The sequence below is a fragment of the Grus americana genome (assembly GCF_028858705.1).
Source record: "Grus americana isolate bGruAme1 chromosome 34 unlocalized genomic scaffold, bGruAme1.mat SUPER_34_unloc_1, whole genome shotgun sequence".
Taxonomy (NCBI): domain Eukaryota; kingdom Metazoa; phylum Chordata; class Aves; order Gruiformes; family Gruidae; genus Grus; species Grus americana.
In genome coordinates this window covers 145137-278658 of record NW_026561320.1, presented here as the reverse complement: position 1 = coordinate 278658, position 133522 = coordinate 145137, and the positions used below count along the sequence as shown (strand labels likewise).

At 59.1% G+C, this 133522-nt stretch overlaps 11 protein-coding genes and 1 long non-coding RNA gene across 23 annotated transcripts; 7 read left to right on the top strand and 5 right to left on the bottom strand.

Moving 5' to 3' along the window:
• Positions 1–14463: 14463 nt before the first annotated feature.
• LOC129200149 (adenylate cyclase type 10-like) lies at positions 14464–30854 on the bottom strand. Its single transcript, XM_054811412.1, has 25 exons — positions 30683–30854; positions 30240–30440; positions 29835–29939; positions 28915–28953; positions 28488–28631; positions 27533–27738; positions 27007–27100; positions 26611–26696; positions 25849–26040; positions 25643–25764; positions 25034–25110; positions 24561–24750; positions 23634–23686; positions 22284–22437; positions 21974–22166; positions 21325–21411; positions 20608–20891; positions 19867–20003; positions 19000–19116; positions 17816–18070; positions 16983–17321; positions 15971–16185; positions 15727–15834; positions 15390–15568; positions 14464–14733 (listed from the first exon to the last, which is right to left on the bottom strand). The coding sequence occupies exons 1-25, from the start codon at positions 30852–30854 to the stop codon at positions 14532–14534; spliced, it is 3951 nt and encodes a 1316-aa protein (XP_054667387.1). The 3' UTR covers positions 14464–14531.
• A 6596-nt stretch (positions 30855–37450) lies between these two features.
• LOC129200161 (latent-transforming growth factor beta-binding protein 4-like) lies at positions 37451–52957 on the top strand. The gene is given in 30 exon segments (XM_054811432.1): positions 37451–37769; positions 39467–39676; positions 39809–40050; positions 40780–40882; positions 41015–41077; positions 41179–41301; positions 42418–42582; positions 42743–42883; positions 42983–43180; positions 43518–43646; positions 44588–44713; positions 44796–44921; positions 45814–45933; positions 46021–46146; positions 46215–46340; positions 46880–47002; positions 47086–47217; positions 47353–47484; positions 47690–47815; positions 47913–48040; positions 48042–48210; positions 49028–49096; positions 49204–49332; positions 50014–50160; positions 50243–50395; positions 51183–51229; positions 51231–51588; positions 51681–51806; positions 52483–52922; positions 52925–52957. Coding segments are annotated over 30 exon segments (4530 nt in total). The 5' UTR covers positions 37451–37549.
• A 397-nt stretch (positions 52958–53354) lies between these two features.
• LOC129200148 (potassium channel subfamily K member 6-like) lies at positions 53355–55209 on the bottom strand. Its single transcript, XM_054811411.1, has 3 exons — positions 54996–55209; positions 53657–54052; positions 53355–53557 (listed from the first exon to the last, which is right to left on the bottom strand). Exons 1-3 carry the CDS (start codon positions 55183–55185, stop codon positions 53355–53357), a joined length of 789 nt encoding a protein of 262 aa, XP_054667386.1. The 5' UTR covers positions 55186–55209.
• A 2085-nt stretch (positions 55210–57294) lies between these two features.
• Positions 57295–59133, top strand: YIF1B (Yip1 interacting factor homolog B, membrane trafficking protein). The gene is made up of 8 exons (XM_054811419.1): positions 57295–57374; positions 57457–57704; positions 57799–57903; positions 58011–58089; positions 58222–58279; positions 58400–58555; positions 58682–58775; positions 58866–59133. The coding sequence occupies exons 1-8, from the start codon at positions 57347–57349 to the stop codon at positions 59019–59021; spliced, it is 924 nt and encodes a 307-aa protein (XP_054667394.1). The 5' UTR covers positions 57295–57346; the 3' UTR covers positions 59022–59133.
• A 359-nt stretch (positions 59134–59492) lies between these two features.
• Positions 59493–60543, bottom strand: LOC129200155 (uncharacterized). Its single transcript, XR_008574815.1, has 3 exons — positions 60015–60543; positions 59852–59908; positions 59493–59723 (listed from the first exon to the last, which is right to left on the bottom strand). It is a non-coding gene; the product is annotated as an uncharacterized LOC129200155 (long non-coding RNA).
• Positions 60544–60634: 91 nt separating this feature from the next.
• On the bottom strand, positions 60635–64977 carry SPINT2 (serine peptidase inhibitor, Kunitz type 2). The gene is made up of 6 exons (XM_054811438.1): positions 64820–64977; positions 62963–63133; positions 61832–61882; positions 61532–61702; positions 61382–61435; positions 60635–61276 (listed from the first exon to the last, which is right to left on the bottom strand). Exons 1-6 carry the CDS (start codon positions 64923–64925, stop codon positions 61107–61109), a joined length of 723 nt encoding a protein of 240 aa, XP_054667413.1. The 5' UTR covers positions 64926–64977; the 3' UTR covers positions 60635–61106.
• Positions 64978–66422: 1445 nt separating this feature from the next.
• On the top strand, positions 66423–68870 carry PPP1R14A (protein phosphatase 1 regulatory inhibitor subunit 14A). The gene is made up of 4 exons (XM_054811420.1): positions 66423–66666; positions 68026–68106; positions 68193–68225; positions 68582–68870. Exons 1-4 carry the CDS (start codon positions 66454–66456, stop codon positions 68678–68680), a joined length of 426 nt encoding a protein of 141 aa, XP_054667395.1. The 5' UTR covers positions 66423–66453; the 3' UTR covers positions 68681–68870.
• A 1814-nt stretch (positions 68871–70684) lies between these two features.
• Positions 70685–88388, bottom strand: ZC3H4 (zinc finger CCCH-type containing 4). Of its 4 annotated transcripts, none has more exons than XM_054811416.1 (16): positions 87692–87775; positions 84308–84465; positions 82185–82444; positions 79449–79668; positions 78879–78989; positions 78419–78641; positions 77596–77741; positions 77352–77448; positions 77104–77249; positions 76623–76736; positions 76299–76415; positions 75791–75895; positions 75281–75639; positions 74690–75054; positions 74261–74512; positions 70686–73721 (listed from the first exon to the last, which is right to left on the bottom strand). In XM_054811416.1, the coding sequence occupies exons 3-16, from the start codon at positions 82292–82294 to the stop codon at positions 72274–72276; spliced, it is 3813 nt and encodes a 1270-aa protein (XP_054667391.1). In that variant the 5' UTR covers positions 82295–82444; positions 84308–84465; positions 87692–87775; the 3' UTR covers positions 70686–72273. The 4 variants fall into 4 exon arrangements, with proteins under 4 accessions (XP_054667388.1, XP_054667391.1, XP_054667389.1 ...); XM_054811414.1 differs by lacking the exon at positions 87692–87775 and adding an exon at positions 85807–86673; XM_054811415.1 differs by lacking the exon at positions 84308–84465 and having other exon boundaries at positions 87692–87816.
• Positions 88389–88436: 48 nt separating this feature from the next.
• SAE1 (SUMO1 activating enzyme subunit 1) lies at positions 88437–96150 on the top strand. Its single transcript, XM_054811417.1, has 9 exons — positions 88437–88596; positions 90308–90419; positions 91254–91427; positions 92131–92273; positions 92476–92575; positions 93994–94099; positions 94704–94848; positions 95564–95633; positions 95912–96150. The coding sequence occupies exons 1-9, from the start codon at positions 88496–88498 to the stop codon at positions 96002–96004; spliced, it is 1044 nt and encodes a 347-aa protein (XP_054667392.1). The 5' UTR covers positions 88437–88495; the 3' UTR covers positions 96005–96150.
• A 6831-nt stretch (positions 96151–102981) lies between these two features.
• On the top strand, positions 102982–108568 carry CCDC9 (coiled-coil domain containing 9). Of its 6 annotated transcripts, XM_054811422.1 has the most exons (14): positions 102982–103225; positions 103584–103688; positions 103955–104101; positions 104221–104484; positions 104592–104675; positions 104778–104966; positions 105072–105259; positions 105350–105520; positions 105635–105701; positions 105801–106227; positions 106449–106601; positions 106733–106806; positions 107564–107648; positions 108489–108568. In XM_054811422.1, exons 1-13 carry the CDS (start codon positions 103223–103225, stop codon positions 107624–107626), a joined length of 1935 nt encoding a protein of 644 aa, XP_054667397.1. In that variant the 5' UTR covers positions 102982–103222; the 3' UTR covers positions 107627–107648; positions 108489–108568. The 6 variants fall into 6 exon arrangements, with proteins under 6 accessions (XP_054667397.1, XP_054667401.1, XP_054667398.1 ...); XM_054811426.1 differs by lacking the exon at positions 108489–108568 and having other exon boundaries at positions 103955–104083; positions 104778–104954; positions 105801–105963; positions 107564–108254; XM_054811423.1 differs by lacking the exon at positions 108489–108568 and having other exon boundaries at positions 104778–104954; positions 107564–108254.
• Positions 108569–111375, top strand: C5AR1 (complement C5a receptor 1). 3 transcript variants are annotated; one of them, XM_054811427.1, is made up of 2 exons: positions 108569–108773; positions 109857–111375. In XM_054811427.1, exons 1-2 carry the CDS (start codon positions 108607–108609, stop codon positions 110869–110871), a joined length of 1182 nt encoding a protein of 393 aa, XP_054667402.1. In that variant the 5' UTR covers positions 108569–108606; the 3' UTR covers positions 110872–111375. The 3 variants fall into 3 exon arrangements, with proteins under 3 accessions (XP_054667402.1, XP_054667403.1, XP_054667404.1); XM_054811428.1 differs by having other exon boundaries at positions 108669–108773; positions 109798–111375; XM_054811429.1 differs by having other exon boundaries at positions 108750–108789; positions 109798–111375.
• Positions 111376–112665: 1290 nt separating this feature from the next.
• Positions 112666–124420, top strand: DHX34 (DExH-box helicase 34). 2 transcript variants are annotated; one of them, XR_008574816.1, is made up of 18 exons: positions 112672–112819; positions 113605–114339; positions 114450–114761; positions 114868–115137; positions 115338–115440; positions 115541–115758; positions 115909–116083; positions 116182–116375; positions 116550–116651; positions 116786–117022; positions 117104–117271; positions 117362–117473; positions 117625–117731; positions 117817–118074; positions 118194–118370; positions 118462–118585; positions 118857–119142; positions 121915–124420. XR_008574816.1 is itself a non-coding variant. In XM_054811430.1 (17 exons), exons 2-17 carry the CDS (start codon positions 113641–113643, stop codon positions 118988–118990), a joined length of 3390 nt encoding a protein of 1129 aa, XP_054667405.1. In that variant the 5' UTR covers positions 112666–112819; positions 113605–113640; the 3' UTR covers positions 118991–119938. The 2 variants fall into 2 exon arrangements, 1 of the variants encoding a protein (XP_054667405.1); XM_054811430.1 differs by lacking the exon at positions 121915–124420 and having other exon boundaries at positions 112666–112819; positions 118857–119938.
• Positions 124421–133522: the final 9102 nt, after the last annotated feature.

Sequence of the window (133522 nt, the reverse complement as noted above, 5' to 3'; positions counted from 1 at the left end):
GCCCGAGCGGAAGGGGACAAACAAAAGAAGTGCTGCCGGGGGAGCTGACGCTCGGGAGGGCCGTTGGCACTTACAGCGCCGGGTGGGGGGGCAAGCCAAAGGCAGGAACTGGCAGGAAAGGGGGTATCGCCCTCTGAGCTTCCTCAGTCCCACACCTCCACCTACTGCTCTTCCCCCTGTCCTGGTCCTGCCGCCAGACCCCCTGCCCTTTCAGCCTCTACTCCCTGTTTACAGCTCTCTTTCCCAGCCAACACCACCCCCCGGCACACGCGTCCCCGGCTGCAAGCTGCTTTTCACCAAAGGGTGCTTTCACCCAAAGCCGCTCCTTAATGCCTCGGTCCTGCTAAGGCCTATGCGTCAGGTTAGGTGCGGCTCAGGTCTAGGCAGGTCTGGCCCAGATGGCTGGGCCCAGAGGCAGTGGCTGTACAGTGCTAAATCGGACAGGGCCGGGGCTGGGCCCGGTAGGAAATGGCTCTTCCTTCCCCGGGTTCTCAGTTCTGCTTCTTACCAGGCTCCTGCGGAAGGGAGGACGCTCTTCTGGCAACATAAGCGGCACACGGCAACTTTTCCACCTGCGACTTGGCAAGGCTCGAACGGAGGTCCGGGGAAGTGCCTTCTGAGCAGGCACAAAGCCTTCTGATCATTTTCTTTGCCAGCTTCGTACGTCCCATATGACAGCAGACCTGCACAGGAAAAGGGAACATCCCGACGTGGGACTAGTTGCCCAAGAGACAGCAGGATCTGCCAGTGGCTGGAGATGCCAGGGATGTCCCTGCAACTGGGGAAGGCATCCAGCTCGTCCCCAGGAGATCCCTCCAGGCCTCCCTGTCTCTTTACCTCCCCTTTGAGGCTGAAGAAGGTGGCCTCATCAAAGCGGGCTATCACATTCGCTTTCTTCTCTACTGAGTTCCTCAGGACCTCCGCTTCGTTCAGCTTCATGAGGGCCTTTGAGCAAGCACACAGAGAGCAGGTGAGCGTGGGTGCAGAGCCCATGGCCAGCCTCGTCCTCCCGCGTTGTCCCCGGCATCTGTCTTAAGAGGGGCTGTTTCACCCCCGGGTGCTGGCAAGCAGTTGCAACTCACCATGTAGCTGTTGGAGACATGCAGGTAGGCAGCCGCACTTCCACAAGGTAGTAAAAGGCCCTGGCAGCATCGCCCATTGCCATGTAGTGGCGAGCCAAAGGCACAAGCACCGATTCCACGATGGCTTTGCATTTGCACGAGCACGCGCCGTCGTGCTTGCCGTCAGTCTTGCTGGGCAGCTCAGTCGTCTGGTCGCTCTTTGCCAGAAACCATTCTGCCATACTAGTCCGAGCACAGTTCGCAGGGGAAGAAGAAAGCAAAGAATACATGGGCATCATCTCTACTGGCCTTTCTCCCACGGAGATGGCATCAAAAGCCCTTTGTTCAAAGCAGAGCACAAGGCCACGGGCAGGCATGACTCTTACAGGGGCTTTGCAGGTAGGGAGAAAAGACAAGCTGGGCTTTCTGTCACCTCCCCCAGGCAAACCACCCGAGTCCCTGCGGTGGCTTTTCCCCTGCAGATTTTGCAGTGCTACTCTGTAGGAACTGGAAAGCAAGGGCTGTCCAGAGTAGTCTGACGATCACTCTGAGCCCACGGCCATCCTCAAGCACTCTCTCATCTCCATGGCCATCTCTCCTCCCAGCTCCCACCCCACACAAAGCCTGTTCCTTAGCGGTGTCACAAGTAACTGGCAGCCAAATGCCGGCGCTTCCTTTGTCTCCTCTGGAGACCCTGAGCTCACTGCCTTCGAAAATAATCAAAACCTTGTCTGCTCACCCAAAATCCTCCTCCCTGAAAGCCTTCTGCTGCTGCAGAGCATCTGCAGCATCTGGAAAGAAAACAAGGGGTTAGACCACCGCCTCGCGTAACCTGGGGTAAGAGCTGCTCTCCCTCTCCCAGCGGGCTTGCAAGGATCCTTGCAAGGGTCCTGACACACTGAGGACAGTTGCAGCAGTCATCCTTACCACCTGGGTCATCCCTAGCAGACCTGCTCCCACCCAATTCCCCACACACACCCCTGGCCTCCTGGAAGGCCTGGGCTGCAGAGCATGGTGCACAGCATACCCTCAATGGCATGGTCCTATCCCTCTTCATCTGTTCTCCTGCGAGCACCAAGGCCTCCCAGCTGCGTGAGTCACCCTGGTCAGCAGGACCCTGACAGCTCCCTCCATCCTGGGTGCCGGTGACAGCGAAGCGGTGGAAGTCAACAAAGTCCCCTTGGCCGCAGCTCTTGCATTTGTGCGCGTGCCGCTCCAGGAAGGCGGCGCACTTGCGGTGCAAGGCGACCCGCTGTCTCTCGAGCCACAGCTCGTAGGCAGCCTCCCGCAGCAGCGGGACACAGAAGGCCAGAACGCCAGACCGCCGCTCCACGGTCTTCTTGCTCCAAGAGGGCCTCTCCGCTCCTGCAAGGCAAAGGGGCCTCTGCATCAGCCCGAGCTGGGGCAGGGCTCAGGGCTGTCCCAGCCAGGGCACGAAAGTCATGCCTTGGTGCGCATCCTTGGCAGCAAACCAGCGCTGCTGCACACCGAGCCTTGCAGCACAAGGAAAAGGGCCCGGCTTGCCTTGCTGACGCTAGCACAGCCCTGGGGACACAGTGCTCAGCTGCACTCCAGGCTGGCGCTGGGGATGTCGCTGCCGGCCGAAGCAAGCCCTGGCCAGCGCTTTCTCCCGGCTCTTAGCAAGCAGCGGCCAGCCTCCTGAGCTTCCCGCCCTGCACCACAAGGGAATCAAAGCTAGCGTGCTTTGAGATTGACTTGTAAGAGCTTTGGACAACCCATCCTGAACAGCCATGCCTGTTCCATGGCTTCCATCACCGGGGAAAGCGCACCGTGCCCTGGGGAGCCCGGTGGACACAGCTGGGAGCTCCCTTGTCCACTTACTGCTACCACTTACCATGCCCTGCCTGCAGAGAGCTGGCTGGCCCCTCGGTAGCATCTTGGACATCTTCTGGCACCTCTGTGCTTTTCAGCCACTTAAGGATGTTGTCGCTCACCAGCATGTCCAACAAGAAATTCATCTTGTGCCTGATGTCAGCGGGAAGGATGTGCGACAGCAGCTGGTGGTAAATACCAGCCCGATGACAGCTGCAAACTTCAAAACCGTCTGCTTCAGCGGCAAAGGTGCCAGACCCAAAACGCCTGCCTGGCCTCAAACCTCCCTTGGTGGCCCTCGCACAGCACCACTCACACTGGGGCTGCGGGCTCGCCGAGACGAGCAAGGCCTCGACATAGCACCTTACGTCACTCTACCCTCGGCCAAAATCAGCATTCACCCTCAAAACTCCAAACGTCGAGCCCCTGCTCCCAGGCCAAAGGTGCCAGACCCAAAACGCGTGCCTGGCCTCAAACCTCCTTGGTGGCCCTCGCACAGCACCACTCACATTGGGGCTGCGGGTTCGCCGAGACGAGCAAGGCCTCGACATAGCACCTTACGTCACTCTACCCTCGGCCAAAATCAGCATTCACCCTCAAAACTCCAAACGTCGAGCCCCTGCTCCCAGGCCAAAGGTGCCAGACCCAAAACGCCTGCCTGGCCTCAAACCTCCCTTGGTGGCCCTCGCACAGCCCCACTCACATTGGGGCTGCGGGCTCGCCGAGACGAGCAAGGCCTCGACATAGCACCTTACGTCACTCTACCCTCGGCCAAAATCAGCATTCACCCTCAAAACTCCAAACGTCGAGCCCCTGCTCCCAGGCCAAAGGTGCCAGACCCAAAATGCCTGCCTGGCCTCAAACCTCCCTTGGTGGCCCTCGCACAGCACCACTCACACTGGGGCTGCGGGTTCGCCGAGACGAGCAAGGCCTCGACATAGCACCTTACGTCACTCTACCCTCGGCCAAAATCAGCATTCACCCTCAAAACTCCAAACGTCGAGCCCCTGCTCCCAGGCCAAAGGTGCCAGACCCAAAACGCCTGCCTGGCCTCAAACCTCCCTTGGTGGCCCTCGCACAGCCCCATTCACACTGGGGCTGCGGGCTCGCCGTGACGAGCAAGGCCTCGACATAGCACCTAACGTCACTCTACCCTCGGCCAAAATCAGCATTCACCCTCAAAACTCCAAACGTCGAGCCCCTGCTCCCAGGCCAAAGGTGCCAGACCCAAAACGCCTGCCTGGCCTCAAACCTCCCTTGGTGGCCCTCGCACAGCCCCATTCACACTGGGGCTGCGGGCTCGCCAAGACGAGCAAGGCCTCGACATAGCACCTTACGTCACTCTACCCTCGGCCAAAATCAGCATTCACCCTCAAAACTCCAAACGTCGAGCCCCTGCTCCCAGGCCAAAGGTGCCAGACCCAAAACGCCTGCCTGGCCTCAAACCTCCCTTGGTGGCCCTCGCACAGCACCACTCACACTGGGGCTGCGGGCTCGCCGAGACGAGCAAGGCCTCGACATAGCACCTTACGTCACTCTACCCTCGGCCAAAATCAGCATTCACCCTCAAAACTCCAAACGTCGAGCCCCTGCTCCCAGGCCAAAGGTGCCAGACCCAAAACGCCTGCCTGGCCTCAAACCTCCCTTGGTGGCCCTCGCACAGCACCACTCACACTGGGGCTGCGGGTTCGCCGAGACGAGCAAGGCCTCGACATAGCACCTTACGTCACTCTACCCTCGGCCAAAATCAGCATTCACCCTCAAAACTCCAAACGTCGAGCCCCTGCTCCCAGGCCAAAGGTGCCAGACCCAAAACGCCTGCCTGGCCTCAAACCTCCCTTGGTGGCCCTCGCACAGCACCACTCACACTGGGGCTGCGGGCTCGCCGAGACGAGCAAGGCCTCGACATAGCACCTTACGTCACTCTACCCTCGGCCAAAATCAGCATTCACCCTCAAAACTCCAAACGTCGAGCCCATGCTCCCAGGCCAAAGGTGCCAGACCCAAAACGCCTGCCTGGCCTCAAACCTCCCTTGGTGGCCCTCGCACAGCACCACTCACACTGGGGCTGCGGGCTCGCCGAGACGAGCAAGGCCTCGACATAGCACCTTACGTCACTCTACCCTCGGCCAAAATCAGCATTCACCCTCAAAACTCCAAACGTCGAGCCCCTGCTCCCAGGCCAAAGGTGCCAGACCCAAAACGCCTGCCTGGCCTCAAACCTCCCTTGGTGGCCCTCGCACAGCACCACTCACATTGGGGCTGCGGGCTCGCCGAGACGAGCAAGGCCTCGACATAGCACCTTACGTCACTCTACCCTCGGCCAAAATCAGCATTCACCCTCAAAACTCCAAACGTCGAGCCCCTGCTCCCAGGCCAAAGGTGCCAGACCCAAAACGCCTGCCTGGCCTCAAACCTCCCTTGGTGGCCCTCGCACAGCACCACTCACATTGGGGCTGCGGACTCGCCGAGACGAGCAAGGCCTCGACATAGCACCTTACGTCACTCTACCCTCGGCCAAAATCAGCACTCACCCTCAAAACTCCAAACGTCGAGCCCCTGCTCCCAGGCCAAAGGTGCCAGACCCAAAACGCCTGCCTGGCCTCAAACCTCCCTTGGTGGCCCTCGCACAGCCCCACTCACATTGGGGCTGCGGGCTCGCCGAGCCGAGCAAGGCCTCGACATAGCACCTTACGTCACTCTACCCTCGGCCAAAATCAGCATTCACCCTCAAAACTCCAAACGTCGAGCCCCTGCTCCCAGGCCAAAGGTGCCAGACCCAAAACGCCTGCCTGGCCTCAAACCTCCCTTGGTGGCCCTCGCACAGCCCCATTCACATTGGGGCTGCGGGCTCGCCGAGACGAGCAAGGCCTCGACATAGCACCTTACGTCACTCTACCCTCGGCCAAAATCAGCATTCACCCTCAAAACTCCAAACGTCGAGCCCCTGCTCCCAGGCCAAAGGTGCCAGACCCAAAACGCCTGCATGGCCTCAAACCTCCCTTGGTGGCCCTCGCACAGCACCATTCACATTGGGGCTGCGGGCTCGCCGAGACGAGCAAGGCCTCGACATAGCACCTTACGTCACTCTACCCTCGGCCAAAATCAGCATTCACCCTCAAAACTCCAAACGTCGAGCCCCTGCTCCCAGGCCAAAGGTGCCAGACCCAAAACGCCTGCATGGCCTCAAACCTCCCTTGGTGGCCCTCGCACAGCACCACTCACACTGGGGCTGCGGGTTCGCCGAGACGAGCAAGGCCTCGACATAGCACCTTACGTCACTCTACCCTCGGCCAAAATCAGCATTCACCCTCAAAACTCCAAACGTCGAGCCCCTGCTCCCAGGCCAAAGGTGCCAGACCCAAAACGCCTGCCTGGCCTCAAACCTCCCTTGGTGGCCCTCGCACAGCACCATTCACACTGGGGCTGCGGGCTCGCCGAGACGAGCAAGGCCTCGACATAGCACCTTACGTCACTCTACCCTCGGCCAAAATCAGCATTCACCCTCAAAACTCCACACGTCGAGCCCCTGCTCCCAGGCCAAAGGTGCCAGACCCAAAACGCCTGCATGGCCTCAAACCTCCCTTGGTGGCCCTCGCACAGCACCACTCACACTGGGGCTGCGGGTTCGCCGAGACGAGCAAGGCCTCGACATAGCACCTTACGTCACTCTACCCTCGGCCAAAATCAGCACTCACCCTCAAAACTCCAAACGTCGAGCCCCTGCTCCCACGCCAAAGGTGCCAGACCCAAAACGCCTGCCTGGCCTCAAACCTCCCTTGGTGGCCCTCGCACAGCCCCACTCACACTGGGGCTGCGGGCTCGCCGAGCCGAGCAAGGCCTCGACATAGCACCTTACGTCACTCTACCCTCGGCCAAAATCAACATTCACCCTCAAAACTCCAAACGTCGAGCCCCTGCTCCCAGGCCAAAGGTGCCAGACCCAAAACGCCTGCCTGGCCTCAAACCTCCCTTGGTGGCCCTCGCACAGCCCCATTCACATTGGGGCTGCGGGCTCGCCGAGACGAGCAAGGCCTCGACATAGCACCTTACGTCACTCTACCCTCGGCCAAAATCAGCATTCACCCTCAAAACTACAAACGTCGAGCCCCTGCTCCCAGGCCAAAGGTGCCAGACCCAAAACGCCTGCCTGGCCTCAAACCTCCCTTGGTGGCCCTCGCACAGCCCCATTCACACTGGGGCTGCGGGCTCACCGAGACGAGCAAGGCCTCGACATAGCACCTTATGTCACTCTACCCTCGGCCAAAATCAGCATTCACCCTCAAAACTCCAAACGTCGAGCCCCTGCTCCCAGGCCAAAGGTGCCAGACCCAAAACGCCTGCCTGGCCTCAAACCTCCCTTGGTGGCCCTCGCACAGCACCACTCACACTGGGGCTGCGGGCTCGCCGAGACGAGCAAGGCCTCGACATAGCACCTTACGTCACTCTACCCTCGGCCAAAATCAGCATTCACCCTCAAAACTCCAAACGTCGAGCCCCTGCTCCCAGGCCAAAGGTGCCAGACCCAAAACGCCTGCCTGGCCTCAAACCTCCCTTGGTGGCCCTCGCACAGCACCACTCACATTGGGGCTGCGGGCTCGCCGAGACGAGCAAGGCCTCGACATAGCACCTTACGTCACTCTACCCTCGGCCAAAATCAGCATTCACCCTCAAAACTCCAAACGTCGAGCCCCTGCTCCCAGGCCAAAGGTGCCAGACCCAAAACGCCTGCCTGGCCTCAAACCTCCCTTGGTGGCCCTCGCACAGCACCACTCACACTGGGGCTGCGGGTTCGCCGAGACGAGCAAGGCCTCGACATAGCACCTTACGTCACTCTACCCTCGGCCAAAATCAGCATTCACCCTCAAAACTCCAAACGTCGAGCCCCTGCTCCCAGGCCAAAGGTGCCAGACCCAAAACGCCTGCCTGGCCTCAAACCTCCCTTGGTGGCCCTCGCACAGCACCACTCACACTGGGGCTGCGGGCTCGCCGAGACGAGCAAGGCCTCGACATAGCACCTTATGTCACTCTACCCTCGGCCAAAATCAGCATTCACCCTCAAAACTCCAAACATCGAGCCCCTGCTCCCAGGCCAAAGGTGCCAGACCCAAAACGCCTGCCTGGCCTCAAACCTCCCTTGGTGGCCCTCGCACAGCACCACTCACACTGGGGCTGCGGGTTCGCCGAGACGAGCAAGGCCTCGACATAGCACCTTACGTCACTCTACCCTCGGCCAAAATCAGCATTCACCCTCAAAACTCCACACGTCGAGCCCCTGCTCCCAGGCCAAAGGTGCCAGACCCAAAACGCCTGCCTGGCCTCAAACCTCCCTTGGTGGCCCTCGCACAGCCCCACTCACATTGGGGCTGCGGGCTCGCCGAGACGAGCAAGGCCTCGACATAGCACCTTACGTCACTCTACCCTCGGCCAAAATCAGCATTCACCCTCAAAACTCCAAACGTCGAGCCCCTGCTCCCACGCCAAAGGTGCCAGACCCAAAATGCCTGCCTGGCCTCAAACCTCCCTTGGTGGCCCTCGCACAGCACCACTCCCACTGGGGCTGCGGGTTCGCCGAGACGAGCAAGGCCTCGACATAGCACCTTACGTCACTCTACCCTCGGCCAAAATCAGCATTCACCCTCAAAACTCCAAACGTCGAGCCCCTGCTCCCAGGCCAAAGGTGCCAGACCCAAAACGCCTGCCTGGCCTCAAACCTCCCTTGGTGGCCCTCGCACAGCCCCATTCACATTGGGGCTGCGGGCTCGCCGAGACGAGCAAGGCCTCGACATAGCACCTAACGTCACTCTACCCTCGGCCAAAATCAGCATTCACCCTCACAACTCCAAACGTCGAGCCCCTGCTCCCAGGCCAAAGGTGCCAGACCCAAAACGCCTGCCTGGCCTCAAACCTCCCTTGGTGGCCCTCGCACAGCACCACTCACACTGGGGCTGCGGGCTCGCCGAGACGAGCAAGGCCTCGACATAGCACCTTACGTCACTCTACCCTCGGCCAAAATCAGCATTCACCCTCAAAACTCCAAACGTCGAGCCCCTGCTCCCAGGCCAAAGGTGCCAGACCCAAAACGCCTGCCTGGCCTCAAACCTCCCTTGGTGGCCCTCGCACAGCCCCATTCACATTGGGGCTGCGGGCTCGCCGAGACGAGCAAGGCCTCGACATAGCACCTTACATCACTCTACCCTCGGCCAAAATCAGCATTCACCCTCAAAACTCCAAACGTCGAGCCCCTGCTCCCAGGCCAAAGGTGCCAGACCCAAAACGCCTGCCTGGCCTCAAACCTCCCTTGGTGGCCCTCGCACAGCACCACTCACACTGGGGCTGCGGGTTCGCCGAGACGAGCAAGGCCTCGACATAGCACCTTACGTCACTCTACCCTCGGCCAAAATCAGCACTCACCCTCAAAACTCCAAACGTCGAGCCCCTGCTCCCAGGCCAAAGGTGCCAGACCCAAAACGCCTGCCTGGCCTCAAACCTCCCTTGGTGGCCCTCACACAGCCCCACTCACACTGGGGCTGCGGGTTCGCCGAGACGAGCAAGGCCTCGACATAGCACCTTACGTCACTCTACCCTCGGCCAAAATCAGCATTCACCCTCAAAACTCCAAACGTCGAGCCCCTGCTCCCAGGCCAAAGGTGCCAGACCCAAAACGCCTGCCTGGCCTCAAACCTCCCTTGGTGGCCCTCGCACAGCCCCATTCACATTGGGGCTGCGGACTCGCCGAGCCGAGCAAGGCCTCGACATAGCACCTTACGTCACTCTACCCTCGGCCAAAATCAGCACTCACCCTCAAAACTCCAAACGTCGAGCCCCTGCTCCCAGGCCAAAGGTGCCAGACCCAAAACGCCTGCATGGCCTCAAACCTCCCTTGGTGGCCCTCGCACAGCACCACTCACATTGGGGCTGCGGGCTCGCCGAGACGAGCAAGGCCTCGACATAGCACCTTACGTCACTCTACCCTCGGCCAAAATCAGCATTCACCCTCAAAACTACAAACGTCGAGCCCCTGCTCCCAGGCCAAAGGTGCCAGACCCAAAACGCCTGCCTGGCCTCAAACCTCCCTTGGTGGCCCTCGCACAGCACCACTCACACTGGGGCTGCGGGCTCGCCGAGACGAGCAAGGCCTCGACATAGCACCTTACGTCACTCTACCCTCGGCCAAAATCAGCATTCACCCTCAAAACTCCAAACGTCGAGCCCCTGCTCCCAGGCCAAAGGTGCCAGACCCAAAACGCCTGCCTGGCCTCAAACCTCCCTTGGTGGCCCTCGCACAGCACCACTCACACTGGGGCTGCGGGCTCGCCGAGCCGAGCAAGGCCTCGACATAGCACCTTACGTCACTCTACCCTCGGCCAAAATCAGCATTCACCCTCAAAACTCCAAACGTCGAGCCCCTGCTCCCAGGCCAAAGGTGCCAGACCCAAAACGCCTGCCTGGCCTCAAACCTCCCTTGGTGGCCCTCGCACAGCACCACTCACACTGGGGCTGCGGGCTCGCCGAGCCGAGCAAGGCCTCGACATAGCACCTTACGTCACTCTACCCTCGGCCAAAATCAGCATTCACCCTCAAAACTCCAAACGTCGAGCCCCTGCTCCCAGGCCAAAGGTGCCAGACCCAAAACGCCTGCCTGGCCTCAAACCTCCCTTGGTGGCCCTCGCACAGCACCACTCCCACTGGGGCTGCGGGTTCGCCGAGACGAGCAAGGCCTCGACATAGCACCTTACGTCACTCTACCCTCGGCCAAAATCAGCACTCACCCTCAAAACTCCAAACGTCGAGCCCCTGCTCCCACGCCAAAGGTGCCAGACCCAAAACGCCTGCCTGGCCTCAAACCTCCCTTGGTGGCCCTTGCACAGCACCACTCACATTGGGGCTGCGGGCTCGCCGAGACGAGCAAGGCCTCGACATAGCACCTTACGTCACTCTACCCTCGGCCAAAATCAGCATTCACCCTCAAAACTCCACACGTCGAGCCCCTGCTCCCAGGCCAAAGGTGCCAGACCCAAAACGCCTGCCTGGCCTCAAACCTCCCTTGGTGGCCCTCGCACAGCACCACTCACACTGGGGCTGCGGGCTCGCCGAGCCGAGCAAGGCCTCGACATAGCACCTTACGTCACTCTACCCTCGGCCAAAATCAGCATTCACCCTCAAAACTCCAAACGTCGAGCCCCTGCTCCCAGGCCAAAGGTGCCAGACCCAAAACGCCTGCCTGGCCTCAAACCTCCCTTGGTGGCCCTCGCACAGCACCACTCACACTGGGGCTGCGGGCTCGCCGAGCCGAGCAAGGCCTCGACATAGCACCTTACGTCACTCTACCCTCGGCCAAAATCAGCATTCACCCTCAAAACTCCAAACGTCGAGCCCCTGCTCCCAGGCCAAAGGTGCCAGACCCAAAACGCCTGCCTGGCCTCAAACCTCCCTTGGTGGCCCTCGCACAGCACCACTCACACTGGGGCTGCGGGCTCGCCGAGACGAGCAAGGCCTCGACATAGCACCTTACGTCACTCTACCCTCGGCCAAAATCAGCATTCACCCTCAAAACTCCAAACGTCGAGCCCCTGCTCCCAGGCCAAAGGTGCCAGACCCAAAACGCCTGCCTGGCCTCAAACCTCCCTTGGTGGCCCTCGCACAGCACCACTCCCACTGGGGCTGCGGGTTCGCCGAGACGAGCAAGGCCTCGACATAGCACCTTACGTCACTCTACCCTCGGCCAAAATCAGCACTCACCCTCAAAACTCCAAACGTCGAGCCCCTGCTCCCAGGCCAAAGGTGCCAGACCCAAAACGCCTGCATGGCCTCAAACCTCCCTTGGTGGCCCTCGCACAGCACCACTCACATTGGGGCTGCGGGCTCGCCGAGACGAGCAAGGCCTCGACATAGCACCTTACGTCACTCTACCCTCGGCCAAAATCAGCATTCACCCTCAAAACTCCAAACGTCGAGCCCCTGCTCCCAGGCCAAAGGTGCCAGACCCAAAACGCCTGCCTGGCCTCAAACCTCCCTTGGTGGCCCTCGCACAGCACCACTCACACTGGGGCTGCGGGCTCGCCGAGACGAGCAAGGCCTCGACATAGCACCTTACGTCACTCTACCCTCGGCCAAAATCAGCATTCACCCTCAAAACTCCAAACGTCAAGCCCCTGCTCCCAGGCCAAAGGTGCCAGACCCAAAACGCCTGCCTGGCCTCAAACCTCCCTTGGTGGCCCTCGCACAGCACCACTCATATTGGGGCTGCGGGCTCACCGAGACGAGCAAGGCCTCGACATAGCACCTTACGTCACTCTACCCTCGGCCAAAATCAGCATTCACTCTCAAAACTCCAAACGTCGAGCCCCTGCTCCCAGGCCAAAGGTGCCAGACCCAAAACGCCTGCCTGGCCTCAAACCTCCCTTGGTGGCCCTCGCACAACACCACTCACACTGGGGCTGCGGGCTCGCCGAGACGAGCAAGGCCTCGACATAGCACCTTACGTCACTCTACCCTCGGCCAAAATCAGCACTCACCCTCAAAACTCCAAACGTCGAGCCCCTGCTCCCAGGCCAAAGGTGCCAGACCCAAAACGCCTGCCTGGCCTCAAACCTTCCTTGGTGGCCCTCGCACAGCCCCATTCACATTGGGGCTGCGGGCTCGCCGAGACGAGCAAGGCCTCGACATAGCACCTTACGTCACTCTACCCTCGGCCAAAATCAGCATTCACCCTCAAAACTCCAAACGTCGAGCCCCTGCTCCCAGGCCAAAGGTGCCAGACCCAAAACGCCTGCCTGGCCTCAAACCTCCCTTGGTGGCCCTCGCACAGCCCCATTCACATTGGGGCTGCGGGCTCGCCGAGACGAGCAAGGCCTCGACATAGCACCTTACGTCACTCTACCCTCGGCCAAAATCAGCATTCACCCTCAAAACTCCAAACGTCGAGCCCCTGCTCCCAGGCCAAAGGTGCCAGACCCAAAACGCCTGCCTGGCCTCAAACCTCCCTTGGTGGCCCTCCCACAGCACCATTCACATTGGGGCTGCGGGCTCACCGAGACGAGCAAGGCCTCGACATAGCACCTTATGTCACTCTACCCTCGGCCAAAATCAGCATTCACCCTCAAAACTCCAAACGTCGAGCCCCTGCTCCCAGGCCAAAGGTGCCAGACCCAAAACGCCTGCATGGCCTCAAACCTCCCTTGGTGGCCCTCGCACAGCACCACTCACACTGGGGCTGCGGGTTCGCCGAGACGAGCAAGGCCTCGACATAGCACCTTACGTCACTCTACCCTCGGCCAAAATCAGCATTCACCCTCAAAACTACAAACGTCGAGCCCCTGCTCCCAGGCCAAAGGTGCCAGACCCAAAACGCCTGCCTGGCCTCAAACCTCCCTTGGTGGCCCTCGCACAGCACCACTCACATTGGGGCTGCGGGCTCGCCGAGACGAGCAAGGCCTCGACATAGCACCTTACGTCACTCTACCCTCGGCCAAAATCAGCATTCACCCTCAAAACTCCAAACGTCGAGCCCCTGCTCCCAGGCCAAAGGTGCCAGACCCAAAACGCCTGCCTGGCCTCAAACCTCCCTTGGTGGCCCTCGCACAGCCCCATTCACATTGGGGCTGCGGGCTCGCCGAGACGAGCAAGGCCTCGACATAGCACCTTACGTCACTCTACTCTCGGCCAAAATCAGCATTCACCCTCAAAACTGCAAACGTCGAGCCCCTGCTCCCAGGCCTAAGGTGCCATCACCAAAATGGGTGCCTGGCCTCAAACCTCCCTTGGTGGCCCTCACACAGCCCCACTCGCCGAGCCGAGCAAGCCCTCAATGTAGCACCTTACATCACTCTTGGCCAATATCAGCGTCCAGTCTCTAAACTAGCTTTCCCTCCATATAGCTGAAGTCTCAGGTAGCAGCCCCACAGTCCTGCAATTGGCCAGTGAGCTTCTGCCCATCTCCATGTGCACTCCTCTAGCTATACCCACAACTGTGAATTCTGCCACCAATTTACACATTCCTCACTCCTAAGCACAGATTATTATCTCCAGGTGCAAACCCTTCTGCTGCCAAAGCCATTGCTAGGCAGCTGGAGGGGACGAGCCTTAGGAATTCTGCTCCTAGAAGGAGCGCTGCCAGCTGGAAGGGCAGGAGGAGCAGATGCATGACCTACCTGCGTGCTGTGTCCCCACATTTTCCCCCAGTGTCTGCGGCGCTGCTTATACACCGTAATTGTTCATAGAGTTTTGCGGCAGATGCTGACTGGGGGCAATGCTAGGCAGACGGGCGTTTTGCTTCAAGTCCCCAGCGTCTGGGGCTTTTCCTGTCACCCTTGCCTTTTTCAACAGGTTTCTCCTCCCCTTTAGCTGGGGAAAGAGAGGCAGCGGCAGTAGCCGGCTGACCGCCCGTGGGTGGTGAAGAGCAAGAGCAACAGAGAGGGCTAGGGTTTTCGAGGGTCTCTGGTGTGAGTGTGACCTAAAATCAGAAGCGTCTTCAATCATGGGTCTGCAGCAGGGCCTGTGAGAGAGCTGTAGTCATCACTGATGGAGCAGCAGTAGTCCTCAACAGAAACAAGACGACAGTGTTTCTTTCCATGCCTCAGAAAGAAAGGCTCGACAGCAAAGGTCATAATAAAGCAGATATTTAATAACATCACTTCATTTCCACCCTTCTGTTTTAAGTCTGTCTGTGGCAGGAATCTGCTGCCGATAGGAGTCCGCTGCCTTGTCCATGTTGGCCTTCATGCACGCTGCCAGGCGGGAGACCGTCCGTCCGCTGGAAGTACCCTCCAGGCTCAAGAGACGCTCCAGTAAGGAAAGGCAGCAGCTCTGCCGCAGCAGCCAGGCTAGCCTCTTCCTCCTGCCACACAAAAGAAACTGCTGGGCCCAGAGGCACTAGCTGTACAGTGCTAAATCGGACAGGGACGAGGGAAAGCGGAGCAGCGGACAAGCTGGATACGCCTCCTGGGAGGACAGGGAGCTGATGGAGGGAGGGCTGCCCGAGCGGAAGGGGACAAACAAAGAAGTGCTGCCGGGGGGAGCTGACCGCTCGGGAGGGCACGTTGGCACTACAGCGCCGGGTGGGGGGGCAAGCCAAAGGCAGGAACTGGCAGGAAAGGGGGTATCGCCCTCTGAGCTTCCTCAGTCCCACACCTCCACCTACTGCTCCTTCCCCATGTCCTGGTCCTGCCGCCAGACCCCCTGCCCCTCTTCAGCCTCTACTCCCTGTTTACAGCTCTCTGTTCCCAGCCACCACCAACCCCCCGGCACACGCGTCCCCGGCTGCAAGCTGCTTTTCACCCAAAGGCGTGCTTTCACCCAAAGCCGCTCCTTAATGCCTCGGTCCTGCTAAGGCCTATGCGTCAGGTTAGGTGCGGCCTCAGGTCTAGGCAGGTCTGGGCCCAGATGGCTGGGCCCAGAGGCAGTGGCTGTACAGTGCTAAATCGGACAGGGCCGGGGCTGGGCCCGGGTAGGAAATGGCTCTTCCTCCCCCGGGTTCTCAGTTCTGCTTCTTACCAGGCCTCCTGCGGAAGGGAGGACGCTCTTCTGGCAACATAAGCGGCACACGGCAACTTTTCCACCTGCGACTTGGCAAAGGCTCGAACGGAGGTCCGGGGGAAGTGCCTTCTGAGCAGGCACAAAGCCTTCCTGATCATTTTCTTTGCCAGCTTCGTACGTCCCATATGACAGCAGACCTGCACAGGAAAAGGGAAACATCCCGACGTGGACTAGTTGCCCAAGAGACAGCAGGAATCTGCCAGTGGCTGGAGATGCCAGGGATGTCCCCTGCAACTGGGGAAGGCATCCAGCTCCGTCCCCCAGGAGATCCCTCCAGGCCTCCCTGTCTCTTTACCTCCCCTTTGAGGCTGAAGAAGGTGGCCTCATCAAAGCGGGCTATCACATTCGCTTTCTTCTCTACTGAGTTCCTCAGGACCTCCGCTTCGTTCAGCTTCATGAGGGCCTTTGAGCAAGCACACAGAGAGCAGGTGAGCGTGGGTGCAGAGCCCATGGCCAGCCTCGTCCTCCCGCGTTGTCCCCGGCATCTGTCTTAAGAGGGGCTGTTTCACCCCCGGGTGCTGGCAAGCAGTGCAACTCACCATGTAGCTGTTGGAGACATGCAGGTAGGCAGCCGCACACTCCACAAGGTAGTAAAAGGCCCTGGCAGCATCGCCCATTGCCATGTAGTGGCGAGCCAAAGGCACAAGCACCGATTCCACGATGGCTTTGCATTTGCACGAGCACGCGCCGTCGTGCTTGCCGTCAGTCTTGCTGGGCAGCTCAGTCGTCTGGTCGCTCTTTGCCAGAAACCATTCTGCCATACTAGTCCGAGCACAGTTCGCAGGGGAAGAAGAAAGCAAAGAATACATGGGCATCATCTCTACTGGCCTTTCTCCCCACGGAGATGGCATCAAAAGCCCTTTGTTCAAAGCAGAGCACAAGGCCACGGGCAGGCATGACTCTTACAGGGGCTTTGCAGGTAGGGAGAAAAGACAAGCTGGGCTTTCTGTCACCTCCCACAGGCAAACCACCCGAGTCCCTGCGGTGGCTTTTCCCCTGCAGATTTTGCAGTGCTACTCTGTAGGAACTGGAAAGCAAGGGCTGCTCCAGAGTAGTCTGACGATCACTCTGAGCCCACGGCCATCCTCAAGCACTCTCTCATCTCCATGGCCATCTCTCCTCCCAGCTCCCACCCCACACAAAGCCTGTTCCCTTAGCCGGTGTCACAAGTAACTGGCAGCCAAATGCCGGCGCTTCCTTTGTCTCCTCTGGAGACCCTGAGCTCACTGCCTTCGAAAATAATCAAAACCTTGTCTGCTCACCCAAAATCCTCCTCCCTGAAAGCCTTCTGCTGCTGCAGAGCATCTGCAGCATCTGGAAAGAAAACAAGGGGTTAGACACCGCCTCGCGTACCCTGGGGTAAGAGCTGCTCTCCCTCTCCCAGCGGGCTTGCAAGGATCCTTGCAAGGGTCCTGACACACTGAGGACAGTCTGCAGCAGTCATCCTTACCACCTGGGCTCATCCCTAGCAGACCTGCTCCCACCCAATTCCCCACACACACCCCTGGCCTCCTGGAAGGCCTGGGCTGCAGAGCATGGTGCACAGCATACCCTCAATGGCATGGGTCCTATCCCTCTTCATCTGTTCTCCTGCGAGCACCAAGGCCTCCCAGCTGCGTGAGTCACCCTGGTCAGCAGGACCCTGACAGCTCCCTCCATCCTGGGTGCCGGTGACAGCGAAGCGGTGGAAGTCAACAAAGTCCCCTTGGCCGCAGCTCTTGCATTTGTGCGCGTGCCGCTCCAGGAAGGCGGCGCACTTGCGGTGCAAGGCGACCCGCTGTCTCTCGAGCCACAGCTCGTAGGCAGCCTCCCGCAGCAGCGGGACACAGAAGGCCAGAACGCCAGACCGCCGCTCCACGGTCTTCTTGCTCCAAGAGGGCCTCTCCGCTCCTGCAAGGCAAAGGGCCTCTGCATCAGCCCGAGCTGGGGCCAGGGCTCAGGGCTGTCCCAGCCAGGGCACGAAAGTCATGCCTTGGTGCGCATCCTTGGCAGCAAACCAGCGCTGCTGCACACCGAGCCTTGCAGCACAAGGCAAAAGGGCCCGGCTTGCCTTGCTGACGCTAGCACAGCCCTGGGGACACAGTGCTCAGCTGCACTCCAGGCTGGCGCTGGGGATGTCGCTGCCGGCCGAAGCAAGCCCTGGCCAGCGCTTTCTCCCGGCTCTTAGCAAGGCAGCGGCCAGCCTCCTGAGCTTCCCGCCCTGCACCACAAGGGAATCAAAGCTAGCGTGCTTTGAGATTGACTTGTAAGAGCTTTGGACAACCCATCCTGAACAGCCATGCCTGTTCCATGGCTTCCATCACCGGGGAAAGCGCACCGTGCCCTGGGGAGCCCGGTGGGACACAGCTGGGAGCTCCCTTGTCCACCTTACTGCTACCACTTACCATGCCCTGCCTGCAGAGAGCTGGCTGGCCCCTCGGTAGCATCTTGGACATCTTCTGGCACCTCTGTGCTTTTCAGCCACTTAAGGATGTTGTCGCTCACCAGCATGTCCAACAAGAAATTCATCTTGTGCCTGATGTCAGCGGGAAGGATGTGCGACAGCAGCTGGGTGGTAAATACCAGCCCGATGACAGCTGCAAACTTCAAAACCGTCTGCTTCAGCGGCTTCATCTGGTCCAGCTGAGCCAGCGCAATCTCTGTCAAAAAGAAGCAACACGTCTCTCTCTTGCCTGTTCCCCACGCTGAAGCTGGAGAGGCCAGAAAGTTTCAACCCATGAAATGGGGTAGGCTTTGGCCTCCTCTCCTCAGGACTGCGCCTGCTGGACAATCGCAGCCCAGGGTAAGCGTCTTCAAAGTGGCTCCGCTCCTGTTGGAATCGCAGACCACAAGGCCTGGGGAAGAGCGAGACGCTCAAACAAATGTTCCCCTACCAAGAGCGTGGAGGGCAGTATCCAGCAGGTACAGGCATCCCATGAAGCGCCCTACCAGATCTGGAGTACGATACTATTCCTTTCTTTTTTTTCCTTTTTTTTTTTTTCCCCCCCCTTTTTGGGCAAAACAACTTAATAGCAGGAATGCTTTAGCAAGATGTTTCTGCTCATACAGACGTCTACGGCTAGAGAGGAGGGACACTCATTGACAGCTCCCCCATCCAGCTCCCCTGGCTATGGGGGGATTTCCGTGCCAATCCACAGGGAAACAAGATGGATTTGGCTTGGATTAAGTGCCCCGAGACCAGCGTTAGCTGGGGAACTTAGAACAGCGAGATAGAAGCTGCGTTCAAAGTTGAGTCAGAGGCAAGTCAAAGATTTTCCCCAGCAAAGGATTTGTTCCTGTGAGAAAAGGGAGCCATTTTAGTGTTGCACTAATAACCTTTTCTCTCCTACCTGCTGCTGGAAATCAGCCAGCAGGCTCACAGCCCGTCCACACGCAGGAGGGGAAAACGGCTGCCCACAACCCCAGGTCCCCCAACATGCTGGTCGGACCGGAGCCACCTTCCAAGCAGAGCTCCCAAGCTGAGAGGGTGACTCTGCAGCACACAGATGCCCAGCCTCCCTCTAACCAATGCGCCGGGAAGGGGCCCCAGCACAGCCGTGAGCCGGCAGAGTGGTGCTCGGCCCCTCACCTTTCAAAGCGGTGGGCAGCACGGTGTTCTCCAGGTTCACATCTGGTCTGACGATGCAGACCCTGCCATCATTCCCGGCACTGGAGCTCGAGGTTGCTGCCAGGGCTGAAGTCTCGACTGCAGCAGCTGGGTGGAGCAAAAGAGCACGACTCAGGCAGTTTGCAAAGTGACTCGCAGCTTGCGAAACGTTTCAAAATTCACCTGAGATGGGACAAGTCCCACCTGACATGGTCCAGCGCGGGCACACTGACTGGTCATGAAGCAGAGCAAAACAGTTCCCACTGCAAGCCTTTCTTTGCATGGCCCTCCCAAAGATGTTGTGCCTTCAGACCAGCTTTCCCCAAACATCCCTCGGTCAAAGCTTCCAGACTTCCCAGGTGGCGACCAAATGCCCCGGGACAGAAAGCAGCAGCATTGCTGCCTTCGACAGCGCTACCTCCACAGCCAGGGAAATTGCCGGGGATAATGCAAAACGTCACGTCAGTCCTGGCTGTTCCCAAGGCCACGGCACTCTGGCTGGCATTGCGCTCTCAGTGGGGTTTGTTCTCAAGCGAGCTGGCGTTTGGCTAAGGTAGATTACGTGCCCATTAGAATGCCTAAACCCACCAGAAACACGCATGCTCCGGAAGGATTTCCCCTGTGCTTTAGCCCCTCAACCCCCACCGCGAGAATTTAGGTCCCTTCAAGCCACCAGAACTCGCTAGCCCCCACTTTGGCTGTCCCAACAGCAAGGCACACAGAGCCCACACCTCCACCAGACCAAGTTCTGCACTGCTGCAAGATCTGACTCTGCCCAGATCCACGGGGGAATGACGGGGCAAGGCTGTTCTGTGCAACAACTCGCTAGTCAGCAGCAAAGGTGCTTACTGATCAGGCTCTCCCAGTTGTCCTCTGCTTTTTCACCCCGCCTCCGGGCGCGGAACAAGAGCGTGTCCTTGCAACGAAGGCAGCGCAGCAGCTCCTCGCAGTAATATGGGATCCCCGAGCTTCTTTGGAGCAGGAACCTGGACAGGAGCAGACCCAGCACAAGGAAAGTAAGGTGAAACGCAGTTCAGGTGGGCAGCAAGTCACTCGAGCGTGACAGGGTAGCCAGCATCCTTGTCACAGCTACACCTCACTTTTGAAAGGCACGGTCCTCCCGCTGGCTTGGGCTTTCGGGCCCCCCTGAACCTCCAGCCTTCGCTGACGCCCGCGGAGAAAGAACTGCGCACAATGCTCAAAGCCCAGAGCGCCGAGCCCTGCCTTTCCTCTCCTCAGGAGCCTAGATCCTCTCTGGCAGCAGGGCGGACCTCTGCCCCGGGAATCTCCCCCACGGCCTGGACACCTAGACCAAGGCTTTTTCACACCCCAGCCAGGCTTGGGCTCGGGACTCTTCCTCCCTGTGCGACAGCGAAGGGCTGACACCTCCCACGCTCTCTGTCCAGGGAGCTGCCCCGCTCTCAGCTCACACCTGCCAGGGTGAGGCATAACAAGCAACCCACATCTGGTACTGGCTGGAGTCCGTGATGCTTCTAGCAGCCTTGCGCTCCCTTTCCTGGGGGGTTGATTCCCTTCCGTGGTCTGCAGAGGTTCAAGCCCTCAGGAAGAGTTCCCCTGCCTCAAACTTACCTCGCTAAATCCCTGGGGATGCTGACCACTCCAAGGTCCTGGCAGACTTTCTGCACCACAGCTGAAGGTTTCAGCTCATCCAGATGAAGATAGATGATTTTCTGGGACGTCCTGTTGGCTGCTGCGGCTTTGCAAAAGCTCTCTGTTCTCGCGTAGCCCGGAGCTAAGCTCGCGACCATGAAGAAGGAGATGTTTTGGAGCACGGGTGACATGATACTCCAGGAGGCAGGGTCGATGAACTGGGCGTTGTCGATGACAAATATGCCAAAGTCTCTTCCGATGGCCTGAAGAAAAAAAGCAGGTTGTTCTGAGGGAAATCCGGTGGATTCTCAAGTGTCTTCCAGGGGAGGAGATTTAGCTTCTGTCTCTCTTGAGGATGCTCTGCAGTTTCTCCCCAACACTCCCCTGCTCAGAAGCTTACTGGCTCTCAATTTCTTTGAGAATTTAGGGTCACACCTAACATCACTTGCCCTGCAGGAGGAGGGAGCTTGGGCAAGGGAAGGCAGAAGACATTGTTCCTCCTCCACGGCAGACTTTACGGGAGGAAAGTTATTGGGTGTGTTTGCTGGGCTGCGAGGAGCAGGTGGAGAGTGGGGGCGCGATGACCCAGGCACGTGGTCCTCCTCCTGCCCGCTCACACTGCTGTGGTGCAGAGCCCGCAGCCGGGAGGGTTGTTTTCCTTCTCTGACCCAGGAGGAAGGAAGGAGAAATGCTCACCTTCTTTAGCACTTTTGCCCAAGCCGAGCGCAATTCCCTTTTTCTTTGAGTTTCGCTCATCTTGCGAACCTTGTCTGAAATGGGAAACTGGCCGGAAAAGCAAAGTCAGGGAGAAACATCGCTCCAGGGCTAGACACACCTACCCACCAAGCAAGACCACAGAGCAAACCGCCTCTGCTGGCCTCAGCACCGTACCTCTGCCCCAGGCAGCTGCAAGGAGCCACAGTGGGGACTTCACCTGGAGCCAAAAGCAGAGGCCCTCTGGTGAGGGTCTGGGCAGAGCTGGGGCTTGGGGGCGAGCTGAAGAGCTGGTTCTCTGGCTGTGGGAATCTTGGGCTGGCTGGAGCAGACCACTCACACAGCGGTGACCTCAGCATGAGGTCAGCACCAGCCCTTCTCTATCAACTCTCCGGTGCCACTTCCAGGGTGCCGAAGGCGGCACCGGGCACCACCACATGCAGCGCGGGACATGAACTCACCACAGAGAGGGAGGGCCCCCCCGGGCCCAGGAATGGGAAACGTGTGCTCTGACCCCTGCGATTCCCACCCCTGAGCTAAGGCACTCCCAGCAGCGTGCCCACACGACGTCAGACCCAGAAAAGGTCACGAGAAGGCCTTCTCCAGGGCCAGAGCGGCCTCTCGCTCTCACCTTGACAAGCAAAACGTCATTGAGGAGGCAATAGCTGCTCTCTTCGATTGTCCCTCGGAGCTTTGTCCGCAGCTCGCGCTGCCTGGCACGGCACGATTCACGCTCCTGGAGGTCCAGGGCCCTGGCTGTCAGCGCACCGAGGGCAGAGAAGGACTGCCTCATGTCGACCTCCAGCAGTTCCATGGCAACTACCCTGCCGTGCAAAAGCAAAAGGGACTGAGATCCCCAACAGCCCGAGCCTTCTAAGGCAAAAGGGGTGGACGTGCCCTTGGCGGGGAAGGTCTCTTCAGCCACCCATCCCAAAGTGTACCTGTGGCCAGCAGCCTGGCCTAAATAGGCCAGTTCAGTAAGTAAGTGGCTCTTGCCGGAGCCCATCGTGCCTTCAAATGCCAGGATGTGCCTTCGTCCTAAATCCTTATAGGCTTTCAAGCAGCTGGCAAAGAGGTCAAGCTCCTTCTCCCGACCTGTGAAGGCAAACAAGAAAACGAGCTGCTGGGGCATGCTGGCACCCTCCACCGCAGCTTCCCTCCCTGCCACCACGTCTGCCAGCCTGCTGACACTCAGGCCTTCTTCCCGCCCACTCACTCATCCCAGCTTTTGCACCTCTACCATCCGCAGAGCAGCAGCGGACCCACCTGCCCGCCTGCCCCACAGCGCAGCTCCCATGCCCTCTTCCCTGCCCCTCTGCCCTCCACATGCCGGCCCCATGCAAATCCCCACAGTGATCCTGCTCAAGACCAGACGGGATGATTTGAATTGCCGCAGGCAGCTCTGTCCCAAAGAGACTCCAAGCATTTCCTCGCTGTACCGTGAGCCACAGAGCACTTCCCAGTAGCTAAGGCAGCACCTTCGGGCCTCGACTGGTTTTGGCTGGGCTAGAGTTAATTTTCTTCAGTAACAGCTCGTATGGTGCTACGGTTTGGATTTGTGACCAAACATCAGTGTTGATAACACAATGATGTTTTATAGTTATCGCTGAAGAGTGCTTGCACAGTGTCGAGGCCTTTTCCATTTCTCATGCCACCCCACCAGCGGGCAGGCTGGGGGTGCACAAGAAGCACGTGCGCAGCTTTTGCTTTACCTATTAAGCTGTCTGTATCTCAGCCCACCAGCGTTCTCACTTTTACCTTTCCGATTCTTTACCCCATCCACGGTGGGGAGCAAGCAGCTCTGTGAGGCTGAGCTGCCTACTGGGGTTAACCCATAACAGGGCCCAAAACATCCGGCAAGATACCGAGTGATTAAAGGCATCCCCTGTGTCCTGACAATTCCATGTCTACGCCCAGATGCTGCCAAGAAAGGAACTCTGAGGAGTACAAGGGGGAGAACCCACCACCAAAACTCTCCGTCAGTCTGGCAGAAGGAAACCTCTCTCCTGATCCCAAAGACAGGAATCAGTTTAGCCCCCAGGGTGTGAGCAGCTCCATAGTTGAAAGGAACCTCCCTACCAGGTCTGGAGCATGGCAGGGAGCACCAGGCGCCTCACCCTGCTTTCCAACCCAAAGATATCAACCAGGTAGGCACCAAGACAGGGGTCACTTAGGGCCGCTGCAGGCAGCACCATCCCTGGCAAAAGCTTCTCCCTTCCCAGTGTGACACTAAAAGTGACCAAGGGGAAGAAACCAGGGTTCAGAAGAAGAGCAAGGCGTTCTCCACCTACCCAGCAAGGGGACGTACTCTGACCTCTCCTTGGCAAGACCCATGCAAAACATGCTAGAAGCAGGGGAAAAGAAAACAAGCCAATTAGCTGGTGAGAAGCCAGGGGACATAGCGAAGCAGCCTGGCGTGGAAGGGCAGGATGTGCTCCTCGGGTACCTGCTTTTCTTTCAAGCAGCGCATTATCCCCCTGCACACTCCTCCAGCCAAACAAAGTTCAAGCTGACACGCTAGGACAGCTTCAAGCATAAAGAAACCCAGTGGCCACGGCAGGACAGGAGAACATGTTAACAGCCCACCACCAGAGGCCAAACCCAGAGAAAGTGGAGACAGGGTGTGCAATGTTGGCTAAGAAAAAGAAGCGTCTTGGAAAGGAGGATTTGTGTCACTGAACGGGTTGGGATGCCAAGCACCTGGCATCTTTGGCTCAAGTCTTCCTGTAGTTTCAGAGACGGCAATGTTAACATTCAAACCGTCATCCAAAGAGAAGGTCAAACCCCTGGCCCAGAGGAAGGGTTGAGATTTCAGCAGGAAGACATGAGGAAGAGTGTCCCTATGGTCCAGGTTTCCCCATGGGAACCAGACTGGCCCAAAGCTTCCTGCTCAGAAGCAGCTGGGACAAAAACCTCCTTGGGTCAGCGCTACCAGGGCACACGGTGGAGCAAGCACAGCACGGAAAGCACAATGGAAAGCCATTTGGACAGAGCCTGCAAGGCCAGGTTGTGTCTACCAAGACACAAGAACCTTCCCCATCCCTTGGCTTCACTCCCGCTCCCTCAGCAGCAGGAGACGGCAGCGGGGAGAGGCAAAAAGCCTCTCCACAGGGAAGGGAGACCAGCTTGGTCTCTCTCTGCAGAACTCCTCCTTGCTGGCCAAGGCTGCACCTTTGGTGCCACCGTCCCCTCATCCAGCCCCCTCAGAGGACACTCACCTCCTCCTGGCGATCCCCACGTATTGATAGATAGTGTCAGGACAGCTAATGCCTTTCATCTCTCTCGCTGGCAGCTCCTTGAAGCAGTAAGGGGGCAGCCGAGAGGCGGCGTAGGTCACTGCATCACAGGACACCAGCCCAGGGTACTGCACCATCATCCGGGCTGCCAAATTCACCTTCTGGCCAATGACTGCCAGAGAGAGCAACCAAGAGAGAGAGTGAGAGCGCACGCGTTGATGTACCTGTGCCACCAGCCCCATGGTGCCCTTCCAGGCGAATGGCTGCCTCACCTCCGGCACAGGCCAACCCCACAGCGGGGTCAGCAGAACCCAGGGGAACAACCGGCCGCAGAGCCCCTTCTCCCACCCTGGGCCACCACCGACGCCGCCTGGGCCGTTCCTGACCGGCTGCTGGGCAAGCCTCTCCCAGGCTGCCATGCTGAAGCTCCCGCGCCTCAGACGCACGCCTCGTACCTGTGTATTCATGCCTGCCAGGGTGGCCAATGACTCCGCAGAACACCGTCCCGCTGGTAACTGCAACAGACACTGCCCTGGCAGACAGGGAAACAGCCTGGCTTCAGCAGCGCCCCAGGTGCAGTCCTGCCCGCCCAGCTTCGTCCCTTCCCGCACCTCCCCTCGGCACTAGCCTGGGCCACCTGCCATCCTGCCCCGCCAGCACAGATCTCGGGGACGCGGAGAGCTCAGGGGTGCAACGTACCCGGGTTGCAAGGGACAAGGGACAGGGCTAGGGACGTTTTGGGCACTTCCCCTGCAGCCGCATCCCCTGAGCTGTGACCTGCAGAAGGCCAGAGCTCTCTCCTGAGCCAAGAGGGAGGGAAGAAGGTGCCCACGATGTCACCAGCTGCGAGGACAGGTGGCTGCGCCCCATCCCCGTTCGTGGGCCAGTCGCCCGGGAGTCCTGCCTCCGGCACCATGGAGCCTCTCGCCCTCGCGAGGGCTCGTTCCAGCACGGTCTGCTTGGAGGCACTCCGCACGGCTGCCGCCTGCCACCTCTCAGGGCACTGCTCCCTTCCCGCCAGGGACAAAGTGGGGGGGCACGCTACAAGGCTCTCACACACTCACTCTTTTTCCCCGAGCAGGGCGGAGCACGAGTTGAAGATCTGAATAGCACTCTGCAAGGCGTGAATACTCTCGTAGAGCAGCTTTTCTCCACTGAGTCCAAACACACAGAGGAACATGCAGCCCTGCCAAGGACAGATGCAGCACGTCTTGCTACGATGCCTAAGAGCTCGGAGTCTCTCCCTCTTGCTCACTGCCCACCCTCTCACTTTATCAAACAGGAGGATTTTGTTGATTTTGCCCTGGTGAGGATGGAGGACTTCTAGCATCATCCTGCTGGCATTGTTGAGGATTGTGTGGAGAGCCTCCGTGTCCATATCTGCAGCAACCTGCAGTTGGACCAAGAGGCTGGTGACTGGCCGTAGCTCAGAGAAGAGGTCCAGCGGCACTCTGTCATCAAACTGGAAGACAAGAGCGTGACGACTTCACGAGCCTGCTCTCCCGGCGGCTTACTGCCCACACCAGGTACCGAGGGAGAGCAGGCGTACTGGCAGTAGCAGATACTACGGGGGGAAGGGATAAATCTTCCTCTCGGTGCAAATGACGGGCAGGCCGCCCAGCCTGCGGCAGGCAGATACCGAAATGTAACGCAAATGACAAAGGAGGGAAAGGTGCTCCGATAACACCCCATCTCGGGACAGGGATGGACATGAGGGGCGAGCCTCAGGGATGCTCTAGGGACGTCAGTGGAATCTCCCCGTTATCCCACCATCACGTCCGCAACACATCCAGAACCATAGCCACGGAAAAGACAAGAGAGGGAGAAGTCCGCCTGCCACCGCCCGTGTCTCTCTGAGGACAATGCACACAACGGTGCAGCACTGGTGCCCCTTGGCTCAGTTTCCCCGCGTTGCCGTCGCAAGGTGCATTTTCTTTTGTTTGTCTGTTCTCATGAGAACTCCACCTCCGCAATGCACCGCTGCTTCTGCCCTCCAAAAACGCAGCCCCCAGCAGTGGTGGCCTGGCCGTACCTTCCGGAGAGCAGTTTCTGGTACGTACTCCCTAGGCACCTCCTCCACATTAGGAGGAGAGCGGAAGAAAGCAGGCCTCACGGCACCTGAGGAGAGAAAGTGCAGGTGGTTGCTGGGAGGATGAGACTACGAGGTGCTGGAAAGTAGGGGCTGGCACTGGAAACGCAGGTGAAAGAGTCTTCTGCATTTGCTCATGTTCCCACCTCCGGATGCTCAGGGCAGAGCTGTCCCCTGGAAGGAGGAGGCAGCAGCAGCGACTGCCCCAGCTCGTGCCCAAGAGGGCCAAAAGCATGAGTGCTAACTGAAAGAAGGGGAGAGGACGGAGGTGGTTCCTCTCCAGCCCCTGAAGCAGCCACCTTTCCGGGCAATCACAAACAAGGTGAAGTTGGTGCTCACCTTCCTTCTCCAAGCCATGGCTCACCGGGTGTTGTACGAGCTTGCGTAAAGTTTCTTGGCATTCTGACCGAGACATCTGAACCATGCCCATAACCTGAAGACACACAGAATGGAAGCACTGCCACTGGTCTCCCCAGGAGTCCCAGGGGACAGAGCCTGCCCTCCACTGTCACTGCCCAGAAAAGAGGAGGACAAGCCCACCTGGCTGCACGGGACAGCAGTGCTTCCTCAGAAGCACCGGAGCTGGGCAGGCATCCCCCAGCTGTTCAACAACGGCTCCATGACCCACAGAGGACATTGCTGGTGGGGCCAAAACCCTTCCCGTGCCTCCCAACCCCTCAAACCAAGCAAGCCCAGCCCACAGTTACCCCCGAGAAGGAAGGACGAGAGCTTCAGCTGCCTGCCCACTTTCACAGCTACGGCTCTCTCCACACTCAGCTCCTCAGCCAGCCTTCTGACACCTCCCTCCTTCACGTCCAGGATGCGGGTCCTCAGAATGGCTCTAGAGGCCATCCCATCCACCTACCTTCACGGCTCTTTTGCCTGCAAGATGCTGGGTCCTGAGCCGGTGCTGCTCGCAGAGCTCCCAGGAGGAGGCTGAGAGGATAACTTCACCTGCATTCGCAAGCCGTTCGGCCTCACAAACTTCAGACAGGACCTTGCCACAGATAAAGAAGTACTTCTGCCTCCTGTCTCCGACAAGCAGGAGGCTCATGGGCCCTGCAGAGATCCCTGGAGAGAGAGAGAGAGAGAGAGACAAGTGGAACTGACACAGGGAACATCCTGAGCTCTACAGCCCCCAGCATCTCAGCTGTTCAGAAGCTCATCTGAGGCCCAATGAGGAGACGGGCGTTATGGAGGGGGGAGCATCCCTCCATCCTACTCGGGGGATACTGACACAGGTCCCTGAAATGGGTGTCTAGAAAGAGACAAAGTCAACATTGACAATGTGTGGAGAGGGCCGGGCGTCTTAGCCAGCTGCCTGCCCCAGAAGCCCAGCAGAACAGCAGGTTTGATCGCTGCCTGCTCCGTGTACGTGCAGGCAGGTTGTAGCTGTTTTTCTGCTGGAGAAAACACAACAGCCTGCAAAAGCCCTTCTCACAGTTCCCCTTCGCTCTGTGTGAAAGGCAGGGGAGAATGCAGCAGGGGAAGGGATGCACAGCTGCCCCCACCTGAAAAAAAATGAAAGCACAACTACCTCCCACAGACATCTGTGCTAAAGCAGACATTCCAAGAGCCTAACACTTGATCTGACACCCGCTCTGCCTTTAAGCTTCCTCTGCATCTGCAAACGCACGCAAACCCAGCAGTCCTGGTCTCCCATCCCCGCCCTGACTACAGCTGGCCCCTTGAAGGCTCCCGGGAGATGCTTTCCTTTGGCACTAGCCCCAGTAGGGAGCCCCGCATTCCCTGCTCCTGAGAAGCACCCTGGAGAGCCACAGGAGAGTGCCACAGATCTGCGCCCGGCACAGCGCCCGTACCTATCTTCAGTCGCATCTTCTGACCCATGTGCGTGTCGCGACTGCCGTACTTCGCCTGGATCTGCTGGCTACATTGCAGCACCAGGCTGATGGTCTTAGCCAGCTCCTGGGGTCGTGTTCTCCACAGCACCAGCACAGCATCCCCTGGGGAAAGCGATGAAAAGTAAAGGCTCTGCTGAGACCCGAGCCGAGCAAGGCTCAGCGGCAGGGACAGCAGAAACTGGCCGACGCGCTGAGGAAGATGGGCTTTTGGGAGAAAAGAAGAAAGTTGGAGAAAGGGCACTGCTTGGGGGATGCGTGCGTGGCCAGAAAGCTGGCTCAAGGTGCTGCACAGAGCCCCCTGAGGAGGAGAGCGGAGCAAATGGCCGCCACAGCAGTTAAATGCTGCAGATCAGTACCCGTGGGCATCGTCGTCCTAAGTACCTACCGGCAAACTTCAAGATGTCTCCTCCAAAAATCAGCATCTCTGCAGACAGAGGGAAGGAAAGGAAGACTCATGTGGACTCCTTCTTCCAGAAGCCACGGAGCAAGCTCCTCTGCCTGGAGAGGAGCACCCGAGCGAGGGTGCACCATGGGGTGCAGCTCAGGAAAGCACCACTCCGGCCTCTCTCCCAGGCTCACAGTAGCCACAGCCCCGGTACCTACGCAGCACGCAGGACCTCGAGATACCACCCAATCTTGGAAAGGTGGAGGCTGGAAGGGACCTCGGGGGTCCATCTGGTCCAACCCCGCTGCTCAAGCAGGGCTGCACAGAGCCAGCCGCCCAGGACGGCGGATAAATGGGTTTTGAACAGCTCTAAGGAGGAAGCAACCGGTGCCAGTGCTCAGCCACCCTCGCGTTCAAAAAGCGTTTCCCGACGTACGGAGGGAACCTGTGTTTCAGCGCGTCCCCGAGGCACGGCCTCTGGTCCTGACGCTGGGCACCACTGCAAAGAGCCTGGCTGTGTCCTCTTTGCACCCTCCCTTCAGGTTTTAGACACATGACTGAGATCCCCCCCCACCCCGAGCCTTCTCTTCTCGAAGCTAAAGAGTCCCAGCTCTCTCAGCCTTTCCTCATAGCAGAGATGCTCCAGACCCTTCATCATCTTTGAGGACTCCCTCGCTTTGCTCTACAAGCGCTGCCAAAGAGATGGCCACAACGTGCTCACAGTCAGCTCCGAAGGGTCAACACGTCCCCTCTGAAAAGGGGCTCGTGAGGGTCTCACAGACAGACAGACCCTGGCTGCTCTCACAGAAAGCCCCAGCCCTTCCAAGGAGGCAGAACCAGGCTGCCCACCATGTCTGCCTCCACCCTCCATGACCAGCCTCATGGCCCGATGCCGGACAGTCCTGCAGCGTGGCTCTTACCCTCCAAAACATCACACAGGTAGTAATTGAGGGTTTGCACCAGCTCATCAGTGCCTCTGGCTGTGCCGCTCCTCTGGGTGAATTTCTCTGTCAGAGCAGTGAAACCTGTAACAGGGACACTCAGAAATCAGGAAATGCCCCTGTGGGCCAAAGGACCTGGCAGCCAGTTCCACGCTGCCTGGCCCGAGAGCCTGTAGGTCACACCTTCCCGTGCCCTGGCTCAGTGCTGGTGGCAGCCGTGGTTGACTGCCCAGGATAACCCAGCCCGCTCTATTGTGAGCATCCCAGCAGAAGACCTCAGCAACGATCACTCTGTCTGAGGGGCAAGGGCAGGGCTCCAAAGGGGCTGGCGTGTCCCAAAACGGCTCGTGTCCATCCATGGTTGCTCCTCCCTGCTCACCCCACCTGAAATATCCGCAAAGAGCAGCACTCCGACGATATTCTGAATGGGAACACGGCTCACGGGGGCACACTCAGCGAGGAGCCTGGGGACGAAAGTCGCTGCTTTCTCCAGCTCTGAGCGCTGAAGTTTCCTCTCCCAGGCAGAAGCCATCATCAGCGCCCTGTGGCACACGAGGTACCTCAGGAGAAGACAGCCGTGCCCAGCTGCAACAAGGACGGGGACCTCAATGCACAGTGAGCCCGGGGCTTCTGTGCGGGACGACAGGCCCTCTGCCCTCACAGTGTGGTCACAATCGTCTGGCAGTGACCTCCTCTGTAGCTCATCGCTGACCCGTCAGCTGCCCTCAAACAACACAATCAGCCAGCGGTGACATCCTCCGTACGTCATCGCCTGCTGAGCGGCTGCCACCGTGCCCAGGCTCCCTCCCTGACGCTGAGCCACTGACTCAAGAGGCGGCCAGCACCACCCGACTTCTTCGAGGACGATGCCGAAGGGAGGCTCCTGCAGCGACCTGCTGCCCAATTTCCAGCTGCTTCCCCGTTCCCGAGGACCTCCGGCACCCGCAGCTGTTTGCTAGCGCTGGTCCTCCTCCCTGCAGCGACACAGCCTGTCGCCATCTTCCCAGCAAGCTCGCTCCTTCTCTTCCTCCCTCGCTCCCTCCCAAAGGGCCCCCAAACGCTCAGACAGGGGAACCCCGCAGCTCTGCCGTCTCTCCATCCGCGCGGCGCTTTGTTCCCATCGCTTCTCCAGACCCTTCACCGGTGTGGTGGGTTGACCCTGGCTGGGGGTCAGGTGCCCACCAGAGCCGCTCTATCGCTGCCCTCGTTCACCAAACGGGGGAGAAAAAGTATAACAAAAAGCTTGTGGGTCGAGATAAGGACAGGGAGAGATCACTCACTAATTATCGTCACGAGCAAAACAGGCTGAACTTAGAGAGGGAATTCATCTAACTTATTACTAAGCAAAACAGAGTAGAGGAATGAGAAATAAAATCAAATCTTAAAACACCTCCCCCCACCCCTCCCATCTTCCCAGGCTCAACCTCACTCCCGGCTTCAACCTTCCCCCCCTCAGCGGCACAGGGGGACGGGGAATGGGGGTTACGGTCAGTTCATCTCACGGTGTTTCTGCCACTTCTTCCTCCTCAGGGGGAGGACTCCTCTCATCGTTCCCCTGCTCCAGCATGGAGTCCCTCTCACGGGAGACAGTCCTTCACCAACTGCTCCAGCGTGGGCCTCTCCCACGGGGTGCAGACCAGGAGCAAACTGCTCCAGCGTGGGTCCCCCACAGGGTCACAAGTCCTCCCAGCAAACCTGCTCCGCCGTGGGCTCCTCTCTCCATGGGGCCACAGGTCCTGCCAGGAGCTTGCTGCAGCACGGGCTTCCCACGGGCCACAGCCTCCTTCAGGTGCCTCCACCTGCTCCAGCGTGGGGTCCTCCACGGGCTGCAGGTGAAATCTCTACACCCCCTCATCCTTCCTCCATGGGCTGCAGGTGGAATCTCTACACCCCCTCATCCTTCCTCCGCGGGCTGCAGGTGGAATCTCTACACCCCCTCATCCTTCCTCCATGGGCTGCAGGGGGACAGCCTGCTTCACCATGGCCTTCACCACGGGCTGCAGGGGGATCTCTGCTCCGGCACCTGGAGCTCCTCCTGCCCCTCCTTCTGCACTGACCTTGGTGTCTGCAGAGTTTCTTACTTCTCACCCCTCTCTCCGGCTGCAAAAGCTCTCTCTGGTTTTTCCTTCTTAAATATGTTATCACAGAGGCACTGACTGGCTTGGCCTCGGCCAGTGGTGGGTCCATCTTGGAGCCGGCTGGCATTGGCTATTAAATAATAGCAGGTTGGGTACCAGAACGGGAGAAGCATATAAAGGAAAAGTGGAAGGCAGCAGCGGCAGAAGAGCAAAAATCTTGGGGGATCAGGACAGCCCGAAAGGGTGATGGAGGCCGGGACAGGATGGAGGCAGGCAGAGATCTGGAGAAGCACGGCAGGGATGGACACACGAGTCCCCACACCTCCTGGCACCCACGGGAGACCTTCACCACCCCGAGGCCTCTCTCTGCCTCCACAGTGCCGGCTGCCCAACCCTCGCCCACCCAGGAGCAGATGGCGGGTGCCTCCACGCTCCTCTCCCACCAGGCTTCCCAGACACACGGCAGCTCACACGCGCGGCCAACGGAGGCACCCATCTCCCAGCCTTCCTTACCACAGGGACCTGCTGTTCCTTGTCGGAGGGCAGCTGCCTGCGGTAACCCCATCATTTCTCTCCTCAGCCACCTCCTAAGGACAGGCAGGAACAGGCAACCCCCTCCCCAGCTAGAACCCTTGGCACAGCAGGACCAGGACCATCCTCATGGGACCCACCTGGGCTGCCCAGCCCCATCCTCATGGGACCCACCTGGGATGCCCAGCACCATCCTCATGGTCATCCTCATAGGACCCACCTGGGCTGCCCAGCACCATCCTCATGGGACCCACTTGGGCTGCCCAGCCCCGTCACACAGCTCTGAAGATTTGCTCCTTAAAGCACAACAGAAATACCAGCCACAGAGAAGATTTTTCTAGAAAAAAACCCCTTCTGAGTGGTCCTTTAACATCCCCACTGACACTGGGGCTTGCAGGCTTGCCCAGCTGTGGAAGGGGACCCCCGGTGCTGTGGGTTTTGGGGTTCCCCCTCCACACACCCCCTTTCCCCTCTGCTTTCTGCCCTGTGTATTTTTTGGGGGGTTTGCCCCAGCGGCGGCCTGTGCCCCCTATAGCTCAGGTCCCCCCATATAGCCCTGCCCTATAGCTCAGACCCCCTATAGCCCCCCCGCCCCATAGCTCAGCCCCCCCCTATAGCCCCCCCCAGCCCTATAGCTCAGCCTCCCCTGTAGCTTCCCTATAGCCTGGCCCTATAGCCCAGCCCCCCTGGGGTCTGATGGGGTTTGGGGGTACGGGGGGGCCCCATGGGGATCCCTGGGGGGCACGGGGGTGTCCCGGGGGGCTGTTCCAGGCCTCCCGGGAACCGGGTTCGGGGGGTCCTGGGGGGTCCCGAGGTCTGAGTGGGGGTCTGGAGGGGGGTGAGGGCAGTCGGGGGGAGATTCGGGGGGTCCTGGGGTGCCCCCCCCCCCGGCAGGTGGATCTGAACCTGCACGTGCAGATGGGGCGGGGAGGGGGGGTCCCCGGGGGGGCGGCAGGACGGGTCCTGGACGTGCCAGGGGTCCTGGGCATCGTCCTCAAACTCCTCGTCATCGTCTCCATCAACACCACCGTCTAGGGGACCCCCCCCGGGACCCCCCCAGAACCCCTCGGAACCCCCCCAAGACCGGCCTCAAGGGCTCCCACGGGGACCCCCCCCAAGACACCACCCCCCCCTCCCCGCGGACCCTTCGGTACCCCCAGGACCCCCCCCCCCCGAGACCCCCGGGACCCCCCCAGCACCGACCACAGCCCTAAACACCCCCCCACACACGGGAAACCCCCCCAAAATACCGGACACCCCCACGCGACCCGGTGCCGCTCCGGGACCACCTGAGCGGGTGGGGGGGTTTGGGGGGGGGGGGTGGGGGGGTGTCCCGCCCCCCGGCCCCGCTCATTGGCTGCGGGGAGGGGGGGCGGTCCCGGGGGGGCGGTCCCGGGGATGGGGGGCGGTCCCGGGGATGGGGGGCGGTCTCGAGGGGGGGCGGTCCCGGGGGGGGGCGGTCCCGGGGGGGCGGGGGGGGGCACCGGGACCCTCCGGAGAGCAACGGCTCAGCCGGGATCCGCCGTCAGCCCCGGGCGCTGCCGTGAGACCCCCCCCCCCCAAAATCCCCATAACGGGACCCCCCCTCCTCCTCCTCCATACCGGGGATCCCCCCCGCCCCCCCAATACCGGGACACCCACACCCCCCCCCCCGCCATGCGCCCCCCCTTCCCGGCCGCCCTTTGCATCTTGGGGACCCTCCTGGCTCTGGGGGCGACAGAGACCGGGTGAGTCCGGGGCAACACCCCCCCCCCCAAAAAAAAAAAAAAAAAACCCTCGAGTGGACCCACGCGTGTGTCCGTGTGTGTCCCCCTCCGATTCTTTAGGGGACCCAGGGGACACCCCCCCAAAAAAAAAACTCGAGTGGACCCAGGCATCCGGGACAACCCCCCCCCCCAAATTTTTTCGGGGACCCAGGCTTCCTGCCCCCCCCTCCCAAGGGGGGGTGTGGGTTGGACCCCCACTCGTGTCCGCCCGCCCCCACCGGGGGCCCCCGGTCCCTGATGGCTTTTCCAGGCGGGTGGGGGAGGGGCTGGGGGGGGAGGGGGGGGGGTCCTGGCAGCCGCTGCTGGGAAAAAGGGGGGGGGGGGTGCTGGCCCCCCCATCCTGCCTCAGTTTCCCCTCTCGCAGCTGCAGCCCGGGGGGCTTTGGGGGGGGGGGTCCCCGGTATCTGGCGGTGCCTCGGTTTTGGGGGGGGTTATGGGACCCCCCCAAATGTAACACGCACCCCCCCCCCCCCCAGCTCCAGCTGTTGGAATTTGGGGACCCTCGCCCGGCGGTGCCGGAAAGGTATTGGGGGGCTATAGGTTTATGGGGGGCTGGGGGGGCTCGGGTGGGAATTGGGGGGCTGAAGGGGATGGGGGGGGTCTGTGGAGAGGGTCCCCTATGGGGTGTGGGGGTTCTCTGTGGGCTGCCCTATAGGGTGTATGGGTTCTCCTCTGGGATATGGGGGGGTCCCCTATGGAATGTGGGGGGTATGGGCTCCCCTATGGGGTTTGGGGGTTCCCCTAGGGGATATGGGGATTGTCTGTGGGGTACAGGGGTTCTCCTATGGGTTAGGGGGTCCCCTAGTGAATATGGGGGGTCCCTATGGGGTATAGGGGTCCCCTATGGAATCTAGAGGTATGGGATATAGGTTCCCCTATGGGGTTTGGGGGTTCCCCTAGGGGATATGGGGTCCCCTATGGGGTGTGAGAGGTCCCTATGGGGTTTGGGGGTCCCCTATGGGGTTCCTTATGAGTATAGGGGTTCCCCTATGGGGTTTGGGGATCCCCTATGGGATATAGGGGTCTTTCCTAGGGTATGGGGGGGTGGCCCCCCCTCCCGTGACTGTTTTTGGGGTCCCCCCCCAGCTGCCTGCCCCCCACCTTGCCGGAGCGGGGGGCCATGCCGGACCCCCCCTGCCTTCCTCACCCCCCGTTGCCAGCGAGCTGCCCCCCCCCGCCGGGACCCCCCCGCTTCACTCCGGTGGCACCCGCTGACGTAAGTGGGGGGGAGCCCCCCCAAAAAATAGGGGGGATTTGGGGGGGCAATAAGGGGGGTTTTGGGGGGGTTCCCTTCATTCCCTTCTCCCCCCCCCCCCCAATAGGTTGTCGGAGCTGCGGTGGGTCCTGAGACGCCGGGTGCCCCCCCCCACCGCCACGACCCCCCCCAAGACCCAGCACCCCAAAACCCCCAAGGACCGGGGGGGCCCCCCCCCGCCGTCGCCATCACTCCGGTAAGGACGGACCCACACCCCCCCCACAGCCCCATCGCACCCCAATTTTTGGGGGGGAGTTCAGCCTGTGGACCCCACCCCAAGAAAGTGGGGGGGGGCAATGATGGGGGGCAGCTGTGGGGGGACCCCTAAAAGGGTGTTGGGGGGGGGGGGGGGGGGGGTGCAGCCGGTGCCTCCAGCTGGAGGATGAGGAGGATTTTTCCGGGTGACGTCACCCCCCCGGATTAGGGGGGGGGTGGGACACAGCGGGGGGCCCCCTGAGGGGGGGGCTGGGCAGGCTTTGGGGGGGGGGGGGGTGGTTCGGCGCCCATCACCGTGGCCTCGTGGCTGTCGTTTGCGGGGGGGGGGGGGGGGAACAACACCCCCCTATCTCCCCCCCCCCCCCTTCGATGTCAGCGGGTGATGTCAGAGGCGGCTGGCGCGGGGGTGGCGGCGTGGGGGGGGGGGACACGACACGCACACACACACACACACACGATGCCGAGGGGGCCCGGCTGTCCCCGCGTGTGCGTGTCCCCGCGTGGGGTCCTGCGGGTGGCGGTGGAGGGGGGGGGGGGGGGGAGACACGATACACACTCGTGTCCTCATGTCGTGTGTTGTCACCGTCCCCCCGTGAGGTTCCTCTGGGGATGTCGTCATCTGGGATGTGGCCCCGAGCAAGTGGCCCCTGTCCCGCGTGTCCCGTGTCACCAGCGAGGTCCCCACCCGTGTTGTCTCCCGTGTCCCCCCCCTCCCACTCGAGGTCCCCACTCGTGTTCTGTCCCGTGTCCCCACCTGTGTTGCGTTCTGTCTCGCCCCACCCAGTGTCCCGTGTGTCCCCCCCCACGCCATGTCCTTATCCCCACTCGTGTCCCCCGTGTCCCACGTCCCTCCCCACAGTGTCCCGTGTCCCCCCACACCGTGTCCCTGTCCCCACTTCCCCACTCGTGTTATATCCTGTGTCCCCCCCGTGTCCCCCAACACTGTGTCCCAGTGTCCCATGCCCCCCCACCGTGTCCCTATCCCCACTCGTGTCCCCCAACTCTGTGTCCCAGTGTCCCATGCCCCCCCCACCCTGTCCCTATCCCCACTCGTGTCCCCCAACTCTGTGTCCCAGTGTCCCATGCCCCCCCCACCCTGTCCCTATCCCCACTCGTGTCCCCCACCTCAGTCCCCCAGTGTCCCATGCCCCCCCCATGCCGTGTCCCTATCCCCACTCGTGTCCCTCCCTGTGTCCCCCAACTCTGTGTCCCATGCCCCCCCCCCCGTCCCTATCCCCACTCGTGTCCCTCCCCGTGTCCCCCAACTCCGTGTCCCATGCCCCCCCACCCTGTCCCTATCCCCACTCGTGTCCCCCACCTCAGTCCCCCAGTGTCCCATGCCCCCCCCATGCCGTGTCCCTATCCCCACTCGTGTCCCTCCCCGTGTCCCCCAACTCCGTGTCCCATGCCCCCCCACCCTGTCCCTATCCCCACTCGTGTCCCCCACCTCAGTCCCACTATCCCATGCCCCCCCCACCCCTTCCCTATCCCCACTCGTGTCCCCCACCTCAGTCCCCCAATGTCCCATGCCCCCCCCCACCCTGTCCCTATCCCCACTCGTGTCCCCCACCTCAGTCCCACTATCCCATGCCCCCCCCACACCCCATCCCTATCCCCACTCCTGTTATATCCCGCCCCCCCCCCCAAACACCCCACCGTGGGGTACGGCGGAGCCCGATCACGAGTGGGGAAAGCAAGCGGGACCCCATGCTCAGCCCCACCCGTGGGCGGGCCCTCTTCTCTCTCCCCCCCCGAAAAAAAAAAAAAAAACCCAAAACCCACCCAAAACCAAACCCCTCCATTTCCCCGCCCCGTCTCCTCCCGCCCCGGGGGTTCGAGGCGACGGTGATGGGCCCCGCGTTGTTTTTGGCCGCCGCTGCCGCCGCCTCCTTGGCGTTCCCGGTTACCGGAGCCGGTCCCGGTCCTACCCGGCTCCGTTTATTCTTCACCCCCCCCCGTTGTCGGTTCCGTTGTTCCGGTGGCCGCTGCGCCCATTTCTGCCAGCGGGGAAACGCCACCGCCCTGGAAAGCGGCCGCCAGCCCGGGGGGGGCAGCGGGTTCCGTCTCGGTCAGTGCTGGAGAAAGTTTTGGGGGGGGGGTACCCCAAGATTTTTTTTTGGGGGGGGGGGGGCCGGTAAACCGGGAGGGGGGGGGGAACCCCCCGGGGTGTGTGTGGGCGGGGGTCGGTACCCCCGGGGAGGGGGGGGTGCGGTGGAGAGGGAGAGTTTGGGGTGCTGGGGGGGGGGGTGGAGCGGGGGGGGGTTTGGGGGTGCGGGGGGGGTGGTGGAGTGGGGGGGTTTGGGGGTGCGGGGGGGGCTTTGGTAGAGAAGGGGGTCTTGGGGGTGCAGGGGGGTGTCAGACTGGGGGGTGCTGGGGGGGCTATGGTGGAGCAGGGGGGTTTGGGGGTGCGGGGGGGATCTGGTGGAGCAGGGGGGTTTGGGGGTGCAGGGGGGGCTTTGGTAGAGAAGGGGGTCTTGGGGGTGCAGGGGGGTGTCAGACTGGGGGGTGCAGGGGAATTTGGGGGTGCTGGGGGGGGCTATGGTGGAGCAGGGGGGTTTGGGGGTGCAGGGGGCGTTTGGTAGAGTGGGGGGGTTTGGGGGTGCAGGGGGTTTTGGGGGTGCAGGGGGGTGTCAGACTGGGGGGTGCAAGGGAATTTGGGGTGCTGGGGGGGTCTGGTGGAACAGGGGGGGTTGGGGGTGCAGGGGGGGCTTTGGGAGAGAAGGGGGTTTTGGTGCAGGGGAATTTGGGGTGCTGGGGGGTCTGGTGGAGCAGGGGGGTTTGGGGGTGCGGGGGGATGTCAGACTGGGGGTGCAGGGGAATTTGGGGTGCTGGGGTGCTCTGGTGGAGTAGGGGGTTTTGGGGGTGCGGGGGGGTGTCAGACTGGGGGTGCAGGGGAATTTGGGGTGCTGGGGGGGTCTGGTGGAGCACGGGGGGTTTGGGGGTGCAGGGGGGGCTTTGGGAGAGTGGGGGGGTTTGGGGGTGCGGGGGGGCTCTGGTGGAGCAGGGGGGTTTGGGGGTGCAGGGGAGGCTTTGGTAGAGCAGCGGAGTTTGGGGGTGCAGGGGGGATGTCAGACTGGGGGGTGCAGGGGAATTTGGGGTATGGGGGGCTCTGGTGGAGCACGGGGGTTTTTGGGGTGCAGGGGGTCCAGCACCCCAAAGGTGGGGGGGGGATGTCCAGGGAGCGCAGGGGAATTTGGGGTGCGGGGAGGGGGGGGTGCTCTGGTAGATGGGGGGGGGGGGGGTCTGGCAGCCTGGGGGTCCCTGGGGTGCTCCGTCCCTCTGGGGGTGCCCCCAGCTCCCCCCACCCAGCACCCACTCCCTCCCACTTGGGTGGGCGATGGGTGCTGCTGGGGGGGGGGGTGTCAGGAGGGGGAAGGTGGGGCCCCATCCCACCCACGCAGCGCCATGACCTCATCGGCCCCGGCGGATCCCGCTTGGAAAACGCCGGGAATTCGGAAAAATAAACATTGGGGCCCCAAGAAAAATTGGAACCCGGATGTCTGGGTGCTCCCACCCCCCCACCCCCCCCCCGCGAGACAACTGGGTGCCCCCCCCCCAAGCCCTTGGGTGCCCTTTCCTTGGATATAGCTTCTCCTGGGTGGATATTGGGGACCCCCCCCCCCAAATCCTAATTGGAGGGGGGGGTGGGTTGGGGGAGGACCTTAGTGTCTGGGTGCTGCCCCCCCCCTCCCCATCCCATGGATTTTGGGGGGAGGGTGTCCCCTGATATTGGGGTGTCCCCCCCCCCCCCGTCTTGCCTTGCAGTCGTCTGCCCGCTGCTGTGCCGAAACGGGGGGGTCTGCGCTCGCCCCGACACCTGCCTGTGCCCCCCCAAATTTACCGGCAAGTTCTGTCACCTCCCCGCTAACGACACCCAAGGGGACGGGGGGGTCCCCCAAAATCCGGGGGGGCCCCAAGCCCTCACCCAATCCGTCTACACCCTACCCTTGGCCAACCATCGGGAGGAAGAGGATGGTGAGGACCCCCCCCCCCCCCCAAAATATCACTGCTAATTTTTTTTTGGGGGGGGGGGCAGGGATAAATGGGTGCTGCTCCCCCCCCCCCTTCCAGCACCCATAGCACCCACCAATCCCCCCCCCCACCCAGGTGCCCAGTCCATGGTGAGCATCCACGTGCAGCACCCACCCGAAGCCTTGGTCACCATCCACCAAGTGGAACGGGTGCGGGGGGGAGAGGAGACCCCCCCAGCACCCACAGCCCCCCCAGCACCCAAAGCCCCCCGCCCAGCACCCCTCTATCGCGTCGTGGCGCAGAGCAGCCCCCGGGTGCCCCCCAGCGAGGAGGGTGCTGGGTACGGGTACTGCTTCCGGCAGCTGCGCGGGGGAGAGGTGAGACCCCCACCCCGGGGGGGGGGGCAGTGGGTGCTGGGGGGGGGGGATGTGGGTGCTGGGATGGGACGTGGGTGCTGGGAGGGGACAGGAGGGGACGTGGGTGCTGGGATGGGATGTGGGTTCTGGGATGGGACGTGGGTGCTGGGGGGAGTATGTGGGTGCTGGGAGGGGATGGGGGTGCTGGGGGGGTGCTGGGACATGGGTGCTGGGATGGGATGTGGGTGCTGGGATGGGATGTGGGTGCTGGGGCGTGGGTGCTGGGAGGGGGGACATGGGTGCTGGGATGGGATGTGGGTGCTGGGATGGGATGTGGGTGCTGGGGCGTGGGTGCTGGGAGGGGGGACATGGGTGCTGGGATGGGACAGGAGGGGACATGGGTGCTGGGGGGGATGTGGGTGCTGGGATGGGACGTGGGTGCTGGGGGGTGGGTGCTGGGGGAGTATGTGGGTGCTGGGAGGGGGGACATGGGTGCTGGGATGGGATGTGGGTGCTGGGAGGGGGGACGTGGGTGCTGGGATGGGACAGGATGGGACGTGGGTGCTGCAGGGGGATGTGGGTGCTGGGAGGGGGGGGGAATGTAGGTGCTGCGACAGGGACCTGGGTGCAGTGCAGAGCTCAGGACCCCCACCACCCCCACCCCCTCCCTCACCCACCCATGGGTGGGGGTCCGGGTGGGGTGGGGGTGCATGACCCCCCCCCTCTTCACCCACCCCCCCCACCCTGCAGTGCAGCTCCCCCCTCCCCGGTCTCCGCACCCAGGACGTCTGCTGCCGGGGCGCCGGCGTGGCGTGGGGGGTCCACGAGTGCCAGCCCTGCGACGGCCACCCCCGTAAGGACACTGGGGGGGGGGGGGGACACGAGTGGGGGTTGAGGACACGAGTGGGGGGGGTGAGGACACGAGTGGGGGGGGTGAGGACACGAGTGGGGGGGTGATCTCATCTCTCTGCCCCCCCCACCCCAGAGCTGCCCCAGCGGGATGCTCCGTGTCCCCAAGGCTTCCAGCGCGTCAATGGGTCCTGCGTGGGTGAGTTTTGGGGGGGGCGAGGGGGGGGATATGGGGGGGGGGGGAGGAGTGGGGGGCTCTGATCCCCCCCCCGTGTCCGTGTCGTCCCCCCCCCCCCCCAGACGTGGATGAGTGCCAGGAGGGGGGGTTCTGCCAGAACGGGCTCTGCACCAACACGCGGGGCAGCTTCGCCTGCCTCTGCCAGCCGGGATTCCTGCTGGATTCTTCCCGCTCCAGCTGCATCTGTGAGCGCTGGGTGGGGCGGGATTGGGATTGGGATTGGGAGTGGGATGGGATTGGGGTGGGGATGGGATTGGGATGGGGATGGGGATGGGATTGGGGTGGGGATGGGATGGGGATTGGGATGGGGATGGGGATGGGATTGGGATGGGATGGGATGGGGATTGGGATAGGATTGGGATGGGGATGGGATTGGGGTGGGGATGGGATTGGGATGGGGATGGGATGGGGTGGGGATGGGATTGGGATGGGATTGGGGTGGGGATGGGATGGGGATGGGGATGGGATTGGGATGGGGATGGGATTGGGGTGGGGATGGGATTGGGTTTGGGGTGGGGATGGGATTGGGGTGGGGATGGGATGGGGATGGGATTGGGATGGGGATGGGATTGGGATGGGATTGGGGTGGGGATGGGATGGGGATGGGGATGGGATTGGGATGGGGATGGGATTGGGGTGGGGATGGGATTGGGTTTGGGGTGGGGATGGGATTGGGATGGGATTGAGATGGGGTGGGGATGGGATTGGGATGGGGATGGGATTGGGTTTGGGGTGGGGATGGGATTGGGATGGGATTGAGATGGGGTGGGGATGGGATTGGGATGGGATGGGGATGGGATTGGGATGGGGATGGGATTGGGATAGGATTGGGATGGGGATGGGATTGGGATGGGGATGGGATTGGGATTGGGGTGGGGATGGGATTGGGATGGGATTGGGGTGGGGATGGGATTGGGATGGGGATGGGATTGGGATGGGGATGGGATGGGGATGGGGTGGAGATGGGATGGGATTGGGATGGGATGGGGATGGGACAGGGATGGGGTGGGATTGAGATTGGGGTGGGGATGGGATTGGGATAGGATTGGGACTGGGATGGGATTGGGATTGGGATGGGATTGGGATTGGGATAGGATTGGGATTGGGATGGGATTGGGGTGGGGATGGGATTGGGATTGGGGTGGGGTGTGATAGGGGTGGGATTGGGATGGGATGGGAATGGGGATGGGGTGGGGACATGGGCAAGGATGGGATTTGGGATGGGGTGGGTGCAGGGACGAGGAGGGTCCCGGGTGGCTTCACACACACACCCCCCCCCCGCCCCGTTCCCCGCCCCCCAGCCCACCAGGTGATCTCGGAGGCGCGGGGACCCTGCTACCGCGTCCTGCGGGAGGGGCGCTGCGCCCTCCCCACCCTCCGCAACATCACCCGGCAGATCTGCTGCTGCAGCCGGGTGGGCAAAGCCTGGGGGGGCTCCTGCCTCCGCTGCCCCCCCTTCGGCTCCGGTGAGACCCCCCCCCAAACTTCAGACCTGGGTCCCCTCCCAGCACCCTCCATCCGTAGGGACGCTGCGAGGATGCTGCTCCATGGTGGGTGGGGGGGTTTCTAGGGATGCAGATTTGGGGGTGACACCCCCCCCCCCCCATATTTCCTCTCCCGCTGCAGAGGGGTTCAAGGAGATCTGCCCGGCCGGCCCCGGTTACCATTACTCCGCCTCCGACCTTCGCTACAACACCCGATACCTGGGGCAGGATCTGGCCCGCGTCCCCCTCGGCCGTCCCCGCGCCGTCACCGCCGCTCCCCCCCGCCACCCGTGAGCACCCGTCGCCCCCCCACACCCCAGCACCCCACGCCTAACTGGGGTCACCTTCACCCACACCCCCTCCCCAACCCTTCGCCCTGCAGCCCGATGGCAGGAGGAGCGACGACCGGGTCCCCTGCCCGTCACCCGAATGCCACCCGTCCCCACGAGGCCACCGCTGGTCCCCGAGAGGCCACCGCTGGTCCCCGAGAGGCCACCGCCAGCCCCCGAGGTCATTGTGGTCCCACGACCCACCCAGGGACTGGTGGGACCCTTCCCCACCCGGGAGGGACCGAGTCCAGGTAGGGGTTTTGGGGGTGTCGTTCGTCCCCCCGTCCCCCCCCAAACTTTGCAGGGTCGCAGGTTTGCACGCGTGCACGGTGGCGCGGGGTTGCACGCGGGCGCGGTTGCGTTCGGCCCAGCCGAACGCGCCCGCGCGCTCGCCCACGCGCGCCGTCGGCACGCGGGCGCGGCCGCGCGCACCGACGCTCCGGCGCGCGAGTGCTCAGTTGAACACGTTGCGCGGCGTCGCACGCGTACGAGGTCACGCGCCCGCACGGCTGCACGCGCGCACGACCGGCCCCTTCCCGTCCGTCGCGCGCGCGTGTGCGCGCTCACAACCCCTCCGTTTCGCGGCAGCCGTCGGCAGCGTCTGCGAGAGGAACCCCCAGATCTGCGGCCCCGGGCGCTGCGTCCCCCGCCAGGGCGGTTACACCTGCCTCTGCCACCCTGGGTTCTGGCTCAGCACCCAGGGCACCCACTGCATCGGTGAGGGTGGGGGGGGGGGTGCTCCAGGCTGGAGGGGGCATGGGGGTCCCTGTCCGTTGTCTGTGCGTGCACCCCACCCATCCCTGCGAGCACCCGTCTCTCCATGCACCCACCCATCCCTCTGAGCACCCACCTCTCCGTGCACCAATCCCTCTGGGCACCCATTACTCCATGCCCCCACTTTGTGCACCCACCCATCCCTCTGGGCACCCATCCCTCTGGGCACCACCTCTCCCTGCACCCATCCCTCTGGGCACCCACCCTCTTCTCCATGCACCCACCCATCCCTCTGGGCACCCACCTCTCCCTGCACCCACCTCTCCATGCACCCACCCATCCCTCTGGGCACCCATCCCTCTGGGCACCACCTCTCCCTGCACCCATCTCTCCATACAGCCACCCCTCCCTGCACCCACTCATTGCTCCGGACACCCACCTCTCCCTGCACCCGCCCATCCCTCTGGGCACCCACCTCTCCCTGCACCCATCCCTCTGGGCACCCACCCACCTCTCCCTGCACCCACCCATCCCTCTGAGCACCCACTTCTCCCTGCACCCACCCATCTCTCCAAGCACCCACCTCTCCCTGCACCCACCCATCCCTCTGAGCACCCACCCATCCCTCTGGGCACCCACCTCTCCCTGCACCCATCCCTCTGGGTACCCACCCACCTCTCCGTGCACCCACCCATCCCTCTGAGCACCCACTTCTCCCTGCACCCACCCATCCCTCCAAGCACCCACCTGTCCCTGCACCCACCCATCCCTCTGAGCACCCACCCATCCCGCACCCATCCACCTCTCCCTGCACCCACCCATCCCTCTGGGCACCCACCCTCTTCTCCATGCACCCACCCATCCCTCCGAGCACCCATCCCTCTGAGCACCCACCTCTCCCTGCACCCCCACCCCTGAGCACCCAACCCCGCTTTTCTCCCCAGACGTCGACGAGTGCCGGCGCAGCCCCCGACCCTGCGCCAACGGGCGCTGCGAGAACTCGGTGGGGAGTTACCGCTGCGTCTGCTCCCCCGGTTACCGTCCCGGCGCCGCCGGCACCGACTGCCAAGGTCAGCGGGGACCCCGGGTGGGTGCCACCCGCACGGTCACCTGGGTCCTCGGGTGACCCGAGCGCGACCGCTGTCCCCGCAGATGTGGATGAGTGCGCCCAGAGCCCCCCGCCCTGCGCCCACGGGCGTTGCGAGAACTTGCCGGGTGGCTACCGTTGTGCCTGTCCCGCCGGCTACCGGGGGGCCGCGCCGGATGAGCCCTGCGAGGGTGAGCGGGGGGGGGACGGGGGCGCTGTCATGGGGGGGGTCATCGTGGTGTGGGGTCACCATGCCATCAGGTCACCGGGCCATGGGGTCACCATGCCATGGGGTCACCGTGCCATGGTCTCCCCGTGCCATGGTCTCCCCATGCTATGAGGTCACTGTGCCATGATCTCCCCATGCTATTGGGTCACCATGCCATGGGGTCACCATACCATGAGGTCACTGGGCCATGGGGTCACTGTGCCATGATCTCCCCATGCCATTGGGTCACCATGCCACGAGGTCACCGTGCCTTTGAGTCATCATGCCATGGTCTCCCTATGCCAGGAGATCACCATGCCATGGGGTCACCATACCATGAGGTCACTGGGCCATGGGGTCACTGGGCCATGCTCTCCCCATGCTATGAGGTCACTGGGCCATGATCTCCCCATGCCATTGGGTCACCATGCCATGAGGTCACCGTGCCTTTGAGTCATCATGCCATGGTCTCCCTATGCCAGGAGGTCACCATGCCATGGGGTCACCATGCCATGAGGTCACTGGGCCATGGGGTCAATGTGGCATTGGGTCACCATGCTCTGGTCTCCCTATGCCATGAGGTCACAGGGCCATGGGGTCACCATGCCATTGGGTCACCATGCCATGGTCTCCCCATGCTATGAGGTCACCGTGCCATGATCTCCTCAGGCCATTGGGTCACCATGCCGTGGGGTCACCATACCATTGGGTCACCACGCCACAGTCTCCCTATGCCATGAGGTCACCATACCATGAGGTCATCATGCCATGATCTCACCATGCCATTGGGTCACCATGCCATGGTCTCCCCATGCCATGGGGTCACCACACCACGGGCTTGCCGTGCCGGTACCTGACCCCTCCATCCCACGCAGACATCGACGAGTGTGAGAACCACCTCGCCTGCCCTGGCCAAGAGTGCGTCAACACCCCGGGCTCCTTCCAGTGCCAGCCCTGCCGCGAGGGCTTCCAGCTCCACCGTGGCCGCTGCGCAGGTACCCCCTACCTGTCCCCCCACAAAGGGGCACCCTCAAATCCTACTGGTGACCCCCACACACACTCGTAACCCTCCTGTCCCCCAGACGTGGACGAGTGCGCAGTGGGTTCCCCCTGCGGCCCCCACGGCCACTGCGCCAACACCGAGGGCTCCTTCCGCTGCGAGTGCCGGCGCGGTTACCGAGCAGGCGGCGACGGCACGCCGTGCGCAGGTGAGTGGGGACCCTCGTGGTGACACCGCGTCCCCGTCGCCCACCCTGACGCCGTCGTGCGCCCGTAGACATCAACGAGTGCCTGGAGGGCGACTTCTGCTTCCCCCACGGCGAGTGCCTCAACACCGAGGGCTCCTACGCCTGCCTCTGCGCCCAGGGCTACGCCAGCACCCCCCAGGGCACCGCCTGCGCCGGTGGGCGACACCCCGCACCCCTGGCCACCCCTGCCCGTCCCACTTACCGTGCCCGGCATCGTCCCGTGCCCATCCTGGTCCCCATGCCCATTCCAGTTCCCGCGTCCCCATTCCCATCCCAGTCCCTGTGTCCCCATTCCCATCCCAGTCCCTGTTCCCATCCAGATCTCTTGTACGCATCCCAGTCCCCATGACCTCATACCCATCCCGGTTCCCATGTCCCTGTGCCCATCCCAGTCCCCATGCCCATCCCAGTCCCCATGCCCATCCCAGTCCCCATGTCCCCGTGCCCATCCCAGTCTCCGTGCCCATCTCAGTCCCCATGTCCCCATTCCCATCCCAGTCCCCATTCCCATCCCACTCCCTGTGTCCCCATTCCCATCCCAGTCTCCGTGCCCATCCCAGTCCCCGTGTCCCCATTCCCATCCCAGTCCCCATTCCCATCCCAGTCCCCATGTCCCCATTCCCATCCCAGTCCCCATTCCCATCCCGGTCCCACTCCTGCCCCCCTTCACCCCCGTGCCCCCCCCCCCCGGCAGACGTGGACGAGTGCCAGCGCGGGGGCGTCTGCGAGGGCGGCCGCTGCGTCAACACCGACGGTTCCTTCGAGTGCCACTGCCCGGCGGGTTTCCGCACCGACTCCGACAAAGCCCTGTGCCAGGGTGAGGGGCTGCGGCCACCCCGGCGAGGGGACGGGCGCCGCCGGCGCCGTGGGGTTGGCACGGAGGGTGACTTGTCCCCGCAGACGTAGACGAGTGCCAGGAGTACGGCGCCAGCCTCTGCGGCGCCCAGCGCTGCGAAAACATCCCCGGCTCCTACCGCTGCGTCACCGATTGCCAACCCGGCTACCGGGCCGGTGACGGTGGCGACTGCGTCGGTGAGTTGCCCGGGCATGGGGACCAGGCTGGGGACCAGGGTGGGCACGGGGTTGCTCCGTGGCTGGGTGTCCCCGCTATCCCCAGCCTTGTGTCCCCCGCCGGCCATCCCCGGGGTGTCCCGCCTGTCCCCGCAGACGTAGACGAGTGCCAGGAGTACGGCGCCAGCCTCTGCGGCACCCAACGCTGCGACAACCTCCCCGGTTCCTATCGCTGCGTCACCGATTGCCAACCAGGCTACCGGCTTGGTGACGACAGGGACTGCGTCGGTGAGTGCCGGGATGGGGGGGGGGGGCGTAGGGGACGGGGACACCACACCACGGGGCGCCGCCAGGCAGCGGGGACCACACCATGGGGTACATCAGGCCAGGGTTGGCTCATCACTGCGCTGGGGTGGGGTCACTCATCATGGTCAGTCCCCCCCCCCCCCCCCCCAAAAAAAATGCTTTCCCCCCCCCCGCTTTTTTTCCGCAGACGTGGACGAATGCTCCAACGGGACTTTGTGCGGAGCCCACGCCACGTGCCACAACCTCCCCGGCTCCTTCCAGTGCGCCTGCGATCCGGGCTACGAAACCGCCCGCCACGGCCACCACTGCGTGGGTACGGCCGGGACCTGGGCAGGGGGTAGAAAGGGGTGGGGGGGTGGGGTGGGGGGGTCAGGCATCCCCCCCATCCCTCCCAATTTTGCTTCTTGTAGATGTGGATGAATGCGAGACGTTACGGGGGGTCTGCGGGGCCGAACGCTGCGAGAACGTCGAAGGCTCCTTCCTCTGCCTCTGCCCCGACAGCCGGGATGAATTTGACCCCGTGACGGGGCGTTGCGGCCCCCCCCCCAACCCCCCAAACCCCCCCGCGGGCTCATGGCACGGCTGCCTGTTTCAGCAAAGCTTGTGGGGTGCTGGCACCCAACGTCACCCAGCAGCAATGCTGCTGCAGCCTGGGCTGGACTTGGGGCACCCAGTGTCCTGCCCAGCCCTGCCCAGCCCCCGGCACTGGTAGGACCCCCCCGGGCCCCCCCCCCCCACCCCGCTCCCCGAAGTTCCTTCCCCCCACCCCCGCCCCGGGGGTCCAGCCCCTTGGGTTGGGGGGGGGGGTGTCAGCCCTTGGTGTGGGCACGCAGGCATCGGCCGGGGCGGGGGGGGGGCAGGGAGGTGGGGGGGCGGGGTGCAGGCAGGGGAGGGGTGTACGGGCAGGGGAGGGGGTGTGCAGGCAGAGGAGGGGGTGTATGGGCAGGGGAGGGAGTGCACGGGCAGGGGAGGGGGTATATCAGCAGGGGAGGGGGTGCACGGGCAGGGGAGGGGGTGCACGGGCAGGGGAGGGGGTGTGCAGGCAGAGGAGGGGGTATATCAGCAGGGGAGGGGGTATATCAGCAGGGGAGGGGGTGCACGGGCAGGGGAGGGGGTGCGCAGGCAGGGGAGGGGGTGCGCAGGCAGGGGAGAGGGTGTGCAGGCAGGGGAGGGGGTGTGCGGGCAGGAGAAGGGGTGTATGGGCAGGGGAGGGGGTGTACAGGCAGGGGAGGGGGTATATCAGTAGAGGAGGGGGTGTACAGGCAGGGGAGGGGTGCACAGGCAGGGGAGGGGTCTACAGGCAGGGGAGGGGGTGTGCAAGCAAGGGAGGGGGTGTGTGGGCAGGAGAAGGGGTGTACGGGCAGAGGAGGGGGCGTATGGGCAGAAGGGGTATACGGGCAGGGGAGGGGATGTACAGGCAGGGGAGGGGGTATATCAGCAGAGGAGGGGGTGCACAGGCAGGGGAGGGGGTGCACAGGCAGGCCCCATGTTGGTGACCGCACCGTGTCCCCCCCCCCTCCTCCAGACGATCACCTCACCATCTGCCCGCACGGGCAGGGCCGAGCCGCTGCTGGTCCCCAGGACTTGCCGGCAGGTGAGTGCTGCCCGTGGCCGGCTGCATCACCCGCTGGGATCCCCCTGGTCCCCTCCAGTCACTTGGGGACCCCCTGACCCTGCCCGTGCCCCCCCCCCCCCCCCCAGACGTGGACGAGTGCCGGCTCTTCGGGCCCCAGCTCTGCCGGGGGGGGGTTTGTCTCAACGCCGCCCCCGGCTTCAGCTGCTACTGCCCCAGCGGCTACTACTACGAGCAGGAGCATCTGCAGTGCGTGGGTGAGACCTCCCTGCCTGCACCCCTGCCTGACCCCTGCCAGCACCCTTCGTTCTGCCTGCACCCTGCCCACCTATGAGCAACCTGCCCACACCCCGATCCCTGCCTTCACCCTGACCTGCCTGCCTGCGCCCTCGCCTGCGCCCTGCCTGCGTTCTGACCGCCTGCCTGCACATCGGCCCCTGCCCACACGCCCAGCCCCCTGCCAGCACCCTGACTCCCTGCCTACACCCCAATCGCTGCCTTCACCCTGACTCTTGCCTGCATCCTACCCCCTGCCTGCAACCCCTGCCTGCGCCCTGACCACCTGCCTGCACATCAACCCTTGCCCGCACCAACCCCTTCCTTCACCCTGACCTCTGCCTGCACCCCCAGCCCCCCGCCTGACTCCTGCCTTCACCCTGACCCCTGCCTTCACCTTGACCCCTGCCTGCACCCCCAGCCCCCCTGCCTGACCCCTGCCTTTGCCCTGACCCCTGCCTGCACCCCCAGCCCCCCTGCCTGACCCCTGCCTTTGCCCTGACCCCTGTCTGTGCCCCCAGCCCCCCTGCCTGACCTCTGCCTTCACCTTGACCCCTGCCTGCACCTCCAGCCCTGCTGCCTGACCCCTGCCTTCACCCTGACCCCTGCCTGCACCCCCGGCCCCCCTTGCCTGACCCCTGCCTTCCCCCCCCCCCCCCCAGATAATGACGAGTGCGCGGCCGAGGAGGCAGAGCCCTGCCTGGGGGGTCGCTGCGTCAACACGGTGGGCTCCTACTACTGCTCCTGCCCCCCGCCGCTCGTCCTGGACGGGTCCCAGCGCCGCTGCGTCGCCAACGACACCCACCTGGGTGAGGGTCCCACCCGTGGGTGGGGGGGGTAAGGGTCCCAAGGGACCCTGCCTGATGATGCCCCCCCCCCCCGCCACCCCAGATGCTGCCCAAGCCGTGTGCTGGCAGGAGGTGGGGGTCGACCTGGTGTGCGGCAGACCCCGGCTGGACAGGCAGGTCACCTACACCGAGTGCTGCTGCCTGTACGGGCAGGCCTGGGGCATGGACTGCGCCCTCTGCCCTGCCCGCCACTCAGGTGACCCCCCCCCCCCCGACACCCCCCAAATCTTCCCCTTCCCTACTACCCCCCCCCCGCCATGGGTGCTGGGTTGGCATCTGTCGCCCTGCAACATGGGGATGCCCCCACCCACTGCACTCCCAGAATGGGGACCCCCCCTGCACCCCCACTGACCCCCCCGGCAATGTGGGCACCCCCTGCACCCCCCAGAACAGGGACCCCCTGCACCCCACTTAACCCAAGCAATGGGGGGACCCCCCCTGCACCCCCAAAACGTGGACCCCCCCCTGCACCCCACTTAACCCAAGCAATGGGGGGACCCCCCCTGCACCCCCAAAACGTGGACCCCCCCCTGCACCCCACTTAACCCAAGCAATGGGGGGGACCCCCTGCACACACAGAATGGGGACCCCCTGTACCCCCACTGACCCCCCTGGCAATGGGGGGGGGGGGACCCCTTGCACCCCCATCGCTCCCTCATCGATGGGTGGGGGGGTCCCTTGTAGCCCCCCCCCCCAAATGATGGTGACCCCCTTTGCATCCCCACAGCCCCCCAAGAATGGGGGGGGGGGGGGGAGTCCCTTGCAGCCCCCAAATGATGGTGAGGGTCCCTTGTAGCCCCCCCCCCCCAATAATGGGGTCCCCGGGTGATTGGGGGGGGGGTCTCTTACAGCCCCCTCAATTATAGGGGACCCTCTGCCTCCCCACAGCCCCCCAAGGACCCCCATGCCTCCCCCCCCCCCGGCTGCATGGGGTGGAGGGGGGTCCCCCAAAACCACCTTCTCCTTCTCCCCCCCCCCCGCAGACGACTTCGAGTTCCTCTGCAATGTGCTGCGCCCCCCCAACTACGGCCCCCCCCCGCGCCCCCCCCTCCTACGAATACGCCCCCGACTTCGCCCCCCCTTACGGCCTCCCTTACGGCCCCGACATTTTTGGGGGGCCCCGGGTTCCCCCCCCGGCTCTCCGCTCCGACTATGACCCTTATGGCTTTGGGGGGGTTGCGGGGGGTTACGACCCCCGGGGGGACCCTCTCTACGCCCCCCCCCGCTATGAGGGTGAAGATTTCGAGGATCCCCGGCGCCCCCTCGTCCATCGGCCCCGGGGACCCCGCTACGAGCCCCCCGACCCCCACCCCGGCCCCCCCTGGTCCTACCAACCCCACGGGACCGGGGGGTTCATCGAGGAGGAGGAAGAGGAGGAGGAGGAGGATGGTGAGTTTTTGGGGTGCGGCGGGGAGGGAGGGGGGGGGTTTATAGGGGAGGTGACCCCCCCACACACACACACGTACCCCCACCCATTGCAGGGGAGGAGGAGGAGTGTGGGGTGCTGAGCGGGTGCCGGAACGGGCGCTGCGTGCGGGTGCCCGACGGCTTCACCTGCGACTGCGATCCGGGGTACCGGCTGGACCCCGCTCGGCTGGACTGCGTCGGTGAGACACCCCCCCCCCCGGCACCCTGACCCCCCTCCCCAGCACCCTGACCCCCCCCAAACCCCCTCCCCAGCACCCTGACACCCCCCCTCAGCACCCTGACCCCCTCCCTGGCACCCAAACCCCCTCCCCAGCACCCTGACACCCCCCCACCCCAGGCACCCTGAGTCCCCCCCCGCACCCAACCCCCCTCCCCAGCACCCAAACTCCCTCACCCAGCATCCATACACACACCCCCTGCACCCAGACTCCCTCCCTGGCACCCAAATCCCCTTCCCCAGCACCCTGACACCCCCCCACCCCCAGCACCCTGAGCTCCCCCACATCTAAACCCCCTCCCCTGCACCCTGAGCCCCCGCCAGCACCCAGACCCCCTCCCAAGCACCCTGAGCCCCCCCCACACACCCAGACTCCCTCCCAAGCACCCAAACCCCCTCTCCTGCACCCAAACCCCCTCCCCAGCACCCTGAGCCCCCCCCAGCACCCAAACCCCCTCCCCAGCACCCTGAGCCCCCCCTGCACCCAGACCCCACCCACCCACCCCCCCCCTCCCCAGCACCCAACCTCCCTCACCCATCCCCCAACCCCTTTCCCCAGCACCCAAACACCCCCCCCCCAAAATTCTCCCCCTACCCCCCCCTTAACCCCCCCCCAATCCCCCCCCCCCTTTTTCCAGACATCGACGAGTGTTTGCAGGCAGCGCTCTGCCTGCCCGGCCGCTGCCTGAACACCCCCGGCTCCTTCCGCTGCCTCTGCCCCCCCGGCCACGTCCTGGCCCTGCCCACCCCCCGCTGCCTGCCCGCGCACCCCCCCCCCCCCGAGCCTGAGGGACCCCCCCCCCCCCCCAAATCTCCGCCGGGGGCCCCTATATTTATTGTGTGTGTGTATATATATATATATAATGTATAGGATCTGGGTGGGAGGACCCATCCTGCCCCCACCCACCCACCCCGGACCATCAATGGGGGGGGGGGGGGAGCACCCATGGGTGCTCCTGCTGGCACCTGGTTGGGTCATCATTCCCCCCCCCCCCCGCCGCCGCCTCGTTTTTGGGGTGCTGTGGTAGAGCATCCCAGGGATGGGGTGGGGGAGAAGTTTGGGGACCCCCCCCGCCCACTCACCCACTTTTACAGAATAAAGGTTTTCTATAAAATGAGGGTGCTGGGGGAGGGGTCATCTCCCCCCCACCCACTGTTTTTTGGGGGGGCTGGAGGGGATTTGGGTGCTGGGACCCCGTGGGGTTGAGTCCCACATGGTGCTGGTGCCCCCTCAGAACTGGGACACCCTCCCCCCCCCCCCCCACTGTGGGATTGGGACACCCCCCCCCCCCGCAGGACTGGAACCCCCCCACCCACCCTTCATGGACACTCCAAAAATGGGTGGGTGGCATCAGAAACCACCTCAGACGCCTCGGTGTTGTGTCATCACCCCCCAAAAAAACCAAACCACCACCCCATGGGGTGACCACGGTGAAGCTTTGGGCACCCCTTTATTGTCCTCCCCACACCCGGTGTCCCCCAACGTCCCCACCCAGGGGTGTCACGGGTGCTACCCGTTGACGGAACCCCTTCCACCGTGTCCCCCCCGGGTTGGTTTCTCCCCACCCTTCGTCCCTTCCAACAACCCGGCGTCTTCTTCTTCGACGGCTCCATCCGGTGACAAGATGCCGCTGGCGACGCCGTGGAGCTCGGCCAAGCGACGGAAGGTCCGCGCCAACAGCAAGACGCCCGTCAACCCCAACAGCAGATACGCTGGCGGTGGTGGGACAAGACATCAAGAACTCAACCGAGAGCTTTCAATTTGGGGGGTTCCGAGCCCCTGAACATCCCCCCCCCCCAAATTCCACTCACCGGCTACGGCTACTTGGTAGAGTTGCCTCAACGGTTGACCCGGTTGCTCCGCCGGCACGAGATCCCCCAACCCGATGGTGCAGAGGGAGATGACGCAGAAGTAGACGGCGTCCAAGTAGGTCCAGGTACCTTCAAGAACGTAAAACCCAACGGCAGGGAGAAGCACCGACACCCCCAAAGTGACCCCAACCAAAATGACGAAGTGGGCGCGAGCTGCTCCGCGCCGGCTGTAGCCCCAACGCGCCTGTAGGTACAACCGGGGCCGGTCGACCAACGGACCCGTCAAACGGTGGACGGCGGCGGTCAAGGTCAACATGGTGATGGGGACGCCCACCACGGCGTAGGCCATGCAGAAGGCTTTGCCGGCCGCTGAGAGGGGGGCCACCGAGCCGTAACCTTTTGGGGGGGGGGGGAAAGGGGGGGTTAGTGGGGTGCCCCCCACCCAGGGGATGGAGTTTGGGGGGGGGGTGGGAGGGAGTATGGGGTGGTGGTGGTGGGGTGTAGTCTTGGAGGGGGCATGGTGGGTCTTGGGGTGTAGGGGGGGTGCTGGGGTGTAGGGGGGTGCTGGGGTGTAGAGCGGTTGTGGGGATCATGGGGTGCTGGGGGGGGTCTTGGGGTGTAGGGGGGGTGCTGGGGTGTAGGGGGGTGCTGGGGTGTAGAGCGGTTGTGGGGATCATGGGGTGCTGGGGGGGGTCTTGGGGTGTAGGGGGGGTGCTGGGGTGTAGGGGGGTGCTGGGGTGTAGAGCGGTTGTGGGGATCATGGGGTGCTGGGGAGTCTTGGGGTGCAGGGGGGGTGCTGGGGTGTAGGGGGGTGCTGGGGATCATGGGGTGCAGGGAGGTCTTGGGGTGCAGGGGGGTCTTGGGGTGTAGGGGGGGTGCTGGGGTGTAGGGGGGTGCTGGGGATCATGGGGTGCTGGGGGGTCTTGGGGTGCAGGGAGGTCTTGGGGTGCAGGGGGGTCTTGGGTGTAGGGGGGGTGCTGGGGTGTAGGGGGGGTGCTGGGGTGTAGAGCGGTTGTGGGGATCATGGGGTGCAGGGAGGTCTTGGGGTGCAGGGGGGTGCTGGGGTGTAGGGGGGGTGCTGGGGTGCACGGAGAGGCCTGGGGTGCAGGGGGGTTCTGGGGTGCACACAGGGATTCTGGGGTGCACGGGGGGGGTCCTGCGGTGCAGGACGGTCCCGGGGTGCCCAGGGATTCTGGGGTGCACGGAAGGGAGGGGGGTCCTGGGGTGCACAGGGGGTTGGTCCAGGGGTGCAGGAGGATTCTGGGGTGCGGGGGGGGGGGGGCGGGGGGGACAGGGCACACCCAGGCACCCTGGGGTGCCCGGAGGGGCCCGGCCTTACCCACGGTGGTGAGGAGGGTGGTGACGAAGAGGAGGGAGGTGGCGAAGTCCCACTCGGAGCCGTTGAGGTTCCGGGAGGGTCGGGGGGTTCGGGGGGACCCGGGGGTCCCCTCCAACCCCCACAATCCCAGCGCTCCCAGCAGCAGCCACCCCGCGTAGGCGCCCGCCAGCAGCACCGCGCCGCGTCCCATCGCCCCGCCGCCCCTCACCGTAGCCTCCGGTCCCGGTTTTGGGGTTTTTTTTTTGGGGGGGGGGTTGTTTTTTTTCTTGCCACCCCCCCCCCCCTCGCCCGCCCTACCCCCTCCCCGCGTCGCCCCGGTTTTTTTGGTTTTTTTTTTTTTTTTTCCTTCGGTTCCCTCACCGCAACGTCCGGGAGCCCCGGTCCCGGCCCCGCACCGCGCCCATCACCGTGGATTCCGGTCGTACCGACATCGCCCCCCCCCGCCCCCCCGCCGCCGTCCATCACCCCGGGAACCGCCCCGGGGGTGGCACCGGGGGGGGGTGTGTGGAACGGGGGGGACTGGGGTGACCAGTAATGGGGTAACTGGGATGTTGGGGTGCAACTGGGGCGACCAGTAATGGGGGAACTGGGGTGACCAGTGACGGGGTAACTGGGGTGACCAGTAATGGGGGGACTGGGGAGACCAGTGACAGGGTAACTGGGGTGTTGGGGTGCAACTGGGGTGACCAGTGACAGGGTAACTGGGGTGACCAGTAATGGGGGGGACTGGGGTGACCAGTGATGGGGTAACTGGGGTGTTGGGGTGCAACTGGGGCGACCAGTAACGGGGGGAACTGGGGTGACCAGTGACGGGGTAACTGGGGTGTTGGGGTGCAACTGGGGTGACCAGTAACAGGGTAACTGGGGTGACCAGTAATGGGGGGGACTGGGGAGACCAGTGATGGGGTAACTGGGGCAACCAGTGACAGGGTAACTGGGATGTTGGGGTACAACTGGGGTGACCAGTAACGGGGGGACTGGGGAGACCAGTAACGGGGGGGGAACTGGAGTGACCAGTGACAGGGGGTAACTGGGATGCCGGGGTACAACTGGGGTGCCCAGTACCGGGGTGTAACTGGGCTGACTGGTCAGCAGGCACGAGGTCAAGGCGGGGGGCAGCCCCCCCCCCCAGACAGACGGGGTGTCCGCCCGCTGCCAGCGCCCATCCGGGTCACGGGACCGTCACGCGCTCCCACGGGACCCGCAGTTTCCTCCTGCCAGCGCCGCGGTGACGTCTGGGGGGGGACGGACACACGGATGGGGGGGGACGACACCCACACCCACGGGGGGGGGCGGTCCTGGGTGGGTGGGGACAAGGATGGGGTGACCCCTGCCCGGCCACCATGGAGCTCGTGGATTGCAGGGACGGTGACACCCAAGGGACACGGTGGCCCTGGGGACGCCACGGCCACCGCGGCCACCCCCATGGCCATGACACCGTGACCCTGGGGATCCCACGGCCACCCCCGTGGCCATGACACAGCGACCCTGGGGACGCCACGGCCACCACGACCACCCCCGTGGCCATGACCTGGTGGCTCTGGGGACGCCACGGCCACCGCGGCCACCCCCATGGCCATGACACCGTGACCCTGGGGATCCCACGGCCACCCCTGTGGCCATGACACAGCGACCCTGGGGACGCCACGGCCACCACGACCACCCCCGTGGCCATGACCTGGTGGCTCTGGGGACACTGTGGCCCCGGGGACGCCATGGCCACCACAGCCAGCCCCATGGCTATGACACCATCACCTTGGGGACCCCACGGCCACCACAGCCAGCTCTATGGCCGTGACTCGGTGGCCCTGGGGACCCCACAGCTGCCCCCGTGGGCTGTGACACAGCGGCCCTGGGGACGCCGTGGCCAGCATGGCCACCCCCGGGTGGCTATGACCTGGTGGCTCTGGGGACACCATGGCCACCACGGCTACCCCTGTGGCCATGACGCTGTGGCCCTGGGGACCCCACAGCTGTGACCCGGTGGCCCTGGGGACCCCACAGCCACCCCCGTGGGCCGTGACACGGTGGCCTTGGGGACACCGTGGCCATCGTGGGGGCCACCAGGTCCAAGAGCCAGCAGGCCCCGCCCAAGCTTATTCCGTTGCCATGGCGACAAAAAAGCCGGGCAGGCGCCGCCATCTTGAGGCCGGGCACGGCGTCACGGTTCCTCCTCGCTTCCGGTCACCTGTCAGAGCTTGGGGCAAACAGCCAGAAGGGGTTGCCGGGCCGCGGCGCCAACGACTTCCGTCAGAGGGACCAATCAGCGCCGCGTTCTGGGGTGGGTGGGGAGGGGAAAGCATGTGACGCGCCAGCTGACGGAAGCGGAAGTGAGGAGACGCGGCAGCGGGATGGAGCTGGACGGGGCGGCGCGGCACCGTGAGTGGAGGGGGGGGGCGGGAAGCGATCGGTCCCGGTCCCCTTCCCCCTCCCCGGCCTCACCCCTTCTTCTCCCCCGCAGCCCCCAAACGTCGGGTCCCGGCGGCGGCGCCGCGTATGGCGGATCCTCACCCTCTCTTCGATGATACCAGCGCGACGGGAGGCGGTGGGACCCACCCGGGCCGGGGCTACGGGGTACCGCCGGTAGCCGCTTCTTCCTCTTCTCCGTATCCACCGCCCGCTTCGTTTTTGGGTGAGCCGGTATCCAGCCTGGCCGTGGCTTACGGTACCAGCCTGGCCAACCAGGGCCGTGACATCGTGGATCGTAACGTGAGTGGCACCGCGTGGGTGAGGTGGGAAGAGGCTGCGTGACCGGTTACCGGGACCCCACGCGGTTTTTTAACTCCTCTCGTCCCTTCCGCAGCTCGATCGGTTCATCCCGGTGGGGAGGCTGAAGTATTATTTCGCCGTGGACACCGTCTACGTGGGCAGGAAGCTGGGGCTCCTCATCTTCCCCTTCGTGCATCAGGTGAGGGGAAGCGGGGGGGGGGGCGGGCCGGTACCGGGAGTGTTACCGGAGCCCCGGGAGGGCAGGGGGGGGCCCAAACCCTCTATGTGTGTCCTCCGCCCCCCCAGGACTGGCAGGTGAGGTACCAGCAGGACGCCCCGGTAGCCCCTCGCTTTGATGTCAACGCCCCCGATCTTTACATCCCGGGTATGTGGGTACCCCGCACTGGGGACCGACCCCCCCCCCTCCAGCCCCGGGGGGACCCCCCCCCCTGCCCCAGGGACTCCCCACCTCCCCCCCGCACCCCGATAATGTACATCTCCCGTTGGCCCCCCGCAGCGATGGCCTTCATCACCTACATCCTCGTCGCCGGCTTGGCGCTGGGCACCCAAAACAGGTGAGGCCGCCGTCCCCAAGCACCCCCCCCCCCCCCCCCCCCCCCCCCCCAAAAAAAAACCAGGGTGCAGGGAAAGCTGAGGACCCCCCCCAAATTTGAACACCCCACACCCCTCCCCAGATTCTCCCCCGACAGCCTGGGCTTGCAGGCGAGCTCGGCGCTGGCGTGGCTGATCGTAGAGGTGCTGGCCGTCCTCCTCAGCCTCTACCTCGTCACCGTCAACACCGACCTCACCACCATCGACCTCCTTGCCTTCGCCGGCTACAAATACGTGGGGTGAGAGGGTGGTTTGTTTTTTTTTTTTTTCTTTTAGGGGGGGCTAGTTTGTTGGTTTGGGGGTTGTTTTTATTTTCGGGGGGGCTGCACCCCGATAATCCCCCCCCCCCGTTTTGGTGGCGGCAGGATGATCATCGGCCTCCTCTCCGGGCTCCTCTTCGGCCGGACCGGTTATTACGTGGTGCTGAGCTGGTGTTGCCTCAGCATCTTCGTCTTCATGGTAAAGAGAGGGTGGAAAAAAAGGGGGGGGGTGTAATCGGGGGGGGGGGGTCACCCCCTTTTTTTTTACTGTTTTCTTCCCCCCAACAAGATCAGGACGCTGCGGCTGAAGCTGCTGTCGGAGGCGGCGGCCGAGGGGGTGCTGGTGCGGGGGGCCAAGAACCAGCTGCGGATGTACTTGACCATGGCCATCGCCGCCGCCCAGCCCCTCTTCATGTACTGGCTCACCTACCACCTCCTCAGGTGAGGGGGGGACCCCCCGAACCCCAACTTTACCCCCCCTGAACCCCAACTTTACCCCCACCCCGAACCTCCCTTCACCCTCGGCTGCTTCAATAAACGCTGCCTGAGGAGCGTGATGTGCGTGCGGTGTCTGCACCCTGCTTTTTGGGGGGGGGGGTTACCCTGCTTTTTTTGGGGGGTTACCCTGCTTTTTGGGGGGGTTGGATAGTGGGGAGCCCCCCCTCGATGTCACATGCCCCCCCTTCAATATAACAGGGTGCAGCAAGCAGTTGTGGGGTCACCCCCCTGCCCCCAGCTAAAGCCACCAGATTTTGGGGTCACCTTCCCACCACCCCCCCCCCACGGCTGTTGTGTCATCCCCCCCGATTTTGGGGTGCAGGGAGCCCCCCCCGGGAGGGGGGGGGTCTTGTCCCCTCTGTCCCCACCCAGTGCCACCAGGGTGTGACGACCATGGACTTTACTCCGGTGACGCCTTTAAGCTCTTTATTGGGAAAGGGGGGGGGCATAGGTGACACCCCATGGCGGGTTGGGGGGGGGGGTGTGTTGTCACCCCCATGGCAGGTCAGGGGGGGCATGCTGTCACCCCCCTGTCACCTCCTGCCCCCCGTCACCTCCTGTCCCTCCCCCCTCAGTGCCTTTTCTTCTCCTTCTCCTTGGATTTCTTGTGCAGTTTCTCCTTTTTCTTGTGCTCGTGGCCGGGGTGGTGCTGGGGGGGGGGGGTAAAGGGGGGGGGTTAAGGGGGTGTATGGGGGCCCCCAGGGTTGCCTGTCTCCCCCCCAGCAAGTTTTTGGGGTGCAGGGGGGGCACGGCAGGCAGGGGGGTGTCTGTCCTTACCTTCCTCTCGTCGTCAGAGCTGGAGCTGGAACTGGAGGAGTCAGAGGAGTGGCCATCCTGGGGGGGGGGGGGGGGGGGGGGAAGAAGTTAGCAGGGATTTAGGGTGCCCCCCACCCAGGTTTTGGGGTTCCCAGGTTTGGGAGTCCCCCTGCAGCCCCCTCACCTTGTGCTTCTTGCCCGGTTCCTTGTGCTGCTTGTCCATGGCGGGAGGGAGCTGCCAGCGGCTGCGGCGCCGGCCGGGGCCCCCCCAGTTTTTATGGGTGCGTGGGGCAGGGTGGGGGGACTTTGCCCTGGGTGGTGCCTCTTGGGGGGGGGGGGGGGGGCCGGAACCAAGTAATTTGGGGGTGTATTTGCATGGGTGGAGGGGCAAGGTCCCCAAAACGGGGACAGTTCAGTCCCTTATCTCCCCACCCCCCCACCCCAATTTTCCCCAACAGGTCAGGGGGGGCAGAAAATAGGGGGAACCCCAACTGCCACCCCCCCCCACCCCCCCAGGGTGTGTCTGGCGCCAGGGTGGGGTCACAGGGTGGGGTATTTTTGCTGAGCTGGCAGATTTAGGGTGCTGGGGGGAACATGACACACAGGAGGGAGTGCCAGCGCCACCCCCCGCAACAACTACAGGCACCCAGACCCACAATTTTGGGGGCCCTCCCCAAAAAAAGAAATGTGGGGGTCCCAACCCCATCAGAGCTTCCCCCCCCATGTCTGAGCCTCTGAGCCCCCCCCCCCAGGTGATTTTGGGGTGCCCCCTACCCACCCCAAGAATCCCAAGCCCCCCCCAGCGTGGTTCAATCTCCCTTTATTCAGAAAAAAAATAATTAAACCCTTTAACGTATAAAAAAAAACCCCGGAACCCCAAAATTAACCCCTAAATCCAGTTGATTCAATACAACGATCACAAACATTTCCCCCCCCCCCCCCACCGCGTGCCCCCCACCCCAAAAGCAAGGAGAGGGTGACCCCCTAAAATCACTGGGACCCCCCCAAAAATGACTGGGAACCCCCCAAAAATCACTGATCCCAGCCCGCCGCTGAATCCGAGTGGGAATAGCCAGGAAGGGGGAGAACCCCCCCATGGGGCCGGGGGGGGGCGGAAGAAGCTTTACCCCCCCCCCCCACCCCTTTTTTTCTACAAAAGAATTAAAAAACCAAACAAACCCCGAAAAATAATTATAAAGAACAAGCGAGGTGCCCAAAATGCACCAGAGAAGTCATTTTGGGGGGGGGTGTCACAAAAAAGGGGTGCCCCCCCCCCTCAGAGGGTGTAGGCGTTGCTCATCAGATATTCCTTGTCGTCGCCGGGGCTCCATCCCATTCCCGTTCCCGGCATCTCCGGTCTTTTCCGGCACGTCTTGATGGTGACGTCAGTGACGTAACCCAATAAAATAGCGGCCAGGACGGCCAGGAGCACCCCCAATGCCAACGCTGTGGGGTGACACCCCCCCCAAAAAGTAATAAATAATGATGTCACCGATGTTCCCGAGGGCGGCGGGGACCGGAGCGCGCGTGCGCCCTGTGCCGGTCGCTTACCTTTGGTAGAGAGGAAATCGCGGTGGAAATCGTCACCGGCGTCGCCGGGATTTTCTGCGCGGAGAGAAAACGGGGTGAGACAGGGTGGGGGGCAGGAGGGGACAGGGTGGCCCTTGGGGACATTTTGGGGACGGTCGCCTTGTCGCTCACCTGGTTTGATGACGCAACGGTTCAAACATTCTTCTTCGTTTTGGTAATTGTTTTTATTTCCCCGGCAACCGCCGTAGATGAATTGACGGCAGGTTCGGTTTGCCGGGTTGTAATACCAGCGGAGGAAGGAGGCACGGCACGGACCCGTCACTCGGGGGACGGTGCAGGATTCTGGGGGTGCAGGGGAGGGAAGGAAAAGGGTACGGTGGGTGCTGAGCGCCCCTCAAAATTCTCCCGGCGCTGCCCGAGGCGGGGGGGGAGAGGGATTCGGCAGCGCCGAGCGGAGCCGTGAGGTTTTACCGTCGTAGGTGGAGTCGGTCTGCTTGGAGTGATGTTCGGGTTTCCTCGAAGCTGGGGAAAATGATTAAAAAAAACCCCACAAAATTAATTTGTGGGGTGGTTTGGAGGGGGGGGTGGCACCAAAAGAAGAAAAGAATGGAATTTGGGGGGTTATTTGGGGCGGGGAGGCCAAAACAGTAAAAAAAACCCCCTCAAATTACCCAATTTGGTGGGTTATTTTGGGGTGTTTGGGGCCAAAACGATTTTAAAAAACCCAAAATAGCCCAATTTGGTGGGTTATTTGAGCGATTTTGGCACCAAAACTGTAAAAAAAATCCCCAAATAACCCGATTTGGTGGGTTGTTTGGGGGTGTTTGATGCCAAAACAGCAAAAAAATCCCAAAATAAGCCAATTTGGTGGATTATTTGGGGGGTTTTGGCACCAAAACAATAAAATAACCCAAAATGACGCAATTTAGTGAGTTATTTGGGGGGTTTCAGCACCGAAACAGTAAAAATAACCCAATTTGGTGAGTTGTTTGCAGGTGTTTGATGCCGAAACAGTCACAAAAACCCCCAAACCAGCCCGATTTGGGGGGTTATTTTGGGGTGTTTGCTGCCAAAACAGTTTAAAAAAAAAACCCTAAAATAACCCAATTTGGTGAGTTATTTGGGGTTGTTTTTTTTCACCAAAACAATAATAAAAAAACCCAAATATAGCCCAATTAAGTGGGTTATCTTGGGTTTTTTTGGCACCAAAACAATAATGAAATTTGGTGGGTTTTTTTGGAGTATTTGATGCCAAAACAGTAAAGAAAAAACCCAAAATAAGCCAAATGGGGCAGGGAGGCACCAAAACAATAAAATAACCCAAAATGACCCAATCTGGTGGCTTATTTTGGTCTTTTTTGACACCAAACCAATAAAAACCCCCAAAATAACCCCCCAAATTGACTATTTTTGAGGTGTTTGACACCAAATTTAGTGTTAAAGCCTCCCGGGAGGAGGAATTTGGGCAAGGGATCCCCCAAAACCGGGCTGCGGCGGCGTTCACAGCGACGATCACCGGGATCTCCCCGGGGACAGGATCGGCACCGTACGCGTGTCGTGTGTCCCCCCCCGCCCTGCAGCCAAACGCCGCGGTGACCTCACCCCCTCCGAGGACGCAACTCTCCCGACATTCCCGCTCCGTCGGGAAATTGTTGGCGTTTCCCTCGCAACCACCGAAGACGAAGCTTTGGCACAAGCCGACGGTGACGTTGAACCACCACCGCGGCATCGAGGCCCGGCACCGTCCCACCACCTTGGGCAGCGAGCAGAGCTCTGCCAGCATTAAAAAAAAAGACGTTAAACAGTGACAAACCCCATTTTCCTCCAATTTTTGGGGGGGGCTGAAGCAACCCCACCGGTTTTGGAAGGGATTTACCAGCCCGGCAACCCGGCTCTGCACCGATTCCTGGCACGAGGCAGAAGCCGGGAGATGGGGGGGACCCCGAATGGGATCGTGGGGTGGGGGCGCAGCCCCTGAGAGCCACAAGGAGGTTTGGGGGGGGGTTCTATGTGCTGCCCCCCAAAAATTAATCCGCCTCCTGGGGTCCTGACAAGGTTTAGGGGGGGGGAAGAGCTGGCGGCACACGGATTTGCCAGGCCAGCGACCACAACACTGCAAAATTATCCAGCTGGGACTCGATTTCCAGCTGAAAGTGATGAAATGCGTTTAAAAAAAAAACCAAAACAACCCCCAAAAGCCCCATTTTTGGCTCAGGAAGAGAAAATCCCAGCGGGATCAGACTCCAGCAGCCTGGAAAAGGCCCAAATTTCTTCCTCGTTAAGCCACCAAGGTAACGAAGTCGGTTTAAAAGTGCAAGTCGTTTCCTGTTTACGGAGATTTAAGGGCAGTGACCGAGTGAACTCGTTCCCTCAAGGGCTCCTGGCCGCTCTCCGGGGTCAGTCGGGATAACCGGGATCTGGATTTTTGCCGGGGAAAAAGCTGCCGCTTCATCCCGAGGGACCGTAGGGAAGGGACCGGGTGCTGAATTTGTGTGTTCTCCCCCAAAGCTGGGGGTGCTTTGAACCCCCATAAACCAACCCCGGGCCCTTGGGGAGGGCTTGGGTTGGATTTCCTCGTGGCGAGGAGGAAGTTTGGAGCAGAAGGAGTGACGGCATGGCGGCTTTTGGGGGGGGGGGGGGAGATGGAAACCCCTTTTCTATTCCCCCCAGAGTCGCTCCCTGAGGCCATAACCCTGCTCAGACCCTTCCCCTGAGGTCACGACCCCCTCAGAGACACCCCCCCCCAAAAAAAAAGGCCAGAGTCCCCCCAAGAGTGGTTCTGAGACCCTCCCCTGATGCTGTGACCCCACAGGCCTCAGGCTCACCCCTCCAAGGCCCGATTCTCCCCTCCAAAGGCCACAACCCTTACAGAGTCCCCCAAGGCGCCCCCAAAGCCACGGCCCCTCCTCAGAAACCCTCAGAGGGCTTCAAAACGCCTCCCTCAATGCTGTGACCCCCCCCCAAAAACCTTCTCTGGGATCCCCCCCCTCAAAGATCAGGACCCCCCCTCAGGGCCCTTACAGGGTCCCCAGAGCCCCCCCCTCCCAAAGACACCCCCTCTCTTCCCAGGAGCCCTCGGAGCATTCTCCTCAAGGCAGGGACCCCAGTCAAAACCTCCCTCAGGACCCTCTCAGGGCCCTTTCCAGAATCCCCCAGAGCCCCCCCAAAACCACGGTGTCGTGTCCCCCCCCTCCCTCTTCAGGAACCCTCAGAGGGCTTCAAAGCCCCTCGCTCAATGCTCTGACCACCTCCCCAAAACGCTCCCAGGGATCCCCCCGAAGGCCAGAACCCCCTCAGGGCCCTCAAAGGCCGCGACTTCCACCCCCGCCCAGAGACCCTCCCTCAGGGGACCCCCCCAAGGCCCTCAGGAGGCCGCGGCCTCCCCCCCAAGAGGCCCCCAAATGCCGCCGCCGCCCCCCCCCCCCCGCCCCCGCCCCGGGGCCTGGAGGCGGCCGTTACCGAGTAGGGGGGGCCCGTTAGGACCGGGCCGAGCGTCGATGGCGGCGGCGGCCGCGGGCAGAAGCAGCAGCAGGAGCAGGAGCGGGAAGAGCCGCCCAGGCGCCATGGCCGCCACCGCCACTGCGTCACACAGGTGCGCCCCGCCCGCCTGCGTCACACAGGTGCGCCCCTCCCCTCCGCTAAGCTCCGCCCCTCCCGTCCCGCGACGCACAGGTGCGTCCCGCCCCCCTCGCCAAGCCACGCCTCCCTCGCCAAAACCCCGCCCCTCGTGTACAGGCCCCGCCCCTCGTGTACAGGCCCCGCCCCCGGACTCAGGCCCCGCCTGTCAGGGCGCAGCTGCCAAAAGCCCCGCCCCTTCGTTTGCATGCGGCGCGGGAAAAAGTGCTGCATGGCGCCCGTCGGGAAGCCGGAGGTAGAGGGTGGTATAGGGGCTATAGGGTTAGGGGAGCTGGAGGGGGCTATAGGGGCCTGTAGAGAGCTATAGGGTTAGGGGAGCTGGGGGGCCATAGGGTTAGGGGAGCTGTGAGTGCTATAGGAGCTATAGGGTTAGGGGAACTGCAGGCGCTATAGGGGCTATAGGGTTAGGTGAGCACTGTGAGTGCTATAGGGGGCTGTAGGATTAGGGGAGCTGTAGGTGCTATAGGTGTTATAGGGGGCTATAAGGTTAGGGGAGCAGTGGGTGCTATAGAGCCTATAGGGTTAGGGGAGCTGTGGGTGCTATAGGGTGCTATAGGATCTATAGAGTTCACAGGAGCTGTTGGGGCTATAGGGTTCACAGGAGCTGTGGGTGCTATAGGGTGCTATAGGGGCTATAGGGTTAGGGGAGCTGTGGGTTCTATAGGGTGCTATAGGGGCTATAGGGTGCTATAGGGGCTATAGGGTTAGGGGAGCTGTGGGTGCTATAGGGTGCCATAGGGGCTACAGGGTTAGGGAAGCAGTGGGTTCTATAGGGGCTATATAGGGTTAGGGAAGCAGTGGGTTCTGTAGGGCGCTATAGGGTTCACAGGAGCTGTGGGTGCTATAGGGTGCTATAGCGGCTATATAGGGTTAGGGAAGCAGTGGGTTCTATAGGGTGCTATAGGGGCTATAGGGTTCACAGCAGCAGTGGGTTCTATAGGGTGCTATAGGGGCTATACAGGGTTAGGGGAGCTGTGGGTGCTATAGGGCGCTATAGGGGCTATAGGGTTAGGGAAGCAGTGGGTTCTATAGGGGCTATAGGGTTCACAGGAGCTGTGGGTGCTATAGGGTGCAATAGGGGCTATAGGGTTAGGGAAGCAGTGGGTTCTGTAGGGCGCTATAAGGGCTATAGGGTTCACAGCAGCAGTGGGTGCTATAGGGTGCTATAGGGGCTATAGGGTTAGGGGAGCTGTGGGTTCTATAGGGGCTATATAGGGTTAGGGGAGCTGTGGGCGCTATAGGGCGCTATAGGGGCTATAGGGTTCACAGCAGCAGTGGGTGCTATAGGGCGCTATAGGGGCTATAGGGTTAGAGCAGCTATAGGGGGAGGTGGAGGGGACCCTGCCACAGCCCCTCCCCCGCTCTCGGGCGAGCCCGCCCCCTCCCCCCGCCATCCCTTGGCCCCTCCCCCCCCAATCCTCCCCCCCCCCCCCCCTCCCGGTACCGCGTCCCGAGCGATGGCGGCGAACCGCGTGGGGCGGCGGCAGGGGCGGGGGGGTTCCCCGGGTCGTTCCCTCGGTACCCGAAGACCCCAACCCCCAACCCGCAGTCCCGGACTCCAACGGCGACCGGCCAGGGTCACGGTCAAGTACAACCGGCGGGAATTGCAGCGGCGGCTGGATACCGAGCAATGGATCGACGGGAGGCTGGAGGAGCTCTACCGGGGACGGGTAGGAACGGCACCGGGAACGGCACCGGGAACGGCACCGGGAAGGGAGGGCGCGGGTCCCGGTTAGAGATGCCCGGCACCGGGAACGGCACCGGGAACGGGACCGGGAACGGGACCGGGAAGGGAGGGCGTGGGTCCCGGTTAGAGATGCCCGGCACCGGGAACGGGACCGGGAACGGAGGGCGCGGGTCCCGGTTAGAGATGCCCGGCACCGGGACCGGGAACGGGACCGGGAAGGGAGGGCGTGGGTCCCGGTTAGAGATGCCCGGCACCGGGAACGGGACCGGGAAGGGAGGGCGCGGGTCCCGGTTAGAGATGCCCGGCACCGGGAACGGGACCGGGATCGGTACTACAGGGCGTAGGTCCCGTCTGGGATGCTCAGCACCGGGATCGGTTGGATAAGACCGAGATATCGGGATCGGGATCGGTTGGGTGGGATCCACGGGTGGCACCGGGACAGGCAAGCGGGACCGGAATCTGTTGGGTGGGACCCACGGGTGGCACCGGGACCGGCTGGATAAGTCCGGGGACCGGCACCGGGACCGGCTGCTCAGCACCCGGCGGTGGCCCCGGGACCCGGATCAGGACCGGGACCGGTTGGAGAACACCCAGAGGTGGCCCCGGGACCGGCCCCGCACGACGCTGGTCCCGAGTGGAGATGCCACCCGGGATGCTCGACACCGGTACCCGATACCGGGACTGCAGAACGCCGATCCCGAGTGGACATCCCACCCGGGAAGCTCGGGACCGGGTCAGATCTGGGGTTTCGTGTGTCGTCATCCCCCCCCCCCCCCCCGTGCCGGACTCGGTCCCCCGTGGGAACGACACGGAAGGACTGCGGGGATGGGGGGAGGGAGGCGGCCAGATGGGAGACGGCAGATGTCCCGTTATCCGGGAGGACACGGGGGGGGGGGGGGTGTGTGTCTCGGCGGGGGGACACGGGGGGGAGACACGCGTGGGGGGGGATCGGAGACACACAGGGGGGGTTGGGGAGGTGTTGGGGGTTCCTCCCCCTTTTTTTGGGGGGGACGTCTGGGATACGCGGGGGGAGGGGGGCGGTTGGGGTCATGCCGATTGTATGGGGGGGTTGGGGACACGCAGGACACTTGGGGGGGGTTGGGGACACGTGGGGGGACACGCGGGACATGTGGGGGGACATGTGGGAGGGGTTGGGGACACACCGTGGGGGTGGGGGGGATGTAGGGGGGCTCTGGGACACCCAGAACCCACATGGGGAGGGAGTTGGGGACACTTAACGTGTATGGAGGGCTTGGGGACACACCCCACCCCCCCCCACGCGTGGGGTGGGGGACACACCCAAGGGTCCGTGTGTCGTGTGTGTGTCCCCCCGCCGTGGCAGGAGGGGGAGATGCCGGACGAGGTGAACATTGACGATCTCCTGGAGCTGGAGACGGATGAAGAACGAGCCCAGAAGCTGCAGGTGGGGTTTATCTTTGGTGGGGGGGCACGCGAGTTTTGAGTGGGGAGGACACGCGTGACACATCCCCCCCCCCCAAATCCATCCAGGGCATCCTGAAGTCCTGCACTGCCGACACCGAGGTACGCACCCATGGCTGGGTGGGGGGGGGGGGTGTTGCCTCATGGGGAGCGGGGGTGGGAGAGAGCCGCGTGGGGTGGGGACACGAGTGGGGGGGGGACACGCTGCCAACATCCCCCCCCCCCCCCAACATTCTCCCAGCTCTGGCTGTTCCAACCGGGCTTTAAAAGGGAAAAATATTCGGCTCCGGTTTCCTCCCCCGGGGGGGCCTTTTCCTCCCCGCTTATCTCTGGCAGCAGCTTTGGGGGGGGGGGGGGGGGCTTAATTTTGGGGGGGTCCCTAATTAATCCCTAATTAATCCCTAATTAAACCCTTAATTTTAACACCCACCCCCCCACACACACACGCTTCCGAGCAGGATTTCATCCGAGAGCTCCTCGCCCAACTCAAGGGTTTACCGAAGCAACAAGTCCTCCAGAGACCCAGCCCGGAGGATCCCAATCCACCCCCCCCGTGACACACACCCCCCCCACGCGTGATCGTGGAAGGGGGGGTGGGTGTCACCCACCTCCAGCACCCATAAAGGGGTGTCCTACCCCCCCCCCCCCAGCACCCGCTGTACAGTATTTAAGCCCACCCACCGTGTAAATCCTTTAACCCCCCCCCCCCCCCGAAATAAAACCTCGCTGCGTCGCATGGGTGGGGGTGGAGTGTGGTGGGGACCCCCCCAAAAAATTTTGGGGCCCCCCCCCCCCCAAAAAAAACCCCCCAACACCCCCCCCCCCCCAGCATTGCCTGCCTCCCTCCGCCAGCTCCATATTTAGGCATGAGCCGAGCGTTGCTCCGGCCCCGTGGGGGGGGGACACGCATGACACGAGGGGGGGGGGGTGCCCACGACACACCCACGGGACAGCCCCCCCCCCCCCCCGCCAGCTGTTTATAGACCAGTCCAGATGTTGGGAACATCTGGCCAGGAAGTGCCCCCCCCCCCCCCCCGCCCCAGCGCTGTTCCCAGGGCGGGGGGGGGCTGCAGGAATCCTGCTCCCCCCCCCCCCAAAAAAAAGGGGGGTGCTGCCCCCCCCCCCCCAAACCCCATGTTTGGACCTTCAAAACTCACGGGACAAAATTGGGGGGGGGGGCACTGCCTGTACCCCGAAAGATTCTTAGGGGGGGCACCCCATGGAGGAGGGATTGTGTGCCCTGAGCATCCCCTCCCCTGGGGGGGGGAATGTTGGGGTGCTGCCCCCCCCCCTCCCCCAGCCAGGGCACCCCAAAAATGCTTAATGCAAGTGGGGGGGGTCCCCAAAAAACAGTGGGATGAGGGGGTCTGGGGGGACGGACACATCTGCTGGGGGGGGGGGGGGTGGACACCCCATAATCCCCCTGCCTGCACCCCATTGGGGGGGACCCCAAAACCCCGCATGCACCCCTGGGAACCACAGATGCACCCCCAAACCCTATAGATGCCCCCAAATGTCCCAGAAGCACCCACACCCCCCCGCACCCCAAACCTCCCACCTGCACCCCCAAATCCCCAGAAGCACCCAAACGCCCCACCTGCACCCACAACCCCCACGCCTGCACCCCAAAACCCCCCAGCTGCACCCCAGAAACCCCCAGACGTACCCCCAAACCCCCAGAAGCACCCCCAAATCCCACACATGCACCCAAAAACCCCTTGAAGCACCCCCAAACCCCCCCCGCACCTCCAAAATCCCCAGAAGCACCCCCAACCCCCCCACCTGCACCTCGAAACCCCCCCAGTGCACCCTAAACCCCCAGAAGCACCCCCAAAGCCCCCACCTGCACCCCCAAACCCCCCTTGCACCCCCAAAACCTCCCAGATTCACCCCAAACCCCCAGAAGCACCCCCAAGCCCCATACCTGCACCTCAAAACCTCCCAGAAGCACCCCCAAAACCCCCGGAAGCACCCACAACCCCCCCAAAACACCCCCGAATCCCCCACCTGCACCCCCAAACCCCCTAGGAACACCCCAAACCCCCCGAAACACCCCCAAACCCCCCAGATTCACCCCAAAATCCCCCCACCTGCACCCCCAAACCCCCTAGGAACACCCCAAACCCCCTAGGAACACCCCCAAACCCCCTGAAACACCCCGAAACCCCCCAGATTCACCCCAAACCCCCCACCTGCACCCCCAAACCCCCTAGGAACACCCCCAAAACACCCCCAAACCCCACAGATTCACCCCAAACCCCCCACCTGCACCCCCAAACCCCCTAGGAACACCCCCAAGCCCCCCGAAACACCCCCAAACCCCACAGATTCACCCCAAACCCCCCATCTGCACCCCCAAACCCCCTAGGAACACCCCCAAACCCCCCAAAACACCTCCAAACCCCCCAGATTCACCCCAAACCCCCCACCTGCACCCCCAAACCCCCTAGGAACACCCCAAACCCCCTAGGAACACCCCCAAACCCCCTGAAACACCCCCAAACCCCCCAGATTCACCCCAAAATCCCCCCACCTGCACCCCAAAACCCCCAGCTGCACCCCCAAACCCCAGGTGGCCGAGGCTCAACCATCCGAATTCACAAGATACGCCAAAAAAAAAAAAGGGGAAACAAAAGGGAAAAAAAAAAACCACCCCAACCCCAACCAAACCCCACCCCCAAATACGAATTTTGGGGCAAAATCCGGGTATTTCCAGCAACGACCTCAACTCCGAAACAATTATTTACACATTTATTACAATTGCTTTTCTTCGAAATCTCCGGCAGGTGGAAAAAAAAAAAAAATAAATCCCCCCCGACCGGCTTCGATAGCTGATTTATTATTTTTTTTTTTGTATTTTTTTTTTTTAAATCCCTATAAAATAAAATAATAATAATAATAATAATAAATCATTTTACAAAAAATTCAGTTGTGGTTTTTTGTTTGGTTTTTTTTTCCCCCCGCTCAAAGCAACCCCCGGACGCTCCAAACGCCGAGGGGAAAAAATTATTACGTGGGGCGACGGGTTGAGAAAAACCCGTCGTAAATTTGAAGGAGCGATAAAAAAAAATACCGATTTATCGCTGAAAAATAACTATTTTGGGGGGGTTTTTTGCACGCTGATAGAGCTGGCTGTTCGGAAATGTATTTTTTTCCCCCAAAAAAATGTGATGGTGATTTTTCAACATGTGTTTTTCCAGCCAGAACGGGGTTTTAAATCCCTTTTCCAATCCCATCGGATGATTTTTCTCTCCAGGATGGGGGAAAAAAAAAAGGCGTCGAGAACCTCCGAGCCTTTTGTTTTGGGGAAAAAAATCCCCTTTTGATTTGATTTGAGATATAATTTAATAATCCTTTTTTTTTTTTTTTTTCCTTTTTTTAAATTTTTTGTTTGGAGGGAGGGCTGTAAATATTTTGTCATTTTTTTAGAGATTTGAAACCCCGTTTGTCTCGAAAATCTCCAAAAAAAGGCATAAAAATATTTACTTCCAGTAAAAAAAAAAAAAAAAATGAATCAAAAGAAACCAGAAACACCCCGTCCCCACTTTCACATGGGATTAGGTTGGGTTTTTTGGGGGGGTTTTGGGTTTGTTTTTTTTTTCATGGTTACTCCCGTTCGCCGCAGCAGAATTTTAGAAAAAGATTATAATACAAAGATTTTTTTTAGTTCATTCCGCTGTAAAAATTACACCCGTGAGCCATCGACGCGCGGTTTTTCAAAGCAAGAAATTAAGAATCGCGGTAAATTTTGCCTCTCCGGAGAAAAGTCAGGTTTGAAAGGCGGAGATTTAAGCATTTTTTTCCCCCCTCCGGATGATTTCGATCAGGTTTTGGGTGGTTTTTTTGGGGGAAAAAGCGCTAAAATATAGAAAACGCTGGTTGTTATCACAGAGGGAGTTTGATTCTTCTTTTAAAACGGGATTCGGGAAATTCGCTTTAGTTACAGCAGAACCCGGGATTTCTCTACACGTTATATGGCTAAAGTGAACGCTAATGGAATTAAAACAAAAAAGAAACCCCAAAAAAATAAGAAAAACAACCCAAAAAGAAATCAAATTACCGACTAATTCGATGCACGGAGTCAGGGTTTGGTTTTTTTTGGGGAGGGGGGGGGTGGGTTTGGTTTTTTTTTTGTTTTTTTTTTTTAATACTACTGACAGAAAGGGGAAGCCGTGGGATCGAAACCCTTGAAGACATCTTTAAGGGAAGCGGCGTCTTGCTGTTCGCTGTCCTGCGCCGGACTGTTTCCCGCGAAAGGACTTCCCGATCCGGATTTGGCGCTTTGTTTAACCATACCGTAAACCGAAGGAACCGGAAGATTGTGTACCCCGGGTTGGGGGGTTGTTTCTTGGACAGGAGGAACGACGGCGGTTTTGGGACGAGGTCGGTTGTAACTATTGTACCTGTCCGTAGCGGATTCGACGTTCGATTTTTCCGATTCGGGTTGATCCAACGCCGAACGTCGAACGAAAAGGGGTTCCTTGGTTTTGCCGGTGGTTTTGCCGGAATCCGAAGATTTAGAAGACGAGTTAGCTTCGTTAGGAGACTCGGAAGCTTTGCTGCCCGAGCTCGGAGTCCTGGGATCGTACAAACTGATGGCACTCAGAACGCTGCTTTGCCCGCTGCCTTTGCTCAACCCGCCCGCCGTCAGCAGCCGAGGGTCGTAGGGAGCGATAGCCGGGGCGGTGTCGCTGGCGGATGCCGGATCTGAGGTTTTAGGAACTCGAGAAATTCCCGTTTCTGTAGATTTTTGTAATCTGGGGTCGGCGGGGGCTTTCCGCATCCGAGGGTCGCTGGGTTTGTCGCTCTGGCTGGAAGATGGGCTGCCGGCCGCGTTCACAGTCTTTAAAATCCTCGACAGGAGCTCGAAATCGGGGAGACCGGTACCCGAAGAAGAACCGACGTCTCCCGGTGCCGTTCCCCCCCTCTGCCTGGGATCGGAAAGACCCGTTTGGGGTCTGTTAAGACGCGGATCGAGGGTAGGCATGGATTGAAGAGCTGCCGGAACAGGAATAAACTCTTGCTTTGGGATCGGTAACGGAATCAGATCCTCTGGGCTCCACAGGATCATCCGGGCAAAGTTGGGTTTGTTGAGGACGACGTCTTTTTTGATGTGGCTGAATTGCTGGAGTTGGGAGCGAGGATCCCGCAGGGAATGGCCCGGGAGAGCATCGACGGGGATGTTGACCGGTTTATCCCGTAGAATTCTTTCCCCTTCCTCCTCGTCGGGGAGCAGGGAAGGTTTCTGACCGCCGCCGACGCTGGAATGAGGAACTTCTGGTTTGGGGGCGGAGGAGGGAATGTGTCGTGCGAGTCTGGGGTCAGTGGGTCCCAAATCCCCGGGAAGAGACGGGACGGAAAGGTCCGCGTTTCGGGAAAGCCTGGGATCCCGTAACCGCGGATCGGCAGGACGACCGCTTCCTCCTGTTTGGGATTTTTGCAGGCGAGGGTCGCTTACACCGGAAGGTGGTCCGATTTCTCCGTGGGAGGGTTGGATGTGAGATCTGCCGGAGCTTTGTTGCCTTAGGGTTTTCAATATGGAGGTGACGCTACTTCCACCGTCATCTTCGTCACTGGAATACCAGTTACCGGTATCGCCTGGGAGGAGAGAGAAGAGAAAACAGCTGATAAAAGGCAATTAAAGCACGGTCAAACCGTTACGCTGATGAGAACGTCCCCAAAACGCGGCCCCTCTCCCCTCTCAACCCAACGCCGCTCAAACTCCCAACCGTTCCCATGTTTTGCCGAAACGGGGGGGGGGGGGACGACGACTACGCGTGACAGCTTTGGCCTCCCGGGTCTTGTTTTCACACCACAAATTCCCAGAGAGCCGTAAGCATCCCTCTCTTCCTCTTCCTCCTGTCTGCAGCAGACTAATTTCACCACAATTTAAGCCACCCAACCTTATCTCCTTCACCTTCTGGCCAGCTGTTCCCATTTTTTTTCTGCAGACCTACTCGTTTCTTCACCAGCAACGCGTTCTTTCGACACCGGGACTCCTCGTTCCCTAAACAATCCCTCCCCGACACCCCCGTTTCTCCGATGGCCCCCTCTTTTTCAGAGATCACACCTCTGGGAGGGTAGAAACCGAAGCGGATCCAAGTTATCCCCCTCCCACGTTGGATTTTGCCACTTGCCTTCCTCATTTTCGCGGTCTTGCTTATTGCTCTCGGCAAGTCTCCGAGCTCTCTCCTCTTCCTCTTGCTGCTTCTGCTGGATTCTCAAATAAAGAGCTCTTTGTGCCGACGGCATGAAATCGGGGATGCTGCCCGGCGGTTTCGGTAAGCCGGGAGGGCCTCCTTCACACAAGGCATCATGATCCAAGGACGGATCAGGGAACATGTGCTCTCCCGGAGGTCCTTCCATATCCTCGTAACCACCGTAGTCTTCTGCCGAGTAAAGATCATCAATATTAAAAGAAAATCTCAAAGCTGTGAAAAATAACCCAATTTTTCTCCCATCTCGGACTGCCGCCATGCCCGGGCATGCCAGGAACAACCCGTCTCCGGGCTGGCATGTCCGGCAAAGCATCTAAGAGCCGATCCCGGTAGATCCTTGGGACGTACCTGGGTCTCCCATCATTCCGTGATCCATCTCCAGACCTTCTTGTTGCTGGTAGAAATTATCATAAAAACCTTGCGCTGGTGGAACGGGCGGCATCATGCCGGAATGGGGGGAATCATCCGGTCCGTAGGGCATCATAGGGGGTCCGGGACCCATCGGAGGGCCGGGATTCATTCCCGGGCCCATCGGCATGTCCGGGTGCATATCCGGATGCATGTCCGGGTGCATGTCGGGGTGCATGTCCGGGTGCATGTCTGGGTGCATGTCTGGGTGCATGTCTGGGTGCATATCGGGGTGCATGGGTCCTGGCATTGGTCCTGGGGGTCCTCCTGGCCCGGGGAACCTGGGGGGAGGCGGACCTGGGTGCCTGAAAGAAAAAATAGAAGAAAATCCGCTTTAACAGGCGTTCTCCGCTTCCGGATAGATGGACCCAGGGCTCTCCGAGCAGCAGCGCCTGCGCCCGGACCTAAAAATGGTGAGAAAACTCTTTTCTACGTGTTCGCCCCCACCGTCAGGGCAAAGCTCCTGGTTGGACATAAAAATTTGCCATCGCCGTCCCTCTCCCCATTACCTGGAGATGGTTTGACACTCACCTCACGCCCAGCTTCTCCGCCAGCTGCCCAGTCGGTCGGACGACGATCTCAAAGAGCGAGGGAATTTTCTTGTACATGTCCTGTTGTTGCTGCAACTGCTGCGGCGACAGAGGTTCGTGCATTGGTGGCGGCATCTGCGGCCCCGGCGGTGGAAGCGGTGGCGGCGGAGGAGGAGGAGGGCCTCCGGGGATCGGTCTTCCGTTTGGAGATGTCGGAGCCGGCGGTCCGGGAGGACGAGGAGGTGTGGGCAGCAAGCCGACCCCGGGGGGTGGTTTGGGAAGAGGATTAATGCCCTGTTTTTTTAGTTCTTCGACTTCTTTCTCATCCTCTGCACCTGCTTCCGCATCATCTGCCAGCATCTGAGAAGATAAAAGGAGTTCAGAGCAAATCCATGGAGCTGCTCTGCCGATCGACACGCTCCAGAAAACCTCTCCCTCCCTTTCCACCTGCAGGATCCACTTCCACGGGAAGAAAAACGGAGCTGCAACCACGTTAACACTTCCCCTTTACCTTGTCCAGAAGCTCCCGCGTCTCCTCTGTGAGCGGATCGTGAGAAAACATGCAGTCATCCCCGTTGATACAGTTGCCCGTGGTGTGGTAGAGCTTGCAAGGGAAGTCGCGTATCATTTATTAAGGAGAATAAATCCCAACGGGGAGTTACCCCGAGCTCTTCCTACAGCCAGAGAGGCTACAGATGCTTTTCACTTTGAAATGCAGCTTTTAAAGCTGCAAATCATCCTGGTCATGACACTGAAATTAAACTGCCATCACCAGAAACACCCCGTTTTCCTTTCTGCCAGGTTTTCCCGTACACCCAACAGCCACAAATTTAATTTCTTCAACAGGAAAGCTGAGACTAAGAGGGAACCAGGAAGGTTGTCAGCAGCGCCGGTCATGCAGGCTGTCAGCGGAGGATGTGTTACCCAGGAATGGCCTTTTTTTCCCCCCCCTTATGCATTTATGCAAAGCAAACGAGACTGATTTAAGGCTGGCTTAAGAAAACAGTAAAAACCAAAAGGATATCATGCATGTAAGGGCAGTTTTCAGCCCTGGCGCAGTAGCCGGTGATGTAGAACTTGCACAGCTCCCGTTTCTTTGGTAGTTCGATGTCATGACTGAAGTTGCAGTGGTCGCCCTGTTCAGAGAGAACACGACAGCGTGAGGAGGCGGAAGCGCGAACACACCTAGGAGGGACGGGGAGATGCGTAACTCTTTACAAAACTCTCTTTGTAGGGGTGAATCCCTCCCTGAAATCCACTAAAACCTGGGCCTTATGCTTCAGTGACGGTTCTGTGTGTGTATAAAAGAGATCTACAGGAATATTCTTGAATTATTCCCTTACCCAGGTACACCTGCCTTCCACAAAGTATTTGCAGATGACTTTGCCTTTCTTATCCGACTGCTGGTGGGGTTTATCATGGTCGTTCCGCCGGTAATTTCCACCACCTCCTCCATCCTATCGGAAGCACATTACGTTAGTTGACAAAGAATTTGATATATAAAGCAAAAGATCACACAAAGAAATTAAAACTTTTTACGCAGCCATCTCCGAGAAGGAAAAACACTTGAGATTTAGGATGAAAAAGGGAGGCAAAGACGAGTGCGCTGAGCCTAGCAGGCTCCTGAGCACGGCTCGAGGAACCTGTCAATGGATCAGAATCCAACACATCCATCCCCTTCAATTTTTGTGGATCCGGGGGAAGATCCGTTTGGGTTTTTTTCGCTCCTGCGAAGGCTTTCTTCGAAGCCTGACTGGATTTATGGGGGCAATGAGGGAAAGGAGGTGCATCCGGCACTGCATTAGACAACAAAGAGCTACTCACTCCCATGTCCTCGTCGTAGTAATCGTCGTCCTCGTTCATTCCACCACCTTTCCCCATTCCACTTCTGTTTCCGCCTCTGCCTCGTCCTCTGCCCATTCCTTTATTTCCTCTTCCTCTGGGCCCACGACCACGTCCTCGATTTAAACCTGAAAATACATGTCCTCGTTTTTAATTTCTCTCCTTCCGTAAAACGTTGTGAGGGAGCAGAAAGCAGGAACCCTCCCAGCACAGCTCACTACCCCACTCACCCCGTCCACGATTCTCCTTACTCCTGCGATACTGATTCAGCTCTTTCGAGTAATCGTCATATTCGTCATCGATGATGGGCTCCTCGTTATCGCAATACTGCGAACGAGAAAGATCAGCGTCTTCAGCGAGCGGGGATGAAACGCAGCCCGTTCCCCCCCTCAAATGCAAACGTCCCGATCGTGAAAAAGAATAGTATTTTGTTTCCGTGATTTCCAGGGAGCAGCTCGGAAACTCGGCACTTACTTCCATCTCTTCATCATACATTTCCTCCTCTTCCTCGGGGTGGTCAGCTCTGCCTCGCCCTCGGTTTCCTCGGCCCATGCCTCGGCCTCCTCTCATTCCTCCTCTGCCTCCTCGCCCTCGGTACCCTCTGCCTCGGCCACGGCCACCTGGCAAAGCAAAGGGATGGGATCAGCTTTGGGCTGAGTTTCACCTCTCAGGTACATTAAAACAGCACAACAACATGCCAGACAAGGGAAAATAAATGATAACCTTTCAGTACGGCATTACCAGCATCTTAAAAACTTGTTTCTAAGTCAATCAGTTTTTAATATTCTAAAAAAAACGGATTTTTAAGAAGCCAAATGATAATATTTAAAAAAAAAACAAAGAACAAGGCTGTGTGATCACGTCAGCTGCCGCACAGGTATGTTAGGCTGGTAATGTAAATCTGTGCGCTCCAGATGTGATGATATCCAACTCGTTACACCATCAATCGACTTCATTTTCCTTTCGACTCAAGCTTTTGTTTTATTTTTTCTATTTTCAACCACTTAAGTGCTTTTAAAACGATCTACGCTAGCAAGAATAAAGCTTATTTAAAATGTTTCATTATCCGCAGGGATCTGGACTTTCCCCTCGGAGCGAAAAACAGGAAAAAACACTCTCCCCTCTCCCAGACTGACGAGTGGTTTAGTGCAGGCAAGGCTTCGTGCAGGCAGAGCAGTTCACCTTCATGAAGCTTCTTGCATGTTCTCGGGCCTTATTTGGCCGCAGATTAGCTAAACGAGCTGCAGGTAACGAATGTTCAGAGATATGGTAGTAAAAAAGGAACGTTTAGACGTACCTCGTCCCCGGTGAGAGCCTTCCTTCGCTCGCCGGTATTGATTCAGCTCTTTTGCAAAGTCGTCGTAATCTTCCTTCCCCATATCTTCATCCTCCTCCCCCTCGTACTGACCGTACTCTTCATTCTCGTAGTCCTCGTACATGCCATAATTTTTACTCTCCATTTTAGAGTAGCTCTTCTTTTGCATGGGAGCATTGTGAGAGGACGGATACTGCTGGTGGGACTTTGGGAAACACAGAGAGGTCAGTGATAAAGGAAGGGAATGTACCAAGCTTAATATCATGATTTAATTTTTAAAAATCATTAAAAAAAAAAATCCTTAAATAACTAGGTTAAAAATAAACAGGCTAAAGGACCAGAGCCAAAGCGTGTGGCTCGTAGATGGAGCAAGATCTGTGCTCAAATCTTGCAGCGGCTCTGAACCAGAGAGCAGTTTCCCCATCTGCTGGCAGGTACTTACAGAAGAGTAGGGAGGGCTGTATTCCCTGTATTTTCTGTGTCCCTTTTCACCGGGACTGAAGTCCGAGTCCTCGCTGTAATCAGAGAAGTCATCGCTGGAAGAAGCATGGCGCTGCAAGGCAAGGAAAACCCGCGGTGCAGTTTTATTACAGGCCAGCTCTGACACAACACAACTAAATCTCTCTTTTTCTTCCAAAAATTCCTCGAATTTCAGTAACAAACATCTTTGGTTTTGCAAATCCAGCAGGCTACAATCCCCTTTTGAGGTAAGAACGCTCACAAAGTAATTCCCTAAATAAAAACCTGTTTTTCTTCCCGTTCTGCAGGCTCAGATGGACAAGAAAGCGCTGTAGTATTTTTATCCCACCTGCAGACCTCGGATTCCTCAGAGGAGGAAGGCGTTAAGGAGCTGAACCCCAAGAAACCCCGCGAGCGCTCCCACCTCGCAACTATCATTAGGGGAAGAGCCTCAAACTACCCGTAGTAATGTTAGAGGAGGAATTCCCTGGAGATATCTGATGGCAGAGAAAGGCAGACCGGAGCTAGGAAACAAAAGCAGAGCGTGGCTCACCTTGTGTTTGGATTTCCTTTTCTTCTTGGATCTCCTCTTCTCTTTCTCTCTCTCTTTCCGACGCTTGCGCTTCATCCGTCGATGGGCTTTCTCATCATCTGAATCGCTGTGATGCTTCTCCCCCTTTTCCTTCCGACCTCTCTCTTGAGATTCGGAGGGATCCTGCGCCTCTTCCCCTCCATCATCCTCCAGCTCCCCTTCTTCCAGTTCTCCATCCTCCCTGTAAAGCAGACAGACACATTTAATTCGCTTTATTCAACAAAAAAAACCCCCCAAAAACCGCAACCTGCTTACTCTGCTCACCAGCCAGCCACGCACTCAGTTCCCAAAGTGCTCACAAATTCCTATTTACTGTGGTTTTAAATATCTGATCATAAATACCATTTCTGGTCACCTCTGCCATCGAAATCTGCTCGAGCTCTTGGTCAGCCCGGAATTAAAACACGGCGAACAAGCATCTCGCAAACAACAAACCGAAGCCACAACATTACGGCGTACAACTTTCACATGAAATTAGTGCAAATCCACTTCAAGGATGGAAATTGGTGTTTTAATATAACACTCGCTCCACTCCAAGAACTGAAATCGGTGTTTTAATAAAACAACCGGTCCTCTAAAAGACAAGAATAAGTAAATATCATGTTGGTTTGCCAAATCTAGAGCTGCGTGCCCAGTTATTTCCACTTTCTCCTGCTACCGTTCACCCACAGTTGTGGTTAGTAGGGGTGATAAAGCACATCTGTAACTTCCTCAAGAGGATTCCTCAATTAAATTAAATTAAAAATTACTCCGAGAAACTTTTTACAACCTCGTAACAGATTAAATGTGTAACACGGCACGAGTTCAATCAGCTCCCTTGCGTTTTCCCTCTCTCCCAACAGGTCCTGAGTTTGTCGCTGTGTGATTTAAAACAAGAGCGGGGTCTCCTCCTCCCTTTTCACTTAAGCTATAATTAAAACCAAAAACGCTGGCTGGTTTATATACATCACAGTCGTTCACAAACAACAATTTAGGAGCGTGCCATGCCGTGCCGGCGCTGTGCCGCCTGTGGCGGAGAAGGAAGAAGGAGCTGCCGCTGCTCGGTAGCTCTCAGGGAAGTCTGGAAGCTGAGATGAGGTTTAGGAATGGCACGCAGGAGCCTCTCGGAAAAAGCTCTGAGCTGTTGATAACCTCAGGTTATGTTAAAAAAAAAAAGCCACAAGAAAAACTGAATTATTTCCCCAAATACATTGAAAAAACTACAAAAAAACCCCCAGTATTAACAATCCCCTGGGGATGTTTCAGCATCGTGGAGAGCAAACAGTCGGATCCAGCCACCCAGTCCGACTCTGATGCAAAGCTCCCGTCTTGTTTTTGTTTGTGCTTGCACCATTTTAATAACAGACCAGCTCCAAAATCAAGCTCACTTAAGTATTACCCATGAAGCTCTTAAACCTGACGCGTAATTCCTAGGTGTAAAAACAAGTTTTAAAAGCGAGGATGGGTGGAAATTATTTCCATCGCAAGAACGCAGCATCCTTCAGGTGTTTGTGTTGAGCGAGATCAATCTTGGAAAAAGACCTGAGAAATTCGCGCTCTGCACAAAGCCGAGGTGAAGAACAGAAACAAAACAAGCTGACGGACAAGAATTTAAAATACTTGTGTATTTAAATACTTAAAAGTCCTGTTAAAGCCTCTCTCCTTTTCCTAGAGGGACAGGTTCATCAATAAATGGATTTCATATTAGAAATACCACCAGGTTTCTGGATCCGGTTTCCAGCAACCTAGAGAGCGCAGCGAAGCGAAACACTGACGCAGCTCAGCCCGGGCACGCGACAGGCTTGTAGGACCCAAGGAGCTGCTAGAAAGCCCGCTGCGACCCGATAAATGCCCTCACACCGTGCGTCTTTGCGGGAAAAAAACCCTCACGGCTATTCCCGTCGGCATCGCTCCACTGAAATCAGCATCATTTACCCTCTCCCAGGAGTCCCCGCTGGCTGGGGATCGCGATTGCTCCCTGTCTTCAGAGAGAAATAAAACGCACGTCGCTAACCTTAATTGCAATTTTCAGCAATAATTACCCTTCGTTTTGGATAGCACAAGGCGCTTTTACCCTGCCTTGAGTTGTTCTGGTTTGATATCAAGGTTTAGAGGAGACTACACTCCTGGAGCCGCATCCCGATCGACAATCGCGTTATTAAATTTGCTGTGGTTACAGAAACGAGGACCAAAAAGGCTCCTGAAAACTAAGCGCAAAAAACTTTTTGGCCGTCGCAAAGATTATTCGAAAAGCACCAAGAGACGGGACCAGGCCGAACCATCAAAACGATCGCTGTTTCGCAGATGAATATTAATTATTTCATCAACACACACACCTCCTAAAGAAGGAAAGTCTGAGAAATCACGTTTATACAGACGCTTAGATGCATCTTAAGACGGGCAGTATCATCTCCTGCTGGTTTTTGACTCCAATTCTCCCGGATTTGAGTAGGTTTGGGCCAGAAACGACACACTGACCTCTCAGAGAGACCGTGGGGCTTATTTAGCATGTGGAAAGCGCTCTGAAAACTTTTAGGCAAGTATTACCAAAACACTGTATTCACCTAACGATTTTAAACACAACGAAACGGAGTCATTTCAAATACGGCAACGGGCGAGTGAGGATGTTTGAAAGCAACCAAACGATTTCTGAGGCTGGATGGAAAACAAATTAAAAGCAATTAAAGCGACGTCGTGCATTTTCGGGGGACGGCTCACCGTGGAGAGTCGCTGCGGGTACGTGGTGAAGAAGCCATGTCTGTTAACCAACTATTGGTACTGCAGAAAACACTGACTGGGGGAAAATTCTTCCCCGAATCCGCGCTCATCTCGGGCTTTCCTATCGCTCCTGACCGCCTGATCTATAGCGAACGGTCCCCGGCACAGCACACATCCTCGCGGAAGGACTCTCGCCGGTTGCCGTGCGGCGTTTGTGACCTCAGCGCCACGGCAATGACGTAACACGGCGGTGACGACGCCTGGAAAAAAAACAAAAGCCCTTTCCAATCGTTATCCTGCCATAACGAGAGCATGAGTGCTTTGCTACGGGGAAAACAGTAAGAACGACCACGTTGGGAGAAAATTTAGTAGGGTTTTTTTTTGCTATTTTGGCCACTGAAGAGCAGCGCAAGAATTAAAATATTATCTTAAAATAATTAATGTCACTTTACACAGCTGCGGCTTTGTTAAATTTGGAAACGAGCGTAACGAAGCGACAAATGAGCGGCCTAGACAGCAGATTTACCCTCCGTTATAGTTCTAACCCTGGTAAAGATATTCCTGCTCCTTGCTCATTACACCTGAAAGAAACCCCGTCGAAAATAAAACTCTCGGCTCCCATCCTCAGAAAAACACCAGTGTTCTTCACTATTTTCAAGAAAAGAAAGAGCTTTGTGCGCTCTCACCTGCTCTCTACAGATACATACCTCAGAATAACTTCTATACAACACCCTTATAAAAAAACCCCTGATTTAGTAGCTGGAAAAAAATTTCCGGCGGCTTTTTGCACAAGAGGTGCAGCTGACCGTGAAATCGGCCGCCCGGTGCGTGATCTGGTTTTGCCGGAGTGGATTCACGGACACCGAAAGCAGGGAGGGGGTTTGTGTACAGAGGCAGATCTCGGTTTAACTTTGAGGAATGCAAAGCACAGGGCAGAGGAGGTGAAAATACTTTTTTTTTTTTTTTTTTTTTGTTCCGGAAAGCTTTGAAAATAAAGTGCAAACACTCTGGAAGACCCTAGATTGCAAATGCACGATTTAATCTCACGAGGAGCGAATGTTCGCTTCTAATTTTACGTGATTTTAAGTAAAATGCTTGACGGGGACCTAAGCTGTATCGTTAGGATAAACAGCTTCTGCCTCAAGCTGAGCAACCAAGAGAGTTTAAAGTTGATTTTTAACAATCTCATGTATTTGAGGGAGGGGGGAAGAAACGATCAGACGGCAAATTAAAAACATAAGCGTGGTAAAACCAAGTAAAACCTGAAAATTAACCATAAATCAACTGGCTAAACTCGAGGGGGGAGCGGGTTTTTTGGCGAGAGCGGATCACCCCGGCTGAGCGCGACTCCCCACAACCTATTTCAAAGCAGGATTTAAAAGCAGATCCCTCCACGTGGACAATAGGGCAGGGATATCGCGCTGCTTTTAAGTAGAATTTTGCTTTTTTTAGGATAGACGTGTAGGTTTTGCTCATTTGACCGTTTTCTAGGGAAAACACAAGGCCAGGCTTTTCAGAGTGACCACTACCTCCAGCTAAAGGTTATTAATCACATATTTAATGCTTCAGCAGAAGTCTACTGCCTCGCCAACAACTTGCTTGGAGGAAACGTATCCTACCCTAGCATCACACCTGCACGTTCCACACCAGAGAAAATCATTCAGCGAAGATTTCTATTCTTTCACCAAAACACTGATTATTCCAGAATAATCCCAAAGGAACTAAGCTCTCCTCCGGCCTGCCAGCGCGGCCGCTTTACATTTTATTCCAAGTGGAAACCAGGGGAAATGCATCAATCAAGAAATAAAAGAAGCGCAGCTTTGAAGGCAGCGGGGCCACGCTGCCTCATTCAAACTGCACGGACTGGGGCAGAAGTCATTAAAATTTATCAGTTTTTTCTGTCTTTCATATAGATGGGGTTTGGGTTTGGGTTTTTTTTTTCATTTATGGTAACAAATACGTTGTATAGATTTATAAGAGGCTTGTGAGAGATTCATTTAGCCCACTCCTGGCTGTAATCCGGGCGAATCCTCCTGACATCCCTAAAACCTGTGTTTTTAAGCAATGTTTATACTAAAGGAAACTTTGAAGGGCTATTTCAAGGGTCACAACTCAAAGATTACTCGGGGAACGTGCTCGACTCAGCTGCTAATTCTGCTTGCAGGTTAGCTCCTTCCCGCTCCTCCTATCCGAATCCTTCAGTGAAATCCTAACGCTGAGCGCTGACGTCCTCGCTGCCACAGCATGGCTGATGCCACAGCAACGGGATACGTCCCAGGCCCTGGAAAAAAAAAAAGACGCTGGGGTCTGGGATTTGCTTTAGCCTTTCCTTTAACCTGGTATAACAAAGCCTCGCTCAACCCAAGGAGCCTCAGCCGAACAATTACGCTCTTAGAAAGAAAAAAACCCAAGCCAGTCCTTGCAAAAAAAAAAAAAAAAAAAAAAAAATTCCTGGCGGGTGCTTTGCTTCCCTATCAGAAGTTGCTTCGATTTTCCAAGGAGCTACTCGCAGTATTGACGTTAAATGTCCGCCTGCACGTTTGCACGATTAAAAAAGGTAATCTCTAGCAAATCGTGAGCATTAGGAGGAGGTTGAACCCAATTAAAAATGGGTCAGGGGAAGCAAGGCACATGGAAAAGCCACAGACAAGAAGTTTGACTCCTACTGCTAATATTTAACTATCTAAAAAAGAATTACTACTTGCTTTATGGAACCAGTCAACAACTCCTGTAAACTTGGCAGTACAATCCCTGAAAACTCCTGACATTCAAACAATTCCCGGTTCTTCCGTCTCTCAAAAGGGATAAATGAACCTAAAGTTTTCCAGCAGCCTATTTTCTTTCTTTTCTACCACATCTGTCCTTTCCAACTCATCTCGGTACGGATTTAAAAAAAAAACAACTTATGCTGTTAGCAACGGATAATCGAAAAACAATTTAGATTTTTCCGGGATCAGGAGTGGAAGTATAAAGTCGAACACATATGTACATTTAGTAAAATTAACAGAACAAAGTTACTAATTGAATTATATTAAGGGGAGGAAAAATCGATGCTATGAGGTCCCACTGAACATTTTGGCCAGACCAGTAACATTTTCAAGCTCTGATGGTGAGCATTTGATCGAAGGGGAAATAAAAATATCCCAGCTTTATGACTTTGTGGTAAAGTTAAGCCATGGAAGGTGCAGGAACCGTAAGGGTCCCGTCATAAAACATTTAAAAACAGCGACAAAAAGGCAGAAAAAGACATCACTGGATATTGGTTTATGGGAAAACCTCTTTCTGGAATGCAGTTAAATCTGTAACAAAAAGCCCTCTAATTTGCTACAAGAAGTGCTTGCATTATTTTACAGTTTAAGCAGATGTATACACCTTTTGGGGGGGTTTTTTAGGCAATAAAGACAAGAGGGAAACAAACCATCACAATTTCACACAACTGTATCGGTGTGCTTAGAGGAAACACTGTTTTTTGGCGGGTTTTTTTCCACCTGAGAACAACGTAAGCTGGATGAAAAAGGGCAAAAGTGTGTGGTTTTGGTCTCCAGGAAAAACTAACCCGAGAAATTAAATTAATTGGATGGGAACGGGGAGAAATACCCAACCCTGTGCATGGTGTTCTTACTTCGAACTTGAATCGTGTGAAGTAGAGTGAGGAACAAAATGGAGCTTTTCGTAACGCACCTGATCACCAAAAGGAAAAGAAAGGGAGAAGGAAAATCAAAGGACGCTAACGAGATTTGGTAACAAACTGGGTGCTTGCACTGTACGTCGACGCTTCAATTTTGCTAATTATCCGACATGAGACTGTACATGGGGATGGGGGAAAAATGTGTGATGACATTTGGGAAACAGTGCTTTCTTTTGCCACCTTTTTGTTTCTTTCTTTTTTGACACACTTTGTTTTAACAAAACTTTTTTTACAACTTTTTTTTTTTTGCTTTACGGGCAGACCCGCACCCAGGGGCAGCCGGTTTACAGTCAACGTAATGGAATGAGGATGGAGTTTGCAGACAAAGCAATGGATCCGCATCCTACATCTAGATGGCATCAAGGGTCAGAGTGGTATGAGTTTTACCGAGGTATTTCACCTGGAAACGTCACAACAGACATATTTGGGAGTAAATTGTGTGCTTTTGTGACTTTTTTCTTTTTTTTTTGTCTTTTAAACATTCACATCGGCGGGGTGCACAACTCTATCGGTCATTACAAAGGGGGAGTATTCTGCTTGGTTTGTACACACACGGTATCAACTCACTGCTTACGCCAAACGTACCCTGCAGACGAACTCAGGACTTATTTGGTGGTGGGGAGAGGGAAAAGGCAGGAAAAGGTCTAATTTAATTATTCAATAAAAGAGCTTACTTACCAACCCAACCCTGCATCACATGGAAAATAAACCTCCTCAGAGACAAAGGCATGCTAATGCATAAAAGCAGCTCTCTGCACTGCACACCTGCCCTCCAGGGGAGTGGGAAGGCAGCAAACCTCGCTCTTTTTTATATATATATATCTTTTTTTTTTTCAGACATACACGCTTAAGCTGTTTATTTTTGCCCATACTTTCTGGCTATATGGTTTCAACTAAGGAAAAAAACCTACTAATAAAGGAAACGGCTAAAGTTATGTTTTGGGGAGGGGGAAGGTGCTTTACATACATCTCAAGAGGAAAAAGGGGGTTCCTGGAGGATATATATATATATTTTTTAAAACTTTCTAATACCTGGGAGCACTGGAGGTGAGCCTTTCTCTATCAAGGGGGGGGGGGGGAGGGTGATGGAGGCTATCGCACCCCAACACCCCCCTCGTACCCCCAACCCTCGGTACCTTCCTGCCCCCCCCCGGCCTGCGCTCCCTATTTGAGCCAACTAATATTTTTCAAGAAGCAGCGGGGAGACAAAGGGGACGTTAATGAGGCCAGCGCTGCCTGGGAGAAATAACGTCATTAAAGACCTCATTAAGGACCCCCCCCCCCAAAAAAAAAAGCAGCTAGGAGCCCCCCAAAAAGCTAGGAGCCCCCCCACCCCTCTCCCTGACCTCCTCCAGCACCTCGCTCCTCTCGTACCCCCCCCAAACACCCCCCCCATGGTACCCCAGGCCCTGCGCTGCCCTCACGGCCCGGCCCTACCCAGGCCGCGGCCTCCTCCTCCTCCTTCTCCTCCCTCGGCCTCCTGCTCTACCCAGGACACCCCCCCACCCCCCCAAATATCCCCCGCTGTCTCTGCCTCTGTCCCAGCTTCCTCCTCCTCCTCACAGCCCCCCCCCCCCAGGCCCCGCTTCCCCCCCCCTCCCCAAAGCCGGGCCTACCCCCCCCCCCCCCGCCGCCCGCCTCAGGCCTGCGCCCTGGCTCCCCCGCTCACCTCAGGCCCTTTCCCCCCCACCTCCTCCCGCCCCGGCCCCCCACCACCGGTCGCCCCGCGTTTCCCACCCCCCCCCCAAACCTGGTCCGGCGAGCCGGACAGACAGACACAGACAGACAGAGAGGCTCTCGGGAGAGGCGGTTACTGGACCTTTCGTCCGGGCCGTGGTGGTGTTGGAGCGGCGGCGGCGGCCAGGGGAGGCTGCAGCTGCCGCTGTCGTGGTGGTGGCAGGACGGAGAAGGGGGGGTGGAGTGCGGGCTGGGGGGGGAAGCAGCGGCGGCGGGGGGGACACTCGGGCTCTCCACGGCCATGGGCAAGAGGGGCGGGGGGGCGAACAAGGGGGGCACAGTCACTGTACAGCGCGGGGGTCGGCTCGGCACGGCCCGGCCCGGCTTATCCGCCCGCCCGCCCCGCGTTCCACGGGCAGGCACACAAAATGGCGCCCGCCGGCACGCAGCCGCGCCGAGGCAGCGCCCCAGAAGGAGGTCGGAAAAATACGAGCGATGCCGGGAAAACACGAGAGACACCGGAAAAATACGAGCGGTGCCGGAAAAACACGAGCGCCCCCCCCAAGCACGCAGTTCCTTAACGAAAGTTGCCGGAGGTTGCCGAAGGTGAACGGGAGATGGCGGGAATGTCCGAAAAGTGTCGAGGAGGTGAAGCCAGGACGAGTCCAACTGAGGGGGGGGGGGTGCGCAACTGAGCGCGCACGGGGAGATCCCTAGGCCGAGTGATGCGGCCGCACGCTCCTGTACGGGGAACAAACGGCGGGAGAAGCCACTCGAGGTGGTTTTCCCGAGGGGACGCCGACGTGGGACCGCGGGAGCTCTCCGTGACGGAGGGGTCGTTTTCCCCCCCCCTCTCTCGGTGGACGTGTAACGGTGCCGGGTGTCGCACGGCTTTTGCGCGGGCCGCCAGGGGGCGCTGCCGTGAAGCGGCGGCGGTGGCGGCGGGATGGTGGAGAAGGAGGAGGGAGGCCCCGGCGGCATCAGCGAGGAGGAGGCGGCACAATATGACCGGCAGATCCGGCTCTGGGGGCTCGAAGCCCAGAAGCGGTCAGTGGGGCTGGGGCCCGCGGGGGAAACTGGAGGGGGGGACCCCCCTTGAGGGGCCCTGGAGGGGGCAGGGGGACCTTCTGGGGGCCCTGCGGCCTGTGAGGGGCCCTGTAAGAGCTTGTAGGGGCCCTGTGAGGCGTTGGAGGGGCTTTGGGGGGGGCTCTGTAGAGGCCTGGATGAGCTTATGGGGGCCCTGCAGCCTGCGAGGGACCCTTTAGGAGCTTGTGGGGGCCCTATAGGGCTTCGGAAGGCGCTTTTGGGGGGCCCTATGGGGGCCTGGGTGCACTTATGGAGGCCCCACAGCCTGTGGGGGCCCTATAGGGTCGAGAGGGGGGGCTTGGAGAAACTTATGAGGGGCTTCTGAGGGGCCCTAGAGGGGCCTGGATGGACTTATGAGGGCCCCACAGCCTGTGAAGGATCCTGTAGGAGCTTGTGGGGGCCCTATAGGGGCCTGGAGGGGCCCCTGCAATTTGAGACGGGGTTTGCAATGTGAGGGGGGCCTCGGAGGGCCTTATGAGGATGTATAGGAACTCGTGGCAGGCCCTATAGGGGCCTGGAGAGTTGGCCCGTAATGTGAGGGGGGCTGGGGTGGGAGCTGGAGGGGCCTGGGGGGGGCTATAAGGGCCTGGGGGGGGCTATAAAGGCCTGGAGGGCCTTGTGGAGGGCCCTATAGGGGCTGGGAGGGGGTCTGCAATGTGAGGGGGGTCCTATAGGGGTCTGTAGGGACCCTACAATGTGAGGGGGGTCCTATAGGGGTCTGTAGGGACCCTACAATGTGAGGGGGGTCCTATAGGGGTCTGTAGGGACCCTGCAATGTGAGGGGGGGCCTTGGAGGGCCGTACATAGGGCCTTATAGGAGCTTGTGGAGGGTCCTGGAGGAACTTGTGGGGCCCTGTGGGGACCCTACAGTACGTGGGAGGGCCCTGTAGGGGCTTCTGTGGCGACTGTAGCCGCTGCGGGGGGCCCTCAAGAGCTTCGTAGGGACTTCAGAGAGGGGTCGGCAGTGGGTATATAAGCATATAGGGTCTACAGGGGCTTGTGGGGGTGTCTGCCTCACCCCATGCAAAACTCAGGCTTAGCCAAACGTGTTGTAGTGCACGTTTGGGTGAAATTTTTGCCTCCTGGAGTTGAAGCTGGGGAAAAAAAAAAAAATAGATTCTGATTCATTCCTAGCTGGAATTGCAAAGCATCTGCTCCCACCCGCCAGTTCTTGGGTCTTTCCCTGCTAGAACCCTCTTGCTCAGCCCCTGTTTTCTCTATAGGGACTTATTTTTTCAGCTTTCAAGTTATTTTTTGTGGTCCTTTTCTACAGCCTGTCCCGATTTCTGCGCGTTTTGAATTTCTTAGGTGTTCCTCAAGAAGCAGCGATGGGGTTTGTTCGGGAGGAGGTGGAACAACCCCAAAATGCGAAGGTGAACATAGTGATGTTGCTGGACGCAGATAAAAACAAGTGCGAAAATAGGCCCAAAAAGCAGGAGTCACTCTGTGTAACGGCACAGATTGTCGCTTGGTGCTGAGTAAACTCAATTTTGTCGGAAAACCAATACAGTCTAATCAATAACAGACTTCCAAATTGTTTTCAACCTGCTTTTTCCCAGGCAGGGCTGCTGAGGAGCACAACTTTCCTGTCCAGCCATATTTTTCCGCCATGTTTTCCCTCCGAGTGTCGATTCCCCTTCACGTTAACGTTGACCCGGTGTTTCTGCCGCAGGTTACGAGCTTCCCGGGTGCTGCTGGTGGGGATGAAGGGTCTCGGAGCAGAAGTGGCCAAGAATCTCATCTTGGCAGGAGTTAAAGGCTTGACCATGCTGGACCATCAGCAGGTGAGGAGCTTGCAGCTTTGGTTAGCAAAGCTCCTAAACCGTCCCCGGTGCAGTACAGTGTCGATGCTGGAGGACCCGCTCGCTTCTTTTGGGGATAAATATTCTGCTTGGGGTGAAATTATTCCGTTTCAGGGCATGTAGAGTTTGCGTTTCCAGTCATTCACGTGGCAGCCGAATGCCAGGCTGCGCTCCTCTACCCGTCCTCAAGCTGCAGGGGAGCTGAACCGCAGCCTCCCCTGTCCCTTGCTGGATGTCCTCGGGTGCTGCACCCCGTTCTGAGAAGCCAGCTTATTTCTGGAGACGTGTGGCTTTGGCGTTAGCAGTTCTCCACCCAGTCCTCTCCCGTCTGTCTCAGTCGGGAGAGCCTCTTCCCGTGTTTATCTGGGGCTGGCAGGCACGTGTGAAACAGATGTGGGGCTCAAAGCTCCTGCCACAAGTCATGTGGACCCCGGAACCCCTCAACAGACTCTGCAGTGGGTTTTAATTCCCGATCCGTTGCCAGCTGAACGCGTTTCTGACGCGAATGCGGCCTCTAGGTCATGGCGCGGCGTCTCCTCGGGCGCAAGAGGGAGCTGCGACCTCAGGAGAGGGGAGAAGCGAGCTACAGAGCTGTGGGGGATTGGAGAATAGCGCAAAATAACCAGAGATTTTTTTTTTTCCCCTCTGGTTATCTCGTGATGAGTTTTCCTGCGGCAAGGATGGCACCGCTTAGCTGTTCCCTTCCAGGCAAGCTGTTCCTGCTTGCGCAGCACCCGCTGTAATTCTCCCCGGGGGCTTTTCCCACCCCGCCTGAGTCCATGGGAAGACTCATCTCGCTCTTTTCTCCCATTTCAGGTTTCCCAAGAGGACACAAGAGCTCAGTTCCTCATCCCCGTGGGTTCCTTGGGCCGCAACAGAGCCGAAGCCTCGCTGGAACGGGCGCAGAACCTCAATCCCATGGTGGATGTAAAAGCTGACCCCGAGAACGTGGAGAGCAAGCCCGAAGAGTTCTTCACCCAGTTCGACGCAGTACGTGCGGCGGGGGGAGAGAAAGGTCGGAGGAGAAGGGGCTTGATGACTTATTATTACGTCTTCTCACTAATTGCTCTTTCATTCTGATTGCGTTAGCGCTGAGAGCATCTATCTTTGAGCCACGGGCAGCTGCCTGCCTGTTGTCGGCATGAGTTTTCGTGCTGCGGTTACAGGTTGAGTTGCCTGATGGCATCTGTTCCCCTTCTGGTCTCCTCCGTAGGTCAAATCAGGCAGCGGCTGCTTGCTGCCTACTTTTTTTTTTTTTTTTTTTTTTTTGGGTGCGATGGGGCTGGTAGGTGTAGGAACCGCAGCTGACGCTGCTTCCTAATTCAGCGTTCCTGCCGGATGGTGAAAAATCCGGCAGCTGATCTGCAGGAGCTACAAGACCTGGATGGAGTTCCTCCTCCCCTTGCTTTCAGAGCCGCTGCTGTCCCCCCCCCCCAGTTCCCATCAAAGTTATCCGGAAATGGGATGCCGTATCCTCTAACCTCCTAATTATCCCCGGCGCGGAGGCTGCTGGAATTAGCCTGTGTAAACGGGTGGGGAAAATTGATAATTACCCTGAGAGCTGTGCCCCACTGTGAATGAAACGACAAATCTACCTGGAAGCTTCCCCAGGAAGGCAGGGAAGATTTCACACACCCCCAATAACCCCGCGAGGAGGGAAAGGGAAGTTAAACTTTCAAATTTCTTCCTTCAGGTCTGTCTAACCTGCTGCTCCCGGGACGTTATGGTGAAGATCGACCAGATTTGCCATAAGAACAGCGTCAAGTTCTTCACCGGCGACGTTTTCGGCTACCATGGTTATATGTTTGCCGACCTCGGGGAACACGAATTCGTGGAGTGAGTTGGGGGGGGGGAAGCGAGTGGATGAGAGGAGAAGGGGCATCGGTGTTTCGGCTGCCTTCGCCCCCTCAGGGAGGCCGCCTGCTCTCGGGTTCTTGGAGATTTTAAATTTTTAGGAATCATAAAAACCCCTTTGCCGCTGAGCAGCACAGACAGAGATCGTGATTTCTCAAAGCGAGCTTAATTTTTTCCCCTGTAGAGAGAAAACCAAGGTGACCAAAGTCAGCTCGGGCGTAGAAGACGGACCGGACACCAAAAAAGCCAAACTGGACTCGTCTGAGACCACCATGGTGAAAAAGGTGAGTGGAAAAAACCCCTGTGGAGACCTCCGAGACCCAAAGTGTGTGTCGGTTTGGCCAAGGGAGCGCCAGAGAGGTTACCCAGGCAGCTCAGCGGCGTTTTAGCCACAGCAGGGCGGCTTCTGCCGGCTTCCCGGTGAGTTTTTGGTGTCTCGCCGGCTGGATCTTCATCCCGCGCTGCTGTTCCCTCCTCGCACCTCCACAGTGCTTCATTTAATCCCAGAGAAGGTTTTTTATGTGGAGGGGGATACCCACCCCCATTTCCCAAATCTGGGTGTTTTCACCTCGTTGTTTTCTTATTTCCTCTGTGGCCGTACTGGTATAAAGCACTTTTATACTGGTTTTGGTGGGGGAAGGGGAGTTTTAATAGCCTTAACTGGGGAGCTCTGGTTTTTTGTGTGGCACTGAGGCCATAAAAGCTGTATTGTTGCTGCTGTCAACTGATAGCTGAGCTCCCTTTAACTGGGACTCCCGGCTCTGGGAAGGTTTTTTACATCTTGGGGAGGGTCAAAATCTGCTCCAAAGCGAAACCTTTTCACATTCAAATGCCTCCGGCCTGGGCATTGTTTTGGTTTCCCAGCTGGAAATTTAACTGGAGGAGTGGAAATCCCCTGGACTTTATCTGGCTATGAGGAGAATGCGAGCTGAGCCAGCAGATTAACGCCCTTTTGTGTCCCTTTCTGTCCCCCCTTCTCCTCCTCCTCCTCCTCCTCCTCCTCCTCGCTTAGAGGGTGCAGCTTCCCCCTCGGAAGATCTGGGAATATTCCCCGGGATGCCGATGGAACCAGCTGTCGCCCTCCCGCGATTTGGGAGGATGGCGATTCCGAGCGCGACGGCTTCGGATACGGCAAATTCCTCCAGATCCGTTTCTGAGATGCCAGAGCCCGCGTGCCGAGAGAGGGCCGGGGTTCTGCCAAGCCTTTCCCCGTATCCGTACGGGATTCACGTCGGGGAGAGTTTCCAACTCCCTCATTTAATACCTCTGAGGTTTGAAGCCGTTTTGGTTTGGGTTTTGGTTTTTTTTTTTCCCAAAGACTCCAGCGTTTACGCTCGGTAAACCCTGAGGGCTATTAGCGTTACCTTAAAACATTTTAATTAGGAGAGCCGTGTCACTGAGACGTCGTCCTGTTGATTTAAGCTTTGCAGAGACGCTGTCCCACGTGTTCGTGCTGGACACCGAGGTCCTTCCGTAAAAATTCAGTTGATCTCGCTCTCCTCCCGTCTCCCTCCTGCTCTACGTGGGGAAAAAAATACCAAACCCCAATTATTTTTTCCATTTCCGCGGCCTGGCTCTCGTGCTCGTCCCCTGGAGCTGAACGAGAAGCGGGGGGACACGCCACCCGGAATGTGGGGGGCTTCGCTCGCCCTCGTGGCAAATAACCCCCCCATATCCACTGATATTTTCTCTCCCCTCGCAGCGGGTGGTTTTCTGCCAGCTGAAGGAAGCTCTGGCCGTCGACTGGAGCGGGGAGAAGGCGAAGGCGGCTCTGAAACGCACCACGCCGGATTATTTCCTTCTCCAAGGTAAATTCCTGCCTCTTAATTCCCTCCCCGCTGCTTTTCCCTACTGGCGTCGGGGAAATTCGGCTTCGTCCAGTCATCAAACCAGGTGTGAGCTGCCCACGATCTGGCGCGGCGAGCGAGTATGAGTTGCTTCCTGTGGTGAAAACGAGCTTTTGATTATTTCTGTTGTTGCCTTTGAGGTGTTCCGGGGTTTGGGGTTTTTTGGTGTTTATTTTTGGTGAGTTTTACCATAACACCGGGGAGCTAAAAATACCTGGGCGACTGGAAACAGTCTTCTCCCTGGTACAGAAGTGCCCCGTCAACCGCCACCGCGTGGCTCGGGCCGCGTTTACTCGTCTCTCTCCTTTGCCGGGAGTTTTCGGCTCCGGTGGCGGCTCCTGCCGAGGCATCCGGGGAAAACCATGCCACCCCGGAGCCTTTCGGAGCTTTGGGAAGAGCTGGGAGCGCTGGATGGCAACGCGACCTTTCCCGAACCCGCTTTGCAGTCTCTTCGGTGTGACAGAGCTGCTGCTCCTCTCGGCTTTCCCAAATTGCCGGCAGCGCTCCCGGCAGCTCCGGAGCTGGCAGCGCGGTGACTCTCTCTCTTTCTCTCTCCCTCTCCCAGTGCTGTTGAAGTTTCGGACGGATAACGGCCGGGATCCTTCACCCCAAAACTACACCGAAGACTCGAAGCTGCTGCTCCAGATTCGTCGCGATGTCCTGGAGGGGCTGGGGGTCAGCGCCGACCTGTTGCCGGATGAATTTGTCAGGTACGGCGAGGAGCTGAGCGCATCGCCGGTGCCTCGTCCAACCGTTATTGCTCCTTTCCCGCCGGATCGCCGGGTGCCAGAGAAGCTCCGGCAGCTCCCGACACCCATTTCACCGGGAGGATGACGGCGGTGACCTGCCCCACGCGTCCTTGCTCTTCCTCTGGGTCGTATTCACCAGGGGATTAACGGCTCGGTGGAGGAGGTTCACCGCCTTCCCCAAGGCCGTTGGTGCCGTGGGCTTGACTCCGGGCCAGATTCCGGCTCTGTCCGCCGGCAGGATCCCAGCCGGCTCCGCCGGGACCTCGGGACCACAACGGTGTAGAGAAATCCCCCGTCCCCACCACCCGTGTCCTCACGGTGACACCGAACCCCGGGGAGGGGGGGGGATGTCCCTTTTGCACCCCCCCCCCCCCGGCACGTTCACCGGGAACTCCCCGTCCCTGCCTGCATGTTGCCACACGCTGCCCACCAGGAATGGCGGGAATGCGCCGCGGCGGAGACGCAGGGCCGGCATTTCGAGGGACTTATTTTTAGCAGGGTGGCACGAAACACGTGAAGGGGACGCGCCGGTGTCGCGTCCGTGCCGCCGCCGGCTCCTTTCGGGGTAAAATCTCGGTGTTTTAGCCAGACCAAAAAGTTGGGGGTGGGTTTTTTTTTTTGGGGGGGCAAATTCTGGCATCTCCGGCCTTTGCCGTTGAATTTCTCTTCCTTCCAGCTATTGCTTCTCCGAAATGGCTCCTGTCTGCGCCGTGGTCGGAGGCGTCCTGGGCCAGGAGGTGGTCAAGGTACCGGCCGATTTTTTTTTTTTGCCAGGGAGGGGAGGGGTGTCGCGATGTTTGGGGGGGGGGGGGGTGTGTCTGCGCGGCGCACACTTTCCCCTCTGCTCCCCAAAAACCCGCTTCCTCACCCCATTTTGCGGAGGGGAACCAAACCCCCTTGGATAAATCCCCGCAGATCTGTGCTCCCCGACACTGGACTTTATTTTTTTTTTTTTTGGTGACGGGGTGAACCCGAATTCACCGGTAACCGAATTTTCCTCCCTGTGTCCCCCCCCACCACTCAGGCCTTGTCCCAGCGGGACCCCCCCCACAACAATTTCTTCTTCTTCGACGGCATCAAAGGCAACGGGATCGTGGAATGTCTGGGCCCCAGCTGAGCTCGGGGGGCGGGGGGGGGGGGTTTGGTGACACCCCCTTCACCTCCACAGCGGTAACGGGCTAAATTTGGGGTGCGGTCGGGCACCCCGTGGTTCTGTATGGGATTTTTTTTTTTTTTGGGTTAATAAAACCTTCTTTCTAAAAATTGGTTTATTTTGGGGCTAGAGCTGTTGCTGGAAGGTCTGAGGTAACACTGGAACACCCCCCACACACACACCAAATCCCATGGACCCCCACCCCTGTACCCCAAAACCCCCCAGCCCCCATGGACCCCCAAAATGCTGCAGCTATGGACCCCAAATCTTGTACCCCCCTGAAAATGCCAGGAACCCCCAAACCCTACACCTGTGGACCCCCAAACAGTTTCAAACCCTGCTGCAACCCCCCCCAAATCCCTTACACCCCCAAATGCTGCAGTGCCCCCAAAACCCTTGCAGCCCCCTAAATGCCACAGAACCCCAAGTCCTGCAGCCCCCCAAACCCCATGGGCCCCCACCCCTATGCCCCCAAACCCTATGGACCCCCAAACTCTACAGCCCCTGCCCCCTCTAAACCATGTGGACCCCAAAACACTGTACCCCCAAACCTCATGGACCCTCAAACTCCATGAAGCCCCACACCTGCACCCCCAAACCCTATGGATCCCCCCCCCCAAATCCTATGGGAATGCCCCCAAACGCCACTGACTCCCCTCATGGAGCCCCAAACCTCATGGACCCCTACCCCTGCACCCCAAACCCTATGGTACCCCACAGACCCCTCACGGACTCCCCAAACCCTATGGACCCTCAAACCTCATGGACCCCCATTCTTTCACCCCCAAATCCCTTAGACCCCTCCTCAAACTCCATGGACCCCCAAACCCTGGACCCCTAACCCCCCCTCCAGACCCCTCCAAACCCTATGGAAACCCACCCCTGCACCCCCAAACCCTATGGATCCCCCCCCCCAAACACTGCAACACTAAACCCCACAGCCCCCCCCCCGGACCCCCTTCCTGCACCCCCAAACCCGCCACACTCCGCTCTCCTTAAATTCCTTTTATTGAAAAGAAACGTACAAAAAAAGTAACGGATCATATACAGCCGCTGTCTCCCCCTATATACATCCCCCCCCCCCCGCCCCTATATACATTCCCTCCCCTATATATAATGTACAGCCCCCCCTCCCCTATATACAGCTCCATATAGATACAGTATATACAGAGCGCTGCGGCCGCGCGTGCCCCCCCCCGGCACCGCGGGGAAGCCCAGCTTGGGGGGGGGGCGTTTGAGGTGTGGGGGGGGCTGCGACCGCAAAAGCACCGTTTGGGGGGGGGGGCTGGGGGGTGCCCCCCCACCCCCGTGTCTCCCCCCCCCCCGTGGGCTCCCCAGGCCCCTCCCCCTTCCCCCCCCCCCAAAACCAATAAATTAAATAAATATAAATTGGGGGGGGGGGGCGCGGGTAGAAACGACCCCCTGGGAGCTGCAGCAGCGTGGTGGTGGTGGTGGGGGGACACACGCACACACACGAAACAGCCCGCTCGGGTCTGCGCAGGCAGGAGCGCAGGCAGGAGCACGGGCAGGAGCGCAGGCAGGGCTAGTTGGCTTCCCGCGCGGGCAAGGCAGCTGCCTGCAGGTTGTAGACGGCTCCCAGCAACTGCGAGACCAGGCGGTAGAGGTGACCCCAAAAAACGCCGCCGACGCCGCCCCGCTGCTCCCGCTGCTGGCGAAGGGTCTTAATTAATGGGGGGGGGGTCTTAATTAGGAGGGGGGTCTTAATTAGCGGGGGGAAGGGGTTAGTTTTTAGGGGGTCCCCCCCCCGCCCTCGCGCCGCCGCTGGCTCCCAGCCTTATAGACCCGCTGCTATTTATAGGCTGTGAGTCAGCGGCTGGCTCGCACGCGCGCGTGCAAACAAGCCGGCGGCTCTTATTTTCTTTTTTTGGGGGGGGGGCTGCCCAATTTGGGGGTGCCCCCCCTAAAAAAACACCCTCCCAAAAACCACCCCCCTTCTCCCCCCCCCACGAGAAAAAAGCAGGGGGGATAACACCGGGAATTGGGGGGGGGAGGGATGTGGGATTTTGGGATGCCCCCCCCCAAAGTATCCCAAAGGGAACCCCCCAAAAAATTTTGGGGTGCCCCCCCCCCCCTTACCTGCTGCTCGTAGGTCTGCTGGAAGGCGTCACCCAGGCGGCGCAACCGGGCACCCAGCTCCTGCTCCGGGCCGGGGGCTTCCCCGGGGAAGTGACCGTTGGGGACACCCCCTCCCTGGCTCGCCCCGCTTTGGGGGGGCCCCTCGTGATCCCCATCCTCCGTGGGGTGAAACTCGCCTGGAATGGGGGGGGGGGGGGGAAAGGTCGTCAGACACCCCCCCCACACACTCCCCAAACAGCAGGCAGGGCAGCGCTGCCTGCGCTGCCTGCGCCAGGATACGGGGGCTCGTCAACAGGAAAGCCCAGAACAATTCCCAGCGCTTGGAGTGGGGGGGCGCCCCCCCAAAAAAAAAAACCCCACGAGTGGAAGTGGGGACATGCCCTGACATGCTGCCTGCAAAAAGAGGAGCAGGCAGCGAAGCGGCTCTGTGGGGATTGGGGGGAGTACGGACGCCCCCCCTCATAGTACCCCCCCACCACCACCACCGTGGGTGCGTGGACCCCCCCCCACGGGACTCACCGTGGGCAGCGGCGGGGACTCCCCGTGTCCCGCAGCGATAGAAGACGAACGTTGAAGGTTGGGGGGGGGGAGCCCCGGGACAGGCACAGCTCAAACGGGGATGACGGCGTGAGGGGGGGGCGACAGGGACAGGCATGGCCAACGCCCCCCCCCCCGCCCCAGCCCCTCTGCAGGCAGGATGTGCAGGCAGGGCCAGCGCCCCCCCCCCAGCCCCCCTGCAGGCAGGATGTGCAGGCAGCGGGGCTGGGGGTTCGGCGAGGCTCCCTTCCCGCAGCGGTCTGGCCATCGCACCCGGGGGGCTCTGTAAGGGAAAAGGGTGCGTGGGGTGGGATACGGACACGAGTGGGGTATCGCATCGCGGGACACCCCCCCCCACACCACCACCACCACCCCCCCCCCTTCCCATCTCCGCGCGCGCACACGCGGCGTGGCGCTCCCCGCGCCCGGCAGGGGGCGCCCCCGGGAGCGGGCGGTGTTTGTAAACAAACCGGGCAGCGACCCGAGACGGCGGGGACCCCCGCCCGGCCCCACGGACACGCGTGGCACCCGCCGTGATCCACACACACCCCCCCCCACACACACGAACAACTTGCACCGCTCTTCCTCCTGCTGCCCACGGAGGGCACCCCACGGGGGGGGGGGGGGGGCTCTGCCGCGACCACCACGCGTTGTTCTCCACCCCCCCCTACCCCCCACGCACGCACACGCTGGTTCCCACGGAGGGCACCCCACGGAGCCCTCCGCTACGACCCACGGCGGGCACCCCACGGGGTCCCGCGGCGGGCACCCCACAGAGCCCTCTGTTAGGACCCACGGCGGGCACCCCACGGGCTCCTCTTCCCGCTCCCACGGCGGGCCCCACCCCGTACCCCGGCCGTCCCACGCCGCGCTCCCCCACCCGCGCCGTGACACCCCACCTTATTCCCCACATCACCCCACGCCGCGCACCCCCCGGGTTAGCGGGGTTGTGATCCACGACCCCCGCGCGTGCACACCCCCTAAGTGCGTGACCCCACGCCGTGTCCCGTGTCCTTTCCCCCCACACGCACCCCCTTCCATTTTCCCGCGTGGACGCCCCCCACTCACTGCAGCTGCATGAACCGCGAGGGACGAAGCGCTGCGATCGGCACCGGCACCGGCTCGGTCTGGCAGCGCGCGCCGCGCTGCCCGCTCTGGGCAGGGCCCCGCCCCCCCCGTGGCGCCCACGCCCACGCTCTCCTCCCCCTCACACCCCCCCCTCCGCGCGTGACGTCACCGCCCCGCCCCGGACAAGTTCGGGCTTGTGAGGCGGCGGTCGGGGATCCCCCACGGGTGGGTGGTGGTGGGGTGCGTGGGGTGCGGGTGCGCTCCGTGGGTGCCCGTGTGTCGTGCCCGTGTCCCCCCCCCCGCCCCGTGGCCCCACTCGGGACGGTGGGTGCTGGGTGGGGCGGATGGGGGTCACCCGGCCGGTCACGGTGCGTGGGGTGCACCCCACCACCACCCCCCTTCCCCAGCGCCTTTCTCCCGTGGGTGCTGCCCTTCCCCACGCGTGTACGCTCTCCCCCCCCTCCCCTCCCACGGCCGGGGCGGGTCCCGGGGCGGCCGCAGCCACTCAGCCGCCGCCGCCGCCGCCGTTTCCAGGGGAAGGTTTCGCCGCCGCCGCCGCCCCGGTAACAGCGGGAAGGGGCCAACCAGGCGCCGCCGCGGCGAATCCCCGCGGCCACGGAGCGGGGGGGGGGGGGGGGGGAGGTGTTCACCCCCACTCGCGAATCCCGAGTCCCGGCACCCCCAAACCGTGGGGGGGGGGGGGGGTCCCCACTCCCCTCCTTGGGCCGGTGACACGTACCTCAGGCCCGACCTTTGACCCCTGACCTCTGGCCCCCGCCCTGCTGCCCCGCCGGTCACCCCTGGCCCCGCCCCCTGCCGGGCCCCTCCGGCCGCGGCTCCCCCCCCCCCCCCAGCGCGCGTCCCGCCGCCGCGGCGTTCTGATTGGAGGGAGCTGCCTCCGCCGCAGCCAATCAGCGCCCGCGGCGGCGCTGTATCCAGCGGAGCGCGCGAGTGTGCGGGAACCGGCGGGGCCGAGGGTGCTGGGACGGCCATAGGTACAGCTATAGGTACAGCTATAGGTACAGCTATAGGGACAGCTATAGGTACAGCTATAGGTACAGCTATAGGGACAGCTATAGGGACGGCTATAGAGACGGCTATAGGTACAGCTATAGGGATGGCCATAGGTACAGCTATAGGGACAGCTATAGGGACAGCTATAGGGACAGCTATAGGTACAGCTATAGGTACAGCTATAGGGACGGCTATAGGGACGGCTATAGGGACAGCTATAGGGATGGCTATAGGGACAGCTATAGGGACGGCTATAGGTACAGCTATAGGTGCAGCTATAGGGACGGCTATAGGGACAGCTATAGGGACGGCTATAGGGACGGCTATAGGGACAGCTATAGGGACGGCCATAGGGACAGCTATAGGGACAGCTATAGGGACGGCTATAGGGACGGCTATAGGTACAGCTATAGGGACGGCTATAGGTACAGCTATAGGTGCAGCTATAGGGACGGCTATAGGGACGGCTATAGGTACAGCTATAGGGATGGCTATAGGGATGGCTATAGGGACGGCCATAGGTACAGCTATAGGTACAGCTATAGGTACAGCCATAGGTACCAGCTGTACATACCGGCTATAGGGACAGCTATAGGTACTGGCTGTAGGTACAGCCATAGGTATGGCCATAGGTACCAGCTGTAGGTACAGGCCGTGGGTACTGGCAATTGGTACCATCTATAGGTACCGGCCATAGGTACTGGCTATAGGTATCACTGTGGGTACCAGCTATAGGTACTGGCCATAGGTAACGGTCTAGGTACCAGCCATAGGTTCTGGCCATAGGTACAGCTATAGGTAACGCTGTAGGTACCAGCCATGGGTACCAGCCATGGGTACCAGCCATAGGTACCAGCTATAGGTACCAGCTATAGGTATGGCTATGGGTACCGGCTATAGCTACCGCCATAGGTACCGGCTATAGGTATGGCCATGGGTACCAGCTAAAGCTACCGCTATAGGTACATCCATAGGTACCGGCTATGGGTACCAGCTGAAGGTATGGTTATAGGTACATCTATAGGTACTGCTAGATGTATATACATAGGTATGGCTATGGGTACAGCTATAGGTACATCTATAGGTATGGCTATAGATCTATACAGCAGGACTGCTATAGGTACTGCTATGGATACGGCTATAGGTACTGCTGTAGGTATATACATAGTTACGGCTACGGTTACAGCTATGAGTACATCCATAAGTACTGCTATACATACCGCTATAGGTACCTCCATAGGTACTGCCCCGGGTACATCCATAGGTACCGCTATAGGTACACCCGCAGGTACAGCTATAGGTACACCCATAGCTACTGCTGTGGGCGCTCCCATAGGTGCAGCTATAGATACCGCTGTGAGTGCAGCTATGGGTGCATCCATAGGTGCAGCTATAGGTACATCCATAGGTACATGCATAGGTGCAGCTATAGGTGCAGCTATAGGTACCGCTGCAGGTCTGGCTATAGGTACTGCTGGGGGTCTGGCTATAGCTACATCCATAGGTCCGGCTATAGGCGCGGCGGTAGGTGTATCCCGCTATACGTCCCGCTATACATCCCGCTATACGTCCCGCTATACGTCCCGCTATACGTCCCGGGCCGAGCCCCCCCCCCCCGCCCGCCCCGGCGCCCTCCTGGCCCCGCCCCCCGGCGCCGCGCGCCTGGCCCGGCCCAGCCAATCACCGCTCGCCGCCGCGGCCAGAGCCGCAGCTGCCATGGAGACAGCCAGGGGGCGGGGCGAGAGATAGCCACGCCCACGCCACGCCTCCATTCCCCGCCCACCGCGGGAGGGGCGGGGCGGGGGAATGAGGGTGGCCACGCCCACCTCGGGGGAGGGGGGAGAGCGGGGAGGAGGGGGGACACGGGGGACGTGGGGACACGGAGGACATGGGGGGACACGGGGGACGTGGGGACACGGGGGGACACTGACACAGGGACAAGGAGGACAGGAAGATGTGGGGACACGGGGGGGGACACTGACACGGGGATGGGTGGATGGGGGAACACGGGGGGACACGGGGACACAGGGGTGTGGGGGACTCTGACACGGGGACGGGGGGACACGGGGGTGTGGAGACACGGGGGGAACACCGACACGGGGGGCCATGGGGGGACACCGACATGGGGACACGCTGGCAGGGGGACAGGGGGACACGGGGGGCGTGGGAACGGGGGGACACGGGGGATGTGGGGACATGAGGGCGGTGGGAAAAGAGTACACGGGGACACGCGGGGGCATGTGCCCGGCAGGGCACAGCGTGGGGACAGTCACCGCGGCTGAGAGGGGACAGCCCCACAGGGGGACAACCCCACGGTGGGCCCCACTCCTCTCTCTGCCATCGCCCTTTTAAGCCCCCCCCAATTCCCTCACCGGAAGCGGAAGTCGTTTTGACGCGCGGGTGGGTGGGGACAACTGGTTCCCTCAGGGTCCCTGTGGCGGCCCAGCCTGGTCCGGTCCCGCCGCCATGGTGAGGCCTGGCCCGGGGAGGGGGACGGCGGCGGCTCCGCTCCGGGGGACCGGGCTGGGGCTCTGGGGGGCTGGCTGGGGGCGGCCTGCCTGGGCTGGGGCTCTGGGGGCTGGCTGGGCCTTACCGGGGACCGGGCTGAGGGGCCGGAGGGCCGGGTAGGCCTTACCGGGGACCGGGCTGGAGGGCCGCGTGGGCCTTACCGGGGACCGGCCTGGGGTTCTAGCGGGCTGAGCGAGGGCGGCCAGGCCGGGCTGGAGCTCGGGGAGGGGGGGGGGGGGCTGGCCCGGTGCTGGCCCGGTGAGGCGGAGGTTTTGGAGGGCCGGTTCCCGTTGTCCACCCCTTCTCTTCTCCCCTCAAGTCGGCCGCGTTGGACCTGAGGTCGAAGGAGGAGAAAGACGCGGAGTTGGATAAACGGATCGAGGCGCTTCGCAAGAAGAACGAGGCCCTTATCAAGCGTTATCAGGTGTGGAAAGGGAAGGGGGGGGGGTCGATCCCGTGTTTCCCCCCCAACTCCCACCCCGGTGCCTGCGTGGAGGCAGGGAAGGCGCTTACAGCCCCTAATCCTCCGCTTGCAGTGGCTTAACGCCGGGGTGTGGGGGGGTTTAACGTAATACGGGGTGACAGGAGAGGGTCAGGGGGGTGGTTCTGTCCTTCACACGCGGGGACGTGGCGTCAGGGTGGGGGGGGGGGGGGGGGTTGGCCCGGCTCAACTTCGTATCGCGGCGGCAGGAAATCGAGGAAGATCGGAAAAAAGCGGAGCAGGAAGGGATCGCGGTGACTGCTCTGCGCCGGGCGCGGCCTCCCGATGCCGAATCCGAGAGGAGATGGGTGGACAAGGATCTCTCCGTCACTGTCCAGGTCATGGTCTCCCCCGGGGTGAGTGGGGGGAGTTGGGGTTCAGGGGACCATCCGTGGGGATCAGGGCAAGGTCGGGGAGGGGGGGGGGAGGGCTGTTTGTGAGTCTCGCTGAACCCCCCCAATCTCACCTCCTCCAGGAGAAGCGCGCGGTGAAAGACAAGAAGCCATCGGGGACCCCTAAACCCGGCCGCGGCGCCGCTCCCCGCAGTTCGGGACGTGCCGGCCTACGTCCTTCCGGCCGTTCCCCGCGGGGGGAACACCCCGCCGAACCATTTTGGGATGGGGCCGCCGGCGACGGCGCGACCCCGGGGGAGCGCGGCGGCCGGGGACGACGCTCACGAGGTCAGGGGACAGCTGGCCCAGCGATGGGGAGCGACGGTGGCCCTGACCGAAAGTCCAAGGTGAGATTTTTTTTGTGGGGCCTGGTGGGTTTTTTGGGGGGCTGAGTGGGTGTTATGGGCTGGTTTGGGGGTGCTGCCTGCCCCCCCAGCTGGGTTTTCCTCACCAGGAGTGGGAAGAACGAAGGCGGCAGAACATCGAGAAGATGAACGAGGAGATGGAGAAAATCGCCGAGTACGAGAGGAACCAACGGGTGAGGAGGAAAAGGGAATCGGGGGGAGCTCGGTCGGTCACGAGTGTGTCCCCCCCACCTCAAGGGGGGTGTAAAAAGTCCCCCCTTTTTACCGCGAATCAGGACGGGCTTCACGAGAAGAACCCGGTGCGTAACTTCTTGGACGACCCGCGCCGCAGCGGCCCCTTCCAGGATGCCGATCGCAAGGAGGGGAGTCGGCGGCACGTCCGAAACTGGGGGGGACCCGATTTTGACAAGGTCAAGGCAGGGATGGAGCGTGAGAAGACGTGGCAGGGCCCCGTACGTACCCCGGTGGGTCCCCTCCGCCCCTCGTCCCTTGGTTTTTTTGGGGGTCCAGGGGGTCTCAGGGTGGGGTTTGAATGATTGGGACAAGGCTCGAGCCGTGTCTTGCTGCAGGGACGCCGTTCCAGCCCGAAAACCGGGGGGCCGCTGGACATGACGCTCTCCATGACGGGTCGAGAACGAGCCGAATACGTTCGCTGGAAGAAAGAACGGGAACAAATCGATCAGGAACGTCTGGCGCGGCATCGCAAACCCACCGGACAGTGGCGGCGGGAGTGGGATGCCGAAAAATCGGACAGCATGTACGTACCGGGGATGGGGGTGATTTTTTTGGGGGGGGGGCGTTGCGGGGTCACCGGTGTCAGCCATTCCCTTTTTTTTTTTTTTTTCAGGTTTAAGGACGGCTCCGCGGCGGCGCCCGGCTCGGAAGCGAGCGGCAGGGAAGAAACCAAGCGCCCTCCTCCCAAACCTCCCACTTTTGGGGAGTTCCTCACCCCGCATCGCACCCAGAGGAGGCGAAAGGGCCGGGGACGCGGCCAGGGCGCCGGGACCAAGCCCTACAGGTCAGCAGGGTCACGTCCCAGTGAGGATTTTTTGGGGGGGTTCCTCTCTGAGCCCCGTTTCCTTGTGGATTTTGGTCTCCGAACCACCGGGATCTTTTTTTTTCCCCCCTCCAGCATGCACGATAACCGGTGGGAGGAGAAGGAGCTGCCGGCATCGACCGAGAAAGCCGAGAGCCGGAAGGTAAAATGCTGGGGCAGAGCCTGGGGGGAACCGGTGGGTGTTCGGCTGCACCGCGGTGGCCTTCTCCCCCTCTGACACCCCCCAAATCTGTGCCCGCAGGCGGAGGAAGCACCGAGCGGGGCCCTCCCGGAGCCCCCCCTTTCCCTGAGCCCCGAGGAGGATGAGGATCAGTGGGAGGACGTCAGCGAGGAGGAGGAGGAAGAAGAAGAAGAGGAAGCAGAAGGCAGCGTAGGGTCATCGAACGAGGACGAAGCACCCCGCAGTGCGTCCCCCAAAACTCAGCGTTCCCCCAGAACCGGGCAGGCTGCGGTTCCCAAACTGCGCGTGCCCCCCGCCGCCGTGACGCCCGCCCCAGACGGGGGGGCTGGCACCCCCCTGAGCCCCTTTTCCCCCGTGGAAGGCCACCAGCCCGTCTCGGACTGGGGCGAGGAGATGGACCTGGCCTCTCCCCGCAGCAGTTTGGGGGACAGTCCCCTTTCAGGTCCCACTGTCCCCAAGTCGAGAGGGGCTTCCGGAGAGATTCCAGGTAAAAATTTGGTGGGGGGGGGGGGGCTCTGTCTGAATTAAGGGTGGGGTGGGGGCGACGTACACCCCCCCCAAGTCTGGGCTGAACCCCTGGGATGTGGGGGAGACGCGTGGCCAGAGCAGCAGGATGAGGGAAAGGGGCTGAACGGGGAACGATCGTCTCTTTTTTGTTTTTTGGTTTTTTTCTTTTTTTTTTTTCTTCTCTGCCCCCCCCTCCTCCAGGGCTGAGCCCTGTGGAGCTGTCTGGGCCCCCCCAGGGGGTGCAGAGCCCTGCTGAACCCCCCCCCGAGGAAGAGACGAGGTCGAACACAGAGCAAGAAGCTTTGGAAAAGCACGAGGAGGCGGCGGGGAGCCCGGCGGAGGACGGGACGCGAGGTGGGGAGGGGAATACGGGGGGGGACACGCGCACCCCGCAGGGTCTAATCCCCCGATGTTGGGGGGGATCCTTCGAGCCGGCGGGGTTCAGACTCCGATTTGTTCTTTTTTTTTTCTTTTTTTTGTCCCAGAAGCTGCGGCGTTTCCCCGCCAGCCGGACGCGGAGGTGGCTCCTGGTACGGTGGAAATCACGGACTTCCAGCGGGTGCGTTTCCGTAAGAATTCACCTTCTCCGGCTGGCCGCTAACGGGGGACTGACACCCGCACCCTCCGGGCTTTTGTCTGTCTGTCTGTCCTTCCCACTTCTGCTTCCGGCTCTGACATTCCCGCTGACAGACTGACTCCACCTGCAAAATATCCCGGAATTTACCGCGCTTTGCTCTCGGGCATCTCCGGTTGTTGTTTTTTTGTTGGGTTTTTTTTTTTTTTTGGGGGGGGGGATTCGATTTCTTGCAAATACCCGGGGAAACGCGTCGGGTGGCGGAGGCTGGCGGGTGCTGCGCTTGCTCGGGAGGCTGCGACGTCTGTACGTCTGTCTGTCTGTCCTGGATTAAACTCTTCCCTCCCCAAGGGACTGGTCTCTCCCTGTTAGCCACGGCGCGGGGATGCTGGCGGGCGGGAGGTTTCGGAGCCGGGATAGAACGCTCTGCGTTTGGAGAGGGAGGGAAGAAGGGGAGGGGGAAGAGGGCAAAGCACCCCCCTTCCCCGCTCCCCGCCGCTGCTCAGGGCAGAATCGGACCCCGCACCCAAACGTGGGGCACCCGGCAGCGGGGTTCCGCCACCCCACGTGCCCCTCGCACCCGTCGCCCAGCGGTGGGGCTGGCAGGAGGGTGCAGGCAGGGACGGGACTCCCTCCCTGTGACACCCCCCCCCCCTCCAAACTTTTTTGCGGCTCGGGGAGGGGGGGGGGGGCCGGCAGCTGCCTTCACGCTGCCTCCTCCTTCTTCTCTCTCCTTCGACAGGACGGCCAAACGCCCCGATGTCCTCCAGCGGCCCCTCCGTCACCCGGGTCGCTCCCGCCGTGACCACTACAGCTTTCTAGAGACTGTGAGCCGGCAGGAATAACCCGGGGAGGGGGGGGGGGGGGGAAACCCCCAAACAAACAAAAAAATCACCTGCCTGCACCTCTTTTGGGGGTTTGGCCCTTACTGGGGGGGGCGGTCCCTCAATCTGTGGGTCGAGCCGGGTGTCGTGGGTGTTCAGGAGTGGAAGATGTCGGCTCCGAGGATCTCAAAAAGGGTTTTGGGGGCTCCCGGCTGTGTACCCCCCCAATTCTTGGCAGCTGTCCCGAAGGCTTCTGCCCCTGGCAGGGCACTTTTTTATTTTTTTTGGGGGGGGGGGGGTGGGGGTGTCCCCTTTTTCTCCCTCTGTGCCCTGGAGCTGGGCAGGAGGGGTGGGCTTGACCCTCACCCCGGGCTGCCCCATCCCACCGGCTCTTTGTAAAATAAATCTCCGAAACATCTTTGCGCCTGGTCCTTGCTGCTGGGGGGGGTCCCCCCCTTTGCTCATTGGGGTTCCCCCCTTGCTACTGGGGGTCCCCATCTCCTCTCAAGGCCGGGAAGGTCAGTGATGGCGGGGTCCCGGTACCGGCAAGGCTGCGAAGCCGCCTGCGCCTGTTACCTTTGGGGGTGGTTCCTGATTTTGGGGGGTGAAACGAGGAGCGTAGGGGCTTCCCTAATCCCCCCCTCCCCCTCCCCAGGACTTCGTGTTGTCCCTGGGGATTTGTGGGGACACTTGGGGCACAGCAGGTCCCGGCCAGGAAAGGACAAATCATCCCTTGGCTCGGTGGCGGCCAGGGTTGGGCGAAGGGATGCTCCGGGTTGTCCCCCGCCCCGGCATCGCCTTTGAACTGAAACAAGTTTTGGGGCTGACGCTTCGTTTTTCCAGCTCCGCTTGCTGCCGCCTGCTCCCCCTCCTCTGCTCTGCCGCAAAGGGGTGTCCCCCCGTCATCTCCCCCCTCGATCTCCCCCCTCGTTACACCTCGAGATGAAGCTTTCTCGGCGCCATGGCCCCTCCCAAGTTGCCCCCGGCTTCTTCTTTCTTTTTTTTTTCTTGCCTCCACAATCTCTTCCTCCTGGCTGGCCGTTGCTTCCTGTTCGGCGCCGTATATAAAAGCCCGGCGCCACCCGTTCGTTCCATCGGGGAGCGCGGCCGCAGGCGGCGAGGACCCAGGTGAGCGGCTGGTGGGGTGAGACTCTTTCCTTTCGCCTAAAATGAAATAACCCAACGCTGAGGAGGTGTGTGGGGGAGAAAGCCAGGCTTTGGGTGATGTCCATCCTGCTCGTGGGCTGGATTTTTTTCCCTGCTGAGGATGTGCGGCGTGAGGTTGCTGTGGCTCTTCTTTACGCGTTGGGTGACATCATCTCCTCTTTGCCTCTTCTTCCCGTGCTCCAGGTCGTTCAGCCGGCCATCGGAGGTTCCCAAACCTTCCCCATGGTTTCCTCTCCTCCTTCAGGGTTTCTCTCCTCCCTTCCTTGGTGCTGGTGATACTTTGAGCACCGAGAGCTTTCTCTTTTCCCCCGGGGCTTGAGAACCAAACCAAAGTCATTCCCCGTGGCACCAAATCGGTGGATGCTGGAAAAGCTGCCGGAGCTGCAGCTCCCCCGTGTTTCCTCATCCAACTTCTTACACCACACGGTTGAGGACAACTTGGTGAGGAAGTGGGGAAATGCCTGTTTCCTTGGTGACCAAATGGCAGGGAGGAGGGGGACCATGAAGCTAAGCGGTTTGGGGTGCTTGCATCATACGTTCTTGTTGAGGAACATCTCACCGAGCTTGTCTTGGAGGTGCTGCCCTCTTTGCCCCAGGGGGGAGAGGCCCTTTGGATGGAGAGAGAGATGATGACGATGATGATGGACGTAAGGAAGAGATGTTTTATGCTGAGGGTGGTGAGATGCTGGAACAGGTTGCCCAGAGAGGTTGTGGGATGCCCCATTTTCAAGGTCAGGTTGGACAGGGCTTGGAACAACCTGATCTCGTGGAAGATGTCCTTGCCCAAGGTAGGGAGTTGGGCCGCGATGGTCTTTGAAGGTACCTTCAACCCAAACCATTTTGTGATGCTATGGCCAGGGCTTTGGGCAACGTGATCTAGCAGAAGATGTCCCTGCCCATGGCAACGGGGGTGGAACTAGATGATCTTTGAAGGTCCCTTCAACTCAAAGTGTTCTGTGATGGTCTAATGGAGTGTGGTTTCTAGGTTGGGAGTTGGTAGACGATGGACTTCTCAATGCCCAGTTATAACTTCAATTACTCCAGCTGGAGCGACGATTCCATATACGATCTCGATGGCTATGAAGTCCCTCACAGCTACCGCTTCGTCCTGGCGCTCTACGCCCTCATCTTCCTCCTGGGCGTCTTGGGCAACGGGGCCGTCATCTGGGTGACCGGCTTTGAGCTGCGGCGCACGGTGAATGGCATCTGGTTCCTCAACCTCTCCATGGCTGACCTCCTCTGCTGCCTGGCCCTGCCCTTCCTGGCCCTGCCGCTGGCCCGTGACCACCATTGGCCATTGGGTCACTTCGCCTGCAAGCTGCTGCCTTCCCTCACCATCCTCAACATGTTCGCCAGCGTCCTCCTCCTGATGGCCATCAGCATCGACCGTTGCGCCATGGTGATGCGACCGGTGTGGTGCCAAAACCACCGGACGGTGGGGCTGGCCCGGGGGGCTTGCGTGGCCGCCTGGTTCCTGGCTGGGCTCCTCACCCTTCCCTCCTTCATCTTCCGTACCACCCGTTCCGACATGTTCTCCGAGAAGACGACCTGCGTCCTGGACTACGTGGCTGTGGGACGCCACCAACATCTCACCGAGCTCATCACGGCTGTCACACGCTTCATCTGCGGCTTCCTGGTGCCCTTTGTGGTGATCACGGCTTGCTACAGCCTGCTGTTGACCCGCATCCACAGCAAGGGCTTCTCCCGCTCCCAGAAAGCTGTCAAGCTCATCTTGGTGGTCATCATCAGCTTCTTTGTGTGCTGGCTGCCCTACCACATCGTGGGGTTGATCCTGGCTTCCACCCATCCTCACAGCAGGTTGTTTAAGGGCGCCCTGGAAGCTGACCCCATCGTGGCTGGCATTGCTTACATCAACAGCTGCATCAACCCCATCATCTACGTCATCATGGGACAGGACTTCAAGGACAAGTTCCAGCGTTCCTGGAGAGCCGTGTTGCGGGGCGTGCTGAGTGATGATCCTACCACCAGCACCATGGGGGACAGCAGGATGAAGACCAAGTCCACCATGGATGACCGTAGCGTCAGCACCACAGTGTGACCAGGAGCGAGGTGGCTCCGGGGCTGGAACCTCCCTTGCGTTGCTTGAGGTCACCACCTTCTCCTCTCTTGGGGATCCCGCTGGGCCCCGTAGAGAGAAGATGTCTCCATCACCCCCTTTCCCCACGTGGTTGCAGGCTTGGGAAGCTGTGTGCCCACCTGCCCCTGGGGACCTCCTCCTGCCTTCCTCCATGGCCTGCCAGGGGCGAGAGGACTTTGTCCTTGCACGCAATACCATGTTTTGCTTCTCTAGCCCAAGCATGGACTCTATTTCCAGCTCCTCCCCACTCTCACCTGCCCCACGTCTCCACCTCCCAGCCCCACGTCTCCACCACCCAGTGAAGTCCAAGATGTGGGTGAGCCCACCTGCAGGCCAAACCCCCCTCCATCACCCCAAAAACTCAACTCCACCCCACTGATGGGGGGCTGGTGGCTGCCCTTCACGGTCACCCTGCCTTCACCGTAGCCATGTCCACCGCTGCCAATAAATACTGAAGTTCCTCAAGCCTTGAGCAAGACGTCGGTCCCATGCTTCTCCTTTTTGGTTGTTTATTGGGCAAGATTTTTGATGTCTCGGCAGATTTTTGAGCTTGCGGGTGATGCAATAATTCCTGCAGCGTGTCCTCCCTGGCCCCAGAAAGTCCTTGCGGTGGATGGTAAACTCTTCCCCGTGGTCTTGCTTCATCTCGCGGGGCGGTGGAGGGTGGCAGCTGAAGTTGATCTGATTTTTCACTGCCCTGGTGCTGACCACCCTAGGGGCCAGTGGAGATGGTTGGGGACAATTGGGCATCATGGGGATGGTGGGAAGGTTGGGGCACAACAGGGGTGGTTGGGGACGACTGGGGACAGTTGGGCACCGTGGGGATGGCTGGGGAAGGTGGGAACATTGGGGCACAGAGAAGATGGTTGAGAACATTGCATCACCACAGAGATGGGCACAGCAGGGACAGCTGGGGATAGCTGGACACGATGGGGACAGTGGGGTGCTACAGAGATGGTTGGGGACGTTTGGGTGCAGCAGGGATGGCTGGGAATGGTGGGACACAACAGGGATGGTTGGGGACATGGGGGCACCATGGGGATGGTGGGAATGTTGGGGCACAACAGAGATGGCTGGGGACATTGGGGCACCTTGGGGATGGTGGGGCACCGTGGGGATGGTTGGGGACATGGGGGTACTGTGGGGATGGTGGGAATGGTGGGGCACCATGGGGAGGGTTGGGGACATGGGGGCATCATGGGGATGGTGGGAATGGTGGGGCACAACAGGGATGGTTGGGGACATGGGGGCACCTTGGGGATGGTGGGAATGGTGGGGCACCATGGGGATGGCTGGGGACATGGGGGCACCTTGGGGATGGTTAGGGACAGTTGGGGACATTGGGGCACCTTGGGGATGGTGGGAATGGTGGGGCACCATGGGGATGGCTGGGGACATGGGGGCACCTTGGGGATGGTTAGGGACAGTTGGGGACATTGGGGCACCTTGGGGATGGTGGGAATGGTGGGGCACCATGGGGATGGCTGGGGACATGGGGGCACCTTGGGGATGGTTGGGGACAGGGGGGCACAGCAGAGATGTTTGGGGATGGGGGGGCACCACGGAGACGGTTGGGGACAGCGGGGACGGGGGCCACCAGGGTTGGGGACGGGGGGGTGGGGACACAGCGCTGCCCGGGCCCCGCCCACCCCGCACCTCCTCCCCTAACCACGCCCCCTCCTACGTAGCCCCGCCCCTCCCCTCACGCGGCGGCCCTTGGGCGCCCTCTGGCGGCCGCGCGTCCTGCGTCCCGGTGCCGGGGCCTGGTCGGTGAGTTCGGGCCCGGGCCGGGCCTTGGGCGGCGGGTACGGGCCTGGGTGGGCCCGGCTCCGGGGCAGCGGTTGCTGGGGAGGCAGCGGAGCCGGAGAGAGGCCTGCTGGGCCGGGGTCGCGTAGGAAATTTGGTTCCGGTGAGTCTGAAGCGGTGGGGAGCCGGATCTGGTGTGTTTGTGTGGGGTTAGTTGGGGAGCCGGGCCTGGCCTAGGGTTCCTGAGGGCTGGGCCGGGGTAGGGGGGTGTCCCCGGGGGCTGGGCCGGGGTGCTCGGGGGTCCCAAGGGGCTGGATAGGGGTGTGTGTGGGGTCTTAGGGGCCTGTGACAGGTTGTGGGGTTCCTACGGGGCTGGGTTGGGGTGGTGCTGGTTGAGGACAGGGTGTATGGGGGTCCCAAGGGGCTGGATAGGGGTGTGGGGGGGTCTCGGGGGCTGGGCCGTGTTGTGGAGGGGTCCCAAGGGGCTGGACAGGGGTGTGGGGGGGGTTTCAGGGGCTGGGCCATGTTGTGGAGGGGTCCCAAGGGGCTGGACAGGGGGGGGGGGGGGTTCAGGGGCTGGGCCATGTTGTGGAGGGGTCCCAAGGGGCTGGACAGGGGTGTGGGGGGGGTTTCAGGGGCTGGGCCATGTTGTGGAGGGGTCCCAAGGGGCTGGACAGGGGTGGGGAGCATCCTGTGGAGCTCGGACAGGGTGCATGGGGGTCCCAGGGAGCTGAGATGGGGTGTGTGGGGTCCCAGGAGGCTGGGCCAGGTTGTGGGGGGTCCCATGGGGCTGGACAGGGGTGTGTGAGGATCCTAGAGGGCTGGGACAGGTTAGGGGGGGTCTCATGGGGCTGGACAGGGGTACGTGGGGGTCCTAGAGGGCTGGGACAGGCTGCACAGGTGTTCTAGGAGCCAACCCCCCTCACACCGGCTGCCATCCTGGCACAGGTCCTCGGTTCCGGAACTGGCTGCCCCACTGCAGAAATGCCGCCAGAGAAGGAGAGCAGATCCCGTCGGCGAGAGCGGGACCTTTCTCCTTCCCAGTGGGATTGGGACTGCCCCGCCACGCGACGCCGGCTGGAAGAGCTGTATTTCCGCGAGCAGGATTACATCGGAGCCGGCTCCGAGGATGGCCGCAATTTCTGGCTTTTCTTTGAGCGGCTCCGGCGTTTCCAGAGCCGGAGAACCGACCACGAACCAACCCCCGGCCACCACGACCAGGCAGAACCCCCCGCCGCCGCCCGTCGCCTCGATTTACCGCGCCGATATGATCCCCGGTACCGCATCAACCTCTCGGTGCTGAGCGCCGACATGGAGGGAGCGATCCGAGGCCGGCGAGGAGACTCCGGCGTGCCGCAGGAACGCCTCTCTGAATTTCGCACCGCTTTGTTGCACTACCTGGACTTCACCCAAAAACAAAGCTTTGCCAAACTGGCCAAACTCCAACGGGAACGAGCTGCGCTTCCCATCTCTCAGTACCGGGACCGGCTCCTGCGCGCCGTGGCTCAAAACCAAGTGGTGGTGATCGCCGGTGATACCGGCTGCGGTAAATCCACGCAGGTGCCTCAGTTCTTGCTGGCGGCCGGTTATAGCCACGTGGCTTGTACCCAACCTCGCCGTATCGCCTGCATCTCGCTGGCCAAGCGGGTGGGTTTCGAGAGCCTGCACCAGTATGGAAACCAGGTGAGCTCCGTGGGCTGGCGACTGGTGATTTCCCTGGCCGTTTTGGGGGTAACTGGGAGCCGTTGAGTGCTCGATTTTATCCTATTCTGCTCTTCCTCTTCCTGCGACAGGTGGGCTACCAGATCCGCTTCGAGAGCACCCGCTCGCCCGCCACCAAGATTGTTTTCCTGACGGAGGGGCTGCTGCTGCGGCAGGTACAGCGGGAGCCGACGTTGCCCGGGTACCACGTCCTGATTGCTGATGAGGTTCACGAGCGGCATCTGCACAGCGATTTCCTCTTGGGTGTCCTGCGGCGGCTCCTTCCCGCTCGGCCGGACCTTAAGTTGGTGCTGATGTCGGCGACCATCAATATCCGCCTTTTTTCAGGGTACTTTGGAGGTGCCCCAGTGCTGCAGGTGCCGGGAAGGATCTTTCCCATCTCGGTGAGGATGGAGAATAATGTTTGGGATGAATCCTGACACAAGGTGGACGCGAATCTCTCGCTGCGTCTACCCGGAGGCTGCATCATCCCTGTTTCTACTCCTGCAGGTCATTTACCAACCCATCCCTAAGGAAGAAGCATCCGCGATCGGGAAATCGGGGAAATCGGAGCGCCTGGATCCCCTCCCGTACCTGCGGGTGCTTCAAGCCATCGACCACAAGTACCCGCCGGAGGAACGCGGGGACCTGCTGGTGTTCCTGAGCGGGGTGGCCGAGATCGGCGCGGTGCTGGAGGCGGCGCAGGCTTATGCCGCGCATACGCAGCGTTGGATTGTGCTCCCCCTGCACAGCACCCTCTCTGTTGCCGAGCAGGACAAGGTGGGTGACGGTCTGACCCCAAGATCGGGGTGGGATTTGGCACCCTGGCATCGCAGAGTGAAAAATCCCAGAGCTCAGCCCGATTGTGCCCTGATTACGGGTGTTTTCAGGGTGCAACCAATGGGTGCAAACTGCATTTACCTTCTTCCTGCTCTGGGTTTGGCCATGCTGATGTAAGACCATCATTTCTCCTTCTTCAGGTGTTTGATGTGCCTCCTCCCGGCGTCCGTAAGTGCATCCTCTCCACCAACATCGCAGAGACCTCGGTGACAATTGACGGCGTGCGATTTGTCCTGGATTCTGGTAAAAATCCCTGCTCTGACACCCCTCTCTGCTGGGTGGGAAAGCTTTTTCCTCTCTCCTGCCTTACCCTGAGCTTCTCCTTCCTTCCTGCTCCCTCCAGGGAAGGTGAAGGAGATGAGCTACGACCCTCAGGGCAAACTTCAGCGACTGCAGGAGTTCTGGATCAGCCGGGCAAGCGCCGAGCAGCGGAAAGGACGGGCTGGCAGGACCGGCCCCGGCGTCTGCTACCGGCTTTATGCCGAATCCGACTACGACGCCTTTTCCCCCTATCCCGTGCCGGAGATCCAGAGGGTAGCGCTTGATTCTCTAGTGCTCCAGGTAAAGTTTGGGATCCCTCTGCTCGCGTTGGGGTGGAGATTTGGGGAGATCTTGAAGGGAAAACCCATCTAGTCCCCTTGGGGGGGCTTCATAAACTTCCAGGCTCTTCTCATCATCGTTGGGCTCGTTCTACGTGTTCTGTTCTCTCAGTTAAAGAGCATGGGGCTGGGTGATCCCCGGACCTTCCCCTTCCTGGAGCCGCCTCCCTCGTCCAGCCTGGAGACGGCCGTGCGATACCTGAAGGACCAGGGAGCCCTGGACGAGGCTGAAGACTTGACGCCCATCGGGAACCTGCTGGCCCAGCTGCCAGTGGACGTGGTGGTCGGTGAGTAATTTGGGGCGCCTCCTTCTTGAAGCAGAGGCGACGGTGTGAGTTTGGGGGGTTCCCCTGCCTTCACTATCCGCCCTGCCCTCACCGTGCAGGCAAGATGCTGGTCCTGGGTGCGCTGTTTGGACTGGCCGAGCCCACCTTGACCGTGGCGGCGGCGTTGAGCGTGCAATCCCCTTTCCTGCGACCTGCTCACCCCAACCCCGACTGCGTCACGGCCCGTCGGCCCCTCGAGAGCCCCCATGGTGACCCTCTGACGCTGCTCAACGTCTTCAACGAGTGGGTCCAGGTGAGATTCCTGCCTAAACTGGGGGGAAATGAAACGCATTTGGGGTTTGGGGAGACTTTGTTTTGGGGCGGGGTGTGCTTGAGGCTGTTGGGGGGTGATTTTGGGGGCGCAGGGAGCGGTGGGAAGGACACCCTGTCCCTGTTGGGGGGGCTGAGCCGTGCTGTCCCGGAGCAGGTGAAATCAGAACGGAGCGGCAGCTCTCGGAAATGGTGCCGGCGGCGAGGCTTGGAGGAGCATCGGCTTTATGAGGCCGCCGACCTGCGGCGCCAGTTTCAGGTGAGGGGCAGGATCCGGCCTCGGTCCGGGGAGGGCGTTGCTGGTGCGGAAAAGAGCTGAATTTGCCCGTGCACCCCCAAACTGTCCATCTCTTGGCCGTGGGGGCTCAGCAACCGTCTCTCCCTCCACCCCAGGAGCTTCTTCGAGACCACCAGCTGCTTGAGGAAACCTCCAGCCGACCCAGCGACAGCTACAGCCGACAGAGCCGGCACCGGGAACGCCGCGAGCTGCACCGGCTGTGGCGTTCCCACGCGGAGACGGAGGGTCGGAAACGCAAAGTGCTGCGGCTGCAGGATGGAGCGGATGCCTCTTCCGGTGAGGAGGAGGACGGTGGCACCCGTGGGAAGGGGGAGCGCAGCATCGATATCCAGGTGACCCTTGCACCCGTTTTCTTTCCCGGGAGGCAGGATCCGGCCATCTGGGCCCCTGACATCCTCTTTTTATCTCTGCAGGATGTCAAGTTCAAGCTGCGCCACAACGTGGATGAGCTCCAGGCTGTATCCAGCTCGTCCCTCTCCTCCTCACAGCTTGCCCTGCTCAAGCTGGTGCTGTGCAGGGGCCTTTACCCCCAGCTGGCCGTGCCCGACCAGCTCAACAGCGGCCGCAAGGACTCCGATCAGGTCCGTGTCCTTCCCCTGCCCCGTCCCGCATCCTGGCGTTCCCCGGCATCTCCTCGTTCTCCCTCGACACCCGTTTTGCTCTTACCGTAGATTTTCCACACCAAAAACAAGCAAGGCGTCGTGCTTCATCCCACCTGCGTCTTCGCTACCAGCCCGGAGCTGCTCCACGCCAAGGAGGGACCGGAACGTGGTGGGATCGCAGGTAGGAGAAAATCCCGAAGGAATTAACTGTGCTTCTCCCTGGCTTTTTCCCGTGTTGGATAAAAGCTGGTTTTGGGGTTTGGTGAATCCTGAAGGGGATGGGGAGAAGTTTGGGGTCCAGCTTATTTGGGGTCCCCTTATTGCCCCCACAGACCCCAAAGAGGGGCTGAGCCGCCACCACCAGCTCCTCGCCTTTGTCTCGCTGCTGGAGACCAACAAACCTTACCTGGTGAACTGCGTCCGGGTACCAGCCCTACAGGTGAGCTCTTCGCTCTCTTCCTCTTCCTCTCCATGCCTTCTAGTAGCCTTCATCCCCCCAAACCGGTTCTGTTTTGCTCTTCCAGGCTCTCCTGCTCTTCTCCCGTTCGTTGGACACCAGCGCGGACTGCGCCCGGCTGGTAGCGGATGGATGGCTGGAGCTCACCATCCCCGATGCGGATTCTGCCCTGCGCCTCCTCTCCATGGCCCTGCAGCTTCGCTCCTCCTGGGAAAAACTCCTCCACCAGCTACTGGAACGTCGTGGCGAGGAGCCGGGCCTCCGGCCGAGCTCCCGGGATGTATCCGTGCTCACCCGGGGGCTGCTGGAATTCCTGCAGACGGAGGTGATGCCGCCGTGACTGCGGTGCATGTAGTTTTAATCCATCTCTGGGTTGAAAGCTGAGAAAAGAGGATGAGGGGAGCTGGTGCAGCTCCCCTCCGACATCCCCACGTCCTCTTGCAGGTGCCGTATCGCCTGCGTCAGCTCACCGGGCTGGAGAAACAGAATCTCTACATCGGTCCCCAAACTGTTGCTGCTGCTCCCCAACTCCCAGGGCTTTTCCAGGGAACGGAGATGAAGCCCGACGAGGTGAAAGGTGGCCACAGGGTGACGGACTTTCTCACCTACAACTGCCTGGCTGTGAGTCCACCCTTCTCCTTCCCTGCCTGCTCTGCCTGTCACCCTGCCCCGGGAGAGTCCGAACGTCCCCTTTGCCCTTTGTATCCCGCAGACGGACACGGATCTCTACAGCGACTGCCTGCGGAGCTTCTGGACGTGTCCCCACTGCGATCTCCACATGCCCTTCACCCCCCTGGAGCGCATGTGCCATGAAAACGCTTGCCGGCCCTCCGAGGGTGAGTCGTTTGTCCCCATCCCAGGGCTGTGACGAGGGAAAATTGGGGAGAAACAGCCTGGTTTTCCCTGAGAGAAGAGCCCAGGTGGCATCTCTGCTCCACGGGCAAGGGGTTGCAGCGAGCCGGGCTGTGTTTATGCTGGCTTTTAGGAGCACGCCCCTCGAGATACCACTGAGGGCCACATTTTGGGGGTGCAATGGGGGAAAGAAAAGGGTCCTGCAGGGCTTCGGTTTCCTTCTGATCCCCGTTTTTCTCTACGTTTTTCCCGCAGCCCCCCAGGAAGAAGCAGCCGAAAGCTCGTCCAAAAACTCCTCCCTGCACAGGTCCTACCACTGCGACGTTTGCCAGCAGGATTTCACCTTCACCCCCACGGAGATCCTTCGGCACAAGAAGCAACACCGGTGACCGGGGGCTCGTCGGGATGCTCCCGCCAACCGGTGGCGGAGACGATGCTGAGCACCATGACGCTGGGGTCCTTTCCCAGCCCTGGGGAGAAGCGGGGGACCCCCATAACGGAGGGGGGAACCCCCTTTTGCTGCTACCTGTGTTGCTCTCGGGTGAGTCTGGTTGGATCCCAAAGGGATTTGGTGTTTTAGGGCCACTCTAGCAGCTCCTGCTGTCACTTGTCCTTGGGTTGGGGCAACTTTTTTCAATCCTTTTTCTTTTTTTTAAAAAAAAAAAAAAACAAACCAAAACACATAAATAAATAGATTTTTGGAGAAAGTCAGCGTTGGCCCAGAGAGCGTGGCTGGAGATTGGGGTTCCCCTGCCCATGCGGATGCCCGGTTTGGTGTCCGCACCCCTAGATGCAGCATTGGTCGGGGGAGCTGCAGGACAAAGGGACGTTTTTGGGGGTCTCGGGGATGTCTCCTGCCTGCGATGCTGCCTGGCGCGGCACGGCCAGTGTGTGGCACTCCTATACCAGACTCATCTCTGCCTCATCTCCTTTTCTTCTTGTATCCCGTGGGAAAAACATCGGAGCTACCCGTGCCGGGACTTTACCACCACCAGGACTCAAAAAACACCCCGCCTAAACCCCCCCAAATATTAATAACAAACGACCTGAGCATCCCTTCGGAGGACGCTCGCTCCCAACGTGGCGAGAAGCCACGTGGCGAGAAGAGACGTCGTCTTACGAATCGTGGTTGACTTTTTTGGGCTGAAAACACTTGGAGAAAGGCAAATCCGGAGTAGCTTGCACCCACACACCCCCTGCGGAGGCAAATGCCGCGACAACAGGAATTTATCAGTTGTCTAAAGCCGTTTTAAATACATTAATTATCAGCCCGTGTGCTGCGTTAGGCTCAAGCAGGGTTATTAGCAGAGTCCCTTCTAATTAAAGCGATTTGATGGTATTTTTTAGCTCTGTGGCATGTTGCATTTTATTCACCAGGCGAAGAAAGTAATAAGTAAGCGTGGTTTACCCGGCTTCGTGACGCTTTGGGGTAAGGAGCTGCTCCAAAAGCAAAGTTTCCTGGGATTTTACATTTTTTTAAGCCCTGGGCAGAATTAATCGTTGCCGGCGCATGTTGCTGGCTGTAAAATAGGTGGCGAAAGGGGAAAAGAAAAAAGGGGAAGGATGCTGAGCACTTCCTCATCCCCTTTTTTTCTTTTTTTAAATTGATTTTTTTTTTTCCCCCCCTCCCTTTGCGACTCGCTGTTTGTCCTCCCTTTCTCGACTGGGTTTATCTGCAATTAATTACCGCCGGTGGTGTCGCAGCACTTGCAGAAATTAATTAAGCAGGTGATTTGCTGAGCAGATTATTTGGTTTAGAGGGGGGAAAGGATCTAATTCGAGCCTTTACCGCAGGCGGTTGCCTGTCCCTTCGCTCGGCGTGATCCCACCCTGCTTTCGGGGTGGGGGGAGAACCGTCCCCCCCAATTTAGCGGCGAGGCGGGGGGGGGGGATGCTGCTGCTGCTCCTAACGAGTCCCTGTTGCTATGGCAGTGAGGTGGGATGGGAGATGCTCCTGCCATGGCAACAGGCATCAGATGGGTTTGGCTTTGCTGTTTTCGGCTACAGGAGCACCAATTCTTTGCCCTCCCCGTTAAGTTGAGCGATGGAGGGTGAATGAAAGCCCGGCTGATGTTTCTGGAAGTCAAATTTCCGCGCCAGTCTGGCTCCACGTGCTTAAGATGCTCTGAAAATCTCATTTATTCCCCCAAAAAAGCTAGGCTTTGCTTTTCAGGACAACCAGCCACTACCAGCCCGACCCCACTCCTCAGGTTTCAATTAATCAAACTTAATATTCATAAGAAGAAGAACCCAACAGCCCCCAGCAATAATCGTTAGAAATCATAAAGCAAAAAACCCCACAACATCGCTCTTGGCTTTAATGCAACGGTGAAGCCCTATTACGTTTAAACCAAGCTTACAGCAAGTCGTTTACATAACAGAAAATTAAATAAGGCTGCCACGGCCATAAAGAAGTGGGATTAATTTACTTTACTAATAAAAGCCACAAATTCAAGTCTTACGTGAGAAAAATGTTTGATTTTTAGGGAAGTCCTCCAAATTTCAGTCCCTGTGGTAACCTTAGGATGGTTTTGCTCCGCGGTGGTGTAACGTCAGGGGGGGTCAATCCTGGGTCTGATCCTCATCGCCATCATCATTAATGACCTGGATGACGGGGCCACCTCCTGGTGGCCACCAGGTTGACCATCAGCCTCGCTGCGAAGGTTTGACCACATCACCGAGCTGCCTTAAAACCCTGAGATTTAAACTTGAGTTTAAGAAGTTGTTGAAAAGTGGAAAACTTCGATCTTTTTAAGGAAAAAAAACCGCTGGAGATGCTGCTCTTCACCTTGTCTCTGCCCATAAGAGGGAGACACAGATGAACGGCTCTTGCAGTGGGTTGACAACAGCCTTGCTGTTGCTCGTTAACATTAATTAATGTTACAGGGATGGCTGGGTGAGCTTTAATTTTCAGTCGGGCCAGTTAAATGGGTGGATGGAGGTGGGGACGGGTGCACTGCGTGCCGTGTTTGTCCCTTTTAGAGGCAGCTTCACCAGCGTAGTTCGTGGTCTCCATCTACCATCCTGGCTGAGAACCAGATTTCAGAAGGATTTTAGGGGGAAATCCTATTTTTTCATCTTTCCAGAGAAAGCTAGATGAAGAGTAAGGCACTAATCCTCATAAATTCCCTATATGGCACCTATAGACTCTATAACAACGCCAGTAATGCCCCAATCCCGCCTCAGATTGGAGAAGTTCGTCATCACAAACTACCCAATTTTCCCTTTTTATTTTTCACCTATCAAACTCATGGCAGCCCATTCCAATGGCTAATTACCCTGCCAGCTAATTACCTGCACGTTTCCTTTCTAGGCTGAATTTCTGAGCTTCAAATCCCACCAACCGACCCTCGTGCGTCGCCTTTACTGGATTAAAAACAAGCCGCTAATATCGAGACGGCCGTTTCTTTGGGAGCCAACAACTCTGCATCAAACCACCTCTTAAAACTCCTTTAATTAGCGATGGAAGAAGTTTGCTGACCTAGGGGAAAAAAAAAAAATAAAATCACAGGGGCCGAGCGCTCCCAAGGAAAGCGTAAAGCTTAAATGAAACAAAAATAATAATGATTAACAAGCAGATGAGATTTTTGCCTTTGCAAATGAGGGCTTCTTCCCAGCGACGGTGAGCAGAGAGGTTGGTTTATTTTTAAAATTTAATCTCAATTTGCACACACCGAGCAATTACCCAGCCACCCTCTTCAACCCCGCTGAATGACCTCATTTGTTCTTTGCAATTTTTGGTTGTTATTATTTGCCCAGAGGCCGAGGTAAGCGCATTGGCCTCTAATGGAAGCCAATTGCGTGGTGTTTGGGAATAATTAAATTAATTGTTCGAGAGGTCGAGTGGGAAGGGGAGGAGGGTCTGTACCTATTAAAAATGAGTTTGGAGCGGGTAGGAAGATGCAGGAGTGAAGCTCTGCCGGTTCAGCTCCGAGCCAGCAAACCTCATCCCATCCTGCTCCTCCCTCGGCATCTTTTTGGGGTTCCTGAGAAATCCCAGTTTATCCGCAGGAATCCGTCTTTTCCAGCCTTAAAATTCAGAGCTGGCAGCCAGATTTAACAGCAGAAATTTGTCTTCTCTTCTCCAACCTTAGAATTTACAGATTTCCAAGCAGAAATTCACTCCCCTCCTGTCCTTTAGGTTGTGCGTGCTGGGGAAGTATATCGTTAATAATTATATAATTAATGACCCAGTAATGGGTGGAAATGCTGACTCGGCATCCTCCAGAGATTTATGGTTTTCCCGTGTGTGATTTCTCCCCCTGGATACAACGTGCCTCAGCCTCGGGTGAAATACCGACCTGAAGGTGGCAAAAAACTCTTCCAGCTAAATTCTGCCAATTTTCTGCCGGTAATGTAATGGAAGCAGGGATATATATATTTTTTTTTTTTTTTTTTAAACTGAGATCTAAATAATTTCCGTAAGAGAAAAGGGATCTAAGTCATTTGCCCATGGAAGATGCTTTCAAGAGGGAACTTCTCGGCTTCTTCCATGCTCTTATGTGTTACTTTACAATTATAAGGTGTGAAATGCGATTATAAGGTAAATAAATGTCGTGGCAGTCATGCGACCGCTCGACATCACTGCCGTGGCAAAGCGGGGATCCCAAGCTCTCCCCCAAAAGCAAACCAGAGCCAAGAGTTTTGTTATTCCTACCACTCTGCTTCTTCCGTTCCCAAATCTGCTGTTTGATTTGTCCGTTCCAATAGTTGCCACGGGTTTTTTGCTAATAAAAATATATAAGATATTGGCTAATGCCGCTCCTTGAGGGACCTTCTGGGTTTGGGCTTTTGGATGTTGTACAAGACCCAGCCCAGGCATCTCGTGCTGTTTCGCAGCCTGCAGAGAGCAGCCTTACCTCTTTGATGGAAATCTCCAACCTTTCCTCTACTCTTTATTAAAATACTGAAAATCGGGCAAAATTCAAGCATCCCGTTCTTTCCCTTATGCTGTGACCCACCACTGAGAGATGAAGGCTCCCCAAAGGTCCCAAAATTGTCTGATCAAGCAGGAGATAAAAAAAAAAATCCTTTTTTTTCTTTCTTGATCCCTTTGTGCTTTGCGTTGCGTGGAGCGTGAATAAAAAAAATCATGGTTTTCGGGGAAAGATTATCACATTATCATGTGAGTGCAGAACTTGGGACTTTATAAAGCATCCTGAGACCTATAGCAAAATGATGAGATTTGGTTCCTGCTCATGATCTACTTATAAGGACTCAAGTGAACGAGCCAAAAATCACAGGAAACACGGCAGTTTGGGCTATTTATGCTATTTATTGAGGATCCAATCCTCCTGCTAGTATCAGGACAACCTTTCAGGACCACTGTCTGCTGCTGGAGTCCCTCCTACCCCATAGACCTTGACGTGTCAACCATCAGCAACGTCATACCTGACTGGCAACCCTGCAGCCAACGCAGCACCACGCGACCAACCCTGATGATGGAAGAAGGCTCGGAGAAGATGGAGAAGGATGATGCGCTCATGAAGCTCAGAGAAGAAAGTAGGAGGTGATCACAGCTACTGCACAGAGAACTGAACTTACCTCAACACGAGAAGAACCAAGGGTGGCCTTTGTTGTCAATAAACGGCTCCATCAATTGAGTTGGCCAACTGGCCTTCCCTAAAATAATCCATAGAAAGAATTGTCTCCCTGAGCAAGCCGGACCGACGTGGGGGAAGGTTACATGTGGCTCAGCCCAACAGAGTATAAAAATAAACCAACCAGCAAAATGAGCTTTGAAGAGAGCTTCGACCCATGTCGTCCTTCCCGTTGACTTGGGACACCCAGTGTCATGCTGGGCAGCATCTAGAGGCCAGTGGTGGGAATCGTGCTTGTATTGCAATTCAGCCATATATTGCAATTCCATTTTTCAGTAGGCTGCTGGCTCACTTTTCTAAACCAAACACCCCTGCCCCTCCCGTAACGTCAAATATCTCCAAATAAGTAAATCTGGCATTAAAACATTAAACCCTTCTCATGTGGAGTATCTGAAGGAACCTGATTGAGGAGCGCTGGACTTTGACACGCGGCTCTTCAGCTCCCAGTCCAGATGATGAAGATCCTGAGCAGTTTGGGGTTGGGGGTCCCCATGCTCCCGTGGATCGCTGCCGCTACCCCTCCCCAGGCCAGGAGCGATCCCACCCCATCCCATTTCCCACACGAACGGGGCTGGCACATTGCAGCGATGGGGATAGACGGCGGCGAGGTGATGCCAGCCTATCGGGTGGTAATTTTATTCTAATTTTTCTGCGTGACATGGACTCTTCTGCCTGCTTGACAGCTCAGCTGTCTCCAAAGCGCCTGTTTATGCAGCTGGAGAAGGAGGGATGACAAGCAGGTGGGGGAGCAGCTACTGCCAGCAGCAAAGTGGGAGCCAGAAAGAGCCGCGTTTTGTAACGCATCACTGTGTTTGCGTGTGTCTGTAGACACACACGTGCTCTCGCCTCTCACCGCCGCATCCTCCAAAGCGTTTCACCGGCTCCCGGCATCACCTTTGCAGAGCAAACGCATTGCTGTGAAAATCTGATCTCCCCCCCCAGCCCCAAACATGGGTCTTGGTTTGCCAAAAATGCGTTGGCCCTGAATCCAGGGATGCTGCCTCCAAATTAATTACTAATTACTCATTTATTGGGTGGGCTGGACCTTTGAAAGTAGCTGGCTGAGATCCTTGCTCTTCATAAGAGAAGATACATAGGGCGGAGAGAGCAAAACAATGCAAGACGTTGCCATCCAAGAGATCCCTGTCCCACCAGGATGGGGAGGAAGTGGTTTCACGGATGTGTTGTCATCATCCCACACGCTGACTTCATCTGGGTCCAGCGTTACTCTGAGGCTGGCTCACTGCCTGGCTCCCAAAAATCCACTTTTGGTGCAAAAAAAAGAGGTCAGGAAAGACTTTGGGAGCTGAATGTCGTCTCCCCCCCCCCAAAAAAAAAGAGGAACAGGGGGGGAAAAACCCAACCCCAAAACTATCCTTCTGGCTGTCACAGAGGAGGCTGCATGGTGAAGACATTGATTCCTCTGGATGGGCTTGTGACAGGGACGGCGACCAGAGGAGACCGGGATGCTGCAACCTGCATTTCATCCCTGCACCCCAGCACAGGGCTCTGCAGCTGCAGGACCCCCCTCAAGCAAGGGCACCCCGATTCCTCTGCAGACCATGAGCTGGAGGGGACCTGGGGGTGTCCTGACCCTTAAATGAGCACCCAGAGGGTCATGCACTGATTCCAGCCCTGGAGAGGAGCTTTTCCTATTCAAAAAGCCACTATTCATCCAAGAATCAGCCTTGCAAGGTCCAAACCACTGCTAGAACCAAGTTTTCTTGTTTTTCCAAGACACTTCATCACTCACCCACCCCTCAAAGCCCCTCTAGAAGCTTTTCTTTGGAGGGCTGGATCCTGTTCTCTCCGTATCTCGTGGGATTTGGTTTCCCCTGCCTTGTGCCAGCTGCCCGTAACTCACCGGAGAATCAATTCCCAGATCTGCGTTGAACGATCGTTAAGCCTCATTAGCCTTAAGCTTCCTTCTCTTGATTTCTGGTTATTGCCCAAGTAGGAAATCAACACCTCTACGTGATGGAGACTCTCTGCTTTCCCTCTTAGCGCAGATCTTAACGCCTCCTGAAGCTCTGCAGAAGCAAAGCGGGTTGAGCATCGCTTGGCTCCACCGTGGATGAAGCCCATAAGACTCATCTGGGAAGGTCACGAAGGACCCAGAAATTAAAATACGGCTCCCCAAAGCATCGCAGCCTTGAGCGTGAGGCCGTTCTCCCACCTTGCATCGACTGCCCTGAGACCTTTGCATGCTTTCTCCTCTTCTGAATATACACTGATCCTTCTTATGGGATAAAAGTCGCCCTGCGCTGGCTTATCTCGCAAAGTTTTTCCTGCTGCGAGTATCCTCAACCAGAGACAATTCAAGTGGCACGGCTGCATAATTAACGCCGCTGATGAATAATGAAGCAAGCCTAATGTCGCATGCATTTTTCATGCTTATCGTGGGAGAGGATGAAACAGGTTGGTTTTTAAAATTACTTCTTTGGCCGAGCAGCGGTCGGGGACCGACTGCGGGAGACGGAGGTTGCTAACGGCAGTGATGACCCTACAGTCCCCGGATGCTCATCCTGGAAGAAAAATGCTTGGGAAAGGCTGAGTTTGCTGAGAAAAAAAAAACAAACCCACCTCGTGCAGCTGAGCAGCCAGGCTGAAATGAGATTGCTCTAAGTTATGCTCTGGAAAACTAATTTACTTTCGGTAGGTGATGGAGAGACACCAGATTGACGCTTGAGCGAGCGGATGTGCCAGAAGTTTTTAGTTTTGGGGTTTTTTTTTTTCCCCTCCTTTCCTTCCTGTAATCCATCTAATCAATGCATTATCAGAGAGGAGCCCGCTTATCGCATGAACTTTGCTTGATACGATGTACGGCCGGGCTTACAAAGGCAATGGGGGCACCGGGGGAGAGACTTCCTTGGGAAAAGCCCACCCAAACTCGGGGATCTCGCTTGGAGAGCTTGGCGCGTGGGGATGCTTGCCCACGAAATGTGTTTTTTGGAGCCGTCTCAGCACACGCGGCCACCCCTGCTCCTCTCTCTGCATCCCCTCTGCCCTCGTAGCAATGCCAGGCAGGGGATGGTCCCCCCTTGCTTTTGCACAGCACCCCTTTTTCTACACCTTGCTTTGGCTCTTGCAGATGCAAATGGCTTTTACTGTCCCCTTTGATGAGCAAAAGGGGCTCCAACAAAATAATTCTGGGCAGTCTGACTTTTTTTTTTTTTCCTGACATTGCAGAATGAATAATTTCCTCCTCTCTTGGCCTCGGTCACCCAAAATTACAATTTTTCCAGTGCATGTCCCATACCTTGTAGGAGCACAGATCTTTGCCTAAGACCAGCATCAAGAATTGACCTGCTCCCCCATCTCCACAAGCTCTGGGTGATGTCCTCCTCATCCAGACTCTGAAATGCGCCGCCGCTATTGATCGCACCGCCTGCCTCGCCTCGGGGATTTATTTTTGCAGCCCGATGTCGGCAGGCGAACGTGATTGACGGGCCAGAGCTGGCTGATCTCCGCCTGTGAAGCAAAACAGAGGGAAACTGTGCCTTCCTCTCCCTTAATTTCAATTACAGGGAAATTTTCTCCTCCGAGATGTCAAGCCTGCTTTTGGAGGAGAGGACTCGTCTTTCAGCCCCCTCTCCATCACCCTCGCCCAGGACAAACTGGCAATTTGCAGGCTCTTGGCAGCATCCAACCGCTTCCCCAGCAATTAAGGGAGGGGGAGGATGGAGAGATGAGGGGATTGTCCTCAAGGTCATGCTGGATCTGTGGGGGAAGGACTTTCTCAGCACCCTCAAGAGCCCAGCAGGTCAGTGTAGAAGTCGTTACCACATTCAAGGACATTTCTAGGCTATTTTTTACAAGATGTGCTGCCTCTCACTGCTTTCAACAAGTCATCTTCTCTCTCTGATGTGCCCTCTCCTCTGCTCCATCCGTGTAGGATCAGGACAACCCACCCACCTTCTCCTCTGTTCCATCTGTGTAGGATGAGGACAGCCCACCCACCTCCTCTGCTCCATCCATGTAGGATGAGGACAGCCCACCCACCTTCTCCTCTGCCCCATCCATGTAGGATCAGGACAACCCACCTTCTCCTTTGCTCCATCCGTGTGGGATCAGGACAACCCACCCACCTTGTCCTCTGCCCCATCCATGTAGGATGAGCCCAGCTCACCCAGCAGTCCAAACTCCGGGATGAGGCTATCCTGCAGATTGCTCGTGCCTCAGATATTAGTTTGTATTCTCCTCCTGATAGTTTTGTGGAGCCCGACTGCTGTCTGAATAACAATCACGGTAGAAATAAGGTAAGAGGAGGAAACAAGTCTGGGCTCAAAGCCGCCAAGAGCAGGCATACATTTTTCATTGCTCTGACATGCCAAATTAACGCCGCAGCTCAACAAACCCTAGCGATGGGGACAAAAGTTTGCGTAACAGAAAACAAGCAAAATAAAAAGTATTATGGTAAGCGGTGAGAGGGGACCGATGGCTTGAGCGAGACACTGCTTCAGTGCCTTTTCCAAACAAGCCTTTGGATGTACAAATGAATCCAGTGGTAATATTCCTCATGGTCTTGCAGAAAGCTCATTAGGAGGCTAACGAAGGGCCCAGGCTTGGAGGATAGTGCCAGAGCAATTACATATTCTCCCTGGGTTCTTTTTGAGGTGAAACCAGGAGAGCTCATATGCGGCAGCAGCCTCTAGACTTTTCCCCGCCTTTCATCAAAAAAAAAAATCTCCTTTTTTTTCAGCTTAACAAAAGCACCTTTTCCTACAAAAGGTCACGCAACTTCTGCAGCTAAGCACCGCGACGGCGCAAGGCTTATATCAGCTCTCCGGTTTTCTCTGCGTCGCATACAAAGCGAGGGTCATAAGCCTCCCCTGTGAGCTATACGACATTTATGCTCCTCTCCTTCTAGTGCTTTCACACCTCAAACCCATCCAATTTATGGAGATGACCCAGGAAAACTAATACCTGTCTCTGGCATTTATCAGTTTGCACGACAGAGTCAGGCATCTTCCTGCTCTGGCAAAAGGGCAAATACCAAGTCGCTGATTAAAATCCTACAGTCTTTTCCATCAAAAAAACACAAGATTGAGTTCTTCAGGTCCTTCTACATCCTGTTTCTTTGAGAGAACCTCCTCCTCTCCACCTCCTTCTCCTCTGTGCTACTGCAATGGAAAGGTGATACGGCAGCAATTCACGGTCTGCCACAGTCAATGAGGACATCGAAGAGACATCTACAGCTGCATCGTAAACTCATCTTCATAATTGCCTTGTCATTAATGCTGGCTTCTACACGCCACTGGTTTGAATAGGCAAATATCACCTGCAGAAGCTGCCCAATGGAAAATGAATGATCAGGGCCATAGAAGAAAACCAACTATGATCCCTCAGGGTCTCAGAAAAGCGTTTTCTTGGCAGGTTGGGACACCGGGATAACTTCTTCTCAGCCAGCAAACTGTTTTAGCTCAATCTGCAATGATTTGGGGACCGAGCTTGGATTTGGGTCAAGCCAACTGAGTTGTGGTTGCTCAGTAGCAATGACCTTTTGCTCAGGATTCACGTTTGAGAGTTGCAGGAAGCACCGAGCTTGAGGAAGGTCCCAACCTCAAAAATGTCTCATCTGTAGCTTAAATACAGTTTAATTGGCTTCCTGAATGAGTTGGAAAGCACTGTCCTCCTGCAGCTGCTGGAGGAAAGCAAGGAAGGTGCAGAGCAGACTCTAGTTTCACCCCTCCATGCCCCTAGGGTGGCTACGGAGGAGATGGGAGGAAAAAAAAAAAGATGGAGGAAGTCTGAATTTGGCCTGGATCAGTTGTTTTCTTGCTATATCTGTTGATGAGGCTTTGGGCAACGTGGTCTAGTGGAGGGTGTCCCTGCCTGCAGCAGGGGGGGTTGGAACTAGATGATCTTTAAGGTCCCTTCCAACCCAAACCATTCTGTGATTCTATGATAAAACAGGAGCAAACTCCCTGGAAAACGCCTGTGCAAAGGGTTTCTCCAGCCAAAGGCACATAGGATAGACACTGTGCTCTCCATCACCTACAGGGGACCTCATCTGCTACTCCTACCCTTGTGTAAGCAAACAGCGGCCAGTGACGAGCTTGATTAAATAGATGAAGCATCACATTTATCTTGTCGCTCGGCTCTCCTCCGCCGACCTAATTGAAAGGGCTTTGCAGAGCTAAACGCGTCCTTGCCACCTCTTAAGCGGACAGAGAACGGGTTTGCTACGCAGAGTGAGGCATAGAAGGAAAAGCAACCGTGCGTGTCTCTTAACGAGACGAGATTAAAAAAAAATCAGCGAGAACTCTGGGCTGCTTCGCAAAAGCCTCGCCTAGATTTTTGAAGGGTTCATGGGCACAACCCGAATGTGGTCGTCTCAACCCAACCGTGCCAGCGCTGACAGCTTTCAAGTGCCATTTCATTTCTGATTCGCTTTGAACTCTCGCTTCCCCTTGGAGATAAATTCCCTGAAAAATGTCACTCGACTACGGCAGATTCCTGCGTGCAGCTGTGAAGCAGCTGCTGAGCATCATCAAAATAAGAGCTGCGTTTCCCCACGCTGTATGAGACATGGACGGAGATTTCCTTGCACCATGACCTCATGCGCTGCAAAGCAGCTCCAAAAACCTCCCATTTTGATTCAGACCTTTTATCTGCCATGGGTTGCTCATCTTTAGCCATCAGAAGAGCCCACAAGGGTAGAAAAATCACTGGCAGGATTGCATCTACCTCTCCAAAAGCATCCATTTCCACCAGAGCAAGCCAAGCCACAAACGCCTTTTGCCCATCGGCCACTGTCGTGCAACAACCAGAACGGATATTTTGCTCCCCAAACCCTTTGCAAAAGCCCTTTTCCCTCCCTCAGTCCTGCGCCTTGCATCCCACAGGCACGGCGAGCCCCAGACCAGTGAATTTGGGTGGACCAAACAGAATATCAGAGATGGTTTCCATCATTCACGTCTCAGTGGAGCATCTTCTCTTCCCTGTACCAAGCAGTAGCTGAGAAGAAGCATGATAGAGCTGGAATTTCACTTAACTTTTCTTCCGAGATTACTTCTCCTTGGTGGATGCTTCAGGAGGCAGCAAGACATGGAGCTTAACTCAAAGTGATGGAAACAAAGCTCGTTGCTGGAGGGACCAAGTCACCTCCAAGTCCCTTCCAAGTCCAGAAGGGAGAAGCTTGCAATTTCTTCTTGCAAAACCACCATCCCAGCTGGTAAGCCAGGACAATCTCCTTGCAGTGCAGAACACAAGCGAAAAGCAACACTTTTGCTAAGAAAAACCCTTCGTTAGATCCCAACTACTTTCCAAAGGCTGAAAAAGTACAATTAGAAACCAATTTGGTGCAAACACCGAATGATGGCAGCTCCGATGGGATAAGCATCCATGGGGATAGATGTCCAAGATTCTTCCTTGCAGACATGAAGCTGCGGGTATTTGCTGAGGATGGGAGGTCCCGTAGGGAGAGAGGTGCTCAGCAAACCTCAGAGCAGGTAGAACGTAACACGCCGACGTGCGTCCTTGGGGTAGAGCTTCATCCTTCTGCAAAGCTTTGGAGCACTTTGGGGGTTTATGTGTTAGACCCAAGCAGTCTACAAAGGGAAAAATGCAGTTGTTCTGATGTGGGAGAAAGCTGGAGATGCCGAGCATGCATAATGAGTACATAAGGATATAGCTTTTAGCTAACGAGTACGTGAAATTACAGGTTTTTAGCTAAAAGCAGCCATCCAACTGACTCTGCGGTCCTCCACAATCCATGGCGACTGAGGACATTTTTGCAGGACCGCTGCTTTCTGCCACCGATTTACGCTTACCCAGATCTCCTCGCTCTTTGCCTACAATCAGGACCCTACTCTCATGGGAAAAAAAAAAAAAAACCCGACAAAATAAGATAATAAAAAAAAAAAGATAAAATCAATAGGCAGCCAGATAATCCTACCATAAATACATCCTCATCCAATCTCCCTGTCCCCTCGGTAAGGCAACAAGATTTGATCTAGGCAGCACACGCGGAATGACAAACTGCGTGCGCACGCACAGCCGTAATGATTTAGCGCAGCAGTTGCTTTGCAAGCCAACATCTAAAGCTTCCAAATTTAGCCCTTGTTTAAAGGCTTGTACGGATCTAACGTCGTATTGATCTGATACGTGCAACCGGGAGCATGAAAGCCAAAGCAACGTGTCCGAGAGGAAACAATCTCACCAGTTTTCTTTTTTGGAAAAGCATCGTGCGTTTGTTGAATAAGCAAAAGAAAAAGCAAAGCCAGCAGATAGGTGAAGACTACAGGCAAACAAAAAAAAAAAAAAGCCGGGGGTGGATATGCATGGTCAGAACAGGTTGAGTTTCACCAACTTGCTCCAAGAGATTATGCAATTTTTATTTTATTTTATTTTTTAATGCAGGTATTCGGGGTTAATTACCTATTAGCAGAGTCCTTGTCCTTAATGAGGATATTTAAAATGCACGAAAAAGGGAGATGAGTCCTTCTGTTCTCAGACAGCCTCTTCCCTAAGGAAGGAGGACGGATCAGCAAGCGCGTGCTGGATAAAAACTAGGCCACAGCTGGACCCAAAACCAGTCTTGCTCCTCAAAAACATCACGTTGTATTAAAGAAGAATGCAGATAAGCATCCTAAAAAAGCAATTTAATGCCCCAGACACACAAAGCCACTGCTGTTACAGACACTGGTTTGCAGGATCAGGCTTTCCTTCCGTACAACAGGGTCCTAAATCCAACTGGAGGTTTCAAAGATGCAATGAAAATCCCCAGTCTGGGAAATACGATGAGTTTTGTCCCGGTCAGCCTAAGCTGACAAAAGTTTTGAAAATGACTGGGGTTTAATGGGGCAAAAGCAGACGAAGAAGCAATGCGACTGGCATTGCATCTGCCTGCCTTCGGTTCTTCAGGTAGTCACCTACAGCTTGTTCTCGAGGGCTTGGGCACCCCCCCCAAAGCATCACTGCCAGATTACAGCAAGGAAATACTTGGCTCTTCTCTAACCCATTCTTTTTGGGAAGCTCAAAGTGCTCCCTAGCGTCAACCCAAGGTTGGCACCTGATGGGACAGCTTGCAGTGGTGTAGATCGTGATGGGGGGTGGTGGTGGCATCTGATGGGACAGCTTGCAGACCCCGAAATGCAAGAGATGTAACAGCATGATGGGATGAGAGCACAGGGATCCCAAAGGATGCTCAGTCACAGCACAGTCAAGGTGGGAAGGGATCTCTGGAGGTCATCTGGTCCAACCAGGCCCACCTAAAGTTGGTTGCCCAGCACCATGTCCAGATGGCTTTTAAATGTCTCCAAGGATGGAGACTCTGCTCAGCTCTCTTCTCCAACCGCTGGGCTTCACCCATTCCTT

Excerpts from the sequence above, each read along its gene's own strand:
- PPP1R14A (XM_054811420.1), top strand. The coding sequence starts at position 66,454 with ATGGCGGCGAACCGCGTGGGGCGGCGGCAGGGGCGGGGGGGTTCCCCG. Across the intron at positions 66,667-68,025 it reads AGGAGCTCTACCGGGGACGG|GAGGGGGAGATGCCGGACGA; the intron begins GTAGGAACGGCA and ends CCGCCGTGGCAG. Across the intron at positions 68,226-68,581 it reads CCTGCACTGCCGACACCGAG|GATTTCATCCGAGAGCTCCT; the intron begins GTACGCACCCAT and ends GCTTCCGAGCAG.
- LOC129200149 (XM_054811412.1), bottom strand. The coding sequence starts at position 30,854 with ATGGCGACAGGCTGTGTCGCTGCAGGGAGGAGGACCAGCGCTAGCAAA. Across the intron at positions 25,765-25,848 it reads AAATCCTCCTGTTTGATAAA|GGCTGCATGTTCCTCTGTGT; the intron begins GTGAGAGGGTGG and ends TGTCCTTGGCAG. Across the intron at positions 20,004-20,607 it reads ATCCCCAGGGATTTAGCGAG|GTTCCTGCTCCAAAGAAGCT; the intron begins GTAAGTTTGAGG and ends GCTCCTGTCCAG.
- DHX34 (XM_054811430.1), top strand. The coding sequence starts at position 113,641 with ATGCCGCCAGAGAAGGAGAGCAGATCCCGTCGGCGAGAGCGGGACCTT. Across the intron at positions 114,340-114,449 it reads TGCACCAGTATGGAAACCAG|GTGGGCTACCAGATCCGCTT; the intron begins GTGAGCTCCGTG and ends TTCCTGCGACAG. Across the intron at positions 114,762-114,867 it reads GAAGGATCTTTCCCATCTCG|GTCATTTACCAACCCATCCC; the intron begins GTGAGGATGGAG and ends CTACTCCTGCAG.
- C5AR1 (XM_054811427.1), top strand. The coding sequence starts at position 108,607 with ATGGCCCCTCCCAAGTTGCCCCCGGCTTCTTCTTTCTTTTTTTTTTCT. Across the intron at positions 108,774-109,856 it reads CGCAGGCGGCGAGGACCCAG|CTGGAGCGACGATTCCATAT; the intron begins GTGAGCGGCTGG and ends CAATTACTCCAG.
- LOC129200148 (XM_054811411.1), bottom strand. The coding sequence starts at position 55,185 with ATGGGACGCGGCGCGGTGCTGCTGGCGGGCGCCTACGCGGGGTGGCTG. Across the intron at positions 54,053-54,995 it reads CACCCTCCTCACCACCGTGG|GTTACGGCTCGGTGGCCCCC; the intron begins GTAAGGCCGGGC and ends CCCCCCCAAAAG. Across the intron at positions 53,558-53,656 it reads CTACCAAGTAGCCGTAGCCG|CGTATCTGCTGTTGGGGTTG; the intron begins GTGAGTGGAATT and ends CACCACCGCCAG.
- SPINT2 (XM_054811438.1), bottom strand. The coding sequence starts at position 64,925 with ATGGCGCCTGGGCGGCTCTTCCCGCTCCTGCTCCTGCTGCTGCTTCTG. Across the intron at positions 63,134-64,819 it reads TAACGGGCCCCCCCTACTCG|AGCTCTGCTCGCTGCCCAAG; the intron begins GTAACGGCCGCC and ends TAATGCTGGCAG. Across the intron at positions 61,277-61,381 it reads CGATTTCCTCTCTACCAAAG|CGTTGGCATTGGGGGTGCTC; the intron begins GTAAGCGACCGG and ends GTCACCCCACAG.
- CCDC9 (XM_054811422.1), top strand. Across the intron at positions 103,689-103,954 it reads CCCTTATCAAGCGTTATCAG|GAAATCGAGGAAGATCGGAA; the intron begins GTGTGGAAAGGG and ends TCGCGGCGGCAG. Across the intron at positions 105,702-105,800 it reads AGAAAGCCGAGAGCCGGAAG|GCGGAGGAAGCACCGAGCGG; the intron begins GTAAAATGCTGG and ends CTGTGCCCGCAG.
- YIF1B (XM_054811419.1), top strand. The coding sequence starts at position 57,347 with ATGGAGCTGGACGGGGCGGCGCGGCACC. Across the intron at positions 57,705-57,798 it reads GTGACATCGTGGATCGTAAC|CTCGATCGGTTCATCCCGGT; the intron begins GTGAGTGGCACC and ends TCCCTTCCGCAG. Across the intron at positions 58,776-58,865 it reads TCAGCATCTTCGTCTTCATG|ATCAGGACGCTGCGGCTGAA; the intron begins GTAAAGAGAGGG and ends CCCCCCAACAAG.
- SAE1 (XM_054811417.1), top strand. The coding sequence starts at position 88,496 with ATGGTGGAGAAGGAGGAGGGAGGCCCCGGCGGCATCAGCGAGGAGGAG. Across the intron at positions 91,428-92,130 it reads TCTTCACCCAGTTCGACGCA|GTCTGTCTAACCTGCTGCTC; the intron begins GTACGTGCGGCG and ends TTCTTCCTTCAG. Across the intron at positions 95,634-95,911 it reads TGGGCCAGGAGGTGGTCAAG|GCCTTGTCCCAGCGGGACCC; the intron begins GTACCGGCCGAT and ends CCCACCACTCAG.
- ZC3H4 (XM_054811413.1), bottom strand. The coding sequence starts at position 87,852 with ATGGCCGTGGAGAGCCCGAGTGTCCCCCCCGCCGCCGCTGCTTCCCCC. Across the intron at positions 75,896-76,298 it reads GCCCTTACATGCATGATATC|TTCCCTTGCAAGCTCTACCA; the intron begins CTTTTGGTTTTT and ends ATGATACGCGAC. Across the intron at positions 74,513-74,689 it reads CGGAATGATGGGAGACCCAG|AAGACTACGGTGGTTACGAG; the intron begins GTACGTCCCAAG and ends TTTACTCGGCAG.